The sequence below is a fragment of the Triturus cristatus genome, chromosome 9 (genome assembly GCF_964204655.1).
Source record: "Triturus cristatus chromosome 9, aTriCri1.1, whole genome shotgun sequence".
Classification (NCBI taxonomy): Eukaryota; Metazoa; Chordata; class Amphibia; order Caudata; family Salamandridae; genus Triturus; species Triturus cristatus.
The window spans coordinates 702,416,333-702,533,117 of NC_140592.1; the positions used below are offsets into that span (position 1 = coordinate 702,416,333).

Here is a 116,785-nt window from a genome sequence, read left to right on the forward strand (position 1 = left end):
CTGTCAACCAGGCAAAGGCAGTGTTTCTCTTAGTTCCCTGCGGCCCTTTGGTGCAATTTTTAATAACAAACTCTTTCTTAACTTTGCTAGTGTGAACAATGGTGTAATTTAAACCCCCATTATATTTATATAAATACTAAAATACTGTTTCAAACTTATTCTTAAAGGAATATAAACTTGAATGAAAAATTTCCTGGCTATTGTAACAGAAAGTTTAAATTCTATTAAGGACACGGAGGCGAGGATTAGGCTTTTCTTTCTTCGCATTTTATTCACAGCAGCATTTTTAAAGAGGTATAACATTGAACAAACAACATTTCCCATGGAACATAGGGAAAACCAGAGAGAAAACAGTTCAGCCAATCTGGATGCCTTTGCTGTATAACGGTCCCCGCAGAAACTCCTTCTTCCTCTTTCTTCCTGCGACACAGCAATCACCATTTAAAGACTAATCTTCTTTTTTGTACTCCGATCCTGGAGAGATCCACAAAGAGAAAAATATGAGATTTTTTTCTCCTATGTATTTCGATACCTCATTTCAATAACAAAACTTCATAAACAAGTGCTAGATAATCATTGAAGACTTAATGCAAAATATTAACAAGTTGAATACGTAAAGTTTACATGTAATCATAACCCTGAGTTGTAACTCTCATTGCGGGTGGGTGCTGGTTGTAGGCAGAACAGGTGGGCTAATCCTCGCCTCTGTGTCCTTCATAGAATTGAAACTTTCTGTTACGATAACTAGGACATTTTTCATCCTATGGCAGGATCCGGAGGCGAGGATTAGGCTAGTTTAAAGCTAATCCAGCACTACGGTTGCCAGAGACAATATAGGTTTGAAGTAAAACCTTTTGAAGGTGGAGTCGGATGACCAGTCCGCTGCATTGAGGATATCTTCCAGTTTTGCACCCACTGAGAAGCCCTTAGAAGCAATGGCTCCACTGACTGAGTGGCGCCAAGAAGAGAGGTTTTAATCCATCTGGCAATCGTTGGGAAGGAAACCGCTCTGTGGGGTTTGGTTAAAGCAATCAACATCTGTCTTTCCCCCTGGGGACGAAGTTTATCCGTTACTGCTTCGTACATTTTCAGGGCCCGGAACACACACAATTTTGGCACCCCCCAAAATTCTGGATGGGAAACCACTCTGGAGTTGCATTTCGTTTTACCAGAAACATGAAATGCTACCCACTCTGGAGTAAAAATGCTACCTAAAATGTCCAAAGCCTGTACATCAGATACCCTGCAGCAGGATATGAGGCAAAGCAGCATCGCCAGTTTCGCTGACAATTGTTTTCTAGACAAGTATCAATTGGCGGACCAAGTAGGGAATAGATTCAGGACCTTATTTACATCCCATAACATCAAATATATGGGATCTAGAGGTAGAGATAATCAAAGGGTGACCATTTGTGGGAAGATGTCCTGCAGAGATTGCTGATATGAAGGGGTTGATGGACCTGTAGGCTAAGCCCTGTGAGGCCATACTCACAAAGAAATTCAGGATGTGCACAATCTGTGCCCTCACGGGATCCATTTGACGTTGGAGAACCAGTATACCCTTCTAGACCAGGCTGATCTGTAACATCTAGTGGTGCTATCTGCCCAAGCCTTCGTGAGGATTTCTGCAGCCTCTGCTGAAATACCTGGGACTTTCTATCGTTCCCGGTAATCCTCCATGCCATTAGACGGAGGGAACCCGCCAGTATCAGGTGATGAGGGTTGCCCTGGGGATCTCTCAGGAGATCTGGATCTCACTGTCCATTTTTAGTAGGACTGAGCACTCTAGATCTATGGCCATCTGTAGTTGGAGGAGTAGATTCCACAGGCACTGATTCCTGAAAAGGATGTTGTTGAGATAGACGATCAGTCGCACGCCCGCACCCAAAGGAATTCTGCTACGGGTCTCATCAGCTTGGTGAAACACCAAGGAGCAGATGAGAGTCCCAATGGTAGGCAAGTGAACTCGAATACCTGAGAGTTCCATTGGAATTGCAGGAAATGCCTGTGAGGTGGGAAAACTGGCACGGTCAGATAGGCGTCCTTAAAGACTAAACGGACAATCCAGAACAACCTCCACAGAAGATCCCTGTTTAGGTAAATTCCTTCCATTTTGAAATGACAATAGAGGAGCCACACATTGAACTCCTTCAGGCTGATCACCGGGCGTTGGCCTCCGTTCCTTTTTTCCACTAAAAAGAGGTTTCTGAGGAAGCCAAGCGCCTGATTACAGGGATACCCAATTCTGCCAGAATGCAGCCAAATTACCCCCAAGCTGGAGACCTTCTACACATTGAGTTCTCACCTTGCGAATTGTTGTAGTTGGCGTGACCCCTGTGGCTACCTCTGGTGGCTCTGCAATGGACGTAGGTCCTAGTCTGATAGAAGATTTCAAATTTCCTGAAGTCCTGCTACTGGCACCGCTGAGACTCTCCTCCTCTGGAGGCTTGTTGTTGATAGTGGCCGGACGAGCTTCCTCTGCTGGCTTACTAAAACATGGGGGATAAAAATTATTTTGATGGATGTTTGGGATTTATCTAGGCTGTTGAATGTGTTAACGACTTTCCCTAGCTCCCGAATAAAAGGGTACCCAAAAAGGTTTCCCTGGGCTACTGTGCCTGCCTCCGATGTGGAGAGATCCCCCAACTTTGGGTCAATCTGCGTCGCTCAGTAGAGATCACGCAGTTGGTTTTTACCAGAAAAATTATTACCCCCTGGGCCCAGCTAGATAAGGCTTCGGGCAGATTGGGGACCCGGAGGCCTTGGCATCCTCCGCAATATCCATTACGTTGGCCAGAGGTCCTGCCACGTCCAATAATGTATCCTGACAAGAACGCCAGGACCTGTCAATACCCTATTTGGGGTCACAGACGAATTTGGTGAAGAAGGTGGCCATCTTTGCATCTATCTCCGGGGTTAGGCCCACCTTCCCTTCCACAGAGGGCACTCTGCTTTGAGGCAGTTCCTAGCCTCCTTGTCTAAGGGCTTTCAAAGCCTGCTAGCCATATAAGATGCCACCTTGGGGGCTGGGTACCACTCTGCCGAGCACGGGTGTAACAGGTCAACTGGATCTAGTAGGTCAGCTGCCGCGAATGGGTTTGAGCCGGATGGGTCTGAATCCGGCAGGGGGAACAGGTTGGGACGTCAAGGTCTGGAGTGGTCCCTGTCCCCATCTGAGGTGTTTGGGGAGTCATCCCCATCTCCTGGGATACCCTCGGGTTATTAGTGGGGGTTCCTTAGAAGCACTTTGACCTGAAGGTTCCTGGATAGGTTGGGCATCAATAAATGCCTTCTTTAGACTTTCATAAGCATCCAGATCTAGCCCCGCACCCTCTGTGCGCTTGCGCATCTCTGGATTCGAATTGGTAGGGTTCCCTGGAGGTGAAGGGGCTTGTGACCCCGATGCATTTTCCCTCTGGTTGAGGGGATTCAGGCATTGAGCATTTAATGCCTTGAGTTTCTTCTCCAGGGGGGCCACCAGCTGCGACACTGCTTTGAGGATGGAGGCGTCCATGACCTCGCAGAAGTGATCGTCAATAGGGAAGTAGGTAACTTCATCTTCCTCCATATATTCCTCTCCTTCAAAGCTCTCCATTCTTGGGGCGTTGCCTTGGAATATATGGGGCACCTATTTTTAAGGTGGAGCACCTGAGTGTCTGTCCCTGAAATAGGGCTTATTCCTCCTTAACAGAAAGTGTGCAGGGGTATGGTTGTGGGACTTGCTCCATTTTAATTTACTAGGGAATTGATGTCTAAATAACCAGCCCGGGATGTCCCAGTGATCTTATTGCCTTACCCGTAATCAGGTGTTTGTCTCCGTGGCCGGCGCTCATTAAGCGTGTGAAAACGCTAAATAAAAACAGAGTAATTGGTCAATTAGCCTTCTGTCGTGTCTGTAACCTCCGCCAGGCGCACTTCACAGAACTCAGTGAAAGAGACGACCGACAGGGGAGAGAGGGTAGAGGTGCGCTGGCCGTGATGACAGGACTGCAAGAAGCCCCCTAGCGGTCGGCTGACCGCACCGGGGAAGCAAGCGAGGCAAGGAAAGACCACGTAGGAGCAGAAAGGCTCCCGCGGTCACCTGTACGGAGACAAAAACTCATTAAGCATGCAGCAGAAACCTTCGTGAAGGCATAAAACAGATAAACATAGGCGCGGCCGTGCCACGAGGTATAGAGCACTATCAAGGCTAGAGAAAACACGCTATTCATATACAGCAAAATGAAGAAGTATTGAGGAACTTACCTGAATGCTGCTGGAGCAGCAAAGAAAGAGGTAGAAGGAACGTCTGCGGGGACTGTTTCACAAGCAGAGGCATCCTGATTGGCTGAACTGTTTTTCTCCGGTTTTCCCTATGTTCCATGGGAACTGTAGTTTGTTCACTGTTATACCTCTTTAAACAAGGCTGCTGTGAATAAAATCCTCGCCTCTGGGTCCTGCCATAGAATTTACTTTTATACCTTGTTTACCTATGTAAGGAATGGAAAGGTTCCTCATCACTTTCAAAGACTTGGGTATATGTCTCTTGATGCACATATTGTATGAGGGTAGTGGTATAGGTTGGGAAAGTAGCTGATTGTTATCCAAGTGAGCTTTATAATTCTGATTAATTTTAAATTGCAATTTTCAAAAATGACCTTGAATATATTTGCTTAGAGAGAGCATGTTCTCATAAAATAGAAGGTAGTTACCTGATAGTATTCATGTATCAGTCCTCAGACATATTAGAGTTGCACCAGATCATAGAGTTGAAAAACAGTGATATTCTGAAGGTATATTTTTTGTAATTGAAGGTTTTAGGTGATTGATATGATGTTAAATGATATTTATCTTGCCTTCAGATATCAGCTCTATGAGTAGAAGTCAGTGTCCATCTGATTGACAAGGCAGAGCGGCGATATTCAGTGTCTTTGTTTTTTCTCTTATCCCATTCCCATTTCTCCGGTGTACTACTAATTAACATATTCATATTGTATATGATTGACTATGGATTTGGAAAGGCGTTAAAACATTATCTGCTCCCACTAGAAAAGGACTAGAAGGTTACTGCTTTATGACGCTAACCCTAGATATCATCTGGCACAGGTTGCTAGATATGGGACTTCTTAACTGCAAGTGTTTTTCTCCCTTTATTATACATTAAGCTTTCGCAACACTGAGGCCTTAAGGAAAGAGAAGCTTTATAATCCCCTCCCACCGAAATCAATATTGACCACTTCTCTAATGCCCATAGATGTATTCTGGGACAAACTGATGAATATATCTGATAATTTGATGAATATTCACTCTGCGACAGCTCAATACCACAACATTTATGACCTGATAAATGCCAACAACTTGGACATTATTTTTGTAACTGAGTCATGGTTAAAAGACGATTATGATCCCATATTCTTTTGGGTCTAAGTCCTAATTATTAGTTTCTTTTCTATTCACTGTCACAAGGTGGTGTGCCTTTAAAAAAAAAAAAAAAATGCCTCTGAGTCAAGATTAAGTTAATATGGGTTTCTGTTACTTAATGGTGGTTTACAGCTGCCTTCAGATGACTCTGTAGCCTATGACTTACTCACTTAAAGCGGAGGGTTATGCATCAAAAACACTAGGGGCCTCATGTAGGTAAATAAATTTTACCGGTTCTTAAATACCGAGCCGTACCGAATCGGTAAATTAGAATCGGTAAGTTATATGTAGGTAAAAATTCGGTAACTGTTACCGATTCGGTAACATTCGGTAATCACGAATCGGAATTCACCGAATCGGTAAATACCGAGGTGGTATTTACCGAATCGGAAAATACCGAGGTGGTATTTACCGAATCGGAAAATACCGAGGTGGAATTTACCGAATCGGAAAATACCGAATCGGAAAGTACGGATTCGGTAAATAAAATCACATGACTGGACGAAACAGCTAATCCTGTGCAACGACAGCCCACCCAACCAGGAAGTGCCCACACCCAGGCAGGTGTACATAATTAGCCGAAGTGGCCACACCCAGGCAGGTGTACATAATTAGCCGACCCTGGAGAGGCTTGGAGTGCAGAGGAGAGGCAGGGAGCCGTTGCATGTGCGAGCGGGTAAACGAACAGCATGTCCAGCCAGAGAACACAGAAAGACGGAGGGGAAAGGAGGAGGAAGCTGAAATTTAGCCCCAAGGAACTCCAGGTGCTGGTGGAGGAGGTGGTGAAGCAGCACCAGAAGCTGTTTGGAAGGCAATCCCTGCAAGTGCCTGAGGCGGAAAAGCGCAACATATGGCTGGCCATCCAGGCGCAGGTCAATGCTGTGGGAGTGACCCACAGGGACATTGAGGTCCTCAAAAAGCGCTGGTATGACCTGAGGATTGTAACCAAGAGGAAGATGGGCGACATCCAGAAGGAGGCCAGCCAGACCGGAGGTGGAACCAACAGGGCACCTGCCCTCACCGAACTGGAGGAGCTGGTGGCGGCCACAATCCAGCAGGAGAGCGTCGTGGGACTTGGGGACGCCGACAGCTCTGCCAGAGCCGCAACACACCAAGGTAAGACGAAAGCACAGCAATGTAGCCCCCCCACCCCAATCCCACATCCCCCATTGTGAAACGAGAATCACACTGCAGTCCACACGTGTCAGTGCAGACAGGCAATGCATTCCGGGAGATGTAGTCAGGGCAACACTAACCATGCCGTAAATGTTACAGGGCAACAAGGCATGTCACGCACTCGAGGCACAAGGAGACAGAGGACATATTGGAATGTGAAATGTGTTATTGTGACGCTTGCAATGCAGCCCTTCGGGGACACTGAGCCAATGTTGTATTTCTGTCCACAGATGTGACATCATGCAGGACAGGGCATGCTGCAGGAGAGACGGCACACCTGCCACAAGTATCACCTCTAGCCAGCACAAGTACAGACCAGGGAGCAGGCCCACTGGCAGCCGCACCACCAACACAGCCAGCCTCGCCGCACCGAGAGCCAGCATCACCTCACCGAGAGCCAGCATCACCACAACCAGAGCCAGCATCACCACAACCAGAGCCAGCATCGCCACTCATGTTCGAATCACCGGCCACATCTCCGCTTGCAGGTGTGAGAATGAGGAGGCGTCCAGCAGCCAGGCTACGAGCCTTAGACACCTCGTCAGACGACAGCATGGGCCCAGAAGACCGCACCGGGCCCCAGGAAGGGAGCCATGCCACTGTGCCCCACATCTCACAGGCAGCACAGACGGGAGCAAGAGGGCGCCGCAGGTCGCGTGTCCAGAGTCCACCAGCACCCACTGACGGCCATGGTGTCTTCTTGGGTCTCGAGGGCCAAATGTTGAAGCAACAGCGCCTGCAATCAAAGGCAGTCATGTCAGTCCAGAGGCACATGCGGGTGATGAGGACAACATTAGTCAACATGGACAGTAACATTAGCGGCATGGCTGCGGGCATTCGGGACATGTCCCAGTCAATCCAGCAGTTGTGCAGCAAATTAGATGCTGACATCGAAGCACGGCGCCGGGAACGCCAGAGAAGGGACACTACCAGCAGGGCACTCAACCGTCTGGCAACTGCGACTTCTCTACTGTGCCGGCGCTCTGTGACGATGCAGGAGGGCCTAACACAGTGCTGCAGCGACCTGTCTCGGGGGATGGTGCAGGTGACAAGTGCACTAGGGGTGCTATTGACTAGTCAGGCGTCGACAACTGCTGCAGGGGATGCTGCGGAGAGCATCGACACCAGCAGCAGCATCACACCCCCCGTCCCAGAAGCACGCAGGAGCAGCAGGCGGCTTGGGGTTGGCTCTAGTGAGGATGCACAGGCCGTGCAATCCACCACTGCAGCGCGTATGCGCAAACATTGATGTAGCCCTGCTAAGCCACTTCCCATTGGGTGACGTAACCCTGGACATACTCCTTGTATAGATGGTATATTGCCTGATTGGCCTGTTCATGTGTTCATGGCGTGGTGCCACATTAAAACTACGTCATGACTTCTCACAACTCGCTGTGTCCCCTCACTTACTCAGAAATAGTTGCATGTGATCTCTGCCCGTCTCTCTCTCCCATCGATTGCAGTTGGCACTCTAGCTGCGTTGCCCTCTGGCTGGCCTGACTCATCCTCGTTGTCCTCAAAATATGTTAGTTCCACATCTGTACCTTTTTTTGTGGCAAGGTTGTGCAGCATTGCACAAGTGGCAATAATCTTGCAGCAGGTGATGGGTTTGTACTGGCGTGCGCCTCCGCTCTTGTGCAGGCAGCGGAACCTGCTCTTCAGTAGTCCAAACGTGCGCTCCACCACATTGCGTGTTGTTTTATGTGCCACGTTGTATCGTCTCTCACTCTGGGTTGCTGGGTGTAGGTAGGGAGTGAGGATGAATGACCGGCATGCATATGCACTGTCGCCTGGATGAGTAAAAGGGAACCATCAGTAACATGCCTCTATACACTATGATTTGCAGGTTTCAAGGGGCGTCACTGTTACTTACCTAGCAGGTATCCCTCTCCGAATTCTCCGGCACTCAGTCGTGTGTAGATCCCACTATTCTGGAAGATGTAAGAGTCGTGGGTGCTCCCAGGAAACTTAGCAACAATATCTGTGATGATGTTCCCTGCATCACAGATCACCTGCACATTGATGGAGTGGGTGGACTTCCTGTTCCTGTAGATGTGCTCTGTATCAGCTGGTGGACAGATTGGGATGTGTGTACCATCAATACAGCCGATGACATGGGGGAACTGTGCCATGTGATAAAAGTCTGTTTTTGTTTTCTGCAGTGCAGCCTGTGTGTTTGGGAAGCTTATGTAGTGGTGCATTCTCTGCATCATGGCATCCAGGAACTTCCTGAAGAAACGTGACAGGCAACTCTGGGATACCCCACCCACCGCAGCTATCACCACCTGATAACTGCCGGATGCCAACAGATGTAGGCTGCAGAGCACCTGCACATGTGGGGGTATGGCGTGCGCCCTTCTTATTGGCTGGTCCAGGAGTGGGTGAAGGTCCCTGATTAAGTCCATGATGGTTTCGGGGTGTAGCCTGTACCTCTCATGTATCTCTGCATCAGTCAGCTGGAATAGTGTGATGCGCTGTCTGTAGATTTGTTCCTCCCGTCGCCACACCCTCAGTCCTGCTGCCTGTAGACGTAGGCGCCTTGCAATGACGTACATGGTGGCCATGTTGTCCACGCTGTTGCATTTTGGGTTTGCCTATATGCATTGTTGATGGTTACCACCTGCTTTCAATCCGTGTTAATTACCGACTCTTATTTACCGATTTTCCTGGATTTCTTAATTACCGAGTGCTCCTACATGTCATTTTCAATTTTACCACTTCATATTTACCACTTCATGTTTACCGAATCGTTAATTATGTATTCGGTAAATCTGATTCGGTATTTTAGAATTCGGTAAATATGATTCGGTATTTACCGCCTCATATTTACCGAAAAGTGGTTTTTGGACTCCTACATCTCACTTGTCTGAATACCGGTCGGTAACGGCATATTTACCGAAAATCGGCCGTTACCGACCGGTATTTGGCTACCTACATGAGGCCCTTGGTGTAGCCATTTGTTTCTTCCAGCAGGAGTATGAAGGGCAGAGTGTTGGTAGATTTCAAGTAAGTTGGGTCTGCTTAGACGTGCAGTATTTTACTGTGTAGAGTTAAATATTGAAAGTTTAGTTTGCCAAATAATTATTTCCAGTTAAGTTTCAGTGCAGGTTTTAATGAGGGTGAGCCATTCACACACTTCTCATAGGAGATTGTACTTTTATACGATTGGCACATATATCAACTGCTTGTTTACAGCGAAATTCCACACTCCAAAAATGTTCCATGTTCCTTAAATTTGTGATAAGTCAGTTTTATTCCCATTTTTTGTTTTTAGAAATAAGATCATTTGCACATGTATGCACAAATGCACTTCTAAATTGAATTTGATCTTTCAATAATAATATGAAGATATTTAATTGAATACGTTTAATCACGATGACAGAAAAGCGATGTTCTCTAAGCTAATGACAAATTAACAACAAATGTGCACCAATCTATTCCTTGCTCTAGATTGATTCATTTGATGCTTATTGCTGTGTCATACTTATTGGGACTGAGAATCCAATGAACAGTGATCATTGATAAGGAAATTAGGTATTGGAACTTTGTGTAACATCCATCATTGAAGACTTGTTTAATGAATTAAAAATTATTTTACAACACACATTGGTGAATGGACATCAGTCACTGGTAGTAACAATTCTCTCGCTGGTAGCTTGTTTCTTTTTCTGCTTCTTATTTTCCACTCCTTTAAAAAAAATCATGGGCTGAGAGCACTTTAAAGTGTGAGGTGTGAGTACTCCTAATAAATGTAAATGTACTCTATCGGTCTTTTCCTACACTAGAGTGATCTTGAACAGCACGAGAATTCTCTCTGTGCACTTTGGTGAATCGTCCGGCCCTTTATCACTTTTTATCACTGCTGATGTCGGAATTTTTTTTTAGCTATTGGGTCTATAAGTTGACTCAACTAATGCTTGGTTTGAATAAAATTCTTGCATAAGAAATAGATGTACAATGTTTTAGCAAGTTGCGTTTTTATTTTTAAAGTTTCAGCATTCTTCTATCTACACAATACAGTTTGTAGTCACTTTTTTGATTGTGACATGTGGCAATATAATTATATTATCTTTTTATAGGTATATTATATTTTACATTGTACTTTGTCATTTCATTGGCCCTAATGGAGTGATATCAAAGTTGCAAAAGATGGGTTGGCCTTCTTTCTGCTGTACATAAAGATTGACTTAACAAATAAAAAGATAAAAAACAAATAAAAGATTGACTTACAGTTCAAAATATTTATGAATAAACAACATTTAGACCAATCAAAAATTAACAAGCATTTGCAATGCAATCGGTCTTGCATTTGTGAAAGTTAGAGCTATTGCTGTTGTAAATTATATTGTTTTTTATTTAAGTTTTTTGTTTGTAGTGGAGTGAATGTATGTTGTTTGTAGTGGAATTATGTGGTTTGAATTGGAATTGTAAGTTGTGGAATTGAGTGGCGTGGAACTGTGTGGTGTGTAATGTATTTGTGTCATAGATTTATGTAATATGGTGAATCGATATGGGTGAGAGTTGTAAAAATAGAAAGGAAGATTGAGAGGGATAGGTAGGTAGTTTGCGTATGAAGTGGTGAATGAAGCCTAGATAGAGTAACAGAAATAGTGTGTGAGACAGAGAAAAAAGGGGAGAGAGCCAGCAGCTGAGCGCAGCATCCCACACCACCGTAACGAACTCCCATTTCACTGTGTGCCAGTCTCCACCGACATTCACATGCAATTCAAAAATCAAAATGAAGGCTGAAATAGAATGATGTGAGGGTGGTGGGCACTGACATGAACGGGAAAGCAGTGATCCAGGAGAGGATGGCCAAAAAAACACAAACACAACTCCGTGCGGCGGCAGTCCTGCTCATGAAAATAAAAATATACTCCTTGGAAAATGCAAGCGTGTCGTCCGTGAAGCGTGCGCCGTGCTGATACACAAGCCGGAGGCACACCCCAAAAGAAAAATAGTCCATGAAGGAACATAAATTTTAAAAAGTGTAAGACCACATGTAGCAGGAGCAGTCCGCATGGAGGATCTAAAACAACAAAAGGCGGGAGTAATTAGACATGCTGACCAAACAGAAGCATGCATTTATAAAAGGCACAAATGGGAATGAATGAAAAAAAGAGGAGGGGCTTCAAGCCACAGTGTACATTACAACATGTCTAGCAGAGTAGTGCATGCGCTGCCAGGCTCAACCTAAAAAGTAGTTCTGTGTTGTGTTTACAACTGAAAATAACATTTAATATATTACATGAAAGTCAATGTCCTCATTTCCTGACTTCAAACAGTGTCTGTTTATGACTTACTCACTGACCACCTTTCTCAAACTACAGTAGCAAATTCCCCCATTTTGTTGAGTAATGTAAATGTCCATTTTGATTAGCTAACACAGTCCCAACCTTCAAGATATTTAGAGCGGTTCATGCAGGAAAATGCCACTCTATAAGAACAAGTTAATTACCTTTGGTAACGCTTTTTCCGGTGGATACAGTATCGGCCTGTGGATTCCTCACCTTTTGAATTACCCCAATGCGCAGGATTCCACAGAAACTTTTATCCTCAGCTCTCCCACGTTGCCTTAGAATTCTGAAAATCATGAGGAATTCACAGGCAGCTACTGTATCCACCAGAAAAAGTGTTACGGAAGGTATGTAACTTGTTCTTCTGATGGATACATATGCCTGTGGATTCCTCACCTTTTGAATTGAATCCTTAAGCAGTCCCGCTCCTGGAGGAGGGTGCCTGCCTGCCTATACTAAAACATCCTGAAGCACAGAATGAGCAAAGTGGCCGTCCCTCCTCACCTTCGAATCCAAGCATTAGTGCTTAGGAAAAGTGTGGAGGGAGGCCTAAGTTATCGCCTTGGAGATGTCTACCACAGGGACACCTCTAGCCAAAGCCGAAGACTTAACTCTGGTAGAATGAGCAGGAATACCTTCAGGAGGCTCCTTCTTGGCCAAGGCATAGCAGATCTTGATACAGAGGATGATCCACCTGGACAGCGTTCTTTTGTGAACAGCCTTGACATTCATCTTGCCCACATAACCAATGAAGAGTTGATCATCCAACCTTAAGTCCTTGATTCTGTCCAAGTAGAAGCTGACCACCCACTTGGGGTCCAGGCAATGAAGTCTCTCCTCCTCCTTAAAAGGGTGAGGGGGAGGGTAGAAAATGGGAAAGGTGATGGACTGCCCCAAGTAGAAAGGAGTGACCACCTTAGGCAGGAAAGCAGCTCTGGTCCTAAGAACCATCTTATCCGCATGAAAAAACTTAAAGGGAGGCTTGGAACTAAGAGCCTGCAATTAACTCACCCTCCTAGTGGAAGTGATTGCAACTAAAGATATAGTTTTAAACGCTAGAAACCTTAAGGGACAACTATGCAATGGTCAAAGGGTGAACCCATCAAGAATGCGAGAACCAAATTCAAATCCCACTGAGGCATGGTGAAAGGAGTGGGAGGAAATCTATTAGTGAGACCATTAATGAATCTCATAACTATGGAAGATTTAAACAACAAGGGTTGATCTGGTAAACAGAGAAAAGCCGATAAGGTAGACAAGTAGCCCTTAACAATAGCAACTGCACAACCCTGTTGCACTAGAAAATAAGAGAAACTCTGACAATCAGACAAATAGGCTGTAAAGGATTAATCGATCTCTCTCCACACCATTTAACAATCTTGGGCCACCTACCAGAATATACAGATTTGGTGGAGAGTCTTCTGGCTGATAATATAACGTGCACTACATCTGGTGGGAGAGAGAAGAAACTCAGGTTGCCACGTTCAACCTCCAGGCATGAAGCTGCAGGCTCTGGAGGTGGAGGTGTAGAACTTGCCCCTGAGAGAAGGTCTGGCATGAGAAGGAGACGGAGCAGAGGGGGCAATGAGAGACAAAGATGGTCTGTGTAGCATACCCTTCGCTGCCACTCTGGGGCGATCAATATGACTTGGGCCAGGTCTTAGCAAATCTTCCTCAGAACTCAAAGAATCAATGGTATGGGGAAAAACACGTAAAGAAGCTGTGAGCCCCAATCTAACTGAAAATCGTTCCCCAACGCTCCTCACATCAGATACTGGAGACTGCAGAATGCTGGGCAGTGGGCATTCTCGTGAGTGGTAAACAAGTCCAACTGAGGAAATCCCCATATCCTAAAAATGTGAAGGACCATCTCCGGATGGAGACGCCACTCATGATCGGTTGAATACTGCAGACTGAGACTGTCCACAAGCACATTCAACTCTCCGGCCAGAAGATTTGCGATTACACCTCTGCAGAGAAGATACAACCCTACTCCTCCCTGTTTGTTGATATACCACATCGCTGTAGTGTTGTCTGTTAGGCCCTGAACTGACTGTCCGTGAAGGGTAGGGAGGAAGGCCTTGAGAGCCAAATATATCGTCTGCAATTTCAGAAGCTTGATGTGAAACAATCTTTCCTCTGTAGACCAAAGATCTTTGACCTCTAGATCCCTTAGATGGGCTCCCCACCCTAGAGTGGAGGCATCTGTTATCACTGTGGCCACCAGAGAAGGAGGTTGAAACAACTTTCCTTGAGACATGTTGCCTGGAACACTCCACCATAGCAGATCCGCTGCAGTGTCTCTAGAGATTCTGACCACCTCATTAAGAGCTCCATTGTGTCGAAACCACTGCCTGCGGAGACACCACTGGAGGGCCCTCATATGCCAGCATGCATGGTTGACCAACAGTATGCAGGAAGCAAACAGACCAAGAAGGCGTATGACCTTCAGGACGGGAACAGCCGCTCCATTCTGAAAAAGTGGAATCATAGCCGGGATGTCTTGAATTCTCTGTAGAGGCGGGTAGGCACAAGTTACAGTAGTGTCCAGTACTGCCCCTATGAACAGGTTGCACTGAGAGAGAACCAGGTGAGATGTGGGTACATTTATCGAAAACCCCAACATGAACAACAGTGGTGTTGTTACCTGCAAATGATGCAGCACCATCTCTTGCAACTTTGCTTTGAACAGCCAGTCGTCCAGATAGAGAAAAACAGGAATCCCTGAACTTCTGAGATGAGCTGCCCCCACCACCATCACCTTTGTGAAGACCTGAGGTGTGGAAGTAAGGCCGAACTGAAAGACCGCAAACTGGTAATGTTGAGACCCCACGTTAAAACGGAGATACTTTCGATGCGACTTCAGGCTGGTAATGTGAAAATACGAATTCTGTAAATTGATCAACACCATCCAGTATTCCTTCTCCAGAGCAAGAAAAACCTGAGCCAGGGTCAACATTTTGAATTTCTTCTAGTTGAGGTAAAAATTCAAAACCGTGAGGTCGAGGATCATCTGTAAACTACCGTCTTTTTTGGGTATCAGGAAGTATCGAGAGTAGCACCACTGACCCCTTTCCTGCTCCAGAACCACCTCAAAATTGCAACCTTTTGCAGAAATGACAGGAACTCCTGCTGGAGAACAGAAGATGCCCTACCGAACAAACCCCTGACAGTGAGGGAAGGGAGGAGGGAACTCCTGGAAGGGTAGGGCATACCCATTCTCTATAATGTTCATAACCCAGAGATCTGTAGTAACAGACCTCCAATGCCGTAAAAAATGGGACACCCATCCTCCCACCGGCTAAGCATGCTCAAGGATGGTGTAGCTAGAGATGCTTCCCTGCCACAACAGCTAGGGGGAAGAAGAGTAGGAGGAGGAGACTTGCTGTCAACCTCAGCCTTTCTCCTGTAGGACCAGTACAAAGGATTTGCCTGCTGATGTTGCTATGGTTGTTTCCTGACACAAAAGGACAAGTTTCTTCCAAAGCCACGAAACTTGGGGAAACTGCCCAAAGATCCTGGGTTGAGATTGAAGCCCCAAAGACCTCGTTGTGGGTTTGCTGTCCTTAAAGCGCTGCAGCGCTAAATTAGCTTTAGCCCTAAATTGACGAGATCCATCGAAGGGCAAACCCAGCAATGTAGCCTGGACATCAGGCAAGAATCCTAAACCACGCAACCGTGCATGCCTCCTAGTTGCCACAGACGATCCCAGTCAGCCGTGTCCAGATCAGATTGGATCACTTGGCAGGCAGCAGCTTGGGCATTCAAAAACACCTATGAGAAATGCCCTTGTACCTCCTCGGGCAACTTTGGGACAACCTCCCTGGCTGAGACCATGAGGACATGGATGTAGCGACCCAAAAGACATGTGGCATTTGTGGACTTCAGGGCCATACTCCCCGACGAGAACATCTTCTTCGCCGATTGATCCATGTGCTTTGACTCCCTATCTGCAGTCGTAGATGGGAAGGAACCTGCAGACAGCCTTGAAGAGCATGAAGCCTGGAGCACCAAGCTTTCCGGCGAAGGATGGGTGGACAGAAATGCAGGACCTTGTACCTCCTTGCCAGGGTCCTGGAAACAGCTGGAGTGGACATTGGCTTCTACCAGACATTCAGAATGGGCTCTGTCAACACCTCATTGAAGGGAAGCAAAGGTTTGGAAACAGAGGAAGGGGAGTGGAGCACGTCCATGAGAATAATACATCTTAACTCCACTCTAGGAGGAGGCAACTCCAAGAGGTCTGCAGCCTTTCTGATCACAGCATGATATGTGTCGGTAGGCCCTTTGGTGATGAAAGGTCCCACTCAGGAGAGGTGTCCAGGCCACTAGCCTCCTGCAAACCCTCAAAATCTGGGTCAGGATCTACAATCTTTCCTTCCTCAGCCCCTCCTTGTTCCTCATAGTTAATTTTCTTCCTCCAACAGCCTTTGAGCCTCTCTCTGAGATCTCATCCTCGGAACCAGGGTCGGTGGCGCCAAATGAGGCACCGGTGACTTTGGGATCGGCGTCGAAGGGAGGTCCTCAGGAACAGGAGTCAAGGCCAGTCGAGGTCGAGTCAGTGGCGGTTCGGAGTCTGACGGCGCCGGGGATAAACCATCTATAGGAGCTTGTCTCTCCAAGGAGCGTACCTGCATCAAAAATCTCAGCATTGGAAGAGGACGACTCCCTGGAGCCATAGGCATGAAAGGCATGAGTGGTGCCTGGAAAAGGTGAGGTGGCAAACCTCCCAGGGAATATGCCAACGGACCCATGGGGCCAACAGGTGCACCAGTAGGGTTTGTAGCTCTGGCGAACAAGCCAAACATCGCATTTAAAAAATGCGATGGATCCGATCCTGGAGCCGGGAAAGCAGGATATGCCGGATCCAGTACCACAGGCTCTGGAGCCGTTCGAGAAGGCACCAAATACGACTCCGGGGCCCGGAGTCAGAGGTGGAGTGGTTGACTTCGGCAATGGTGGAACTTTTGCATCTCTCGGAGCCGGTGGGGTCACTGCTCTCAGAGATGGGGCTGGAGACACCCCCATTGAAGCTGTTGGAGAGATCTTATCACTGCGATGAAGTCTGGGACTCGGGGACACTGATTTCAGAGTCGCATCCTTCAAACAGCGATGCTGAGAACCATGGCACCGCTTCTTCTTGTGCTTCTTCGAAGACCTCGAAGTGTGTGGAGTTGATGACATCAAGCAGGTCCGAAACCTCCTGCGACTTCTCTTCTGCTTTTTGGCCTTGGTCATGAATAATTGGGCCTCCCACTCCTTCAGCGCCTTTGGGTTCATGTGCTTGCACGAAATACATGTCCCGATGTCATGGTCCGATGAGAGACACCATAAACAATGTTCATGGGGGTCAGTGATGAACATCTGGCCCCCACATTCTCTGCATGGCTTGAAACCCGACTTCCTCGCAGTAGTCATCTTCGATGACTACAAAGTCGCGACAACAGCAAATCACGCCTTTTTCCCTTTGCTCCCAATTCTGAATGTGGAGTTACCCATATAATAATTTGATCAGAGGGCATTTTGCAGATTGTGTTCTTTGTCACACACAGGCTTACATTTGGAAGACAAAAATGGAGAGCACTTCATTAGATAATAAAACAAAGTTCTAATATTCTCTATTTCTACACATCTCTCGATAACAACGGTACCCCACATGAGTGGCTGGATCTATCATTTGCAAAAGGAAAGACTCCAAAACGAAATAAGAAAACATCAAGATTTTTACTTTGAAATTCACACCTTCTGGCAATGTGGGTAGCTGTAGTATTTGGTCCTGAGGTGGGAAGGTACCTGTAGAGACATACCAAATACAGACATTTATGAAAACTAGACACCCTGGGGAGTCCAGGGTGGTGTGATTTCTGTGGATCCCACTTTTTTCTTACCCAAAGTGTCATGCAAAAGTTTCTGTGAGAGAAAGAGTCGGAATCTTCAGCGAGCAACAAAATTCCTACGACCTAGCATTCTTACACTTCATCTGAATACATTGGCCCAACTCTTTTGTGGATGGGCCTATCTCTCGTAAGATGAACAAGTCTAAATGTGGACTGTGTGAAGTCAATGTGATTTCAATGAGATCCTCACATGGTTTGACGTTTGCAGGGTATTCTGGATGAAAACAATTTGCAGGTATCTGTGCATACCACAACATCCTAGATTCCCTTGGGTCACTAGACTTCAGAAATACTAATGGTTGGTAGCATTCCCTGGTTACCAGCTCACTCAGAGGCTGGATAGTAGAGCCCTTTGCCATTGCAAGTGAGAGGAAATTGGGATTCCTTTTGGCATGGTTTTGGCATATGGCCTGAATGATGAATGGTTAACCCCTCAATTCTGCCTTTCCTGGTGGCAGAAACAGTCTGGAGCATGTAAGTGAAATTACCCAACTGCCAATCCCATTCCTATTCTCACTTGAGGCCCCCCACACCCCTGGTAGTCTAGCAAGGGTTCAGCACCCCTGGATGGGTAGACTAAGGAATATACCACCTATCTGAACACAAATGTGGTGTGGAGATCATCCTTCCTGGCAACGCACTGAAACCCCCTCTACCCCAGGCACCAGACAGTCTTTCTGCCACGTTGGGGAGGCAGAGTGGTTTGTTAATCTCATCTTTGCTGCCTCATATGTCAAAAGTGTGCTTTAAAAGAAACCACAATTTCTCTTGATTACCATGGGGATGGATACAGTAGCCAGGCCCCAGATGGGTAAGAGGGGCAGAAAGATTGTGGGGACTTTACTACTGTGGGTATGGCCTGGTGCCAGGACGAGTCAGCCCACACGCCAATGAAAAACAAAATCTATGCCTGGCATCCAGTGGGCTTTCTAGTACCCTTGGTGATTGGTGCTTGAGGGACTGAGATATACATCATAGTAACAGCAGTCCCAGTCCCAGTTTTGTGCATACTGTACTAGAATGTATTCTTTGTGCTGTGTTGAAATAGATTCTTATAAGTGCTTCACAACTGTGACACAATCCCTGTGTAATATTTAGAAAAATCAATCTATATAAAATCTGAATCTGTTCTGATTTACACAAATGTATCACATACACATGCATAGAACTAAACAATGTAGCATCTACATAAACATGCTTTTCAATGCCTGACGCCTCATTCTGTCGTGAGTCAGAGGACCATGCTGTCCTTAAAGTGCATTCAAGAGAGCAATATATGAAATCCCTTGTGAGTGAACAAAGGGCCTGATTTAATCTCGGTGAAGGGGTTACTCCATCACAACGGTGAGGGATACCCCATCCGCCGAAATATAAATTCCATACGATATAATGGGATTAATTTTTCTGGGGACGGGATATCTATCACTGTTGTGAGAGAGTAACCCGTCCGTCAAGATCTAAATCAAACCCATAGTCTTTTGGCAAATTGTAGGTTTGAAGCTTCAGTTTAGTATTTTGTACTATCAGTTCCACATGATCAGAGAAAAGGCATAATTTATCCAAGACTCCTCACATTAAAGCCCCCGCATTTCAACTTTTATACTGAGAGATGAAGTATTCTTCAGGTTCCTATACAAGAGAATCTATCATGTGAACCAAGGCATTATGGCTCATCATATATAACTCAGAATACAAGGAAGTATAAGTACCATTGTAACAATATTCCATAAAAAGATTTAAAAAAGAGAAAGAAAACATGATTGTCAACCCAGAGTGTTCTTTTTCTTTGTTTGATCTGTTTTATTAGCTTTTTTTGCATAATTATAGGCATTACAAACAAATGTGATTCACATCTGGGCATAAACTTATTAACGGGCATTTAGTACATGCTCATGCTATACATATTTGCAAATATAATACGTAAGACAGTGTTACAAATGAATCTTGCAGTAGAGTGACATTTGTCCAATAATTCCCACTGTCGACATTATCACTATGTCGTTACATACAAACTCAGCGTGGCTATATGCATAGTCATGTTTCGACCTGGCGCCTTAATTGTTACCTTGTAGCTGCGCTATGCCCCCGTTAGCTATTTACCAACCAACTATGTTATAACAGAATGCAAACAATACCTAAGCCCTAAGCCCCATTTTAGAATCAAGTTTGGACGGATCAGACTTCACGATCCTAGGGGATTTTAACTATCATTTAGAGAAAGCAGCACACAATAACACCGCCTCATTGGTCGATGCTATGGCCGGGCTCTCCCTGGACCAGATTGTTAAACAGGGCACCCATGTGGCCGGGCACACACTAGATGGGATTTTCTCCTCTAACCCTAACCTTAAAATCACTGAAATAATGCCTGTTCCATGTCAGACCACAAAGCCATTTTGTTTTCTGTAACTGTGAATCAAGGGTAGCCAGTTCTCACTAACAGTCAGAGGCCAGTCACCTACCATGAGTGGGCTAAAATCAATGCTCCTACGTTACAGGAGTTACTCAGGACTAAACACGAACCAGTGCCGGACAGTAATCTGGCCGTTGATAGGGTAAATATCGTAGCTCCGATTAAAAGCTTTATCCCCAAAAGAAAAAAGCCATCAGAACCATGGTTCACAGAAAGACTTAGGACCCAAAAACAAGTGTGCAGAAGGGCAGAAAGAAAGTGGAGAACTAATTATGACCAAAGTTTGAAAAGTGTGTATGCCTGAACTTTGGCAGATTACAAAAAACTGGTCACAGGGGAGAAAAGCAACTATTTCACAAGAAAAATCAGTGAGGCTAAGAACTCTTGCAGGGAGCTCTTCGCGGCAGTTAAAAAACTAGTGAATCCCCCTGCTGTGAATCAGTTGGAAAGTAGCATCGAACTTTGCAACACATTAGGACAGTTTTTCGTTTACAAAGTAACTTTAGTGTACGAATCATTTAAGACCAACAATAACACTAAGGCCCTACCTAAGTATCCTAAACTGGATATGGATACCTCAAACCCCAAAATGTGTTTTTGCTTCACGCCCCCTTCAGTAGAACAGATCAGCCAGGCAATAAAGACCATCAGGTCCAGCGATCCAACAGACCCATGTTCGCCTAAAATAATGCACATGTTCCCAGAGTTACTAAGTGAACAGTTAAACTTTGTGTTCACAGAGTTAATCCAGTCAGGACTCCCAGATGCTTGGAAAACAGCATCAGTTATTCCACTTCTAAAAAAATAAACAACTGACAGATTTCTTAGCATCTCGAAATCTCTTGGATCAATCACAGTATGGGTTCAGGGAGGAGTATGGAACAGAGACAGCTCTGGTCATGGCAGCAGAGGGACTCAGGAGTATACTAGACGGCGGAGGGAAGGCCGCCCTGATCCTATTGGATTTATCGGCGGCATTCGACACCGTGAATCACAAGATACTTCTCGCTCGTCTAGAAGAATTGGGGGTCCAAGATTCTGCACTTACGTTGATGTCATCTTTCCTAAGGGACAGAACATTCTCAGTTCTACTTGGAGAATGTGCATCCAACTCCTTCAGGTCGCCATGTGGAGTGCCTCAGGGCTCTTCCTTGAGCCCCACTCTTTTTAACATTAATGTTGCTCCCTTGGCCTCGATCATCAGACAATGTGGGTTCTTGACGGTCTCGTATGCCGATGGCACCCAAATAGTGGTGTCAGTAACTAGAAAAGTGGATGAAACGGCAGACCGCATTAATGACTGTATGACGCAGGTTAATCAATGGATGCAGCTTAATTGTTTGAAGCTGAAAGGTGATAAAACAGAGGTTATGCTTCTGGGATCAAATGCGGATTTCTGGTCCCCCAAATGGTGGCCTGCCAGTCTGGGCGACTGCCCAATCCCATTGGGCAAAGTTAAAAATCTGGGAGTCATATTCGATGAGAAATTGACCTTTAACGCCCAGATTAATAATCTGTCCTCAACCATCTGGTATATATTAAAAATGATCAGAAGAATATGTCCTTTCACTACCCGTGACTCACGTAAAACAGTAGTTACGGCACTGGCCTTGTCCAGATTGGACTACGGCAATGCTCTGTATGCAGGGATTCAAGCCCAACATCTAACTAAACTTCAGCGTCTCCAAAACGCAGCAGCAAGGTTAGTGCTGGATATTCCTAGATCCAAACCAGTTTCCCACTGACTAAGGGCCCTCCACTGGTTACCGGTGGACATAAGGATTGTGTTTAAGTCTTTGTGTCTGAGTGCCTTAATGGCTCAGGACCTCAGTTCTTGAGAACACACCTGAAATGGTATGTACCAGCAAGAAATCTAAGATCTGCTCACGCAAAACTTCTACAAGTACCCAAGTTCAAGCAGGCTAGGTGGGCAGGGAGAAGCCTTCTGTGGAGGACAGCCAAGACATGGAACCTCCTCCCTATCACAATAAAAAGTAACCCGTCGCTTCTGTCTTTCAGAAAGGCTGTGAAAACCTGTCTCTTTCTCTGCTAAGCCAGAATTTCACCTCAGCAGTAACCTGAAGCGCATCGAACATTAGTGCCAAGACGCCTCCGGGCAATCGCGCGCTTTATAAGTATTCAAATCAAATCAAATCAAACCTAACAGGGTGGGGGTGGGAAGGGGGGGAATAACTGGTAGGGGGGCTGTACTCCGGCATCTACCTCGTTTCTCCTGTGATCTATGGCTGACTATTACATTGCTCCCTTTCTGTATTTGGCCTTATCTTATGTAACTGTTAAAATACGTGCCTGACCACATATTGTGATGCCTTCAATGCAGTTGCATGCGTGTTTTGGGATTCTCTACATCAGGGTCTTCCACGGGGTCCCCGGGGTGAGTTCTAATTGGAGCGATGTCAATATTACATTCAATGGGGCTGAGAGTGGGCATTTGCGTAATCCTAAGGTATCTTCCTTGTGTAGGGTGGTTCCCTCCGCTTTGGCCCATATTAGTATGGATTGTGACCAGGCTTGTAGGGTCGTGGAGGGTCCTCTGCTTTTCAACGCTTAGTAATAAGTCTCTTGGCTGTTACCAGTCCCAAGTCTAAAAAAACTGGTAGTGGCCCTATGTTTCGTGTCCCTAGCAAATATCCCTGTGATACAGGCTTCCCACGTATCGGGGAGTTCCCTGCCAGTGCATGTGGCCAAAAGTTGTATCACTCCTCTCCAATAGTCATGAAGTTTTGGACAAGACTATAGCATATGCAAGAGGTCTGCGTCAGTTAACTTACAGCGTGGACAACAGACATCGGTCTCATTGAAATACCTGGTAATTTTGGCTGGGGACAGAAATGCCTGATGCACTAGGTTTAGTAGGATCAGGTGGAACCTGGCATTCCTAGGGATCAATCTGAGGCTGTCCAACATCATATTCCATTCTTTAGGTGTGAAGTGGCGGGACAGGTCTGCTTCCCAGCGGCTCTGCAGAGGTGTCAAATCAGCTGCTGAGTGTATTCTAAGAGCCTCCGGAAGCCATTTAGTGAGGTGCCGTCCAATGCCCAATACATGTATATACTGCATTAATAAATCTTACGTAATCTCACCCCAATGGCGCCTTAGCAAACCTATCCATGAGGCGTGGCTTAAAAAAAAGCCTGGCGGGACACCTTCCATGTTTGATAGTTCTACGAATGACCTAGCTCACCTTCGTTATACAGGTCCCCTAGCGTGTGTATCCTTGCCATGTGCCAGGCTCCGATCTCTGTTATTCTAACCCTGCCACCGCCTCTTGGCATTCCTAGAATAGGGATAGCTAGAGCATATGGCGTTATGTGTTTAGTTAGGTATAAGGCGAGTTGGTAACATTTCTTAGTCTGGGCGCTATCCTACCTGCCACTGATAGACTGAGAGTTTTCCAGAACTCTACCTGCGATATCAGCACCGTGACTGCTCTAGTGAGGTTGCTGTCTAATATATCCTGATCCGGGTGGTATATCCTGAATCTCAAGTAGCGGAACATGACTGGCTGCCACGTCACTGGCATGCCATCTACTATCAGCAGGGGGGCTGCTGCATTGGGAGCAAAGGGAAAAAGGCGTGATTTGCCCCAGTTGATGCATAGTCCTGATGATCTCGCAAATGTTTTAAGTGTGTCGGCTATGACCTGGGGTATTGCTTGGATGTCCCTGATGTATACTAGGATATCGTCTGCATATAGCGATATAACATGCCTCTCCGTGCCTAACGGAATGCCCCCGTTCTCCACAGACTGTCACATGGCCATTGCCATAAATAGCTAGAGAAAAAATAAATGAATGGTGAAAGGGGACATCCCTGACTAATGCCTCTGCAGATCTTAATGGGGCGCGAAAACAGGGTGCCTGTGCGGACCCGTACCGTAGGATCAACATATAGCAGTTTGACCAGACTTAAGAAGTATGCTCTTAATCCGTACCTCTAGAGCACCCCAAACATGTATTGCCATTCAACAGTGTTGAAGGCTTTTTCAAGGTCTAACAATAGACATCCCGCCTCAGGACAGTCATCTGTGGCAACACTCATGACTTGAAACAGTCTGCGTATGTTGAGAGAAGTATTGCGATCAGGTACAAACCCGTTCTGGTCTTTGTGTATGAGATGTGGGATAACCGTTGCCAGGCAGCCCACCAGGACTCTCGCTAATATTTTATAGTCCGCGTTCAGTAATGCCAGAGGTCGATATGCACCTGTATATGTGGTATCTCTGTCTCGCTTCGGTAGGGTGATTAATGTGGCTTCTATAAGGGAGGCCAGGAGGTGCATGTTTTGCAATGCTTCCGTGTTCACGCGATAGAGCTGTGGCCCAGAATGTCTGCATTTGTTTTATAGTACTCTGGCGGAAAGCCATCAGGACCCAGAACTTTCCCGGAAGCTAAGGCCTGAATTGCACTGCGTATTTCCTCTGGTGTGAGTGAGCTCTATGCGCTGGTCAGTTGTGAGTTTGGAGAAGTTGAGGCTGTCTAAGAAGGCGCCAATATCTGTCTCAGTTGGATCCAATTTTGACTGATATAATTGTGTGTAGTGCTTGGTCAGCATATTATGAATTTCGTGTTGTGTGTATTTCAGGCCTCCATCCTGGGATCTAAGCGCCGTGATAGGGCCCGATGAATGGTCTTGTTTGATCAGCCAGGCCAAGAGAGACCCACAGCAATCAGTTATTTCGTGTACCGTCACTGAGTGCTCCACGCAATTTAGACATCTTAGCCGTTGTAATAATGTTGAGTGCTTATTATGCACTTCAAATAATAATAGGGGTTAGGCTGGTGGCCTCTGCCAATGCTCGCGCTTCTAATTCTAGCAGGTCCTTTTCTACTTCCAGCAATTCTGACTCTATTTGTCTCCTCATGCCGCACCCACACCCTAGACAAATTCCTTGCAGCGTAACTTTCAGTGCCTCCCACTCCACTTTAGTGGAGGAGGCCAAGCTTGTGTTATTCTCAAAGTATTCCCTGGTGGCTCTTCCAAGTGCTTCTCTTAATGCTGAGTCTTCCAGCATTGTCGGCTGTAGCCTCCAGGTAGGAACAACAGGGGTCTTATTTTCCCAAGTGATTGTAATGGATTGTGGGAGGTGGTCAGAGTGCGTCCGGCCTAAGTATTTTGTGTCTGCCACACTGGGGAGTATGGAAGGTGATCCTAAGAATCTGTCTAGCCATACGTGTAGGTTGTGAGGTGCAGAGTAAAAGGAGTATACCCTTGTTTTAGGATTACGATGTCTCCAGACATCGGCCAAATTCCAGCTGCACACCCAATCGCTAAGCATTATCATGTTTGTGGGTGCGGCTATGCCGCACAAGGGAGGGAAAGATCTATCTAGGTTTGTGTTCATTAGGCTATTGAAATATCCCCCTAGAAAACAAGATATGTCACACCACTTAGCCAGTATCTGTAGAGCGCGCTCAGTAAATGTCCCTGTTCTACATTTGGTGCATATATATTATCCATAAGGAGGTGTCGCCCATCCAGCCTGCCCTTACGAATTACATATCTCCCGTCTTTATCTAATACAAACTCCTCCTCCAGGAATGGGGTGCCCGGTCTAATCCAAATCAGGGCCCCCCAGGCAAACGAGGAGAAAGTTGTGGCGTATATATGGCCCCGCCACTTCCACTGCAATCTGGCAGTCTCTGTCCGTGTTAGGTGCATTTCCTGTAGGAAAGCAATGCGTATATTATGTCTCTTAAGATATGAGGACACCGCATATCTGCGAGAGGGCGTGCGGAAGCCACACACTTTCCATGTGATTATCTTGTGGTCTGTCATGGCACTACTAAAGGAGAAGCTGGGAGCATTGCAAGGTCATTGCGTTCGAGGAAGGTACATATGTAGATTACCTTGGGTGTCCCCGTGCACACCCCACAAAGATGCCCAGAAAACTAGAATTAACATGAAATAGCCAACATGGCAATATAATGATACCAAAAGGGCAGTCACCATCAACAGACGGAGCTGCCCAAACCTTAGTGAGAAGGAAAACTTCCCGCTCAACTTTTTGGTTTCCAGTGTGAGAACGGGAAGAAAGGGGTGGACATTATGGGCATGGTTAAAAAAGAGGAGCAACCACTTTGTTCACTCAGTTGTAGTTATGTATCCAAGTTGAAAAAACTGTTCTTCATACTACGTGACATGAAATAGTTGTAAAAAGGATTATTAAGTAAACTTGGTTGCCTTGATGAGTGGGTCACAAATTGTTGTTATTGAAATCCGATATGAACCTTGGACAAACATGAGCAACAGGTACTGAAAGAGGGTCTATCATTTGAACCATACAGACTGATTTCACAAAGCTGATATAGGATCGCATATAGTTCTTTCAAAATATACAATTCAAACCTGACTTTGGAAATGCGGACTTCATATCAGATTACAGAACTGCAAATTTATACAAGCCACTAAAACAAGAGGTGGCAGAGGCAAGATCACATGGCACATGCAACAGTTGGTAACAACAGATTCCAGGTGCTTTACTATCCAGTGTCCATCCACACAATTAAAATGAACCAGAACACGATTATGGAAGAAGCACACTTAAATTGTATTATACAATACACAGTACATTTAGCACACAAGTAAAGGTGACACACAATTCCAACTTCACAGTTTTTAGGTTTATGAATCATGCTACAATCTTCTCTTACGGCTTGAATAAAAGTACTTTATTGAAAAAGTATTGCAGTAAATTGGAATTGTCAGCCCAGCTAAATCTTTTCATTCCCTTCTAGGAACTTTATCCAGGTTCAAAAATGAATATGTACTATAATTACAATATGTACAAAATACAGTTTCAGCAGCATAAATACACACATCCTGATTACATACAAACCCCAACATTTAAAAAAAAAAAATAACTAACTTCATTTAGCTTTGCTACTTACCATATTAAGGATAAATTAAAGAAAGATTTATATTGATTTTTTAGTTTAAGTTACAGGCTTTACTGTTGGCGTTATTTAGTTATTAATAATTTAATTTATATTACTTACTGTTTAGAATGTGGTTTTTTTGGAGGTGGATTTTGTGTTTCTTCAGTATAGAATCTGGCAGAGTTCAGCTTTTCTGAAGTATTTTATTTTTTGCTATAAATTGGTGCACTTTTTTATAGCCTTTAGATAGTCGAGATTTAATCAGTAAAATGTTTGCAGGGGTTAGTTTGTTTTAATCTTAATTTCATTGGTTGTTTTCTTTGCTGTTTGATATTTCTTATGTTTAGTTCTTATATGGTGGATGCCAATTCATTTTTATGTGTTAATGTTGTAGATATATAGGTTGGTTGTTGGTCGAAAAACGTCTCTTCATGTTTAAATAAACATGAAATGAACACCAGTCTTTGGAGTGCTTAGCTCTTTGCATATAAATGGATATTTGGTCTGCACTCTTTGCGAGCACCAGTGTTATGAAGCGCACCACCGTACGGACCAAATTGTGGAAAACTATTTTGGAAATTGTATTTAAATAAAGTTTATTTGTGTGTAGTTAAAGTTTAAATAAATAATAATTTTTTATAGTTGTATCAGTTGCTTTAATTATATATTTTAATATTTTTTTAAATGTTTGAAATGCTTTATTGGACAAATTATGAATACAGAAAGATATCAGCCATTTACAGAAAATAAAATCAAGTAGGAAATTAAAACAAAGGTAAGGCTAATATCATATAGAGAAAGGCAAAAGCATTTTGTGGAGTTTTATAAATGAAAGGGAAGGGAAAAGAGAGGAAAAACAGGAAAAGGAATAAATAAAGGGGGAGGAGAGGGAGTATTAACAGTGCAATATAAATATGAATAAAATAAGGCATGTTAGCAAACAACTGCAAGTAACTCAAAACCTATTATTCGGTAAAAAGTTGACATAATAAAAGGAGCATGAAAAGAGAGAGGAAAGAAAAGGAGGACAGAGCTGATATCCTTCAAGGAGGTTTAAATTTTCGTAAGTGATATGTGAATTTTTCTTCAAAGCCATTCAAACCAGGTACATGGTAAGGGGTAACCAGAAGAGATCTCTGTTAAGAGTGGGAGTGCAAGAAGAGGCAAATGCAACATCAAGTCTATGAAAATGACAGAGAGAGTTCCACCAACATTTTATGGAAAGATTAGTGAGAGATTTCCAGTTAAAAGATATGTGTTGGAATGCAAGAGCAAGAGAAGAGGTAAAGAGTGAGGAATAGAAATTGTAAAGAGACGAGAGATATATGACCAAACCTCCTCCCAGAATTTAGCAACAGGAGGACAGTGAAAGAAGAGATGAAGAAGATTAGCATTAGGAGATCGACAGGTCCAACAATTAGAATCAGGAGAAATAGAGAAATGAGATAAAGAAACTGGAGAAAGGTAGAGTCTGTGATATAGAAAGAATAAAGATTGGGTAAGAGAAGCGGAAATTTTCAGGGTTGTGGACCAGATATTATCCCAAAAAGCAACATACCAATCACATCCCAAATCCAATTCGCAAGAGAGGTCTAGTTTAGACCTAATGCGATCTGGATTGGGGGATAAGAAAAATTTATAGATGAGAGAAGCTTTAGGAAGGGTAAAAAGTATTTTAAGGAGAGGAGATTGAGAAATAGAGGAAGATGAGGAAGGAAGAGAATAGTAAATGTCGAGAATAGTTGCCATAAGAATGGTGAATTTGCGTAAAAAGGAGCGAGGGCAATGAAATAGGAGTTGAAATTGGGGAAAGGAATAAGGTGAAAGTTCATCAAAGAGCTGAGTAACCCACCTGAGACTTCTTGATCGCCAAGAATGCCAGAAAATGGGTCTGTTGTTTAGGAGAATGAGCAAATTATGCCAAATGGGGGTCTCTAAAAAGGATTCACGGGTAATAGGGGTAGAGTGGACCAAGGGTTTCAAGAGAGAAGAAGTATGTCTAAAGAAGGGAAGGGAAGTTTAGGGATTTTTGGCGGAAAAACGTATAACTTCGTTGAGAGAGAAGGGTAACAATAGCGTTTGCTCTATGGAGAGCCAAAGGGGGGTAAAAGTAGAAGGTTCTGATGTAAGCCATCTAGAGGCCTGACGTAACGAGAAGGACTTATGATCACTGTTCCCTATAACCTGCGCGCTTGTGCAAGCGCGCACTGAAGTCATTCCGAGCACGTACTGTCTGATAATTAGCACGCACACACCACATCCCCGCGTTCAACAGCAAGTGGCTCTGGCACTTGCATTATTCATTTTCTTAATAATGCGAGTCTGTGGGGCAGATTGTGGGCCTATGTGAAAGTATTCGTGTTAATTGCAGCACCGTCATGCGCTGCAATTAACATGAATACTTTTACAAAGACCCACAATCAGCCCCGCACTATTAGGAAAAGTAATGCAGCAAATCTAAAGCACGACGTGTGCTTTCAGATTCTGAAAACACACGTCGTGTTCGAGACTCTGCATTCCTTTTCCTAATAGTGCACCGCTGCGGGGTTGATTGTGGACCTTTGAATTAGAATTCATGTTAATTTCAGAGCACACGGGTGCTGCAATCAACATGAATTCTATTTCAAATGCCCACAATCATCCCTGCAGCCGGGGGCTATTAAAAAACACGAAATGCAGAGTCTCAAACACCACGTGTGCTTTCAGATTCTGAAAACACACGTCATATTTGAGAGTCTGCATTCCTTTTTTAATAGTGCACAGCTGTGGGGCTGATAGTGTGCCTTTGAAATAGAATTCATGTTAATTGCAGCGTACACGGGTGCTGCAATTAACATGAATACAATCTCAATGGCACACTATCAGTCCTGCAGCCGTGCGCTTTAAATGCAGAGTTTCAAACACCACATGTGCTTTCAGATTCTGAAAACACACGTCATATTTGAGACTCTGCAATTGTTTTTTTAATAGTGCACGGCTGCGGGGCTGATTGTGGGCCTTTGAAATAGCATTATAGCTGCCAAGGTTTCAGATTGCTTATTCTCGGTCAGCTCTTTAAGGGTGTGCCAGGATCTTCTGAATATTTACTTTGAAAGCGTTGACACAGATGTCTCCCCAATATGCATTCACAACTAAGAAGTTGAATCCTGCCAGGATGCCCATGATTTGTTTGGATGGCGCCTTCCTCCACAAAACACAGATGCCACCCTAAAAGACTTCAAACTCTTCTGAGATCATTTGAATGGTGAAGAAAAAGGATAAAGCCAGTCGGTGACTGGGGAAATGTGCAAGGACCTGAGGACCCCGGGAGGTGCTGGATGTTCCCTATGGGCCTGACACCCTACATTTTGCAGCGCTGGGCACATGAGGGGTCTTGGCTTTATCCCGTCTGGGGGAGGACCCCTGCTGCTGTCTTCGGGGGCCTGCAGGCTCACCAAGGGCCATGACAGTAGTGGGATCGACCTGCCTTGGCATTTACAAGAAGGAGGCGCCACCTGGCACTGCCTGCAGACAGCTCTTTCCTGGGCTTGCTCCCTGCCCTGCACCACTGAAACCAAACCATTGGAGCCCACACTGCTGAGGGGACACTGGAACTCATGAGGTGAGCCAGGGCGGACCCCAACAGCGCCTGTGCTGCACACAATGGGGTCGTCCTAGGGCAGCCCTTACCCTTTCCCCACTCTTCTGCTGCTCAGAGGGTTGTGAAGCAGGGCAAGAAGACCTAAGGGACCACACCAGAACCCAGCTGCGCATTTGACTGTGGGCGACTAGCTGGTAAGCATTCTATCATCGCCCCATAATCCCAATGGAGGGACTCAACTGTTGTGGACCTGCGCCACATTGAAGGGGAACTGGGGCCAAAGACTCACTCATACCCCAAATGAACTGGATTTCTTTGCTCAGCTCAATGCTATCATGATGGGGAAACCTCGATCTGTCAGGCACCTGAGCCCATGTCCTAGCGAGCCCACTCTGCCTACTGCCTCCACAGACCAGGCCATGGGTGCTCTGCAACCTCTAGAAGCCACCCTCAACACACACTCTGCTCAATTCGAGAAGGTCCTCCATGCTACCTTGGACACTAAAACGTCGCCGGAGGCAAAAAATCAACTCTGTCTCCTTGGAAGTGAATCTCCTGAGAGTGGATCAACCGCAAGCTGGCAGACCGCATGGACGATGTACAATCGCTTTGACCTCCATGAACTCCACGGTATGGGAAATACAGACACAAATGAGTGCCATGAAAGAAGAGGTAGGCTCGTTGCACTGCATTGTAGAGGACCCTGAAGGGTACTGGGGCACACATCTGCTTTCTCAGCTTCCCGGAGCACCAGCAAGGCCCCAGTGCTGAGCTCTTCATCGAAACTTGGCTGATAACCATGGTACTGGAAAACAAAGTTCCAAAACTGTGGAGCGGGCGCACCATAGCCCTGGCAGGCCACCACCACTTGGAGCGCTACCATAACAAATGATTGCTTGTCTCCTCAATTACTGAGACTAAGACCTAGTCCAGCAACAATTTCGAACAAAGGACCCCTTGCGTTATCAAAACGTGGAGATTGCAGAATATCCTGACTTCACGGCTCAGGAACAGTGGCTTTGCGACTCCTACTTGAAAGTCAAGCAACGTCTCCGAGAGCTGCAGCTAAAGTAATTGAATGCAAGACTAATTCCCACTAGTCTGGTCTAGTGGGAATCAGTCTTGTATTCAATTGCTCCCCCCGTTCTTAGACCTTAAATGTTTTTTAGGGGGTACCTTTTTTCATATAGTGTTTGTTGCAGCTAAAGTACGCACTCTTGTGCTCAACAAAGCTAAAAGTACTGGATGGTGACACCTCCCACATCTTCTCAACACCAGAGAATGTGTGTCCCTGGATCCACGCTAAAGGTTAGGCTCACAACTCAACCAGGCAGACGGTAATGGGTGGTCCCCCGACCTAAACGAAGGAACGTTTGTACATGACCTACTCAGGACCAGGCAGCCGCAGAACAGGCACGAGGGATAGCAGTGGCTTCACAGCACAAATCCTTTCGCCCCTCTAAGACAGGGACCTCGAATACAAGCACTGGTCATGGTCTGGGGCTAATACCAAGATCAGCTGATGATCTACTGTGAACACTCTCCGAGGTCTGAACACCGATTTCTGGCAGGGGAGGGGAACTGTATGGGCATACTTTATCATTGACAACCGTGGGGTGGGTGCATGGGAGCCACAAGACGAACCCTCATTTTTAATGAGAAAAAAGATCTCCTGTCGATGTGGTGGCTTTGCCACCCTCAGGCCCCATCCTTGCCTGCTGCAGGGGGTGTCAATGACTGACTGTGCTGGAGGCTGTGGTACTGCAAACGGCCTCTGCCATAGTGAGGAGTCACATGAAGCATTGCTGAGCAGGACAGCTCTGGGCCTGCAGCATAAAAAAGACACACAGCAACAAACCAGCTGCGCACACGCAATTCTTCAGTTCTGCCATGTATCCCCTTCCATGGTCTGCTATGGCATTATGTCACTGTGCATAGACGAACCCCGACGTTCAGCTCCCTGGTGTCTAGTGTGCATGCACATATTTTGTATTCAAAGTACAACGCATTACAAATCTGCATATCCTCCTCAGCATTCCTGTGGATGCACATATTGTTGTATTTAAAGTAGAACCTTTCTTTACAAACCTGCATTTCCCTCATCATTCCTGTGCACGCAGGAGCCCTTACATTGGCCCCCCACAGGTAGAAGCCTGCTTTCCGAGGTTACCTGTTCACACCTTCAGCTGCTGCTGGTGCACAACCTGTGCCGCGAGCCGCGCCCTCCCCCTTCTCACATTGGACCTGGGATCCTCGGGGCTCATGCATCAATGCACACCTGTCAGTGACTGATTCCAGACAGGGCTACCGGGGGCTCGTGTGCAAATCACATGCTTTTACCTGTGAGTAAGTGCAGCGTTTACCAAGAACCCTTTCCAAGGCAGACATGCACAGCACAGTGCTTCCCACACTCGGCCTCACGACATCAGAGCTGCGTAATCGGACAGCACGTAAAATGCTTACTTGAAACAATGACGCAAGCTGGAAGTGCCTTGTTTGATTCTCCAGTGTCCCGCCTATAGCACCTTATGGCCAACACTTGCCCCACTGCTGTAAATTCAGCTCCAACACTCGCGGTCACTGACTCCAATTACACAGGCATTGTCAAGGTGCTAAAAATGAGTGATAAATGCATTTTAGTGTAGTCTTGTGACCCACACCTAATGTGTGCTGCTTGGCAGGGCTGGGGTATTCATGTTAATTGCAGCGCACACGCGTGGTCTGGTTTCCGGCGCACTTAGCCTTGGTTGCAGTGCACAGAGACCTTACACTGCCGCACATAGAGGAAAAAAATTAGAGGGAACATTGCTTATGATAGAGACGAAAATCTGGGAAGCTGATTCCACCATTCGATTTTGGTTTACGAAGAGAGGCTAAAGCAATTCTGGACTTTTTATTTTTCCATAGAAATCTTGAAAGACAGTTTCAAATGAATATTGGGGATATGAACGGGAAGCATGGAAAAGATATATATTAGAATAGGGGCTATCATCATCTTAATCGAGTTCAATCACCCCCACCAAGTAAGAAAGAGAGTGTTCCAAGAGGAAAGTGACTTGTCAATACGAGAGAGGACAGCAGACATATTTAGTTGAATTGAAGAGGCAATGGAATTAGAGAACCATATACCCAGATATTTAATTTTCGAACAATTCTAGGCAAACCCAGTGGAGGAGAAGAAATAAGGGAGGCAGAATTTTGTAAGAGGGAGAATTTCAGTCTTGCCGGAATTCATTTTATATCTGGAAACCTGTGAAAAAGAGTTAAATTCAAGTAATAAGGCAGGAATAGACGTTTCGGGAGCAGAAATAAAGAGAAGAATATCATCTGCATATGCAGAAATTTTCAGCTGATTATCACCATAAGGAAAACCAGAAATTGAATCATTGTTACGAATAGAGGTTAAAAAGGGTTCAAGGGCAAGAACAAAGAGAAGTGGGAATAAAGGACAGCCTTGACGGACACCACGCTGAAGAGAAAAATGAGAGGAAACGTGACCATTAACTAGGACCGAAGCTTTAGGAGCAGAATATAGCAGGGAGATAAGAGATATGAATTTAGGGCCAAAGCCATGCCAGTGCAATGAAGCGAACAAAAAAGACCAATCTACTCTGTCAAAAGCTTTCTCAGCGTCAACAGAAATAGCAGCTAGAGGAATGGAAAGGGAAGAGGCTTTATTCAACACATTTAGGAAAAGAGGAGAATTATCAGAGGTAAGTCTACCTTTAACAAAGCCACACTGCTCTTTACCGATAAGATGGGGCATAAAGGGATCCAGGCGCAGAGCAAGCAATTTAGCAAATAATTTATAATCCACATTGACTAAAGATATCAGTCGATAATTTTTTCAAAATTTGGGATCACGGCCTTCCTTGGGAATGAGGCAAATGGTGGCTTCTTGGAAAGTTCCCGCTGTCTTACCAGATAAATAAAATGACTGAAAGAGCACTAAAAGTCTAGGGAGTAAGTGGTCAGAAAAGTGCATGTAAAATTCAACAGAAATTCCATCTGGCCCAGGTGATTTTCCTTTAGTGAGGGTGTTCAAGGCTTTGGAGAGTTCAGCAAGTGAAAGATCATGTTCAAGATCAAGAAAATTAAGATGAGAGGTAGAGGGAGTAGGAAGTTTCTCAAAATAGGTTTGAATAAGAGAGGAAGTGGGAGGAGATTCTGGTGTGTAAAGAGTCTGATAAAAAAGTTGAAATTGGTCTAGTATTTCCTGGTCTTCGTGTAAAAGGGAGTTATCGGAAGAGTAGATAGAATCTATAAAAGTACGCTCTTTACGCGATTTGAGATAATTAGCCAAGAGCTTACCTGATTTGTTACGGCCGCCATAATAACGAGCGCTACTACGAAGGAGTATTGAGGAAGCGTTATCAGTAGTAGATTTGTTAAATTCAAGTTTAGCTCATATGAGGTCTGGTGAAATGGAATTAGTGGAAGAAGTGTAAAATTCATGTTCTAAAGACTTAATATAAGCCAATAAAGTTTTCCGTTTGAGAAGAAAGTGTTTCTTTTTCTTAGAAACAAAATCAATAATGAATCCTCTTGCTGTAGCTTTAAAGGAATCCCAAAGAAGATGAGGGGACAAAGCAGGGTCATAATTTAGTAAAAAGAATTCATTAGTAAAGGAACGAAAAGAAGAAGAGAAGAGAGGATCAGTAAGAAGAGAGTTATTAAACCGCCAGCGTGAAGACTTAGGATATGCGGGGGAGGTATATCAAGGTCTGTTACAATTGGAGCATGATCCGTAATAACTATGGGTTCAATAGAAGAGGATAAGAGATTTGGGGATAAAGATTGAGAGAGAAAGATGTAATCAAGACGAGAAAGAGATGCATGAGGGGGAGAGAAAAAGGAGTAATCAAGAGTATCAGGATGTGAGAGTCTCCAAGAATCAATAAGATGTGATTGAGAAATATTGTCAAGGAATTGTTTGTGAGTCTTATGAGGTGTAAAACGGACAGATGACTTGCGATCGAGAAACGGATCAACAATCTGGTTACAATCACCACCTAAAATAAACATGGCATCTCGGTTTTGAATACATTTTGTTGTGATTAAATGCCAAAAAGAAAAATCGGGTTGTGTAGGACTATAAACATTGAAAACAGTTAAAGGTACAGAATTAATTAATAGTTTAGCTAATACCCATCTACCTTCAGTATCATTATCTTGGGACACAACCTTACACTTTAGTTTCTTGTGAAATAGAATAGAAACACCATTTTATTTATTGGTAGATTAGGAGAATAAAACCGTACCCACCCAGCTTCTCTTCAACTTAAGCGATTCGGCTTCCGTAAGACGAGTCTCTTGTAAGAGAACTAAATCTGGGTTATAAGAAGCTAGGTGGGAAAGGATTCTCTGTCGCTTAATAGGATTAATAAAACCTTTTACGTTCCAGGAGATAACTTTGAATGTAAAAACAACAAAAATGTAAAAGAAACAAAAGCTGCAATGACAAAAGGAAAGAGATGAATGCCAATAAGTAAAAGAAAAAAAGGAAGAGAAAAAAGAGGAAGTTTAGAGAAGGAAGTAGAAAAGCACAAGGAGAAAAAATTGAAAAGAGCATATATAGGAAGGAAAGAATAGATAGGGACAAAAGAAAAGAAAAAAGTGTAACCAATAGGTAACAGGGAAAGAGAGGGGAAAAAAGGGAAGGAAAAGAAAGAGAAAATACAAGAAAAGACAGTACATATCCAAACAGGATGACTGAGGGCAACATACCTGAGGGGGAGAAGAAAAAAGAGAACAATGGGGCAATGGCGACACACAACAAGATGAGCCTCCCATGAATGGGAGTCCAAACCAAACCAGGACGGAAGAACGCAGGAGGGGAGCCACGTGAATTGAAGAAAAATAAACCAACCAATCTATATCGATAAACAAAGGAAACAATTAACATCAGGAAAATATAAAGGATAGAAATAACCAGCTAACATGCAACACGAAAGATAACAAATCTTAATACCAATAATATCTAAAGAGCAAACATGAAAAGAAGTAAACATGAAGGGAGAACTACACTAAAAATGCATAAGGAACATCAGGACTACACAACCGCAGTTTAACAAGAAACAATAAGTGCGAATATAGGAACACAATACCTGTAAGGAAAAAAGAAGGTTAAATGCTCAACCATTAGAAGAAGTGGAAGTATCCATGCCAGAGGAAGTTTGAATATGAATAAAGTTTTTAAGTTCCGCAGGATTTTGAAAAGTCCATGTTTGGTTTTGGTATGTGACTTTGAAGATACATGGGTGAAATAAGCCATAACTAGCACCAAGAATTCGCAGAGGAGCACGAAGGTTCAGGAATTCTTTTCTTCTAGTCACAGTAGCATTAGAGACGTCTTGCGAAAGAAACACCTTCTGACCCAGCCAGGAGATTTGACGTTTAGATCTAGCTGCAGAGAGAACTGAAAGAAGATCTGTAAATTTCAGGAACAGAATGATGACACCTCGTGGTTTAGCTGAGGTAGATGTGCGAGGACCAAGCCTGTGAGCTCTTTGAATACTGAGAGAAGTGGTAGATGGCATATCTAAAAGTTTCGGAAGAAAGGAGGTGAAAAATCAGACAGGGTCGTCTCCTTCCAGAGATTCTGGCAGACCATATACGCGTAGGTTATTCCTCCTATTTCTATTTTCTAAATCCTCAGTGTGTTGCTGTAGGGCGAGAACCGACTTTTCCAAAGAGGAAATCCGTTGTGAATTAACTGGAATCTCTGAGACTTGCTGCTCCACCGACAACACTCTGTTATCCATAGTAGACCACTACTCCTCAAGAAATTGCATCTTGTTATTGGTTTCCTCTACAAACCGCCGCAAAGCGCGTATCTCTTCCAAAAGAAGTTCCATAGAGATGGGAGAGGGAACTTTATCAGGAGAGAAAGGATCCTGTTTCAGGTGCTTAGAGGATGTGGTAGGTGAAGATGATTTGCTTGCAGAAGGCTGCGTCAAAGAGGAACGATTAGAGGTAACTCCAGCCATTTGGCCTGTGTGAGGAGATGAGTCCGATGCTGAGGAGGATGAAGATGTTGCCAAAGGAACGCGCTTAGAAGGAACGAAACAAACTTTGGACTACGCAGCTTTCCCATAAATATCTAACCTTCAGGGCGTAGAGAGCATCAAAAAATTCCAGGGAGATCAAGTTAAATTAGCTGATGAAGGAGTGCTCTGATGGAAGGTTGGGCAGACGAGGGAATACACCACTCACAGGCAATGCTGGGTCTCCTATGTAGGATATGTAAGCTAGGAAGGCAAATGAGGTAAATAAGTGTCCAGCAAGAAGCGCTCGTATAACTCTCAGCAATAAAATATAAAATTACCTGAAATCACAGTAAATCAGGAGTAGAAGCAGCAGACCTATCCATATGCCAAGAATCTGAGAAGAGTCACACACAAAATGGCAGGCAGCGTGAAGAGACAAACTCAGCAATGAAGCAGTATGGCACCATATGAGCAGGAGTCATTCTCTGTGTTGCAGTGCATAAAACAGCTATCCAGAGAAGAAACAAGAGTTATTGAGGAAGCCAGCAAGTAATGAGCGTGTCAGTGAAAGCGGCGGTTCCCGATGATGAGGTGCGCATATTCAAAATGGCGGGCGCTCTCAGGGAATGAGTACCGCGGTGAAAACAGCATGAAGCGCAATGCGCTGAATTCCAAAAATAGGCTCACCAGAGGCAAGAAGCAGTCCGGAGCACAATGTGGGCGTAAGAGAACAAAATGCAGAGCAGAAACCGCATCGGCATTTTACAAACGCGTCCCGGTATGACGGAGCGGAATCCTTTGGGGGCCATCTTGCGCGGCGCCTTAGCCACGCCTCCCATATATTTTAATATTAATGTTGTTTTAATCTGACTTTTTATGAAGTTTAACTTTAGTTTAGATTTTTTTTAAATATTTGAAAATATCATATTTAGTGTTTAGATGTTATATCATTATAATTATGTAGGGTAATGTGTTGTTTTTTATTTTACTGCTTTTAAAGTTTTAATTGAGGGTATTCCAATTTACGTTTTTTTAAATTACTGTTAAAATATTTTGGCAGTTGATAAATTACTTTTTGTTATTTTTGGAGTGTTGGAAATATTTAAGTAGGTAACATTTTGTATATCTTTATTTTTGAATTTGCTATTTAGTTATTTTAGATATTTTAGTAGTCAATGTTTCTTTATTTCTTGTTTAAGTATAGAGTCACAATCCTTTTGTAATCAATATTTTTTGGCGATATCTGTGTGTTACAATATTGTTTCCCTCAATATTCTGTCATAGAAGCCATTGAAATATTGACGTTAGAGTAATTTTTTTACAGTTTATAATCATTATGGTGCCTGCAAAATATTGGCTATAACACACAATAGGTGATGGAAAAAAGGTTTGCAATAAGTCCAATCACTGGCAATCATTTGGTGTAGCATCTAATCCATAATTCTTTTGCCCACCATGCCACCTCAGTTTGGACTCAGCTATATGCAAATTAGTCTTGATTCTGCTCCAAAAGGAATAGTGCAGTCTGAACTGCTAGGCCAGGTCCTCCCTCATCCAGAACCCACACAGCCCAAGACCGGTTTCACCCTGATTGGAGCTTTTCAATTGTATTCTTGGTTCCAGTGGCTGAGTGAGCACAGGACCGACGGCTAGGCATAACCTTGGCTTTTTAGAGCATTACAGCTAAAAAAAGAAAAGGTGATGGAGTAATGCATGCAATAAGTCTAACCACTGGCAATCACTCAGGGTAGCATTCCCAAGTAATTACCAGTGTTTGAGATTAATTTAAGCATTCCATCCATCACTTTTTGTATACTTCAGTGTGATGCCCTAAGTGCAATGGTTAGGCCCAGAAGTGGGTCCTGTGCTCACTGTAACCAAGCTGCGCCTAACTGACAAGCTTTAATCAGGGCTAACCAGTCTTGCTAGTGTTTCAGTTCAGGGAGCGCATGCTGTGGCAGTTCGGGCTAGACTGTACCTTTTGAAGCAGGGTCAAGACTAATATGCACATGACTCGGTCCAAACTAAGGTGGCATAGTGCGCAAAGTAATGAGGTCCGGTATGTGGCCCGAGTAATTACCGGTGGCCGAGATTAATTCAAGCATCTATCACTTTTTGTATACAAAGGGTCCGATTCCGCCAGGAAGGACTTAGACCGCGAGTCGGAGCCCTCCTGCCGCATCGGAATTTGGTGTTCGGATTCCTTTCCGAACAAGCCATGCTGATGGGCACGGTCGGAAAGGAATCCGACTCGGTTTTATGGATGGCTTACGACGGGCTCTGAGAGCCCGTCCCCCATCCGGAAACCCTTCAGTACTCCCCCGGCTGCCCGTTTCCGGCCGAGGGAGTACGATGACAGTTTGCCACTGCCTGTTTGTGTTGGTCTTTCTGGCACAAAAAGGCAGTGGGAAACTGTCTTTGGGACCCCCCAGTGGAGCCCCAATGGGTGCAAGGCCGCTGAATAGTGGCCTAGTGGGCACCTATGGTGCCCCCCTGTTGATCCCTGCACCAGGTAGCAGGCACCTTGAGGTGCCCGCCACAAGGTGCAGGGATGAATTGCACATCTGCAGTTAACAATGCAAGCATGCATTCAGTTTGGAATGCATGCTCCCATTGTTAAGTATAGGATTGCGACCAAACAGGGTTCGGTCGCATTCTACTTGCAGGTCTGTAACCGACGACAGGAGGTCGGTCGGTTACAGTTCCTGACCGATGTCGGACGGACTCCGGTCCGGCCGACATCGGAATCGGGCCCTAATTGCAAAACATTGGCAGCAACCCAGAGCAATCATTTCTTTAGCACTTTGTCCACAACGCCCAATGTTCATTGCACATGGCGCAGGAGTCACGTCATCCCTGCGACCAAGATCCATAATTGACATGTCTGCTGCCCACCAAATCTGCAACTTGGCCTTCCATATCACCGGCTTGTAGGCACCGTGACGTCTCACAACACAGCCTGATTAATCGAGGCATTGAGGGTTTTCCCAAATCCTTTACATTGGGCAGTATGAAATACTGGTGGTCTAACAGGGACGCATACATACAACTGAGTAGACGATTGCTCCTCTTTTTTAAAATAATGCCCACAATGTCTGCACATATGAGATCATTTAACATTTCTATATAGTTTCTTGAGCAACATGCAGAAAAAAATATTTGTACAGGTGAGATCACATTGGTGATCAACATCTGGTGTTGGAGTGAGATACATTATTATGCATAAGGACCTCGAGTTGACAACTTGTTTTGTTCTTTTTTAACAGTTTTAAGGAGTATTCTGACATTAGAGGTACGTACATTATCATGTATTTTTAATTATATGTGATGAACCTTGATGACTTGATCCTCATGACAGATTCTCTTGTACAGCAACCTGACCCAATAATGCTGATCTGGCACTGAAGACCTTTTCGATTCATGTCTCTCTATAAAGGTTGAAATGCATGGCCTTTAATGTGAGGAGTACTGTATGAATTGATGCTTTTCCTTTTCTTTGATGATGTGGACTGATTGTACGAAATACTAAGATGAATCATCAACCCACATTTTGGCAAAAGACGGTGTGCCCTCACAAGTGATTGAATATATTACTTTCTTGAATGGGCTTTAATGGACAGTATGGTCCACTGACTCAATAGAGTATGAACTGTCTACTAAAAAGGCAAGGCATTGAAAGAATGCAATTTTATGTAACTGTGGAATTGTTTTCTTCTATGTTTGTGGGTCTAATACATTTGTGTATGTCAAGATGTAAAGACAGGGTCAGACTGTACATGAATGCCTTTATCCTGCGCTGGGAGACCCTCGTGGTAGCAGCGCGCGCTATTAGTCCCGCATAATAATAATAAATACCACACAAGGATTGTGTGACAATTGATTATTGGAGCACATATATTAATCTATTCCAGTACAGTACAAAGAATACGTGTCAGTGTTATATTCATACGAAGATAGTAAATATATGGCTCTGAGTGTCTTACATTTGTACATGTTTTAGTGGACCTAACCTAAAATTAACAAGCACTGGCAAAGCCAATAAATAGGTCTGGCATAGTCTGTCAGCCTTTTGGCGTTGTTATTGCTTGTTTTATTTTGTCATAATTTTTGTAAAACGTTAATATTAGGGTAGCTGTCAGATCCTCATCAATCTAAGAAAAAGATTGGCTAAACATAAAAGAAAATGGTCTTAACAATACATATTATCGGTCGTTGCCAGGGAGGACAACATTGCAGACGCCCCTTAACGTCTCGCAAAGCCCAACCCTAATGATCCGACCGTAATCCGGCCCACTTACAATCATCCACAGAACACAGTGCAGGACATGACCCGTTGAGGACCGTGGCTGTTCCCTGGGCACCTCCCCGGTGCCTCTGAGCGGAGGACTCTGTGAATGCGGTGCCCCATTGCCTGCATGGGTGAGGTGGCGTGTTGCCGCGGGCCCACTCACCGGTCCAGCGTGGCCTGCAGGGCGCTCCTCAGCACAGGGGAGCCCATTGAAACCTATGCCACAACGGCCAGAATCTATGGCTGGGGGGACAAAAATGGGACGTTATTTTACTACCTGGTCCCACATCCGCAGGCCAACAGGATCGTCCAGTAAGTCCTCGACTTGCATGGTCAACCTCATCACTTCCTACCAGAGATAGCCCAGACCTTCGCTCAATACTACCAAAACCAATATGCCAAGCCCGCGTCCCGAGACGCAACAGTAATGCAGGCCTTCCTTGACTCACTCCCACTCCCCTGTCTGTCCCCCTCTTTAGGCCTGTGCACTAGATAAAGATAGATAAAATAGATTTATAAAGCGCTCGATTGCCGCGGCATCTTGGCGCTAGTGATGTGTGATAGGGAGCTGCTCTGTTTGATCCTGCAACCTAGTTGGAGGGAAACAGCCAGGATTTGAGCAATTTCCTAAAATGCTGTCTGTTTGACTGCAGCCTCATAGCCGCTGGAAACTTGTTCCATAATTTAGATACAAGAAGCCGTAGTGGTGTATAACGGATCGCACCTCAGTAAAAATAAGTGTAATCAGACTTGGCAATGACAAATATATACAACTTCCCTCGTCACTCTCAGAAATGCAACAATTGATTATGGTGCCTCTAAGGGTAAGGATTGTACCCCACTACCTTGGGTACCGAAACATACAGGTACTGACAACAGTCACTGTGTGACATAGTATAGCATGATAATACCCCGGCACTCTAGACGTAATATCCTGTCTCTTGTATGTATGTATGAACATCTGTTATTGTTTTTTACAGCCTTGAGGAAGTCAATGGATTTGACGAAACACGTGTCGGCTGATCTCGCGCATCTTGATCAAGACTGTATAATTTTGAATCTTCCTTTTAAAAAAATTTCTCTATCTACATGTTTTTTGTAATAGGGGCTCTTACAGTCTTGTATGAAATTGTAATGTTTCGAGATATTGATTCTAAGTAAAAAGAACATCTTTTGTATAAACTTTTCTCTGTTGTTTGCCTATGATATATTGGTAACAAAAATTTTGTGAAGTTAATATACACAAGTCTTACAAGAGACAAGATATTACATCTAGAGTGCCGGGGTATTATCATGCTATACTTGTTCCATAGTTTAGCTGCACAATGGTATAGGGTCCTAATTCCCCATCTTGCTCTATGGACTTTGGGAATTTGTACGAGACCCACGTTTGTGGATCTGAGATTTCTCGTAGGTGCATACCATACAAACAGTTTCTGCATATCCACAGCCGCTCCTCCATATAGTGCCTTATGAACCAGACAAATGGTCTTAAATTCCACTCGCTGCTGAATCAGGAGCCAATGTAGTGACCTAATACTAGCAGAAGTGGGATGACCTTTAGGGATGTTTAATAGTAGTCGTGCCGCGGCATTTTGTAGAGATTGTAATTTGGTCATCTGCGCCTTGTCAATGCCCAAAAAGAGTGCATTCAAGTAATCTAATTTCGAGAGGATTAGGGCTACTTCTACAGTTTTCCTAAGTTCCTGTGGGATGGAGGGTAAAATATTGCGTAAAATCTTTAAAAAAAAGTAACAGGAGGATGTTAGGCAGTTGACCTGGCCTGAGAAATTTAGCTGATTGTCTAGAATCACTCCTAAATTCCTGGCCCTAGCTGTCGGGCAGGGGCACTCTCCCATCTTTGTTGGCCACCATGTTTGGTTCCACAGTGTTAGGCCATTACCAAATTCCATGACCTCCATTTTATCAGTGTTAATTTTAAGAAAATGTTGACTCATCCATCTCATGATTTCGGTCAGTTATGGAAGCAGATGGCAGTAGCCTCCGGATGTTTAGATATGGATATGACAATCTGAGAGTCATCTGGATGAGCCCCTCACGCGGAAGAAGTTGGAGAAGCACCAGGCCCTGACGAACTCCAGATGGATTACTACAATGCATTCAGGAGACTCTCACCCCCTATCTTTTGCAGTTCCACCAAGAGGTCAAACAGGTTGGGTCCTTTAAGGTGGACTCCGCAAACATAGTGGTGATACCCAAGACGCAGCCCCCCTCCATCTCATGTGCAGACTACCACCCAATATCGCTCCTCATCAGTGAAGTTAAAATATTTGCAGCGATTCAGGCAAACCGGCTCTGGCACATCATCACAAGTCTGGACCAATGCAGCTTCATGCCGCTCTTGAGCATGAGACACGGTATCCGAAGACTGCATGTGGCCCTGGCCCACCAACATCGTCTGCCCTCCTACCTTGCATTACTTCTTATTGACTTTGAAACGGCTTCCAGTTAGGGGGATTGGGGCTACTTGCAGTCAGTGTTGATTTGAGCAGGCATCGGACACGGATTTCTGGGCATGGTCCGAGCTCTTTATGCCAACCCCACTGCTCAGGTTCTGGTAAATAATGTTCTCCCCAAAACCGTACCCAGAGAGTGACTGGACACAGTAGCCCCCTGTCCTCCCTCCTCTTCACGCTGGTGATAGAGCCCCTGGCCGTACTGATCCGCACGGACTCCCTCTTAGCCAGTTGGAGGTGGGGAACAGGCCATGAGGACCACATTGAGCTGTACGCGGATGATGTCCTGCTGTATTTGGCCCAACCAGCAGTGAGTGGTTCCAGATGCCTTCGGCTGCTTGAGTGGTTCGAACAGGCATCTAGTCTGTGGATGAACCCCTCTAAGTCTGTGCTGGTCCCCCTGGCACTGACTAGGGACTGCTTTGATTGGCAGGCATGATCCTACGTAGACTTAGATTTAAGTACCTAGGTATATGGGTTACTTTACACCCCAAGCTCACTTGGATCTTAACCTCCAACCTCTGGTACGGAAGACCAAGTCGGATCTCACTAAGTGGCGTACCCTCCCCTTCAACACCTTAGGCCGTATCGCCCTCTACAAAATGATGATCCTCCCACAATTCCTGTGTGTTTTTCAGAACTTACTACTTCAGCTGCATCAAGCTTGGTTTTCTGCCCTTGATAGCGCCACAAAATCATTCTTGTGGATGAGCTCCTGGCCAGGCATCGAACTTGAACTTTGCCAGCAGGGGCCTTATGATGGGGGCCTGGGAATTTCCAACCTCTACCTTTACTATCTATCTTGTCACCTACTTGTTATCCATGACTGGTTAAGCAGAGGGGTCAGACCCAACCTACCGGGTGGAACTTTCCCAACTAGGCTTCGGTCAACTTCAGGCCATGCTTTATGGGGCTCTGATCTCGCTCTCATTGCCTGCAGTGATCCGGCTGGTGCTCCTCGCATGGAGGGCTCTGTGCCACGTGCGATGGGAGACTAAACTCACGCAACAAACCCCACTTTGGCATGGTACCTAGTTGAAGGAAATGGCGTCTTTTAACGGCTTTCGCTCCTGGGACCTCATTGGCATCACAAGACTGTGGGATGTTTGGTAAGCGACACATATGCGGTCCTTCCATGATCTGTAGCTGACATATAACCTCACACACTCCCAATTTTATAAATACCCTCAACTCATACAAGCCCTTGCCGCCCATTCCCTCCCTGTAGACTCCCTTCTGAAATTCAACCCGCTGGAAGCCACGCTACTAATGGGACACATGCGTAGGGGCAGGATTTCACAAACGTAAACACTCATCATTAATTTCCATGCGACACTGGATCGTCTTAGGAACCGATGGGATGGTTAGATGGCCCCATAGAGGATGAGGACTGGAGGGATGCACTAATGGATCCATGGAAACTCACTACCTCAGCCAGACTGCACCTCATTCAGACTAATTATCTTTACTCTGTCTATCTCTCTCCACACCGTTTACACCAAGACGGCCTATGACATACCTCCTGTGATGGGTAATTGTTCAAGCAGATTTTTACCACATGGTATGGGCCTGCGATGCCATACTTAATTACTAGACGTACGTGACCAGGGAGTTGTCAAGGGTTATGGGGTGGGAGACTCCCCTGTCCCCACTACTGATTCTTCTCAGGGTGCTTGAGGGTTCCAGGGGTACAAGAGCCAAAAGATCTTTTCCAGGAACAGCCCTCCTGGTGGCAAAGTGTGACACTGCCTCCCAATGGCTGGCTCCTAGATCACCCACTCTGTTAAAATGGAGAAAAGGAGTTGACTGGTGTGCGCAGCAAGAGCGGGTCGTCTAACAAGCGCGTGGCTGCCCTCAGAAGCCTGCAAGAGTGTGGGAGAAATGGTTTGGGCAGATTGCTAAATCAGATATGCCTTTCCGCTCGTGCACTTCTTGGTACTGTACTGTCTAATGCTCATCAGATGCATTGCCCTGTATGGACTATTTACCTCCTACAATGCTGTATGGTATGTACCTTACTAAACTACTTTAGCAGTGCCACTGGTGTTAAAAATCAATACAATTTGTTTATTAAAAAACCCAATACATATTGTCATAGTAGTCTATAGCACAGAATGAACTACTTTGTGGTGAGTATGATCCTTGTAAAATAGCAGAATTCTATAGCTCAGAGTGACATTAGACAATGGCTGAAATGGGCTCACCCTATGGCCCATGCTGTAGGCTGCAGTGGATGAAGGAGAAATGTGAATGACACAATAACAGACCAATGGATGAAGATGACTGACAGAAAACTGCTTCAAGTAAGTATATTACACATAATATTTTAGTGAAAACAAAAGGTAATGGCTAACTCCAGACCTAAAAACATCTTGGGATGTGAGGAAAACTCTTCCCTTGTAGCTTGAGAATTTACAAAAAGACAGAACATTTTTTAGTTAATGAACAAGTTACTTACCTTTGGTATCGCATTATCTGATGCCTGAGAAATTCAAAGGGAAAGAATCTGCAGCTAGAAGTCTCTATCAAATTTAAGTGTTCATAAACAAATTGTGGTATCAAGGGACAAGGTGAAAATAAGTAATGCTATATTGGCCACAAATGGAATGAGGAATTCTGTACTGATACCTTCCATGTATTCCGATGTGTTTTTAGGTCTCACCTGAGGCAGCGTACATGAGCTGTCTCTGCAAGATCTAGATTCTCTTAGAGCCCATCCATTATTAATCATTAGTTGACATCTTCCCGATTCTTTTGTCCTCAGTGGTCAGCAGTAGTTGGGGGGGTTTCATTTTGCCGGCCGTCTCGCTCCAGACGGCTCTGAGCAGATTTGGGTTTCACTCATTAAGATTCAACACACACACAGACAGCTTTGAGCACATATCACCCCACTCCACACAATTTCACTCTATGCCAATTAACTCTACTCTAGGTCACTCCACTCTATGCCACTCTACTCCACTCTATGCCATTCTACTATACCCCACTTCACGACACTCTACTCCACTTTACGCCACTCAACTCTACCCCAAACTACTCTATGACACTCTACTCTGTGCCTCTCCACTTTATGTCACTCCATGCCAATTGACTCCACTCCTCGAAACTCTGCTCCACTACTTGACACACTACTCCACTCTATGACGCTTCTCCATATTATTCGAGTCCACTCTACACCACTTCACTCTATGCCACTCCACTCTACAACACTCTACTTCACTCTATGCCACTCTCCTCCACTCCACCCCACGCCACTTTAAGACACTCTACAACAATACTCCATTCTACGCTACTCCACAACACTCTATTCCACTATACAACACTCCATTCTACAGCAGTTTACACCACTCCAGTCAAAGACACTCTACTCTACTACTCGACACTCCACTTCACTCTACACCACTACTTCATTCTAGGCCACTCCACTCTACTCTTCTCTACATCACTCCACTCTACACCATTTTACTCCATTCTATACCACTCCACTTTATGCCACTTCTCTCCATTTTACAATTCTCTATTTCACTCTATGCAACTTCACTCTATGACACTCCACTGTAAGACACTCTAATCCACTCTTCTCAACTAAACGACACTCTGCTCTACAGGTGGAATGAGGAATTCTGGACTGATACTTTCTAGGTATTCCAGTGTGTTTTTAGGTCTCGCCTGAGGCAGCATGCATCTGCTGTCTGTTCAAGATCTATTGTATCTTAAGCAAACCTGAAAAAGGGCTTAGCGCCCACCCATTAATTACCATTGGTTGGTCTCTTTGTGACTCTCACTTCCTTTGTCTTCAAACAAGCAGCAGATGGGTTGTTTCGTTTCATTTTGCAGGCAGGTCTCGCTCCAGTCGGCTTCTGGCAGATTTGAATTTCATTAATTTAGGTAACACACACACACACACACACACACACACACACACTCACATGCTTTGAGCTGGCACAAAACACATGAATCACTCAACACAATTCCACTCTATGCCACTTTACTCCACTCTAGGCCACACCACTCTAGGACACTCTACTCCACTCCATTCTACAACTTTCTACTCTACAGCACTCTTCTCCACTCTAGTCTATGAGACTCCCTAAAAGCCACTCTCCTCTATGCCACTAACCAGCCACCCTGGGCAACAACATGGCTAAAACACATTGGCAAACCAATAGCTGTCATAGAGGCAAGACCTTTTGGCTTTGCTAATGCTTTTTCAACTAGGGTGTCCACCGGGAGAGTCTTGAGGACTTTTAACTTCAACCATCATTCTTCACACCCCAATACTCCTTTTCTCCATATTCTTGGTTTGCCCCATCTCATGCAGCTCCTTCGGTGTCCTCACATTCTTCTGGTTTTCATCTTCACCTCATTTCCTACTCCACTACTTGCTCCTCTTCCACTACATTTTCTGATCAGCCTTTTCTTTCTTTCTCTTTTGTGTGTTTGCTCTCTTTCCTACCCCTGCATTTGCCATGCTGCAGGCACCATTTCAGATGACACCTATGTTCTATCAACCTGCCATCTATGTCATTATTCATTTATTCTGCCTCAGCTCAACACCTGGACCAACTACAATCTAGACAATGTGGCCCAAGTCCTCTTGTTCACTGTCTTTCTTTGCCTGGATATTTCCTATCCCTTGTATAAAGAACCTAAACATTGGCTTATTGCTTCCCTCCACAGGGCAGTTGGGCCATGGTCAAAAACGTATGCACCATCACTCCTCTTATCACTCTGCCGATGATTCTGCTCTTCTCTTTGATAAAGAATGTTACAAAATGTAGACATCTCTTTTTCATCATATTTAGTATCTCCTTTTACAATGCATCTTCTTGCTCCATGCTTCCTGCTCTCTTTTGCAATTCCTCTCTGCCGTTGCAAACTTTTTTTACATCATAAATTAACCTTTTACACGAGAACACCTCTATTTTCTAAGTGTTTTCCCACCCCCTGTGACAATAAATGCATTTCTTCATTTTTACCTATATTCTGAGCTTCTTATTTCTTAAGCAAGCCAACACTAAGAACGGGCTGTCTGGTGCTGTCCCATGCACTGTTGTCCCTCAGCTGTATCCTATTCCCCTTCCTTTTCTATTTACTCTTTTCAAGCTTTGTTTTCCATTTCCTTTAAACAGTTATCTGAGGGGGTGGAGCCTGGCCCAAGATGGCAAAGGCCATGTGATTCTGCAACTATGGGCCCCCCTTGCATGAAAGAATTAGCACCCAGCTTTCTCAGGAATCATAAAGTTTGAGCGACACCGGAACACTTAAGCAGCGTGCCGGCTACACTGCAACCACTGGAGGCAATGCAGCTGAAAAGAGGAGATGGTGGTGGCCAATACAAAAGGAGTGATTCAGCGCTGGGCCAGCCCTCTTACCATTTGTTATCTGATAGACCTTTTTTCGCGGGCTGAGCGGTAAAGGGAGTTAGCATTTAATCAAACAATCTCATTAAGAGTGCAGCCCATTTGGCTACACAATAAGGACCAGGAATCCGTGACTATGGTTAAGAAGGTTTATTAAAAGTTAGCAGTCAAGTTACAGTACATGAATCTCAATACCATGCTGTAACTGTACAGAATACCAACTGGATAACCCAACCTCCTAAAGAAGTTCAGACATACCAGAATAAGGCGGACAAGAAGTTCAGTTACAGCGATACAGAAAATTAACAGCAGAAACAAATGCTAAGAGAAGAATTTCGTATTTTCCCTTCAATACATGAGTATAGTCTAAAATAATCAAATTTAAAGTTCTAACTAAGAGCATGGTGTGAGAAGTTGGCCTGGCATATGCTGTCCACTAGTTATAGTGGGCACCTTGCACCAGTCCAAACAACCCTTATTGATGATAGGTTTAAAGACAACCTTTATTGAAAGCTATCCTAGTGGTAGCAATGGAGAGCAGCCTTCAGGCTAAGTCTTGAAGGATTGTAATGCAGCTTGGTTTACCAGATTATAACCTCTTGAATAACTAAATAAAAGGAGAACCACACAAGGTATATATATAAAATATATGTATATATTTCTAAACACTCTCTACTAATCCCTTTATGAGATTAGAGAGCAAGGCACACAATAATACAGTTCTAAAACGACAGTAAATAGCACAATATACAATAGGCCCTAGGTGCGGACCAAACCATATATTAAGAAAGTGGTATAAGAACCACGACTTGACTAGACACAGTGCCTAGAGCACGTAGAATCACTGGGACCCCAAGGAACCACCCAAGGTAGTGACACGGGGGACGTGTGCAGTGTGAGAACACAGCCACGAGCCCCGTATTGTTCTATGGGAAAGTCACGGTTGGAATTTTAGAAGTTAAGGACACTTAGGAAAGGACTTTGAGCAAACCCCTTTAGTCTTAGGGAGTTCTAGGGCCAGCACCCATGGGAGCACCGGAGCACTCGAGTTACCTCACCCAGGGAAGCCGGGTGCATAGGTGTCAAATGCTGTCGGGAATCGTCGTTGATTTCAATGGCGATCTGCTGCAAAGTGCTGCGGTGTGATCCAAGCCTGGATCAAAGATCAGAAGACCCTGAAAGCAGAGGGGACAGAGTCTGGGTCACTTGCCAGTGACCAGGGGCTCGATAGATGAAGGCCCACCAATGTCGGGTGTTTCAGGTGCGAAGAGGTGAAGCTTGACTCTGCAGCCACAAGGACCAGGAGGCGTCGAAGATGACCAAGAGCTGGATTCGAGCTGTCCCAAAAAGAATGTCGAGTGCTGCGGTGTCGGTGCCAGGATTGGACCCAACAAGCCTTGGCAACAGCAACCCACGCAGGAAGAGAGAAGATGCTTCGGTGCGGACCAGCGAGGTCCTGGGGACTCCCCAAGCAATGGAGAGTCAGGGCACGCCTGAAGCAACCAGGTAAGCCCAATTAAAGTTAAAGTTTCCTTCACAGGGACCCACCAGTTGACGGACCAGGGATCGCAAAGGGACCGCGAGAGAAAACACAAAGGGCCAGCTCACGGAACACTCGTAGAGTGTTGGCAGGCAATCTTCGGTGCAAATGCTGCTCGGGGTAAGGACTACAAGTAATCCAAAGCTCAGCTGTAGGAGTTGTTGGAAAGCTGATGCTTCTGCAAATGGTTGCGGTGTCCAGGGGTTCGGGTTGCACAGTCTTCCACGAGGGTTACAGGCCTCAGAATTACTGAGTGCACAGATCGACCTCAGATACCACAGAAACCCACTTCCTGTGTTGCAAAATTCTTCAGAGTCCGGCAGGAGCTGCGGAGATGCAAACCGGACAGATGCATCTTTGGTGCCTGACAAGCAGGGGAGTAACTGATTTACTCAAGGGAGATTCTTCAGTCATCTAGTTCAGTGTAGATCATTGAAGTTCCAGGATTCACTATCAGAGTTTCGTCCAGGTGTAATCTAAAGTCCTGTAGTCTGGGGTTCCTTCTTTATACCCAAGGAAGGGGTTGGACATACTCTGGGGACCCACCTATGGGAGGGTCAGGAAAGAGGGTGGCTACACCCATTTCCTTTGTCCATTTTCGCACCAGAGCAGGGGCTGGTAGCCCCTGCAACTGGTTTGAGCTGGACTATGCACAGGGAAACCAAATGAGCCCCCTGTGCTGACTTCAAAGCACTCTTGGAGTGCACCCACCCAGCCCAAATACACTAAAGCCTGTCTGTGAGGTGGTGACACCTCTCTGTGACAGGAAACCTATTGTTCAGGCCTCCCCTGCCGGTGTTTCGTCCAGCAGCAGGAGGGCAGACTCGTGTCTGTGGCTGGCAGCATCCATTTTGTGATGCCAGGGCTCTGTTAGCCGGTACAGGGTATACCGTGCTGTCATGTCTCTCCCTCTAGATGGGTGGGATCCTACTCCCACACCAGGTACTGGTGTGGGGGTATGATTCCAAGATGTTTGACACCAAACACGACATGTTTCCGTGCAGCCATCCCAAAGTTAGCATTTACCGTTTGGTTATAATGCACTTAAGAGCATATGGTTTGGCTGCATCACAAACAACCTGGGAATAAAGGTTCCGAAGGCTGTAGAGGGGCACTGCTCATGCATGGGCACCCTCTCACATTTATCCCAGCACCATGCCTTCAGGATTAGTAAGGCCTGCCATAGGGGTGACTGGTAGGTTTATATCTGCAGTGATATGGAGAGATATAGTAAACCTATATCTCAGTAAGGGGTGCATGCACCACCTTACCCAGGCTGCAGTAGCAGTCCTGTGGTGTCATTTTGGAAGGCTTCCCAGGGGTGGCATAATACATGCTGCAGGCCCTGGCAGGCCTCTGGAGTACCTATGCCCTGGGTACATAGTATACCATATACTAGGGACTTATAAGGGTACCCCAGAATCCAATCTGGAGTGTACCTAAAGTACTGGTAATCAATTTAGAGAGGAAGCAGCTAGGCTGGGGTCCTGGTTAGCAGGGCCCCAGCCAGACTAAAGTCGAAAAACAGTGAAACATCAGCAAAAAGTGGGGGTAACTATAAGAAGCAGATCCTACTCTCCTACAGATGGTTTGAACCTAAAAGGAGCTCAAATATCAAGGAAATGATGGAAAATAAGAAAATGAAGGGAAGTCTGAGGTGTAGGCATTTCAGAAGCTCGGCCAAGAGTCTTCTTGGGATTGGTATATAAGTGGTAGCCTAAGCCACAATTAGCCCAATGTCAGAGGAAAAGCATAGAGGTCTAAACTTCTCAAAGGAAAAGTGACCAAGAATGAAGTGGGGGAACACCAATTACTACTTCATGATTATAAGTAACACTCCTTATTTATGCCATCAGGGGCTCCATTGTCCCTTCCATTCTCACGTTATGAGCTGAAACAGCAATACATTTTTCCAGGTCAGTCCTGAGAATGACATTGTCCTGGGGAACAACCTTTACAACGCAACTTTTACAACGCACTACCATTACAACGAAACGGTTACAACGTGAGTGCATTGACAACGCAGGACATTACAACGCAAGTCTTTACATCGACTTGCACTAGATGGCGTGCTAACATTAAAAATAGTGTAGTTGGGGGAGGAGCCAAGATGGCGGACGGACAGGACGTCTGAGCTCCCGGCTCCGCAGCCCGTCTGCTGTTTACATGACATCCTGATCTTTAATCCTGCCTACGGCGCGAGCAAATGTAACCACGAATGCGCTGATACTTCCCGCATTCCTCCGATGTTCCCGCCGGCTTTTTTGGTCGAGGATTCATAGAGTTTGCCGACTTTGGACTTTGCCCACGCATTCTGGCCCGACCACCACCGCCGGACACCGCTTATCACGTACGGTGAGACGACCTGGGGCTGGACCGGCGCCGGGGGAAATGTGACCGGACGTGGAGTGGGCGGCCTGGCGGAGCCTTCTTCGCGACGGAGAGAATTCCTGTACGATTGGGTCCGGGCTGGCGAATCTTCCTTTGTCCTCCTACCAGCGGTCAGAGCGGTGACCGTTTGAGAGCGCCCACCACCCGCATTGCAACACAGCCGAGGGCTCTCCCATCGTGTGAGCCCCGTATAGCGAGCAGCAACTCCTCTTGCCCTCACTATTGTTCCTCCGTCCTATGGAGTCGCCCTCACCCCTCCGAGGTGGGCTGGCGGCGGAAATGGTGTCGGTGCCGGTCTGCTTCGCCGGAGAGGCGGAGGCCGCCATGTCCCTGACGCAGGCTTCACTGCCTGCTGTCGAGCTGGAGGGTGTCCCGGTGGCGCCTTTACATACAGTCGGCATGCTGCAGCAGGGAGCAGACCTGACCTATGGTGATATCCTTCTAGCCCTGGGGGACTTGCGGGCGACATGGTGCCAACGCACTCGAGAACTGGAGTGGAAGATCGATGCTGCTATGCCATCCAGGGAACTACTGCGGTTGTCTGACCCCCCAATGCCTCTCATTCCCTTCGAGGCGGATACAAATTGGCGACAGGGGGGTACTATGGATCGTCCTCTCCCTGGTTACAGTGTCGAGGGTTTGTCTAATGATCAAGTTGCAGATACAAAGCTCCCTTCCACTTTACAAGCTGAGACTCTGCCTCTGCGGGTGTTGCCGTGTCTGCCTCAACATCGCCGGAGTGTGTGCCGTTCGGTGGGGAAAACTGTGTTTGTCACTATCGATGTGGTGATGGTCTATGACTGGGAACTCTCGCTTCTTCTCCCTCTGCGTCTTCTTTGCCGTGAGCGGCCATCTTGCTCCTTTGTTCTGCCTGAGGTACACTCCCAGCGGCGGCCATGTTTGGTGGGGTCTCCGCGTTCAGGCCAGGGTTGATGTTGCCTCCCTTGATGATCCTGCTTGACCGCCTGGCATGACCCGGACTAGAATATTTGCTTATGTATCGGTTGTGCCGCATGTGTGTAAATTGCTACTGTTTACCGCGGGGGTGGATCTGTGGGGCCGCTCAGGATCGGGCCGGGGCTGGGCGATTTTCTTTAGTTTGCTGTACGTATTGGCGGGCGGGGACTAGGATGAGGCTGCTAATTATCTGCTTTGCTCGCACATTTGAAATGGAGTCTCCCCACCTGCCGCTTTGCTTGCTTCTTCAGTTGTGCTGATGATTTTCAGGGTGGGGGATGCTTAATGGGCTGTGGTGACCGGGAGTATGTAACATTTCCTCCTCCTGCCTTCTCTGGGAGTCGGAGACTGGGAGGTTATTTCCCACTCTCCGGACTCTCTTTCCTACTTGGGGTTCATTTGGGGCGACAGGCATGCCTATTGGGGGGGGGTGGGCCATGGCCTTCCGCTGGTATGCAGGGTGGGGGGATGGGATGTGTTCTATGTCTTCTTCGTCTCTATGGCCCTCTCTCTCTTTCTTTCTCCCTTCCTCTTTGGTTTCCTTTTCTTTTATGTTTCTTTGTTTCTTCGGGGTCGGGGTTCAGTGTTAGTAAGGAGCTTATTGTGTTTTATCATTCTGTGGTATAGTGTATGCTCTTCGTCCCTGGATGGTGGCCGCCTGTCTCCTTACCAATGCCTTCCTATATAACGCTTCCTTCTGGGTGCTCCGTGAACGGTGATGTCTCTCCTGGTCAGTGATTAGCTTCGACTCTGTTCGAAGTACACTACGTTGTACTCGACAAAACCATAAAATTAAACCTTTTCTTATCCTGACATTATTGTTCTATGTTCTCCAATGTCATAGCGGCCGGCCCCGAGGGGGTTGTAGGCAGACGCTGTGTATTGTGCATCTATCGAAATAAAGGTTTTTAAAAAAAAAAAAAAAAAAAAAAATAGTGTAGTTTACTATCCCAACACCTTCCCTACTGTTACGTGGACTGGAGTTGGAATAGTAAATTACACTTTTTTAATGTTAGCACGCCATCTAGTGCAAGTCGAAGTAAAGACTTGCGTTGTAATGTCCTGCGTTGTCAATGCACTCGCGTTGTTAAACTTTCGTTGTAACAGCATGCGTTGTAACAGCATGCGTTGTAACGTCATACATCCCATTGTCCTTGGTCACCTGCGACTCCTTGCAACATTACTGAATGGAAACTTTCAATTGACACTCTAGTTTTCCATGTTCCTTGTCGAGGGGGGTCTCTCTCTCTCTCTCTCTCTCTCTCTCTCTCTCTCACTCACTCTCTCACTCTAACTCTCACTCTCACTCTCACTCTCTCCTAACAAACCATGTGATGTACCTACAAGGAAAAGACGTGCAAGCAGAAAATGGAAAACAGTATTTTATGCAGAAAGAGATACGGGCCTAGTCATTACAATTTAACGTGTTAACTAAATGGTGCATCTTTAAAATGCATGTTAACCCAACCACAAATGAATGGAAAATGTCAGTACATTAGATTCTTGTTACACGTTGCATACAGATACAATCACGAGTATGTGTGTATGAATGTGACTAAGAACTGCATTATAAATGCAAATATGAAACATAAGAGCACACATTAAATAAGTCTTCTTCCCTCTAAAGTAAATGCATTTTAATAGCGCCAGGATGGTTTTCATCAGATTTCTAAGAAATATATATTATTTAATATGGTTAAGGCACATAGTGTATAAATGAGCCTCTAATCCAACAGCAAATGCAATTCAATAGTTCTATCAAGTGCAATACATTAATGTTGTTAGGACACACAAAGTACATGTGCTAAGTGCATGTATATATTTCGTATTTATGACGTGTAAGGATGGAGCCAAAATTACACTGCTTCAGGAGCTAGGTTGAACTGGGTGGGAAAGCAGTAGCTGTGTGAGAGATGAACTGGCAAGGCTCAATGTGGCTTTAGAATGGGAGATAGAAAAGGCAGCTGGCGACATACAAGTGGCGGGGTTTTTGTCTCATGAAAAAATACTACCGCCTGTGACAGCAAACAGGTGGATAAGAGAAGCACTGAAATTAGCCCTGCACATAGAGCCCCCAGTGGGAGATGAAGACCCCTAGGTCCTGCAGAGCAAACAGACACTCCTAGAATGACAGCACAACATGTGCGGAGCCTGAAAGCTGAAAACTATGGGAAATCATAGATGCTATATTCACAAATAGGTTTGCCCAGATATACAACAAGATGAATAGACACACTTCCTCAAAGACGAGGTGGGGGGATTGAGAGTAACAGAAACACTCTGCATAGTGGAAGCTACACAGTTTAGGAGAATTGCCATTGAAAATTAGGCTGGGATAGCAAGGCCAGACTAACAGCAATGGTGCTTGTTATACCCTATGGAAAGGCAGAAATGCTCTGTGCTAAAACTGGCCAATGCTCATAGATATCAGAAAAGGAAATATGAGAGTTGGTGCGAAAGGGGGATTCATATAAGCAGTAGTAAAGAAGAGCAATATACCAGGCCAGGCAAATCCAGTCAAGATCACAGGGGTATGCAGTTCCTAGTAAGTATGGATTTGTATGCTTAGATCTGTTAAGTTCCACAGTGTCTGCAGTGAGTATTTCTCTGTAGGAACAAATGCCCTCACACACCTAGATAGGTGTCATGCTTCATCATTGGGCTTTGCTCCACGTCGGGCCGTCCCTGCAATGCCCAACGGGCACCCTCAGTGGAGGTTCTTCACCGGAGATCTTTTTATAAGCTGTATGGTGAAGTGTGGGTAAAATAGTTGATTGGTGTATTTTAAGTAAATATGTGAAAGAGTGGGATAAAAATAGGATAGGGGTACTCTACAGAAATATTTTAATGATTGAGTCCTACTGCCTATGTTAAAATATGTGGTGCCACCTACTAGAAGTGATTATCTAAGGTAGCTGAAGGTCAACATGTTTCAAGGCTAATTTAGTCATGTGAATGTTCTAGTGGCTTTTCTTCAGGACCATAAAAACCTAATCTACACAGTGTCTGGTTTGTTGATATATGGGCTACTTTTTGTTACTCCCAGCCACCTATACTTCTCTATGCATCAGTATAAGTAAATACATTTTTCAGAAGACCTGTAGTGCAGACATAATTAGGACATCATCCATTTCACTATTATCAAAAAATTGATGATTTGAGACATCAAAGCATGTCCACATGTTCATGCTCACTCTCTAATGCGTCCCATGAATTAACCACCAACAGCACATGGAAGATAAAACATATATCATAAAATTCCAACACACTGTTGATCAGTGAGGTAACGTACCCACTGAGGGTATAAATCAGGATTCATCAAGCATTTTGCCTGGTGACACGCTTATTAGCGTGCTGTAATGTATCAAAATAGAGGGCCAGTTGACCCTTGTTAATGATCTGGCAAATGAGCGGTTAAATTGAACCAACTCTCTCTTTTTGAAAAATACAGCAGCTATGCCGTATTTACGAACTCCTGTACATCAGCATATTGGAAGACCTACTCACGCTGGCAACCTCGGAAGTGCAGAGTGCGGTGGGTCTCCAGTATTTAATCTGTCTTCCATCAACGTTAATTGGAAGTAGGTGTGTCTCGTGCAGTTGAAGCCCGGTTTCAACCACTAGAGCGGAAACACTTGGGTCGGGCGTTTGGGTCCGTTTTTTATTTCTAATGGGAGAGGAATCTTCTCTCTCATATATGTGTAAATGTGTCAGCCATTTTATCAAGGCGACACAAATTTTGCAAGTCAATGTGGGCTAACATCATCAGTCCAGTCAATCTTAGTTTTAGTAGTCAGATTGACATAAAAACACTCCTATTTTGATGACGTGTTTTTTTCAGTAGAGATTCAAGGAAATGTTTTCCTTTGAACAATTGTTTATTCTGTTAACGAGGATGATAATGTAGATATACATGCTTCACTCACTAAAAGTGATCTAATTTATATTTCGTGCCAAGGAATTTCATCATTGAGATCGATGATGTTTGATGAAAGGCGGAAAATCCATTGTTGATTCCTTTCTAAAGAGGGCATGCTGGTTCATGTTCGGGTATGCTTCTAGCAAAGTCCATCTTAAATTCTCTTCAGTGTGCCCCTCATTGAGGAAATGTGTGCTAATTTTTGTATTGGATTTCTTGCAGCGTATAGTGTTGCGATGTTCATTTATTCTCAGTTTTCCAGGGCATGTGGTTATTCCTATGTATTGTTTACCACACGGACGAGTGATCAAGTAGACACAGTTCTTTGTGTTGCAATTGGTGTGTGATTTGTGTGTCCACATCCAATTAGTCTTCAAAGGGATCTCCCTAGAGATTTCTGTGAAAGTGCAGGAGGCACATGATCCACATGGCTACTGTCTGGTAACAGTGCGCTTTATAAATCCCCCTAACATTAACATTGGAAATGTCCTTTTACTGGGGGTAGATCCTAGAGTAATCTCTGGTCTGACCCCTTATGGTTTCAAGGGAGTGTGTGTATTAGCATGTCCTTCAGATTATCAGTTCGTTTAAATGCAAACCTGGGTAGTGGAAAGGATAGTTGCCCAGTTTGCAAGATTTTCCAGTGTTTCTTAATTATTTTGCATATCTTATTTGACTGGGGTGTGCAAGTAGTGACACTTGTTAGAGTCTTGTCTTGTTGTCTAGTGTGTGTGTGTGTGTGTGTGGGCAAATACAGTGCCTTAGGAAGACCAAGATGGGTAGTCCACAGGAAATGGCCGATTTCTAGTAGAGAAACATTACTGCTGATTGGGTTAAGGCATCCCAGATGCCTCCCAGGTGAATATATGACTCAGAGCAAATTGAAAACAGAGAGGGTGGAGTAATTCTGATCTGCCATAGCCTAGGTCCTTAGAAATCGTGAGGGCGCAGCCAACCCAGAGTCAGCATGATCATTTGCCCTCAACTTGCCGGGGTCTGAAGGAGAATCTTCACAGGGGTCACTGAAAGCTGGCACGGATGCAGTCTACTGCCCAAAATGGGTGAAGCAGCAGCGAGAGGTGGTGGGCAAGGAAAGGGCACAATATTGATTTGCAAGTGATACAGGTGAGAGACAACAAAAACGGGAAGAGAGACTCTAATAGCAGGAAACTGTTAGAACTGGGAGTTGGAGAAAAAAAAGGAAGAGGCATCCAAGCAACAGAAGAAGGGTAAAGAGCTGGCAACTTCCCACCCCGAAACACCTACATTGACCAACACTGAAACGGTAACCACAAGCTGCACTATATCATTATTCCGCGACATTTAAAAACAAAGTAGAACCATCACTAGAGGACTGAAGCAAAACCTGAAGGAGATCAACAAATGTGTTGCATAGCTTGCCGACAGGATGCACTCCTTAGAGGAAATAATGGAGGAGAGGACCATGGATCAGGAGATTTTCAGAGCCTGTGTTCTCCAACTCCATGAACAACGTGTAATTTTTCAAAAAAAGCAGAAGGATTTGGAGAATGATCAGATGGGAACAATATACAAATTTAAGGGAACATAGGAGGCAGGAGGCAAAAACATAGAACAGTATGTCCCAGACATTTTTGCAGACATTTTAGAGAGTTCAAACAAAAGTTCAGTTTGAATTGACATAGCACACAGGGTGGCATTTTGGCATTTGCTAACACTATGAAGCTAATGAGAGTATTATGACGGGTAGAGGGTATACATGAGAGGTGTGAGTCTCCTTTAATGAGGACACCCGACAGATCTTCCATAACTCTTCACAAGTCACAGCCGGAAAAAAGAGACTTTAGAATGGAAACAACCATCCTGAAGGGACAATGGATAAAACACAAGTGGGCACACCCGTTTAGGGATCCTTTTCACATAGAAATAACACCAGTAGAACACATTGTTGCAGTTGGAAGCCTACGAAATGCTAAACTGGTAGCAAGACAAAGTCCGGCTTGACCCTGCCCCAATAACCCCCGGAATTGGTGAGGGAGTGTTGTTTCAACGCACCGAAAATGGAGGCGATCTATGCAGGATGACAGGAGGCAACAGACTGCAAAGTTCATGCTGTCAAACAAACAACATCAGACTCTGGTGACGATAGAAATGTTGGCTGCCATGATTGTGATAAGGGAAGGGGGGGCGGTGTTTGGGGTGTTACATCCTCCTAATAAATGTATTTTGGGATAAATAGTTGGGTACAGATGCTTTCAGTCTGGTATGGTGAGATGTCTGTCGAATTCCACCAGGAATATTTACATACACAGATTAAAACCGCACACACACACACTCTCCCCGCCCTCTGTTTGGAAAGAGAATGGAAAAATGTTGGTTGTTTCACAAAATAATGTGGGTTTTTTCACTTAATACCCTACCATTCCGTATTACTCTCCCTTTCCACTGCCCCTTAAGCCCCTCTTGTGCCCTCTGCTTGTTGTTTAATTAATTTTAACATGAGGTATATCTACTAAGATTTTGTGCCGCATTTGTGTCACAAAAGTGACACAAAATCTGTTTTACCAATTTACTTTTCAGAGCAAAACTTGTTTTGAGCTGGAAAATCACTGGAAAGTAATGCAAAGCAGCGCATTGAGCTGCTTTGCATTACTTAGCGCACAGCAGGCGTTTCATGGGTGGTGCATGGGCGTTCCCATTCAACCACACATAGTTTTTGATACAAAACCCTATTTACTAAAAAAGGTAGATAGAGTTTTGTGTAAAAAAAAATGCCCAATTTAAATTGGCACTATCTTTTATTTCTCCTATTTTTTTTTTACAACTTTCCACGTGTGCTGCACTGTACAGCACACATACAAAGTGGGAAACGTTTTTAAAGTTAGTCTAATCATTGTATTTTGTACTGGAAGGGTCGCCTTCCAGTACAAATCCTATGCTAGACTCACGCAGATACCCTTGCACTAGGGTGCAAAGGTGTATGCGTGGCGCAGGGTTGATTGTGTTCCGGCGCTAAGGAGAGGGGAGGAGAGTGCCAAATCTCTATAAATATGGCACTCTCTTGCTCTCCTCACGCAGTGCAGTGCAGCATTTGTGGCTGTTGCGCTGAATGTGGATTTGGTAAATAGACCCCTATGTGCCAGCGTGATTGTTGGAAAATATAAAACTCACTCCACCCCATCAATTTTACTGATCAAGCTATGCCCCTGATTGTGATATATCCAGGTAGGTGAACACTTGTGGAGCCGGGGCTTGGTGGGTCTTCAAGAGCAGTTAAAATACCCGGGGTGGGGGATGAGGGGAGGTCGGGTCCCTTCTTGAGGGACACAGTGAACACACTAGGAGACTGGGGTTGGGGATCAATCCTGGTGGGGAAGACCTGCCTGAACTCATGAATGGCCTAGAAGCACAGAATAAGTTTGGATGTATGGCAGTAAAGTCAGCTATAGGTGAACAATGCTTGGAGGATCTGGGAAAGATAAACGGATGGTGACATATGCACCCTCAAAAAGGGGATGACACATGTTAGACCTGGCATCCTCAGGTTGGTCTTCCTCCAAACTTTTTGCTTTTTACCTCCACATTTTGCTGTATCTTTCTGTTGGCCTTAGGACTCTGAGCACTTTATCACTGCTAATCAGTGCTAAAGTGCATGCACTTCTTCCCTAAACATGTGTATAATTGGTGTACACCTACAAGTTAAGTGTTCCCTACTGTATATATTGATGGATTGTGTCTTTTATCTTGTAAAATCTAATTATGTTTTTAAGACCTCTGTTTTTTAAATATGGTGTAGTCCATAGGAGGAAAGCTGTGGAGCTGTTGACAGAAATGCGTTATCTAGATGTGGCTGTTGGAACTGCTCAGTTTTTACGGTATGTTAAACGGAGTTTAAATGATGAACTGTAGTGGGTTGGGGGTGTTGGGTAGTTAGGATACATCCTTTTTTTATGATCTTAATTGACATTTGTGTTTTAGAATGTTTTATGGACAACTGTCTAAATAAAATCAGCAATTGTGTTTGAGTAATGCAATAAAAAATGTTTTTGCAAAAAAAAACTGTCTAAATAAAATCAGGGCTCGAAAAATCATAAAAATTGCACAAGACCTGCAGGTCTAGTAACCTACAAAATCTCCTCAACCTAACTGAAATGCACTTGACCTCTGACTCTGAAAACGCTGAGCAAATGTGACAAGTTAACGAGATTTTAAAGCATTTTTATTGCTCATTTACTTTGTAAGCAATAAAGATGCCTTTAAAACTTGTTATCTTGTCACATTTCCTCTGCTTTCAAAGGCAGAGGTCAAGTGTCAGTTTGTCTTCCTACACGCCAGAAAGGGTGAGCAGGACCTAAAAATAGCTCGTCCTGAATTAATCTGACTCGCAAATGCGAGCGGTCAAGTGGATTTTTCGAGCCCTGAAAATATACGTATTAGTTACTTAATAGACTCATCAAATTTAATTGTATGTCCCTTGTAAAGTGGTATACCATATACCCATGGCCTGTAACTTAAATGCTACTAATGTTCTGCAGCACTGATTGTGCCACCCATAGAAGTAGCCTTTAAAACCTGTCTCAGGCCAGCCACTGCAGTGCCTATGTGTACAGTTTACTGCCACTTCAACGTGGCATTTAATACCACTTGCCTAGTCTAAAGCTCCCTTTTTAGGTCTCGCCTGGTGTTGGAGCGCACATGCACTCCTCGCCTGAGTGAGCTATAGTTAACGATATATTTCAGAAGGGGGCTTTAAGCCCCGCCCCTGTTTCCGATAGGTGCGCGTCATACTTTATGCTAATCGCGGCCTCGCGATTAGCTTTTCGTCATTTTGGTTTGCCCTGTGGACATTTAGGCCGGCCTATCCGGACAAGCGCACGCCATATTTGTTTCTGCGTGTCATCACTGACCTCAGAGAGGAGCCGCGCTAGGATTGGCTCCAGCCGGGGGGTTGCCCGGCAACAAGGGGCTCGTCACAAAGAGGAGCTGCGTTGAGTGGAGGAGTTGCGAGACGTCACCAAGTAACCCGACCGCGTCCCCCGATCAGCTGCTACTCGCCCGGAGAATCAGAACACACCGCATTACCAAGGTAAACATCCGGACCGGAGTCCTGGGAGCGGGAGTGTGTGGTTGCCTCAGGCGGGGTACGGGCTGCGGACTAACAGTCTTAGCGTAACAGCTAGGGGCCTGGGGCAGTGTACACACCGTCCCTCGGTGTTAGAGGGGCTCATAATTTACTTAAACAGCGGGACTGTGAGTATTGGCATCTTTAGTAGCGGGCCCGCCCTGTGATTATCAGGATACTTAGTAGCGGACCAGCGAGGGGCATTGCACAAGTGAAAAACCGTCCAACCGGCATAAACGTGGCACGCATTTCTAACCCGGCGACCAGCGCATCGATCTATTGGACTTGAGGAACTGTTGGGCTTTTATTTTCCAATCGGCGAGCCTATTGACTCTGCACTTCTTTGCCGCCACTGGTTTCACATTGCTTTGGCCCCAGCCTGGTGTCGGGGAGGCAGAAGGCAGCCGTATGGTTTGGGGTCTCGGGTGCCACACAGGTCTGGCAGCCGAAGCTTCTCACACTGCAAAAGGAACACCCCGCCTCCCGTCTCTATTTTATATATATGTTTATTTGTGTGCAGATGATATATTTGATGTTGGCAGGGGGAAAAAACTGAAAGGAAATACTTTGTTTAACCGCTTTTCCCTGGACTGTTTGTTTTTAAAAGGGCGTGGTTCGCACATCATATTCCTGTAATTAATGAAAAAGGAAGAGGTTTAACGCAAGCAACAACAACACAGCAAAGCGCGATTATATGGTTTTTTTTTCTCCCCTTGTCAGCTTCAGTGGGGATAAATTACCAACTTATGCCCGGTCCGGAGTGGAGAGAGACCGCACACGCTGCAGAAGCTAAACTGGCTCAACAATTTGCAAGAGGGAAATAATATTTGTTTTTCTTCCTTACAAGGCTATGGAGCATATTTTTTAATGCAACTTTATTGTTCTTTAAGAGAAGCATTTCAGGAGAGGGGTCGGTCCCTTCCCTGCGGTGCTTGTTTTTTATTTCTCAACTAGCAACTAAAAGTCCTAATTTACGTGGTTGCAAAGCGTCCTAATATCGCGTCTTATCCTCAAGGCGCATATTTTTTAAAATCCTGTAGCACTTTAGTTGCTGAAAGCTTTCAATGCCTTAAATACAGCGATAAAATGAAACTACAAGTCCCAGAACACAAAGTGCGGTGAACTCGAGCCAGGGCCGGTCAGAGTTTCACTCAGTGACACAGACGTAGTTCGCAGCTAAGGATGCAGGCGCGCTTCCCTTAGAGAGATGTGGCAGAGTCAGCCTTCAAGGCATGTCACCTCTGTTTTATGCCTTCTTTCCATGCCAGTCGCTGCTGTAATGCCAGTTTTCCTTTTGTGTGTGTTTTTTTAATCTTGGCTGGAATTGGTGCAGCCCCTGATTGTGTGGTAAAAGCAGTTCAGCAGGCACTTGCTGCCACTGTCTACTTGCTACTCCCACAGCCCCAAAGTCGGCAGGCAGCCTCAAGCACAAGGCCCCCCTCTCACAACAATCACCCACTGCTGTCCGCCTCCACAACCCCGCGGTCCTGAGCCCCCTTCCACTTCAGGGACACCACGCTCTTTTTTTTTTTTTTACTTTAATAAGCGTGGCGCCCGCTTCACAAACACCATAAAAGGCATTGCCATTTACAATGCCAATAGCTCCAAAACTCGCAGTTGCGAGACCTATTGCATTGTAAATGCTTGTCATTACATGAAAGTCACCTCTATGGTATGCCCTAGGTAGCCCTTAGGGCAGGGTGCTATGTAAGGAAAACGTAGGGCATGAACTGTTGTGGTTTGCATGTCCTGGTAGTGACAAACAGCCTATTTTGTTTATCACTACTGCGAGACCTACCCCTCTCATAGGTTAGCATTGGAAATTCCCTTATACCTTATTAAGTGGAAAATCCTGATCAGAGAGGAGGAGGGTTTTTATGTTTAATATATCTTTGGATAGGTAATGATAAATCCTCCCTGCTGCTGCAGTTGGATTTAACCTTACTATTTTAGAAATACCACTTTTAGAAAGTGGACATTTCTCTGCATTTACTGCTCTGTGTGCCTGACAGCCTTACTCCAATAAATGTCTGGGTTAGTCTGGATGACAGTTACATTTGTGCATTCCCTCTAGACAGCCACAACACTGGACACTCAACTGCATTTGCATTTATCTGCATTCTGATGGGTCATCCTGGGCTGGGAGCGATGGAAAGGGCTCATACTCCACTTGAATAGGTAGTGTCCTGTCCACACACAAAGTACTGATAACTCCCCACAGATAGCCTGGTAGACAGGACTGGGTTGAAAGGGATCCTTGTACACTTCAAACAACTCCTTTGAAGTTGCTGCCGACATCAAAAGCACTTTTGGGTATAAGTACTGGGGCTCTTACCACCTAAAATCAGACACTATGTGGGACTTGTAACGATTGATTGCTCGCTCTACATCTGAACATTGCCAGAAGAACTGCCAAGCTGTCACTTTGCTAACCGCTTAGCTGTGCTAGCCTGATGCCTGTTACCTGCTGCCTGCTGTGCTGACGGAGGTACTGCCACTCTGTGACCTACCTTGTGTGCTGGCCTGCTGCCTGCTATGTCTCCTGTGCTAAGCACTCATGTTCTCCAACGGCTTGTTGACTTACCCCTGTTTACAAAGTGTCAGGACCATAAAAGACTTCATATTCACCTGACCGGCAGACAGGGGCCTTTAAACCGTTGAGCATTCCACTTTGACCTGCATCTACCGACTACAAGAACTCCGTGCTCCATTTCACCAACCAGCATCTGAACTCTTGCCAATCAACTTCCCTACCATGCTCACAGCAGTTACAGTGACTTTCAGCATAGCTCCACCGTGGCGCGTTGTCCTGGTGACGAGTGGCATGTCCTGAGGTGCGAGGCTCATCAACCAGCTCTGTATGCTGTAGCCGCATGGTGCTTCCTGCTTCAGCGGGGTGATCCAAATAAACTGACAATGTGGGCCCTGCTCAAGCGGCTCGCCGACAACCCCTGCAGCCCAACTCCTGCATTGACCTGGGCGCTGCAGGTTCCTGTACCTCGACACTGTTTCAAGGTACTTTGTTTTGCTGACTTGCGCTCCCTCGCGAGTGCCCTCCAGCATCGGAGCGTGGCCTAAGTGGCCCACTGACCCCACTTCAATTACCTTTGGGGGCATTGTTTGTGCAAAATACCGGGTGGTAGCCTCCGTGGAGGGCCCCCATTCAGAATTCTATTGTTATCTTTGGTCCAGCCTGACCGTATACGAACAGTGAAATATGGAAGAGCCCAGAGCACTGTATTTTACTCTTATGACTCTGACCTCCTTCCAGCACCTTCGGGTTTTGGGGGGGCGTTGTTTGGGTTTAATACCAGGCTGTAGCCTCTGTGGAGGGCCTCCATTCAGAATTGTATCGTTAGCTTTGGTCCAGCGCTACCGCAAAGGGCGAAATATGGGATGAGACCTGAGCATTGTATTTAACTGTAAGACTCTGAATGCACAAATCCTGAAAAGTATACCATGCATTTTTATCATTTTGGTCTTGTTTTACTGATAATACAAAACGCTATCTTTATAAACCTGTGTGGAGTATTTTTGTGATGCATTCATTGTGTTACTGTGTGTGCATATGTTGCACAAATACTTTACACATTGCCTCTTTAGATAAACCTGACTTCTCTGTGTCAAGCTACCAGAGAGTGAGCACAGACTTTCTTTTAGTGTGTACTAGCTTTCCCTGACTAGAGAGAGGATTCCTTTCTTGCTTGGGTGTAAACCACAGCCAAGAATTCCATTTCTAAGAATGCATACTACATATATAATACACCACATATATGTGAAAGAGGAAGTAGGTAACACTGGGTAGTTCCTACTTTTCTTTTTCCGAAGAGCAGCTCCTTCACATTGAGCACTCAAAAACACCACTAACACTCTTAAACACTTCACCTCAAATAGCAGTTTTTGCCCGAGTTTTTAAGCAAAGGATTAGCATACTGCCATCCACCCCGTGCTAGAAGAGTGACAAGGTATTTTGCCATGTTTTGCAGCAAAGTCTATAAACATAGCATTAGCTAGTGACATCCTGCTGAGCTGAACAATGACAAAAGCCTTTTACCACTCCAGGCACAGCATTACATCTTTGGATTGATAAAATACCATCAAAGCCAACCTGGAGTGAATAAAAGCAGTCCCTACATATATATCTATATTTTTAGATACAAAAAGACTGGTGATTGGGGAAATAAGAGATGGACAATGGATCAGTGACTATCTGACATGGACTGGTCAGTTGCTTTTTGGACTGGTCTATAGATACTAGAGGAGGTCACGAGTATATATGGCCCTAGGTTGGAACTTAATTGCAATCAAAGAGAGGGTCAGAGCATCCAAGACTACCTTACTTTGAATGATAATGGGGGTGATTACAGCAACCATTTTGGACACTTTGAAAGCCATAGTGAGTGGGGCATCTAATAGATGAGAAAGCATATCTCTATAAAAAGAGAGTTTCTATGCTAAGGGCAGGTTTAGGCGAGGCGGGGAAAGATAAAAAAAAATATGAGCATATGGAGAAAGGTAGTGACTCTGAGAGCTACCTGAAAGCTGGATAAACACTTTGTTAAAGGGAGCAAACCCATAGCAAAGCTCCTAAGAGTGCAAAGGCCATACTGCAGAAATTGAAACTAAAGACAGAAAATGTTATTGAAGGGCAAAGGAAAATGTTGAATGCTTCCACTATGAGGAGCACTATATAAAATTAAAAAAAACAGGTAAATGAGGACCTCACATGTGATAAGTTCATTCTATAAAGACAGTCTGAATCTGATCGATAAGGCTTAGAGTTACCAATTTTTATACTGAAGAGATGCTGATGGAAGTCATGTACCTAAAATTGGCTATGGCACTGGGCCTACTTTGCATTACAAAACGCTTTTACAAGAATTTCATGTCACAGCTATTGAACAATACTCCTCAGGGTCTTTGATGAGATATCTCAATCAGCGATGGTGACTCGTCAATGACATAAGTGATGCTTTCATTACTAGTTGACAAGTCCTTCATAAAGCCCAATCTCATTGGTAAATGTGGACGTTAAATTACTGAAGTCCATATTGACCGCTAGAACTTAAAAGGCAGTACAGCCCTCAGGCATCTGGACCACGTGGTCTTTATCTATGTGAGACAAGTGGGAGACAATACAAATAAGGCACAATGTCGGATAGCCATTGGACAAATAGGGAGCAGATCATTGTTTCTCTCGACGCAAAGGAATTTGACCTGATTGACTGGGAATTCATCAGGCATGTGCTGAAGATGATGGTGTTTCTTTAAGGATTTACAAATTGGGTGTAGGCGGATATGGGGCAGTTGTATGTGACTGCGACACAAACCCAACCTGAAGAAAATGGTTGTGGTGATTATTTATTAGCAAACCATTCTTGATGACATTTTCTTTAAGAATAGCTTTCACCAGGTTGACAAACCAATCTTGTGAAAGCCTTTCGTGATGAAAAAAACATTTCTTCAGGTTGATTTTTTGTTTTTTTAAGAGCCTGCTGCTTTAAGTCCCCCATTCCTTCTCTGTTCCAACATGGACTCCTGCATCCATTCTTAATATTCATATCATAAAAATCATCCTCTTTTCTTTTTCCTTATTGCCCAGAGTATTTTGGGTTGTGTTCACTTTGCTCTCAATGACTATTTGATGTCACCAGAACCCATCTGTGAAAAACATCCCTGTAATTCACTTTTACCCAGCTATAATTCTGTATATTTCTATCCCCTTATTTTTTTCTATTCATACCTCTTCCCTGACGTATTTGCCAGATGATAATGGCCATCAAATTGTTGTAAAACAAATGTATTGAAAATAAACAGTTATTTTACCACTTCTTTAAAGAAACACCTATAGTCCTTCATTGCTCTTTTTCCATCCTATCTCTTCTCCCTCATCCCTCTTCTTTCCAAACTCCTGAAATGCAATGTGCACCACCTGTTTTCAACCTTCCTTGATTAACACTCTCTACTTTCCCGTTAATGGTCAGCTGCTGTCTTGCCCTCTAAACAGAAACTGTACTTCTTGTTGTCTGTAATCGCCATTACTGTGACCATCAATCTAAACTACATTCCCTTCATATTCTTTTACATCTTTCAGCTGCTTGTGATACAGTGGACAACTCGATTCTTCTCGCCAACCTGTACTTTTTTGTTATTCTGGCATAGTTTTTTCCTATCTTCCTCGTAGATCTTACTCAATTTCCTGAACTAATTCTTTCTCCCTAATAATTTCCACTTCACTGGAGTACCCCAGGGATTGGTCCTTTGCCCCTTCTCCTCCCTAGGTATACTTCCCCCTCTCATTGCTTCATTTAACCTTTCTTACCACCTCTATTCCTATCTTACGCACCTCTGAATATCCTTTTCCTGCATAATCCAAAATACCATATCCTCCTGCCTTTTGTCTTGATATCTACAGATAAACAGATGAACGTTTCTTATATCCATCTACAACTGAAAATCTCTTCTTCCTGATTACATCCCACCATTGCTCCAAGCCCCCATTCAGCTATCTTCTCCACTCATTTTTACTTTGTCCATCTGCTGGTAATCTGGGCATATCTTTCTCACTGCACTTTTCTACTGTTCCCCAGTCCTGTCACTTTTCAAATTTAAACCTTTGCAATATTTGAATGTTTTTTAGTACATGGGCCACTGAAACTCTAGTCCACACTTATTTTATCCTATCTTGACTATTATTCAAAGTTGATTGCTTTCTCCTACCTAATCTCAACCCCAACACATCATATATTTTACTCTACCATTCATGTTCTCTATTATATTTCCCACACTGTTGGTGACACATTTGTCTTTTGTTTAACACACGTACTAATTCAACAATGAAGCTTTTTTCGAAATCCAGTGTCATAAAAGCAATAGAAGAAAAAAAAACATTGATAAGACCAATAAAACAAATACAAAGGCATCGTATCATATGGCAATACACTAAAAGTGATATAGTAAATGGTCCATCCAGATGCTGTGTTTTGCCCTCAGTATAAACTACAGTTACCTGGATCCACCTTTTAAAAAGTTAATACAGATCATATCAATAAAAACATACAACCAGTACAATAAAAAAGAAGAAGAAAACAGCGTAGAAATTTATCTTAGATTAGGTCGGATAACAGGTTTTGACCCCCTGACCCACCTTATAAAGGGATCCAACCCTCCATTGTATAAAAAAAACGTATGAGATTAAATTTTTTTTTAAAAAGTGCATGTGCACAGTGTATAGTTTTAGGGCTAGAGGATCAACCATAGAGCCCTGCGGTGATTGAATGTCAACTTGCTTTGACAAATATAAAAACAATACGCTAAAAAGTGATGTCAGTACTCGGCTACGTCCTCGGTATAAAATATACATCTTATCAGTAAAAACATACAAGTTGTGCAATAATAAGGGGATAAGAGAAACAACGCAACGATTAATCTTGGGTGGAATGGGGTGGCAGGATACGACCCCCCCTGAACCTTGTAGAAGGATCCAGCCCTCCATACGATAGCAACACGTGTGATTAAGAGGAGAAAAAAGGGTATTGTGTAACATATCATTTTGGGACTGGAAATTCAACTGTGGAGCCCTACAATCATTAAGTGTTAGCGTGTTAGCGTGTTTCGACAGAGTGCTGTGCTAATACTGTCCAAACTTTCTGTCTGATCAGCACGTACTAATGCATATTATATATATTTATATATAAAGTGTGATTTTATGTTGAATTTGATCATAGTTAATGAAACTTACGTTATAGTTAACCATACTTGGGGTGCGTTAAAGATAAGTTAGCAATAGTAAATTTAGGCCTCAGTTTGACAACTCATACTAATGTTTAGAATTGCACTTTGGCTGCTGTGTGTTATTTCACCCTTTTATTAGTTTCAGAAGCCAAGGTCTAAACTGCTGTAGTTTGAATAAGGATTTTTTTCAGTTGTTTAAATATCTATGAATGCTGTTTTTATTGTTAGTTTCACCATAGTTGGAAAATGAGTTTCATGTACCTGTGCTTGGTATGGCCTGACCTTCAAGTACCATTCCGGGTACATGGTCAAGATGGCGACCGAGTAGGACGTGGACCTCAGACTCAACATCTTCAGTGCCCCCCCGGCTTCCCCGCTAGCCCAGCTTGGCTGTGGCAGGGACGAAGAGAGGAGTGTCCGGAAAAGCTGAGGGATTGCGGGGTCTCCCATTGGTCGAGACGGCGGACCAGGAGATCTGCTTGGGATCCGGCGTGAAGGTAGCGGCAGAGGCCTGATGTTGCCGGCTCAGATCTGTAATTCCCATTCAAGGCAGACTCCCCAGGTGGGGCGGATCGGGCGCTCTGAAGGCGTCTGCAGCAGGAGACATTAGCCTGACTCCTAACCCCTCCAAGGCTTGCAGGGTCGCCCCCACCGAGCCTGAGGCGGGCGGATCTGGCATGGAGGGCGAGGAGCCCCCACCGAGACGGGGACGTGCTGGTGGTGAAGTGCGGGCCTGGAGGGCACATCGGGCCCAGGACGGAGGCCCTGTGAAGGAGGCCCAGAGAGATTAGAGGCCACAGCGAGGATCGGTGTCTGCAGAGGGCCTGTAGGCTCACCCACATAACCTGTAGGCACAGAGAATCTCCTGTCGGAGGCCCTGAGAGCCCAGTGGCCACAGTGAAAAGTGGCAGCCGCAGTGAGCATCTGGATCTGCCGCACAGCCTGTGAGTACAGAGAATCCCCAGGGGTCCTGGAAAAGGCAGTGAGATTCCCCTGGTGGGGGGGGAGTTGATCTCAGAGGACCGGACTGATCCCCGCCCCCGCCCATGTAGACGAACTTGGAGAGGATGTGGCGGGGGGGGGGGCTGCTGAGGTCTGCCCGGTCCTGAATGTGAGAAAGATACCGGCGTGGGACATACCAGGCTGGACTGGGTGCACAGGGCTGTCGAGCAACATCGGCAGCCACGAGCAGCAGATCTGTACCAGGAAATGAGTGGTGGGGGGGCCGGAGATCGGGGTCCATTAATATCCCGCCCCATTCGGTGCAGGGGGCACAGAGGGGAAAGACAAGTGGAGGACGGTGGTGGGTTCGGTTGGTCCGCCTTGATGGTGTCAGCCCGTGTAAAGATAGGAGGTGCCCTCAAAGACATGTTCACAAAATCTTCAGGCACCCAGGATGGGGGTGTTGAGTAGTTAGGATACATCCTTTTTTTATGATCTTAATTGTCATTTGTGTTTTAGAATATTTTATGGACAACTGTCTAAATAAAATCAGGGCTCGAAAATTCATAAAAATTGCACTAGACCTGCAGGTCTAGTAACCTACAAAATCTCCTCAACCTAACTGAAATGTACTTGACCTCTGACTCTGAAAACGCTGAGCAAATGTGACAAGTTAACGAGATTTTAAAGCATTTTTATTGCTCATTTACTTTGTAAGCAATAAAGATGCCTTTAAAACTTGTTATCTTGTCACATTTCCTCTGCTTTCAGAGGCAGAGGTCAAGTGTCAGTTTATCTTCCTACACGCTAGAAAGGGCGAGCAGGACCTAAATATAGCTCGTCCTGAATGAATCTGACTCGCAAATGGGAGCGGTCAAGTGGATTTTTCGAGCCCTGAAAATATACGTTTTAGTTACTTTATAGACTCATCAAATTTACTTGTATGTCCCTTGTAAAGTGGGATACCATATACCCATGGCCTGTAGCTTAAATGCTACTAATGGGCTGCAGCACTGATTGTGCCACCCATAGAAGTAGCCTTTAAAACCTGTCTCATGCCTGCCACTGCAGTGCCTGTGTGTGCAGTTTACTGCCACTTCAACGTGGCATTTAATACTACTTGCCTAGTCTGAAGCTCCCTTTTTAGGTCTCGCCTGGCGTTGGAGCGCACATGCGCTCCTCGCCTGCGTGAGCTATATTTAACGATATATTTCAGAAGGGGGCTTTAAGCCCCACCCCTGTTTCCGATAGGTGCGCGTCATACGTTATGCTAATCGCGGCCTCGCGATTAGCTTTTCGGCATTTCGGTTACTGCCCTGTGGACATTTAGGCCGGCCTATCCGGACAAGCGCACGCCATCTTTGTTTCTGCGTGTCATCACTGACCTCAGAGAGGAGCCGCGCTAGGATTGGCTCCAGCCGGGGGGTTGCCCGGCAACAAGGGGCTCATCACAAAGAGGAGCTGCGTTGAGTGGAGGAGTTGCGAGACGTCACCAAGTAACCCGACCGCGTCCCCCGATCAGCTGCTACCCGCCCGGAGAATCAGAACACACCGCACTACCAAGGTAAACATCCGGACCGGAGTCCTGGGAGCGGGAGTGTGTGGTTGCCTCAGGTGGGGTACGGGTCTGAGGACTAACAGTCTTAGCGTAACAGCTAGGGGCCTGGGGCAGTCTACACACCATACCTCGGTGTTAGAGGGGCTCATAATTTACTTAAACAGCGGGACTGTGAGTTTTGGCATCTTTAGTAGCGGGCCCGCCCTGTGATTATCAGGATACTTAGTAGCGGACCAGCGAGGGGCACTGCACAAGTGAAACACCGTCCAACCGGCATAAACGTGGCACGCATTTCTAACCCGGCGACCAGCGCATCGATCTATTGGACTTGAGGAACTGTTGGGCTTTTATTTTCCAACCGCCTCCTATCTCTATTTTATATATATGTTCACTTGTGTGCAGATGATATATTTTATGTTGGCAGGGGGAAAAAACTGCAAGGAAATACTTTGTTTAACCGCTTTTCCCTGGATTGTTTGTTTTTAAAAGGGAGTGGTTCGCACATCATTTTTCTGTAATTAATGAAAAAGGAAGAGGTTTAACGCAAGCAACAACAACACAGCAAAGCGCGATTATATGTTTTTGTTTTTCTCCCCTTGTCAGCTTCAGTGGGGATAAATTACCAACTTATGCCCGGTCCGGAGTGGAGAGAGACCGCACACGCTGCAGAAGCTAAACTGGCTCAACAATTTGCAAGAGGGAAATAATATTTATTTTTCTTCCTTAAAAGGCTATGGGGCATATTTTTTAATTCAACTTTATTGTTCTTTAAGAGAAGCATTTCAGGAGAGGGGTCGGTCCCTTCCCTGCAGTATTTGTTTTTTATTTCTCAACTAGCAACTAAAAGTCCTAATTTACGTGGTTGCCAAGCGGCCTAATATCGCATCTTATCCTCAAGGCGCATATTTTTTTAAATTCTGTAGCACTTTAGTTGCTGAAAGCTTTCAATGCCTTAAATACAGTGATAAAATGAAACTACAAGTCCCAGAACACAAAGTGCGGTGAACTCGAGCCAGGGCCGGTCAGAGTTTCACTCGGTGACACAGACGTAGTTCGCAGCTAAGGATGCAGGCGCGCTTCCCTTAGAGAGATGTGGCAGAGTCAGCTTGAAGGCATGTTCCCTCTGTTTTCATGCCTTCTGTCCATGCCAGTCGCTGCTGTAATGCCAGTTTTCCTTTTGTGTGTGTGTTTTTTTTTATCTTGGCTGGTTTTGGTGCAGCCCCTGATTGTGTGGTAAAAGCAGTTCAGCAGGCACTTGCTGCCACTCTCTACTTGCTACTCCCCCAGCCGCAAAGTCGGCAGGCAGCCTCAAGCACAAGGCCCCCCCCTCACCACAATCACCCACTGCTGTCCGCCTCCACAACCCTGAGGTCCTGAGCCCCTCCCACTTCAGGGACACCACGCTCTTTTTTTTGTTTTTACTTTAATAAGCGTGGCACCCGCTTCACAAACACCATAAAAGGCATTGCCATTTACAATACCAATAGCTCCAAAACTCGCAGTTGCAAGACCTATTGCATTGTAAATGCTTGTCATTACATGAAAGTCACCTCTATGGTATTCCCTAGGTAGCCCTTAGGGCAGGGTGCTATGTAAGGGAAATGTAGGGCATGAACTGTTGTGGTTTGCATGTCCTGGTAGTGACAAACAGCCTATTTCGTTTATCACTACTGCGAGACCCACCCCTCTCATAGGTTAGCATTGGAAATTCCCTTATACCTTATTAAGTGGAAAATCCTGAACAGAGAGGAGGAGGGTTTTTATGTTTACTATATCTTTGGATAGGTAATGATAAATCCTCCCTGCTGTTGCAGTTGGATTTAACCTTACTATTTTAGAAATGCCACTTTTAGAAAGTGGACATTTCTCTGCATTTACTGCTCTGTGTGCCTGACAGCCTTACTCCAATAAATGTCTGGGTTAGTCTGGATGACAGCTACATTCCCTCTAGACAGCCACAACACTGGACACTCAACTGCATTTGCATTCATCTGCATTCTGATGGGTCATCCTGGGCTGGGAGCGATGGAAGGGGCTCATACTCCACTTGAATAGGTAGTGTCCTGTACACACACAAAGTACTGATAACTCCCCACAGATAGCCTGGTAGACAGGACTGGGTTGAAAGGGATCCTTGTACACTTCAAACAACTCCTTTGAAGTTACTGCCGACATCAAAAGCACTTTTGGGTATAAGTACTGGGGCTCTTACCACCTAAAATCAGACACTATGTGGGACTTGTAACGATTGATTGCTCGCTCTACATCTGAACATTGCCAGAAGAACTGCCAAGCTGCCACTTTGCTAACTGCTTAGCTGTGCTAGCCTGCTGCCTGTTACCTGCTGCCTGCTGTGCTGACGGAGGTACTGCCACTCTGTGACCTACCTTGTGTGCTGGCCTGCTGCCTGCTATCTCTCCTGTGCTAAGCACTCATGTTCTCCAACGGCTTGTTGACTTACCCCTGTTTACAAAGTGTCAGGACCATAAAAGACTTCATATTCACCTGACCGGCAGACAGGGGCCTTTAAACCGTTGAGCATTCCACTTTGACCTGCATCTACCGACTACAAGAACTCCGCGCTCCATTTCACCAACCAGCATCTGAACTCTTGCCAATCAACTTCCCTACCATGCTCACAGCAGTTACAGTGACTTTCAGCGTAGCTCCACCGTGGCGCGTTGTCCTGGTGACGAGTGGCATGTCCTGAGGTGCGAGGCTCATCAACCAGCTCTGTACGCTGTAGCCGCATGGTGCTTCCTGCTTCAGCGGGGTGATCCAAATAAACTGACAATGTGGGCCCTGCTCAAGCGGCTCGCCGACAACCCCTGCAGCCCAACTCCTGCATTGACCTGGGCGCTGCAGGTACCTTTACCTCGACACTGTTTCAAGGTACTTTGTTTTGCTGACTTGCGCTCCCTCGCGAGTGCCCTCCAGCATCGGAGCGTGGCCTAAGTGGCCCACTGACCCCACTTCAATTACCTTTGGGGGCATTGTTTGTGCAAAATACCGGGTGGTAGCCTCCGTGGAGGGCCCCCATTCAGAATTCTATTGTTATCTTTGGTCCAGCCTGACCGTATACGAACAGTGAAATATGGGAGAGCCCAGAGCACTGTATTTTACTCTTATGACTCTGACCTCCTTCCAGCACCTTCGGGTTTTGGGGGGGCGTTGTTTGGGTTTAATACCAGGCTGTAGCCTCTGTGGAGGGCCTCCATTCAGAATTCTATCGTTAGCTTCAGTCCAGCGCTACCGCAGAGGGCGAAGTATGGGATGAGACCTGAGCATTGTATTTAACTCTTAAGACTCTGAATGCACAAATCCTGAAAAGTATACCATGCATTTTTATCATTTTGGTCTTGTTTTACTGATAATACAAAACGCTATCTTTATAAACCTGTGTGGAGTATTTTTGTGATGCATTCATTGTGTTACTGTGTGTGCATATGTTGCACAAATACTTTACACATTGCCTCTTTAGATAAACCTGACTTCTCTGTGTCAAGCTACCAGAGTGTGAGCACAGACTTTCTTTTAGCGTGGACTAGCTTTCCCTGACTAGAGAGAGGATTCCTTTCTTGCTTGGGTGTAAACCACAGCCAAGAATTCCATTTCTAAGAATGCATACTACATATATAATACACTACATATATGTGAAAGAGGAAGTAGGTAACACTGGGTAGTTCCTACTTTTCTTTTTCCGAAGAGCAGCTCCTTCACATTGAGCACTCAAAAACACCACCAACACTCTTAAACACTTCACCTCAAATAGCTGTTTTTGCCCGAGTTTTTAAGCAAAGGATTAGCATACTGCCATCCACCCCGTGCTAGAAGAGTGACAAGGTATTTTGCCATGTTTTGCAGCAAAGTCTTTAAACATAGGATTAGCTAGTGACATCCTGCTGAGCTGAACAATGACAACAGCCTTTTACCACTCCAGGCACAGCATTACATCTTTGGATTGATAAAATACCATCAAAGCCAACCTGGAGTGAATAAAAGCAGTCCCTACATATATATCTATATTTTTAGATACAAAAAGACTGGTGATTGGGGAAACAAGAGATGGACAATGGATCAGTGACTATCTGACATGGACTGGTCAGTTGCTTTTTGGACTGGTCTATAGATACTAGAGGAGGTATGAAATGAAATGAAATGAAATGAAAAATTATATTTATATAGCGCGTAACTACCCGGAGGCCTTGTCGCGCTTCAGCAGATTACTATGACGAGCTCCAAGGTACATTAGCACGCTTTTGCAAACAAATAGGTTTTTAGGGCTTTCCTGAATGCCAGCCTATTGTTGATCTGTCTAATGCTCAAAGGAAGGGAATTCCATAGTTTGGCGGCAGTGTGTGAGAAGGAACGGCCGCCCCAACAAGCTTTGATTACCTTTGTTGTGGTTGCTAGGTGCAGTGAGCCGGAGCGGAGGGCTCTAAGAGGGACGTAAGGCACCACAAAGGGGAACAAGATGGCAGGGCCTGCTCGATGGAAAGATTTGTGCACAATGCACATAGCCTTAAACTGAGCTCTGGCAGTCATTGGAAGCCAATGAAGCTCCTTTAGGGCTTTCTTGGCTGGCTGCCAACGAGGAATATTAAACAATAGCCGGGCGGCACAGTTTTGGGTGACTTGGCGCCTTTTGGTCACCGCTGCAGGGGCGCCTAAATATAAGGCGTTCCCGTAGTCCAGGCGAGAGAGAATCAGGGCCTGAACCATGACTCTCCTCGCCTGGAAAGGGAGCAGAGGAAGAACCTTGCGGAGCATTTTCATTAACCCAGCACAAGTTGAGGCAGTTTTGGTAGCTTGGACCGAGAAGTAAAGCGCCCTGTCAAGCCAAATTCCAAGGCTCTTTATCTGGGACTTAGGGAGGGGAGGAGTGCCAAGGCATGTAGGCCACATGGAGGCCAAGGTGTTCGGTGAAGAGTTACCTAATAACATGATCTCCGTCTTCTCCCCATTAAGTTTAAGACAAGAGGAGTGCATCCACTCAGCAACAGCCTCTAGACACGGGCCCAAGGTGTTAGACGACCCCTCCAAGTGGTCCAAAGAGACCACCAGTTGGGTGTCGTCTGCGTAGGTGACAATACGCACACCGAAGGGCTGGACTATATTTGCTAGAGGTTGCATATAAACATTAAAAAGAGTGGGGCTCAGGGACGAGCCCTGCGGGACCCCACAACTAAGTGGTTGCTTGGGAGAAATCGTCTCACCCTCGAACACCTGAAAAGAACGCTCGTCCAGGAAGGAGGTCAGCCATTCCAGGGGCGCGCCCGACACACCCATGCCTTTCAAACGATGTAATAGGATGGCATGGTTAACGGTGTCGAAGGCGGCGCTGAGGTCGAGTAGTATGATGGCTGCTTTTCCTCCCTGGTCCAGCACCGCTCTGGTCTCTTCTGTTACTGCTATAAGGGCAGTTTCGGTTCCATGCTGAGGGCGGAAGCCCGTCTGTGAGGCACATAGTAGGCTATTGGATTCTAAATAGTCCACTAAGATGTTATTAATGTGTCTCTCCAGAAGTTTGCTCATCCAAGGAAGTAGGGAGATAGGGCGAAAATTGGCCAAGTTGTTCTGATCTAAGGTGGTTTTTTTCAGAAGTGCCCTAACCATCGCACACTTCCATTGAACTGGGACAGAATTCGAAGCAATGGAAATATTTAGGACATCCAGGATGACAGGACGGATGACGTCGATGACTTTAATAAGAGTCTGAGGAGGTGCTGGGTCGTTGGGGGAACCCGAGGTGACTTTGAGGATTATTCCATCCAATGAGGAGGAATCTAGAAAAGGGAATTTATCCAACAGGCAAGTAGTCATCGTGTCAGGATCCCTTGTGGTGGTGGGCTCCCAGTCACTACTACCTGTGGAGAAAGAGGAATAAATAGTTAAAATCTTCTGAGAGAAGAAGATCGCTAAGTTATTGCAACGGGTTTTTGCGCCGTCAAGTGACTGGCGCTCAGGAGGAGGGGGGGTAATTAAAGATTTAGCAATTTTAAAAATTTCCTTGGGAGAGTTGGCAGCTGAATGAATTTTCGATTCATAAAACTGAGCTTGGGCAGATTTAATTTCATTTTTATAAAGCTTTATAGCAGCTCGATACTCCACTTTTTTAGATTGAGAATATTCTTGTCTCCAAGCTCTCTCTAGTTTGCGACAAAGTTGTTTCCTAGTCCTGAGAGCAGGCGAGTACCAGGGAGCAACTTTGGGTCTATTTATTAGATGCAAAGATTCCTTTGGAAGGACTAGATCGAGGGAGCTGGAGATCCAATTGTCAAAATTGACAGTGGCTGTGTCGGGCTTAGTCACCTCCGGGGCTGGCTGATCAATGAGAGCCAGTTTCCATTTAGAGAGTGGAAGTGAAGCCCATTTCCTTCCCCAACGCTTATTGTGGGTGTGTGGGACAGGAGAGCTGCCAGTAGACCAAGAAAAAGGTACCAGAAAGTGATCGGTCCAGGGTAATGGTATGGGTGTCTCAGCGGTTAGGCTCTCTAGATTGCTGTAAATGTGATCTAGAAGATGACCCCTGATATGTGTCGGTTGAAAGCCTTTCTGGAGCAGGTCCATGGCCTGAAGATTAGATCGAAGGCTATTAGCCCCTGAGTCAAGTGGGCCAACTAAGTGCAAATTCAGGTCTCCTAGCAAAGTAAAATTTGCCGAAGAAAGCACTAAATTGGCGACTGTGTCCGTTATATTGGTGACAAAATTGCTAAGGGAGCCAGGTGGTCGATAGACTAACATGCCAGAAAAAGTGTTTGAAGGGGAAAATTCAAGGGTAAAGTGTAAAGTCTCACAAGCTGGCGTAGAGGATGGGGTGACACGACATCTAAAATTGTCCCTGTAGATAATGGCTAGTCCTCCACCTCTACCTGTCTTACGGTCCAGTCGTTTACAGGTATAGCCTTGGGGGGTAGCCCATGCAATTGTAGGATCGACATCTAGCTGAAGCCAGTCTCCGTAAAAAAAAGGGCATCAGGTTTAAGATCTTCTATCAACATGGCTAGTTCAATATGGTGTTTTGGAAGGGATCGGCAATTGAGGAGAAACATCTTCCATTTATACATGAGGGGATGTTTCCCTGAGTTTGGAGGTGAAGCACTCCAGTCACAGGTTTTACAACGGGCCTTCCAATTTACAGGCAAGACCGAGTGTAGGCAAGCAGCTTTAGGGGTAGAACGAAATGCGTGCAGCAATGGAGCACTGTAAGTAACACGGTTACCTAACAAATCAGCGGAACTGAGGACGGGAACTGGAGCTGGAGGCGTCCGGTCGCGGACTGGCGCAGACTGGCTTCTCTTAGGCGCCTCTTGGGCGCGTCTACGGTGCTCCCGCTGCGCGTGCCGCTGCGCGGTGCAACAGTGGATTAAATAGATTAGGCTCAGAGGAGACTGGAGCGTCAACCCCCTAAAATGGCCGCCCCGTAATGGCACCACCAGGAAGTGAACGCGCTCTGTACTCCCTCCACAACAATCAGCCTAGGCTGATATATGGCCCTAGGTTGGAACTTAATTGCAATCAAAGAGAGGGTCAGAGCATCCAAGACTACCTTACTTTGAATGATAATGGGGTGATTACAGCAACCATTTTGGACACTTTGAAAGCCATAGTGAGTGGGGCATCTAATAGATGAGAAAGCATATCTCTATAAAAAGAGAGTTTCTATGCTAAGGGCAGGTTTAGGTGAGGCGGGGAAAGATAAAAAAAAATATGAGCATATGGATAAAGGTAGTGACTCCGAGAGCTACTTGAAAGCTGGATAAACACTTCGTTAAAGAGAGCAGACCCATAGCAAAGCTCCTAAGAGTGCAAAAGCCATACTGCAGAAATTGAAACTAAAGACAGAAAATGTTATTGTAGGGCAAAGGAAAATGTTGAATGCTTCCACTATGAGGAGCACTATATAAAATTTAAAAAAAACAGGTAAATGAGGACGTCACATGTGATAAGTTCATTCTATAAAGACAGTCTGAATCTGATCGATAAGGCTTAGAGTTACCAATTTTTATACTGAAGAGATGCTGATGGAAGTCATGTACCTAAAATTGGCTATGGCACTGGGCCTACTTTGCATTACAAAACGCTTTTACAAGAATTTCATGTCACAGCTATTGAACAATACTCCTCAGGGTCTTTGATGAGATATCTCAATCAGCGATGGTGACTCGTCAATGACATAAGTGATGCTTTCATTAATAGTTGACAAGTCCTTCATAAAGCCCAATCTCATTGGTAAATGTGGACGTTAAATTACTGAAGTCCATATTGACCGCTAGAACTTAAAAGGCAGTACAGCCCTCAGGCACCTGGACCACGTGGTCTTTATCTATGTGAGACAAGTGGGAGACAATACAAATAAGGCACAATGTCGGATAGCCATTGGACAAATAGGGAGCAGATCATTGTTTCTCTCGACGCAAAGGAATTTGACCTGATTGACTGGGAATTCATCAGGCATGTGCTGAAGATGATGGTGTTTCTTTAAGGATTTACAAATTGGGTGTAGGCGGATATGGGGCAGTTGTATGTGACTGCGACACAAACCCAACCTGAAGAAAATGGTTGTGGTGATTATTTATTAGCAAACCATTCTTGATGACATTTTCTTTAAGAATAGCTTTCACCAGGTTGACAAACCAATCTTGTGAAAGCCTTTCTTGATGAAAAAAACATTTCTTCAGGTTGATTTTTTGTTTTTTAAGAGCCTGCTGCTTTAAGTCCCCCATTCCTTCTCTGTTCCAACATGGACTCCTGCATCCATTCTTAATATTCACATCATAAAAATCATCCTCTTTTCTTTTTCCTTATTGCCCAGAGTATTTTGGGTTGTGTTCACTTTGCCCCCAATGACTATTTGATGTCACCAGAACCCATCTGTGAAAAACATCCCTGTAATTCACTTTAACCCAGCTATAATTCTGTATATTTCTATCCCCTTATTTTTTTCTATTCATACCTCTTCCCTGACGTATTTGCCAGATGATAATGGCCATCAAATTGTTGTAAAACAAATGTATTGAAAATTAAACAGTTATTTTACCACTTCTTTAAAGAAACACTTATAGTCCTTCGTTGCTCTTTTTCCGTCCTATATCTCTTCTCCCTCATCCCTCTTCTTTCCAAACTCCTGAAATGCAATGTGCACCACCTGTTTTCAACCTTCCTTGATTAACACTCTCTACTTTCCCGTTAATGGTCAGCTGCTGTCTTGCCCTCTAAACAGAAACTGTACTTCTTGTTGTCTGTAATCGCCATTACTGTGACCATCAATCTAAACTACATTCCCTTCATATTCTTTTACATCTTTCAGCTGCTTGTGATACAGTGGACAACTCGATTCTTCTCGCCACCCTGTACTTTTTTGTTATTCTGGCATAGTTTTTTCCTATCTTCCTCGTAGATCTTACTCAATTTCCTGAACTAATTCTTTCTCCGTAATAATTTCCACTTCACTGAAGTACCCCTGGGATTGGTCCTTTGCCCTTTATCCTCCCTAGGTATACTTCACCCCTCTCATTGCTTCATTTAACCTTTCTTACCACCTCTATTCCTACGTTACGCACCTCTGAATATCCTTTTCCTGCATAATCCAAAATACCATATCCTCCTGCCTTTTGTCTTGATATCTACAGATAAACAGATGAACGTTTCTTATATCCATCTACAACTGAAAATCTCTTCTTCCTGATTACATCCCACCATTGCTCCAAGCCCCCATTCAGCTATCTTCTCCACTCATTTTTACTTTGTCCATCTGCTGGTAATCTGGGCATCTCTTTCTCACTGCACTTGTCTACTGTTCCCCAGTCCTGTCACTTTTCAAATTTAAACCTTTGCAATATTTGAATGTTTTTTAGTACACGGGCCACTGAAACTCTAGTCCACACTTATTTTATCCTATCTTGACTATTATTCAAAGTTGATTGCTTTCTCCTACCTAATCTCAACCCCAACACAGCATATATTTTACTCTACCATTCATGTTCTCTATTATATTTCCCACACTGTTGGTGACACATTTGTCTTTTGTTTAACACACGTACTAATTCAACAATGAAGCTTTTTTCGAAATCCAGTGTCATAAAAGCAATAGAAGAAAAAAAAAACATTGATAAGACCAATAAAACAAATACAAAGGCATCGTATCATACGGCAATACACTAAAAGTGATATAGTAAATGGTCCATCCAGATGCTGTGTTTTGCCCTCAGTATAAACTACAGTTACCTGGATCCACCTTTTAAAAAGTTAATACAGATCATATCAATAAAAACATACAACCAGTACAATAAAAAAGAAGAAGAAAACAGCGTAGAAATGTATCTTAGATGGGGTCGGATAACAGGTTTTGACCCCCTGACCCACCTTATAAAGGGATCCAACCCTCCATTGTATAAAAAACCGTATGAGATTAAACATTTTTAAAAAAGTGCATGTGCACAGTGTATAGTTTTAGGGCTAGAGGATCAACCATAGAGCCCTGCGGTGATTGAATGTCAACTTGCTTTGACAAATATAAAAACAATACGCTAAAAAGTGATGTCAGTACTCGGCTACGTCCTCGGTATAAAATATACATCTTATCAGTAAAAACATACAAGTTGTGCAATAATAAGGGGATAAGAGAAACAACGCAACGATTAATCTTGGGTGGAATCGGGTGGCAGGATACGACCTCCCCTGAACCTTGTAGAAGGATCCAGCCCTCCATACGATAGCAACACGTGTGATTAAGAGGAGAAAAAAGGGTATTGTGTAACATATCATTTTGGGACCGGAAATTCAACTGTGGAGCCCTACAATCATTAAGTGTTAGCGTGTTAGCGTGTTTCGACAGAGTGCTGTGAAAATACTGTCCAAACCTTCTGTCTGATCAGCACGTACTAATGCATATTATATATATTTATAGATAAAGTGTGATTTTATGTTGAATTTGATCATAGTTAATGAAACTTACGTTATAGTTAACCAAACTTGGGGTGCGTTAAAGATAAGTTAGCAATAGTAAATTTAGGCCTCAGTTTGACAACTCATACTAATGTTTAAAATTGCACTTTGGCTGCTGTGTGTTATTTCACCCTTTTATTAGTTTCAGAAGCCAAGGTCTAAACTGCTATAGTTTGATTAAGGATTTTTTTCAGTTGTTTAAATATCTATGAATGCTGTTTTTATTGTTAGTTTCACCGTAGTTGGAAAATGAGTTTCATGCACCTGTGCTTGGTATGGCCTAACCTTCAAGTACCATTCTGGGTACATGGTCAAGATGGCGACCGAGTAGGACGTGGACCTCAGACTCAACATCTTCAGTGCCCCCCCGGCTTCCCCGCTATCCCAGCTTGGCAGTGGCAGGGACGAAGAGAGGAGTGTCCGGAGAAGCTGAGGGATTGCGGGGTCTCCCATTGGTCGAGACGGCGGACCAGGATATCTGCTTGGGATCCGGCGTGAAGGTAGCGGTGGAGGCCTGATGTTGCCGGCCCAGATCTGTAATTCCCATTCAAGGCAGACTCCCCAGGTGGGGCGGATCGGGCGCTCTGAAGGCGTCTGCAGCAGGAGACATTAGCCTGACTCCTAACCCCTCCAAGGCTTGCAGGGTCGCCCCCACCGAGCCTGAGGCGGGCGGATCCGGCATGGAGGGCGAGGAGCCCCCACCGAGACGGGGACGTGCTGGTGGTGAAGTGCGGGCCTGGGGGGCACATCGGGCCCAGGACGGAGGCCCTGTGAAGGAGGCCCAGAGAGATTAGAGGCCACAGCGAGGATCGGTGTCTGCAGAGAGCCTGTAGGCTCACCCACATAACCTGTAGGCACAGAGAATCTCCTGTCGGAGGCCCTGAGAGCCCAGTGGCCACAGTGAAAAGTGGCAGCCGCAGTGAGCATCTGGATCTGCCGCACAGCCTGTGAGTACAGAGAATCCCCAGGGGTCCTGGAAAAGGCAGTGAGATTCCCCTGGCGGGGGGGAGTTGATCTCAGAGGACCGGACTGATCCCCGCCCCCGCCCATGTAGACGGACTTGGAGAGGATGTGGCTGAGGTCTGCCCGGTCCTGAATGTGAGAAAGATACCGGCGTGGGACTTACCAGGCTGGACTGGGTGCACAGGGCTGCCCAAGCAACATCGGCAGCCGCGAGCAGCAGACCGGTACCAGGAAATGAGTGGTGGGGGGGCCGGAGATCGGGGTCCATTAATACCCCACCCCATTCGGTGCAGGGGGCACAGAGGGGAAAGACAGCAGTGGAGCGATCCAGCGAGGGCCAATGGTTCGACAAGTGGAGGACGGTGGTGGGTTTGGTTGGTCCGCCTTGATGGTGTCAGCCCGTGTAAAGATAGGAGGTGCCCTCAAAGACATATTCACAAAATCTGCAGGCACCCAGGATGGGGAGACTCATGGGGCGGTTGGCGGAGCAGTCTCGCCGTCCGGAGAGGATTTGTAGGCCCCGGTTATTAGCCCCTACACAAGGTTCTGTTCTCCTCAAGAGGGGACTTGCAACAGGTTAAGACAGACCTTACTAGTGAACTACAAGCAATTCGGAAAGAAGTAACAGACATTGGTGACCGAGTGGATGCGTTGGAAGGCCACGAGAGCTCGCAGGATGAGGAAATCAAGCAACTGCAGCAGGCAAGAATATGGCTCACGGACCAGCAGCTGAATTTGCAGGCTCATGCGGAGGATCTCGAAAACTGCTCGAGGAGGAACAACATCAACATCAGAGGGGACCCACGGGAAAGGGAGAAAGGGGATATCGAAACCTACATGTCCAGATAGTGGGAGACACATTGGCAACCGAGATCCACCTGGACAGAACCCATAGAGTGGGCTGCGGGGGTCCAGGACAACCGCATGCAGCAGATATCTTACATGTGTTCATAGCTTCCCCCTCAAGGAGTGGATCCTGTGGTTGGCCAGATCGTCATCACCAATAGTGTTTCAGGGGCATACTCTGCAGTTGTTTCACAACCTAGTGGCCTCCACAATCCAAATGAGGAGGGAGTTCCGCCCGGTCATGGCCCTTTTGAGGGATAAGAAGATTTCCTACTCATGGGGTCACCCTTCAGACTGACATTTCTGTAGGAGAGTAGGATCTGCTTCTTATGGTCCCCCCACTTTTTGCTGATGTATCAATGTTTTCGACTTAGACTGACTGGGATCCTGCTATCCAGGACCCCAGTCTAGCTGCTTTCTCCTCTAAATTGATTGCATGTACTTTATGTACACTCCAGATTGCATTCTGGGGTACCCAAGTCAGTCCCCAGTATATGGTATACTATGTACCCAGGGCATCGGTACCCCAGAGGCCTCCCAGGGACTGCAGCATGTATTATGCCACCCCTGAAAGACCATTCAAACTGACACCACAGGTCTGCTACTGCAGCCTGTGTAAGGTGGCGCATGCACCCCTTTCTTAGATATAGGTTCACTATATCTATTCTAAATCACTGCACACATAAACCTATCAGTCACCCCTATGGCAGGCGTTATCAATCCTGAAGGTAGGGTGCTGGGTTTTATGTGAGAGGGTGCTCCTGCATGAGCAGAACCCCTCTGCAGCCTTCGGAACCTATTTTCCGGGGTTGTTTCTGAAGCAGCCAACCATATATATTTAAGTGCAGTATAACCTTGCGGTAATTTCTATGGCCGGATATACTGTATTGCTTCCGTTCCTTGGCAGAGACGTGTGAACTGCTACAGATTGATACCCAGGAACTGGAGCACCCTGGTCCAGAGAAGAGGACCAGTCGTGCATGTGGGCACCAGAGATGGAGACAAGTGGCTACTGGTCTGGGGGGCTCCAGGCATTGTTTGGAGGTCATCGTGTAGGAGGGGAGGGCTCTGCTGGACAAGCTAGCGGAGGACTCTTTGGCTAAAGAACCCGTCTGTAGAAAAGCCACTTGAATCTTGGGGGGGCAGGTGGTACGGGTTGGAAGGCACGGTGCGAGTTGGGGAGGATGGTCAGGTTCCCCTTCAACACTCATTTCACTGGATAGGAGTTGGACTTTTCCCCCCATTCCTCAATCCAGGGACAATGTTTGTTTTCTGTTTTTGACTTGGGGTTTGTTTCCGGGTGCTTATCACAAAGTCATATATCACGTAAAGGTACAGGTGGCGGGCAAGGGGTTTCTCGTAGGGGCTGTGCGGGAGGTCGGGGGTCAGGAGGGCTAGTGGCGGATGGCCCCAATGGGCAGCATTTCTTATGACATCAATGAGGGGGGTGGTGAGGGTCTTGACCCTCAATGTCAAAGGGCTTAACAACGGGCTATACTTTCGTACTTGGAGCACCCCAGGCTGATGTTTCTTACTTCAGGAGACTCACCTACAAACTAGTGATTGGCATATACTTACATCTAGAGTGTTCCCTCAGCAGTTTTCCTATTCTCTGCAGCGTAAGGTGGCTGGGGTGGGGCTGCTCTTCCCACTCCCCTTTCGAGGGTTGGTGGGGTAAAAAAAAAAAACGCTGAAATTAAGTGCCGCCTGCTGGGGTATGTAATCCACTTTGGTCAGCATTCCCTGATAATAGGTTCCACCTATGCCCCCAATGAGGGCCAGGAACGGTTGCTGCATAGGGCGGTGGCATGTCTACACAGGATCACTGGCCGATACTCGGGGAGATCTGAATTTAGTTTTCCACAATGAGTTAGATTGCTCCTCTCAGCAACAGGGGGCGGCGGGGGGGGGGTCTCTTTGGCTTCAAGAGATGGGTCTGCGGGACCTATGGAGAGAAAGACACCCTATTACTCGTGACTACACCTTCTATTCTAACGCACATACATCTCATGCCCGACTCGACCATTTCCTGGGCTCCCGTAAAGTACAGGATGCGACTGCATCAGTGGGGTTAGAGCCTCATGCGCTGTCTGACCACTCTGCGGTCCTCTTAGCACTTTTCCTCCCACGAGGCAAGACCCCCCTCGAAGCTGGAATATACAGGAGACTCTTCTCCGCAGACTGGACTTAATTAGCCAGATAGGAAGAGCAATTGAGAATTATCTGAAGGTTAAGGATACCCCAGAGTTGAGAAATTCGATGGTCTGGGATGCAATGAAGGTGGTACTGCAGGGGAAATTTATTGCCATTTCGGTCTCTGATAATAAGAACAGGAGGGATAAGCGTATACAGCTTCAGCAGCAGGTGCGAGAGCTTGAACGTATTCACCAGTGCACCGGGGCACCTAGAGTATGGAGACAACTTTAGGCTGCTAGAAAACTACTTGCTAGGCTAGACCTGGACTACGCAGAATATGCACTCTTACGCCTCAAACACGCCTTTTATATAGGGGAAACAGATGCGACAGGCTAATGGCAAACAAACTCAAGGGGCAACAACAGGCCACTGTGGTTGACACTTTGCAGATGGAGGAGGGGGGGTTCTAGTTACGGGAGACAAACAGGTGGCAGCAAGGTTCGAGTCTTTTTACTCGGACCTATACACGCCGCAGGACCGCTCCCCTTCGGGCATTAGGACCTACTTGGCGCAAGCCAGGGTGACTTGTTTAACAGAGGATGAGGCCATCAGTCTGGAGGCTCCGATCAGAGTAGAGTAGGTAATTTCAGCTATCTCATGCCTGAAGACTTGCATGACGGATTCCCGGTGGCCTTCTATAAGACCTTTTGTAAGGTCTTAGCCCCACTCCTCACCAGGGTCTTCAACTCTACTACGGACTCGGCCACCCTTCCTCCTTCTATAGCAGAGACCTCCATAACAGTCATAGCAAAGCCGGGTAAAGACAAAAGACAGTGCGAATCCTATCGGCCTATCTTCTTCTTAAATGTTGATTTGAAGTTGGTTATAGGCATACTTGCGGCTTGCCATGCACCTCTCTGGCTGGTGAAGCCGGACCAGTCATCCAAAATAGACACTGTGTGGATAATACTAAGAGGATTTTGTACCTGATAGATAAGGTTACCCGCTTGCGTCGCGAAGTAATGCTAGTCTCCATCGACGCTGAGAAAGCGTTTGTCCGTGTACACTGGCCAGATTTAGCCGAGAAGCTGGCATATTTCGGCTTGGGAGAGAGATTTCGAGCTTGGGTTTTGAGCATGTACGGCATACCAACCTCTTCCATAAGAGTTAACAGTCGAAGCTTGCATCACTTTACTATACGCCAGGGCACACAACAGCGATGCCCCCCAACCCCTTTGTTATTTTCGCTCCACATGGAGCTGTTCACCCAGAGGGTTAGGGACAATATGAGAGTGACAAGAGTTCGATTCAGGAGGAGGAACACCTTATCACACTATAAGCCGACGATGTACTGGTTGCGCTAGATGACCTGAGGAAGGCACTTCTGAGCTTTCTGGAGGAGGTGCAACAGCTCCAGGTGGTCTTGGGATTCCATATAAACCTCTCCAAATTGTAGGCTTTATATCTTATGGTTGCCCCCGAAACTATGGAACATTTCTCCCAGGCATTCTCGATTCAGTGGGCCCCGATGTCCATTTCTTACTTGGGCATCCGGCACACCCTGTCTCTTGCTGAAGTGATGACCCTGAATTATCGGGAATTACTCGAGAGGGTGAAGGTGGACTCAGTGCAGTGGCAGCTGTATTCGATGTCGTGGGTTGGAAGGGTCGCCACCCTAAAAATTACAATCCTACCCAAGATACTGAATGTATTTCAAGAACTTCCATTGCATACTCCTATTGGAACAGTTCGAATGTTGCAGGGCATGTTTCAGAATTTCGTGTGGGCAGGCAAACGCCCTCGGATGTGCCGTGAGCGCAGCTGGCGTACTCCTTTGGAGGGGGGATTGGGGATCCCTTGCTTGTTGCACTACTTTCAGACCTCGCAGCTCAGATATTTGGTTGAATGGTCTCGTCCAGAGTCCGAAACGAAATGGCTTTTTATGGACAGGACATTGGCAAGGACGGCCTTGTGGAAGGTCCCATTTCTGGCCTGCATACATCGTCCAGTTAACCTCTACGTCTCCCTGGTCTCCTCACCCACACTGAGAGTGTGGGACACAGTGGCGAGTCAAAGGGGGTTCACAACGTTTCCGTCTCCTCTCACTCCATTGGTGCGGAATGGGGACTTCACTCCGGGCCTGGACGACACCACGTTCAGGATCTGGCAGCAGCCGGGGTACCGATCGGAGGGGGGGCATTTCTTCAACGAGGAGGGTCCCATCCCTTTCAAAGCCCTGCAGGACGAACTTTCGATACCAGAGGGAGAGAGATATTGTGATATCCAGATAAGGCACTGGCTAACGCAGCCAGCCATGAGAGAGGCAGCGCAGCTCCACCTGACAAAATTTGAGAGGTGACTGCTGAGTAAGGACACAGACAGACGCTTAATCACTGAACTGTATGGGTTACTTAGGGATAGTAGGCAAGAACAGAAATCCTCCGCACAGCCCAGGTGGGAGCAGGCGATAGGTAGGCAATTAACCCAAGGCGAATGGCAAGACATTTATTACTGGGCACGACACACTGCCTCTAACACTTCCAGTATGGACACCATGATGAAAATCGCAACATACTGGTTTTGTATCGTAGTGATAGGTGCTGGAAGGGGTGTGATTCTCGAGGGACACTTGTACACATTCTATGAAGTTGAGTTTATTGTACAGTTAATTAAAACCTTTACAATCATGCATTACATTTCATTTTTGAATTATTTTTTTTTAGTGACTTAAAATAGATCGTTGTTAAAACACAATAAAACTGCGATAAAATGTGACCCAGAAGTAGTATTAAACAGCAAAAAAACTAAGTATCGAGCAGGCTAGGAATGTAGAGTAAAGTGCAGGATGCAAGGCAGCAGTTTTTATTTCTACAGGATTCTTGTTAAAAGCCATAAGTGTTTTACTTGTCTTACGACAAAAAGAGATGCTGATTGCAGAGCGTCTGCTTGCTGCAGTTTTGCTATAAAGTAAGGCAATGTACGCATAGCCATGGAGTGCTAGGGGGAGCTGAAAGCTAGGTAGCTGTGGCTATAGCTTGCTATAACGTAAATCTATGGAGCAGTGAGTACCTTGAGAGGTACCGTAAGGTGCCCAGCAGCGTTGGTCTGGTGCCTAGCAGCAGTTTGAATAGAGGGGCAGAGCTGAGAAGAATGCTTCATGCAGATAAAAGGTGCGAAGTGATGGCAGCAGGTGCGGCATCTACTAGATATTGGTGACGGGTGTCAGTGTTCGGCCTAACTTGCAACAGGGTAAAGTGCTGTGTGCTGGAAGTGCTGTTTTACGAGAATCTTATTGTAGGGTAAGGAGCAATGCCTTTGTTGGAGATTGCTGGATACTGAGTGTAATGATAAATGCAAGACTTGCAATAGGGTTATGCATTAGGGCTTTGGGTATTTAGAAAGGGTAGTTTGGTCAACGTGGAAGAACGGGGTTGGAGAGGGCTTTCTGCCTACTGCACGACATTTAAAGTGCATGGTATACCTGTGGCATATAGTCAGTAGGTGCCCTATATCCTCCTCCTCCTCCCCCTCCCCGCAGAGTCAGCACAAATTGCTGGCTTTGGGGGACGTACCCAAGGCGGCATGTGGTATGCAGATGATAGTATGCCTAGGCGGGATTTCAGGAATTTATCTTTTGTTGCTCTAGAGAAGCTGGTAAGGAGATAAGCTTCTGAAGATGCCTTGCTGTAGGTCTGCAAGGTAAACCAGTCATGAGCGCGCTCTGTAAGGGCGGCTTTGTCCTGTATGAGTGATTCCTTTTTGTTCAGGTTATTTACTATTTTCTTTTAAGCTGGCAACGGTCGCTGGTACCTCCCAAAGTTCCTGCAGACTCCGTTGGTTAAGTGAGTCGTCCAGATAACATCGGGCTGGGCATGCCCCCTTAGTGTTCAGTTCTTTCCACAGATGCATGTTTAGTGAGTCAGGTGGACCCCTTTTGATTTTGAACCAGCTTTTGATGACTCTTGCCTTTGTATCCCAAACTCCAGCCTTAATTGTGCTTGAGATGTATATCCTGGTAGCCAAAAAATCATTTGAATTGCTCTTGTTATTGTGCGATCCAGAGTTTCTGCATCTCTCCCTCTCATAGCTTCACTTCCGTAGCTGATTGATGTTATACGTTTTGCCTGGATCACTCTGTTTAAGGGAAGAAGAGTTGGGCCAGAGATGTTATTCTTGAGGTTTCTTAGTGTCACAGCGGTCTTAAATTACTTTTTCAGGAGTTCACGGAGCTAACCTGCCCCCTATACCTACACCTGATACGCTTAATGGTGCCACCGGAATGATCCATTGGGTGCACTTCAATGGGCATGTTGACAACATTTTAAGGCTTTCAGAATACAACATTTGTTTGAGCACCCGGAGGCGGAGGAGGGTTTTGGGAGGGGAGTTGTTAACAGAAATGTTGCTCAAGAGGCATGAAGCAGATGCAGCAAGACATAGGTGTGTAATCATAAGGGGAATGCCTTGGTTCTTGTTCTAACAATAAAAACAAATTTAAACATAAAAGTATGATTCTGTGCAAGGTATCTCCTGAAGGCCATGCTGCTTTGAGCCACCTTTGTGCAATGCCTGGGAAGAAGGGCGAAGTCACCTTATCAAGAAACGGCGACTTTTAATTGGTCTCCACCTATTGGGACCTGTCAGGAGTTGTACTTTAAATTAGAGATCTTGTGTTTCATTGTGTATTGCCAAGCTAGTTAGTTTCAGATGTTCCTATCTACTCTTTTGAGAGCAGATGCCCCTTTCCACTCTCTTGAGACTCCATGCTTATTTGAACCGCTCACAGAATTAAACTCTTGGGCAAACATATTCCTCTTTGTCTGACTGAACCTTCATTTTATTCCACTTTTAAGCCTTACTTGCTGACACCTGCTGCTTGACTTTCCCCCCAACCCCATCTGAAACCCCAGCTTAGTGTTAGGGAATTTCCCTTCAGGAGAACTGAACCTTATTCAATTTGCATATGACTATCTTTAAATATCTTTATTTTCTATTTATTATTTTGACCTGCTTTAGATTATAGCACACAATGCTGTTGTAAGGTGATTAATGACTTGTGACTAATTTGAATGATTTGAATTTGTAGCTTTGCTAATCTGTTAATAAACCTTCTTAGTTGGCAACTGCATTACTCTCAGTCATCCTTGTGGGGCCAAATGGGCTTCACTGTTATTGATGCATTACTGATTTTTTTATGTTATGTCTCAATTTGAGACAAAAGTCCATTCAGTCATGTGGAGCTTGTACTTGACTATCTAAAAATGATTTGCACATTGCAAACCCCATCCCGCGCTCCTTCAGATGGTAGTAGAGGAAGGTTTTCATTCATTGAGGCTTAGAGAGATGTAATTTGCCCCAGAGGATTTAGAACCTGCCTCAGCCAAGTTGGTGTCCCCGAGGCTCCATGGTCTGGTATGGAGAATTGGCTGTGTTCTGTGTTCCTGAAACGATTGCTGTGTCCTAGGAGCGTGAGTATATTAGTGTTATACATGTTTAATTGTGTTTTGGTGAGCGTTGAGGTGTTTGTGGTTTTGATGAGCTAGTGTGTTTGTAGTAGAGTGTCCCTTTGGGTCGAGATGGGCTCTGTGTCAAGATTACGGTTGGAAATGCTGCTTTGTGTATATTACCGGTACTTATGAAGAGAAACATGCTTGCTGCAAGAGTTTAAGTTTGCTTATTTGACACATCGTAGTCTAAGATCCTGGGATAGGTATTGAGTATATTCATTTGTAACTTGCCTGTTAAGGTTTGTAGTGTCTTGCAGTGAAGCGCTATTGGCCACACAAAAGATAGGGTCTTATTAAACTTCTGTTGTGAGGGTATACTAACTGGGATTGGTGTCTGGTTAATCCTTATGTGCAAATGGTGATTTCCGACTGGGCCAAGAGTTCACTTTGTGTGTTTGATAGCGCCAGTAGGGTGTTATTTCCCTCTAACATGAATGTTGGCTTGGAAGTTTCTTTAGAGGAACAGATAAGAGTTATCATTCTTTTTCTATAATTTGCTATTGTGAAGCTGACTACTGTTGAATAAGAGCTGCTATGAGGTGCTGCAATGTGTGTCACAGGGTGTTGCACTTCTATTGGTCTGTTCAGTGGTGTCACACTGAGATTGGATGCTAGGATTGTGTATTGCTTTGTGATTTGCTGAGAATTCCTGGTTATTTGAATTTAAGTTTATTGATTCTGTGTTACGTCGTACAGAGGGAAAAGATTACATTTTTCAAGAAATGGAGAGCTTCACTTAGCAATGATGTGAAAATACTTGTCTATGAATGTGAGAAGCCCCTTACAAGGACATGCCCACACATTACATGGTAACCAAGGATGGTTTACACTGATGTATCTGGATCAAACAGTGAAATAAGATCACAGCAAACAAAGGGGCCTTGCAGTTTTCTCCACATGATACATTTAATCTGAGAATAATTGAGTATTTGAGGCGAGTTTGTTTTATATTCAATTAAACCCCCCAACCAAACCTGCACAATACAAGGCTTTGAATGCATGAGAAGATATAAATGGGGTTTTAAGGATATACCCCACATTAACGCGACAGAAGAGAGAGTGAGAACGTATGATAGAGGGTTGGAAATCACGAAAATGTGGATGAGACAAGGGACAGTGGCTCTTGTGATGACTTTTTGGATAATCTGTTAGCTTCCCTACCAACGCCATATAATGCTGTTAAGCAGAGGGGGAAATCAACCAGCTGGAGGAAATCAGGCAGGCCGATGTTTCCCATCCATTTTCAAATAGAAGTACAAGTATGTTCACTGATCAAGGTCTCCTTGAGGGAGGTTTGCTTCCATTACACCAGCCCAACCAGTAGTAAATCTGAGTACTACTGCCAGTGCCACGGCCCAAGCCACTCCCACAATTAGTATAGTCCCCTTTATACTGGGCACTGGTCATGCTATGGACCCTGGAGCAAGACCCCAAACAATAACAGCACCATTGTGAGTATGCCTGTTGTGGAGGTCGAGGAAAGTTCTGAGCCAGAAACCCCAGAGGAGGATGGTCCTAGAAGAGCCTTCGATGTTTTGAGGACAAAGACAACATTTGTAGAAACTGTTAAAGAAATTTGGAGTTAGAGTTTACAGATGGATACAACAAGTAAGAACTTTTGTTCCTGTGCAGGAAAGCTGCTAAAGGTGCCTGAGAGATTGATGAGGTGCTGGTAGGAGTAGCAGCAGAGTTTGGGGTTGACTTGTCTAGGAGTCAGAACCTTAAGAGAAATATTAGAATGTTTATGAGTGAGGAATGTCTCAAGAATATGTGAACACCCGGATTAAAATTGCATTTGAGGGAATGTATTGCTAAAATTTTAAAGTGGAGTGTTGCTCAAAAGATATGGGATTTGTGGGCTCAAAAGGAACAGAAAAAGATAAAGGCAGATGACACTGGAGGGCCAGAAGATTAAACCAGTAAAAGCAACTCAGAGGTTAGAGCATACCCATTGAGAGAAGTACATGGGGTGGATATTTGCATGTACCCTGGAATCATGGTGTTCTTTTCATATTCCCAAATCAATTCCCAAAACTGAGAGAAAATCTTGGCCTTCGGTACACTGAGGTTGACAGGTTTGTGAACATTTTGAAGGTGCTTTGGGAGGATGTAAATACCTTCTTTGACATTGCTGTTCCTAGGGATTAGTGGGCTGAATATAGGGTGTCAGTGCAGTGGGTGAATGAGGAGCCATGGAGGGTTGCTCCAATTAATGACTCTTCTCCCACTGTAATTTTTAAGTATGATCCGGTGATTAATGTTCTGAAAACTAAGGTGCCAGAGAAAGAGATTGACTGGTTAAAAATAACGTTAATTACCTAAGAGTCTGAAGAGTATGTGCATGCTTATTATGAGAGACTTATTCAAGCTTTCTGTCAGCATAGAGGCATCAAAAATCCTAAAATGGTGAATTTAGGAAGTTTTGTGTGTCCGTTTTTTCTTAGTTTACACCTGGAGATTAACTTGTATATTCAGTGTAATGAGATTTTTGCGCAGTTGAAGCCTCTGGATGAAATCCTTCGATATGCTAAATTTTGCAATGAAGATTTTGAAACAAGACAGAAGAGAATCAAGGAGAAATTAATGTTGGCTTAGACGAAGTTAGCATAAAATGGATTACAGAATGGCCTGTATATGGCATATCCAGGTTCTGGTTCTAGTGTTGGTGTTGGAATGCAGGAAGTTGATAACAGGGTGGTGGTAAGATGATGCAGAATGACAATGGTGTCCCACAGGGTAAAGGACGAGGGATATCAGTTGATACGAATTCAGGAATAGACATAGCGATGCTGAACAAGAGTACTGCATGCCCTTATTGTAACAAGATGGGTCAGTGGAAACGGGAATATAGGTGAAATCCTAATTAAATGCGAATAGGCTGTCAAATATTAATGCAATGCCAACGTCAAATATGCTAATGTAAAGACCCCAGAACCCTAACATGCCCCAAGCCCCACTGATGCAGCTGAATGTAAATGGTGTAAGATGTAATGTCAATCCAAACCCTAAAATTCAAGAAAACACTTTCATAAGCTCTGACAATTTCCAACAGTTCCTGGTCTTCGAGAGCGTCGTATTGATACCAGTTCTACTCGCTGTACGGTAGGAACTGTAGAGGTTTCAAACCTACCCTCTCTGAAAACAAGTACAAGTTGTAAGCATTCATAACTAGCATATTGTGAATCTAATTTCAGTTAAAGTCCCCTTGAGGAGGACCATCAGTTTTTAATATGTGATATGAGTCCAGTCAATCGATTGAGCAGGTATCTTGTCTGCAAATTATATTTTGTGACCTATTGTACACTGGATGGCACGGGCTTCAGGCACATAATGAGGATGCAGATTTCAAACTGAGCAAACAGAAGTCAGCTGTTGAATTATTCTCAGTTCGGACAAAGGAAGATTTCTCCTGACCTAAAGAACTCTGTGAAGGAGGAAGTCTGGGATTATACTGGCAAATATATTGGCCTTATCAAAGATGTCAAGCCACTGAGAATAACCATCAAACAGAATGCAGAGTATTCACAAACGCACCAGACAACCTCTCACCAAAGTTGGTTGCTTGAATTACCCCTCGAATTGAGTCCATGTTGGAGCATACTTATCTGTCACTGTTGAACCAGTAGCTGCTGTGTTGCCAGATTGTCTAAAGGCAGTTGCTGCAGTTGGTGCCAGCGTCCAGCAATGTGAGGGCACAGTAATGGGATAACTTCTTACAGTATTGGTTTCACACTCTGTGGAGGTCTCGCTTACTTGCACTTGAACCTGATACATGACCAATAGCAGACTGATCAGCTATGAGCAGGTTATCTTAGTCGCAGAGAACCTCATTCTGTGGAAGTGCTCTTGTCTCAATCCTGCCACACTTTTGCTTTACCTGAAACTGATAAAAATTATGATGGGGTTGACCACAACTGTCTTGATATTACAGAATTGTGTACCAAGCCAAGACCCAACATTCATAACATCCCTCTGGATGAGCCCGATTATATCTTGTTTTTGGACAGCTCTTTGAAAAAGAGATTTTGAAAGCAGCCTATTCCATTTGCACCTTAGAGGGTATAGTGGAACCCTCCTGTCTGCGCAATGTAACCTCTGCACAGGTGGTGGAACAGATTGCTCTCACAAGTGTCGGTTGTGTCCAACAATTTAAGAGTTACCATCTACACTGTTAGCCAATATGGGTTTGGCATGGTGCATGATTTCACACAGTTTTGGTCACAGAAGAGTGTCATGAATTTCCTTGTCTTCCCCATCCAAAATGAGAACTATGTTATAGACCAGCTTGAGGATATGAAATTGCCTGTTGAAATGGCAGTGATGAAGTGTGCAGCTCACAAGAGTGGATGTGATTTTGTGACTGCTGGCAATTGCTATGCGAATGAAGTAGCCAGATGCTGCGTTCTTGGTCTGGCACCTTCAATGGAGATCATTCAAATGATTTTGAAAATTATGTTTCTAAGAACCTCTTGTTGACTGTTGCTGATCCAGGGGATGAGATCACGAGGAAGCACTGGAAAGTGAGCTAGAGGAGTGGGTCAGAGCAGGGTATGTGAATAATCAGGGTGAGATCTGGGTGTCAACAGACGGGAGGCATGTTTTGCCAGATCCTATGTTGCCTGCTATGACTAGATATTTTCTCAGCCCAACTCATATAGAGAGTGACGCAATGATGCGTTTGTTTAAGATGCTCTAGTTCAACCAGTTTATGTCTCATTGCTGAGAATTTATGTCACCAAATATAGGCAGAAGGCGTGTGGTGACCATGAGAGGTATAGGAAGATCAGGTGGGACTTTCAATTGCATGCAACTTGATTTTGTTGAAATGGTTGTGTGTAACGGGCTCTGCTACATCTTATTTGTAGAGTGTATATTTTCGTTTTGGGTGGAAGCATATCCGACCACGAGAAATGAGAGTCTCATGGTAATCAAACTGCTGTTGAAGGAATTGATCCATCAGTTCCACCTTCAAGTTTCTTTGGAGTCAGATCGTGGATCTCAGTTTTAATAATGAGGTAATGAGAGAGCTGTGTACAGCTCTGCAAGTGGATCAGAGACTTTATTGTAGTTGCCAGCATCAGTATTGTTGAACAGGTCAACAAGAAGCTGAAGTCCGGACTTGCCAAATCCACATCCCGTAAGTGGCCAGATGCTCTTTTTTTTATTCTAATGAGCCTCTGAACTATCTCTGACTAGAGGAATGGACTGTGCCCTCATGTCGAGAGCCATGAGACTTCCTGTTGTGCCTGAAGCTGCTCTTGTGAATATAACAGGTGATATGGTTCTCGCCTACTGCACTTGACTGGCTAATGTAGTGCATTCTGTCTCTCATCAGGTCGAAGCAGCGACTCCCCTTCCGAACCAAGACCAGTGCCACGAGAATATGCCTTGTTATTACGCATTCCGTCACCCTGCATACACTTACAGTGCAGACGTTACAATGACCGCGTTGTAACAACGCACACCATTACCTCGCTAGTCGTAACAACAACTTGCGGAGGGAGGCGCTGGATGTTGGAATAGTATAATTTACTATTACAACTCTAGTCTGTGCGGACAGTAGGGAAGGTGTTGGATTTTAAATCCAACACCTTCTCCCCTCTCCGCAAGTCGTTGTTACGACTTGCAGGGTAATGGTATGTGTTGTTACAACGCCGTTGTTGTAACAACCGTGTTGTAATTGCATGCAGGGTGATGGATTTGTCGTGAGGGCTGTTTACCGTGCCACGACCTTAGTCAAGAGGACTGGATCCTCAATCAATCAATCAATCAAACAGGGGAATTGTAAGCGCGCTACTTACCCGTGAGGGTCTCAAGGCCCTAGTGAAGAAACACATCAGGAGGTGGTTCCTTAAGACCAGTTGGTGTAGCCCCTTTAAATTCATCCTGATGACCAACACTGCTGTGAAGTGCGGTGGCCTTGGGTAAATGCTTTTCACACCCTAAGAGCGAGACATGCTGATTTGGTGTTGACCACAAACACTAATTTGCAGAATCAATCTCCAGCACACACCGAACGGCCAGAAGAGTGTACTAGAGTGTTTTTTAAAAGTCAATCTGCAACAAGTGCTGACCCTGGTTTCTGAACAGGAAAAAAATCGAGACAGTTGCCTCATACACATGTCTGAGATTTAAAATTGAGAGAAAACTGAGTTATACGCAGCAGCACTTAGCAATTAGGTCCTAAGCCCAAAATCTCATAAATGGCTTCAAATTATTAAAAAGGAAATTAAGCTGTCCATCCTACAGCTACCTACTATCCGTCCTGTTGGCACAATTAATGCCTTCTGTCACCTATCGTACCGAAATTATGAAATATCACGAAATTTCAATTATAAATAACATCCAAACAAAAGTTTATGAAAACATCTTCCTCGTTCAGCAATTAGCATCACAGGCTCAAGTCTGACTCGAGTTTGGTTTGGCCAATCAAATATTCTGTAGTAAAGGTGTTTTTATTAAACTATTTGGGGGGCTCAGAGCATCCAGAACCGACTCCATTGAGTACCTGTGCTGGAAAGAAATAGGAAGAGGATAAAATACAAGGTTCCTGGGGCTGCTACCCAACCCAGGTTATAGAGGATTTTTCTGCCAAAGAAATTTAGAACTCAGACATGGGGAAACTAACTCTCAACAAAGTAATTAACCTGTCAACAAAACTCCTGTCTAGTAGGTAACATGCCTAGGCATGAGGGCAAGTATGAACCCGGTCCCCCCGCCTCGTGCCAAGTGGTGGGCCCGCCGCCGCCCCCCCCCCAGGGATCCCCAGAGCACACCACATACACCTACCACCAGTCCATACATAATCTACCACGGGAATTTCTCATCTGCCGACCCCGCACTCTCTCCCCCCCATACTTCCCACACTACCTCCTTCCCTCCCCTACTCTACCCAGTTTCGAGGCCCCTCCCTACTCCAGGGCCCTTCCCAAGCCGCCCCGTAGGCAGCAAGAGCCCCAGTTAGCGGTTTACACACCGTTGTTTTAGTTACATGACATGATAGGGAATCCAGGTAGGAAGGGATCGCAGCTCAGACCAAGGTGGGGAGGTGCAGCTGACCCCGATCGAGACGGAAGGTGTAGGCACGACCAGGACGATATACATGGGGGCCAGATAGAGCCGACCACTGGGAAGACAAGTCTCTCGGGACACCACTGGAGATCTCAGCAGCTAACGGACTACAGCACACGCACACTCTAACTTTCTTAAAGGTCCACGATGTTATGGTATATTATGGTACAATAATTTACGCTTATAATGATGATTGTTACTTGTAATGCAATACATGCAAAACCCTAATAAAAACATGTCAATTAAAAAAAAAAAAAACTCCTGTCTAACACAACAGATGAAAACAGCTTATCACGAAGATGTCACGCTTGGTCAGTGATTAAGTAAAATGATACCAGGAAACCTCTGGTTATTTTTCAACCGTTTTAAAAAATTAATTTATGACTTTACTCTGTGTTATGTGGGAAACAAAGAATCTGATCCCCTCCTGGAAATACCAGCATCAAAATCAAGACTGCAGATTGTGCAACTACAAACACAAATCCCTACCAAATATTCTCTGTGCATGTACGAACTTATTTAAAGAAAGAAAGATATTTTTTAAAGACATATTCATCAATATGAACATTCGAACATGCAGAGAAGCTGTAACCACATGGGTCTTCGATTCCATTGGTCTGCAGGGGGGTAACATTTATAAACACGTAGCTAAAGGAACTGGGGCAAGTTCCAGAAGAAAATCAAACAATCTAATACATAGTTTTTATAACGAGGATGGATTTTATGATGAGGGCGATTTTTAGGATTGCAGCACTTTATGGACAATGTAATCTGGTCATGATTTTATCAAGTTTATAACAAAGACTTAGAGGAGTCTTGACTTAACCCCTTCAGCGCTGCGCGGATTCCCCCGCGGTGCTGAAGGGTTCGAGCGCGGGCAGGGCCATGACGGAACGGTTCCGTCATGAGCACAGCTCAACCGATGCTCATGACGGAACCGTTCCGTCATGAGCATGGAAGGGGTTAAGCAGCAGAAGTCAACAGACATTTGAAATGCAGTCATGAAGAGGACTTGTAAATATTTTGTGTGATTTGAGCCACAGAGCGGGGAAATGGTGATGATCTGTCACTACTGTTTGTTTTGTTTAACACATGTACTAATGCATATTAAATATATTCATATATATAGTGGTATTTTATGTAGATTTTGATCATAGTGATTCTCACATTCTAATTGACCGTTATTAGAGTGTTAACATCTGCTGCTTGACTCCCTCTCGCTGCCTACCCCACCTGAAACCCCTGGTTAATTGGGAGGGGGGGGGGGGCAGAACCTTTTTCGATTTCCATATGACTATCTTTAAATAATTTGCCTTTGTATTTATTTTGACCAGCACTGAATTATCCTCAACAATATGGCTTAACGGCTAGAGCAGAGACTTTGAAGCTGGGGAACCAGATTCGAGTCTGGCAGGAAGCTCAAACATCCTGTGATTCTATGTCAGGACCGGAGGCTCCGATTATGCTTCTCATTTCTTTACTGATATTTTTCTCAGCAGCCAATAAAAATACAGTAACCAAAATACTTCAATACCCATGAATACACTTTGTGTCACATGACCAACCATAGAGTATCCCCTATATAAACTCCAGTCCTGATTACAGCGTCCTCTTTCTTTGCTGCTCCGCAGCCAGTTAAGTGCATTACTTTATTTTTTCTTCTATTGGATGTTGCTTATGGGGTATTTATATTGATTGTTGTTTGTTTATTGCTGTTTATTCAATTGGTTATGCTTTGCAGCGCGTCTTTGTTCATTGGAGCACTTTTACGCTAATGTGTGTTTGTTTATTCACCTTCTTTTTGTAACGCTCATGCCTTGGGAGCGCTCTGCCTCCCAGACCGGGCACATTTGCGCCCGCATTGAGTCTCCGTGGAGAGGGAGATTACGGGAGCGAGGACACGCACCACTCAGACGCGTAGTCCTCTTTCTGGTTTGACGGGCGGCCTGCTCTGCACATGCGCGGCGGCCATTTTGCCCGTTACAAAGCTGTTTCGGGTTTGAATGAGCGCGGGAACAGCGCTTTTTATTGCTCTTTTCCCACTAGCTCGCACCAGGCTCCCGGTGACGGGCTTTCATAAATTTGATTGGGGCTGGATAATTTATGCATAGGCTCTGCCTAGAGTGGATCTGGCAAGCCCTCACTCCACATTTAATAACGTTTTTCAAAACAGTTTAAAACATTTCTGTTTGCACATGAGAGTATTGGCTTGCCTGGTGTTTCTCCACTCCCCGATATTGAATTGCAGTTGCAATTGGTTACAGACCTTGCCTGTGTAACTTGACCCTTCCTGTGTGAGACAGGCAGTCCTCCTGTGGGAAAGTGTGTCACTAAAGTGTGCCATTATGTCGGGATATTATTTTGAGGAGGAATATTTTGAGGAGGAACCGTCTGGGTCCATGGAATAGGAGCTTGTTGAGGCACTAGATGCAGGAGTCCAGCACTCTCTAAATAGGGCCCTGGTGAGGGCCATTGAGCCACTGAAGCGTCATTTATGCACTTACGCCCAGCAACAGGGCTGGATCCCCAGCTCCGGCAGTCACCCTAACACCAATGGGAAAGCATACAAGAACCCCCATGCAGCAGACTTTGCAAAGCTGGCCAAAGCAATGTCTAATGATCATAACTATCGTACTTCCTCTAAGGAAGCAACCATTACTGAGTTACCTCAGGGAGATGGCGATGATACCTCCTCGGACCAAGCTTCTGACCAGGAGGAGACCCCTAGACCCTCCAAAATCATAAGGAAAGAGCGGTATGTTGATGCACCTTCTGAACCTAAGCGCCTAACCTTTGAGCTGGCAGAGATAGTTCATCCCAATTCCACCGCCTGGCTTCCGCCTCCAGAGGTGGCTGAGTCTGTTCAGTCTCACCTTAGGCAGGCATTCAACAAGGATGTGAGAGCGCGACTCCGATCGGAGTGCCCAAGGCCTGAATTGGCAGATAAGGTGGCGGAGACGCCAGAGGTGGATCCTTCCATGCTCACATATCCTAAAAAGTACTTCAAGGACCCTAAAAAGGGTATAGACCGGGCATGGAGATCATGCCAAGACAAACTTTTAGATTTGACAGGTCCCCTCACTAAGATTTTGGAGTTGGGCTTTCGAGCCAAGGAGTCCACAATGGCTATTAACCCAGAAGAATTGAATGGATGGGTGCAAACGGCAGTCTGTTAGCTGGGAAACGCGAATTGCGCTATGTCCATCGAACGACGTCGCTCAATATTTCTAAAACTCGATCCTAAATTGGCAGAGCTCTCCTCTTCCAAATCGGGTCCTCTTGCTCAGGGCCTCCTCTTCGGCCAACCCTTTCTCAAGGAGCTGACAAAGTTTGAAGCCAATTTTAGTGGTTTGGATAAGGCCTAGGGATCCCTTAAACGAGCTTTCTGCCCTGTTTTTTGGCAAGGCCGAACGATACTGTGGGCGGTTGTTCGGCCGTGGTTACAGCCAAGGCGCCGCGCGTGGTCAGTACCAGCAGCAACAAGGAGGCTACCAGGACTTCAGTTACAATAGTAACTCCTCTTTCTATCCGATCCGTCGAGCCAAGAACAGATTTCGGAGGGGCAGATACGGAGGAAATCAGGGTAGTCACCAAGATACCAGAAATTCAGGTGAGACTGATTGTGTCTACAGAAGTGATGTTGGGGGGCAGGATACCGTTTTTTCTGCACAATTGGCACACGATCTAGCAGGATGCATGGATCTTAGAAACAGTGCAGGGGTACAAGATAGAGCTTTACAATTCCCCCAATCAGGTTTTTCCTCCACCCCAAATGTATTTTTCCCGACAAGATCCGGACTTTATCTCCGAAGAGTTAGATTCTCTCATAAAGAAATGGGTCATAGTGGCCACAGGCCCTCATCCCCGGGGCTTCATCAGCAGCATCTTCGTAGTTGAGAAGAAGGGGGGTGGATCCAGGCTAGTTTTAAATCTAAGGGATTTCAATGGATGGGAAAGTATATAGACATTTCAAGATGGAGAGCATCCATTTTCTACGTGACCTCCTTCAGGAGGGGAACTGGATGGTCCGTCTGGATCTGAAAGATGCGTATCTGTCTGTTCCCATTTACGCACTGCATCAATGTTTTCAACAGTTCCACTGGCAGGGAGTGTGTTAGGAATACAGAGTCCTTTCCTTCGGTCTCTCGTCAGCACCTTGGGGCTTCACAGAACTCCTTTGGCCAGTAGTGGAATCATTGAGAGCGCAGGAGTTAGTCTGATTATATACTTGACCGACATCATCATCATGGCTCGTTGTCCTCAACTAGTGATGATCCATCTGGAATGGGCGATTACTCTTTTACAGAGTCTCGGTTTTATTGTGAATCCAAAAAAATCCATTTTAATTCCAACTCAATCAATGGAATTTTGGGGTTTTCTGATCGACTCAAGGAGTTGTCAGCTCCTCTTGCCAGCTCAGAAGATCAGGTCTATCAAGAGAGAGTTGAGGTTGATTTTGCGCAAGCAGAGTGTGTCATTGAGATCTGTAGCCCGGATTGTGGGGCTGTTTGCCTCCTCAATTCAGGCGATCTTCCCGGGTCCCCTTCACTACCGGGCGCTTCACCAGCTCAACATTCGACATCTCCAGAAAGGCCTCGGATACTCGGATCAAATTCCTCTCTTCGAGGAGGCGAGGTTGGGGATGTTGAGGTGGCTGGACCACATGGGGGCCTGGAAAGGCTGAGCACTCTTCGGATCTACCCCGGATGTAGTGACAGAATCCAATGCCAGCCGGTGGGGTTGGGGAACCCGCTCCGGCCAGATTTCCATTGGCGGCCGCTGGTCACAGAAGGAACTTTCATTGCATATAAATTGCCTGGAACTCCTGACAGGCTCCTTTGCGATCCGCTGTCTTCCACCACGAAAGACGAACTGTTACATCCTGCTTCGCATGGACAACGTATCAGGGGTACGCTATGTGAACAAGCTAGGGGGACGAATTCCCGGATTGTAGCGGAGATTGCCAAGAATTTTTGGCACTTTTGTCTTCAAAACAAAATCTCGGTGGTAGAAGAATACTGTTGTAACCTGTGGTTTGTCCCGCCCACCCCCTTCTTTTCCTCCCTCTTGGTTTTACCCTCCCCTGTTCCCAACGTTCTATTGCAGCCTCTTGTGGGTTGGGTGACAGAAGGGTTCTGGACTGAGTTGGTGGTGACATAATAAACATTTGTGTCTTACCTGTGATTGTGTCATCTTCATAACACTGGCGACGAACGCTGCGTGGGGGCAGTGCACCACCATCCCCTGCTGTTCAGCATTTCTCGGTCCATCCTGTTGGGGTAATGGTTCCAGTCTGAAGGAGTTTCATTACAGTACCGGAAGATTCCTGTGTGTGGAGGTCCGGTACCTGCGATTCACGAGTCAAGTGAGTTTGCCACTCCGGTTTCCGCGCTTTTGGGAACATTTTTTTCATTCTGCTTCTTGTCTGGCGCTGCTGTGTGGAGTTTCCTCACTCACACGAATCGAAAAATCTGTTTCCTGATTAGCGTAAATCTGCCTGCGCATTTCCACACTTGCACTTTTGAGCCTGGATTTCTCGGAGTTGCCGGTTCTTTGTGAGGTGTGGCCGTCACATGGCTGAGAGTTCCGCCGTGAGGGAACACCATCAGTGGAGTGGTTATATTTACTTTTGAAGCGTGTTCCGTTTCCAAGGCGGCTGTGTTCTTCTGAGGAGTTCCTTCAGTGAGAGAGCGCCCATGTGGCTCCTTATTCCTCTCAGCAGTTTCTTCAATGGTGTCAGCTGTTCCTCAAGTAAAAGAATTTCGTTTCCTGTTCGTCAGTTTCTGCATATTTCTTCTACGCTGATAGGCACAGCTTGCTCGTTTTTTCTAATTCTGTGAGCTGTTCCTCAAGTAAAAGTATTTGTTTTCTGTTTATCAGTTTCTGCATTTTCTTCTACGCTGATAGGCACAGCTTGCTCGGTTTCTTCAGTGGAATTCTGTTCTGTTGTGACTGTATTGACCTTGTTTTTCACACGCTGATAGGCACAGCTTCATTCTATATGCCTATCAAGTTTCTTCTACGCTGATAGGCACAGCTTGTTCGGTTTCCTCAGTGGTATATTATTTATTTATTTATATTTTTTTTTCTCTTCTTTATTGACCTTGTTTCCCACACGCTGATAGACACAGCTTCATTCTTTTTGCCTATCAGATCTGTGAATTTTTACATAACTGTGCGGGGTTTACCCATTACACGTTATAGTTGACAATATTGGTCAGAAAAAGTACCTTTTCACGCTTGTGGCATTGTTGGGTCGTATTTATGTTCTCAGTAATTATTGTCATTTTATGTACTGTTACATGAGATACATAGTTCTATAGCACTGTTTTATATTTTTCCTACAAGTTCATCTCCATTTCAATTCCGTGGGGTGTTGCCTATTTGGGGTCTCTAGTATGGCTGCGTTAAATATGGCATTACCTCCTTCTTTTTTAAATGAAGAAGGGGATCCTGCCATATGTTGGAAAGATTGGAGAGTCATATTTGAATCATATTTGATTGCGATAGGAGGAGAAAATTTTTCTAATTTCAGGAAACAGCATATTTTACTACATAATCTAGGAGTAGAGGGTAGGAAAATTTATAATAATTTGGAAGGACCTGATACAGAAGATGAAGGAGGTAGTGAAGGTGATTTCAATGTGTATTTAGCTACTATGATCAAGCTAGAGAAACAGTTTGGTAAAGCGATAAATGTGGTTTTGGAGAGACATAAATTTTTCTCAAGATCTCAAGGTAAAAGTGAGAAAGTCAAATCGTACATTGCAGCTCTAAAGGGGTTGTCCAACACTTGTGAGTTCGAAGGGTTAACTGATTCTCTCATCAGAGACCAGTTAGTCAGATGCACGAACAACCATAAAATACAAGAGAAACTATTGACAGGTAATCCTGATCTTAAACAAGCTGTAGAAATAGCTTTGAGTGTGGAACACACAGCGGAGTGCATAAAAGAGATTAATGTGGCGGATGATTCCAAAGGTCAAGAAGTGAATGCTATGGTCAAGCAAGAGGGATCTAAAGAAAAAGAGGTTAAGTTTAAAAATGTGATAACTTCAAGTGTTAAAATTAAATGTTACAGATGTGGCAATCCAGCACATTTGGCTAATAGTCCTTCTTGCCCCGCTAGGAGTGCTACATGCCATAATTGTGGCAAGAGAGGACATATAGCCAGGGTGTGTAATGATAATTCAAAGAGAGTCTCTTTGATTGATCCAGAATGTGTATCTGCTGACAATAAGTTGATTTTTCAAGTAGAAGATAAGGACAGTGCAGTAAATTTCCCGCAATGCACCATCATGGTAGACAACAAGTTGGTAAAAGTTTTTGCAGACTCATGCTCTCCATATACCTTGTTAGACGGCAAAGTTTTTGAAGGGTTATTTCCCAATAAATTAGGTACTCTTGAAGAAGCTGACATAAAACCCAGAGGGTATGGGGGAGACCTAATTTCGCTGCTGGGGATGACTACCATGAGAATTGAGTACAAAGGCAGAAGCACAGTTGGGAAAATTTATGTATCAGAGAAAGGGTCTAATTTGATTGGTTGGAGACATCAAAAAGATTTAGGTATGAAACTGGATCCCAACAGCGCTGACCAAGTTCTTTTAGTGGATAGATCGGTGTGTGGACAAGATATCTGTGAAGAATTCCCGGATGTTTTCACAAATAAATTAGGCTTACTTAAAAACTATCAGCATTGTATAAAACTTAAGGACAAGGCTAAAGCCATTGCACATAAAGTGAGGCCTATTCCTCATTTAATGCATGAACCGTTACGAAGAGAACTAGACAGACTGCTTGAGTTAGGGGTCATAGAACCCATTGAGTGTTCCCAATGGTTGTCCCCCATTGTAATCACGTCCAAGGCTGCCAGCAAGGATATTAGGCTTTGCATTGATCTTAGGGATTTAAACAAAGAAATTTGGGTAGATAGGCACCCGCTACCCAGAATACACGAAATTCTTACTCTAATCAAGGATGCCAGTCATTTTAGTGTCCTTGATCTATCATCAGCATACCATCAAGTAGAGTTACATCCGGAGTGCAGACATCTTACCTCGTTTGTTACACCTTTAGGGGCATTTCAGTATCTCCGTATGCCTTTTGGGCTAGCCTCAGCGGCAGCTGCATTTCAAAGAATCATGCAACACGTACTCAAGGATCTACCAGGTACGATGTGTTTTCAGGATGATATTTTGATTTTTGGGAAAAGTGATTTTGAACACAATGATAGGTTGAGGAGTACTCTTAAAAAATTGAGCCAAGCAGGTCTTACCTTAAAAAGAGAAAAGTGCCAAGTCGGTGTAAAGTCGGTAGAGTATTTAGGACATACCATTTCCAGTGAAGGCATCAAACCTAAAATGAACCTGGTGGAAGCAATACTGGAAGCAGCTGCTCCCACCAATATAGATGAATTAAAATCTTTTCTCGGATTATCCGAATATTACTCCCAAATTTATTCAAAATTACGCCAGCAGAGTAGAACCGTTAAGGAATCTTCTGAAAAACAAAACTCCATTTGAGTGGAATGGAAACTGCAAGGAAGCTTTTGCGGATATAAAAAATTGCATTTCCCAAGCTCCTTTCCTGGGTAGGTTCGATCCCACGAAAACTACTTACCTTTCCACAGATGCCAGCAATAAAGGGTTAGGAGCCAGCCTTACACAAAAAGTTGGTAACACAGAGCAAGTGATAGCCTTTGCATCTAGAACACTAAAAGGTGCCGAACAGAATTACTCGGTAATCGAGAAAGAAGCCTTGGCTTGTTTTTGGGCTGCAAACCACTTTAAATTTTTTCTGTGGGGAATACCGTTTACTATCAAGACGGATCACAAACCCCTCATATATGTATTCACGACCAAAGGGTCCTCCAGGTTAACCCCAAGGATAGCTAAATGGATGATAGGGTTGGAAGGGTTCAACTTCAAAGTAGAATATGTACCAGGGAGAACAAATGTGATTGCTGACTTTCTATCTCGTTCTCCCTTAAAGGTTGTGGATGATGTGAAGGAGGAAGGAAGTGATGTAGTAGTGTTGGAAGTGACAGGTTTGACAAAGGAAGAGTGGGAAGAACAACAAGAAATTGACAACACATATAAAACAGTAAAAGAACTCATCCGCAGTGGGTGGCCGGAGCAAAAGAGCATGTTAACTGACCTGATTGGAAAATTCTGGGAAGTTAGGCATGAAATGAGTGTGATCAATGGAACTATATATCGGGGGGAGAAAATTGTACCCCCAGAAGGTATGAGAAACAAAATCATTACTTTAGCCCATGTGGGTCATCTTGGGCGGAGCTTAACAAAAAACAAAGTAAGAGAAGGTTACTGGTGGCCAAGCATGGACAAAAGGGTAGAGGAAGTAGTAAAAAACTGTGTAGAATGTGCCAAAAGTGACAAGACTCTATCTGTAAGGAAACCTCCCTTATCGCCGGTTGATATTCCGGACCGTCCATGGTCCAAACTGGCATTAGACATAATTGGACCGTTAAACCTAAGACAAACCACAGACCGTTTTATCCTGGTCCTCATAGACTATCACTCAAGGTGGGTGGTAACCAAATGGGTGAACAGGATTGATACGAGGAACTTAATCCAGTTCTTAAGGGAAACTTTCTATGAAGAGGGTATACCGGATGCCATAGTGACTGACAATGGTGTCCAGTTTACTTCTGAATTGATGAAGGAATTTTTGTCGGATCTACGTATCAACCATTTGAAAACAGCGCTGTATTGTCCGAGAGCCAATGGGCTAGTAGAACGTATGAACAGAGTCATTAAAGAATGTATACAAAGAGCAGAGGCCACCGGTATTGCTGCCAAACAAGCACTGCAAGAAATGATATGGTCATACAGAACGGCACCTAACACAGTCACACATGTTTCACCATTTGTATCCTTGAAAGGAAGAAAACCTAAAACTAATCTCACAGCAGGGTGGTTATGTAATACCTACAACTGCAACATAGACAGGTTGAATATTGCAAGGAATATTGGAATTCATCAAGAGAAGTATAAATGGAGGTATGACCAGGAAAAGAGTGTCAAGATCCCAGTAATTGAATCAGGTGACTGGGTCCGTATAGACTTACCACCGGCTAGAAGAAGGAATTTTTCCAGATTTTCGGAACCTATAAAGATCGCAAGTGTTGGAAGAAATGTTGTTCATTTGGAAAATGGACAAACATGGGGTATGGACAGAGTGGTAAAATGTAAGCCTCCACAAAGGGATGGCGGAGTTGCTGTATCCTTGTCTAGTAACCCTGGTAGTGGTCGTAAGTCCACAAGAAACATCACAAGTCCGGTCTGGCACAAAGACTTTGTTATTACTTAATATGGTTGTTATCTATTATCCTTCATAAAGTTTAATTGTTTTGCTGAAGGTTCTTTTGCCCAGGGAGATGTGTTGTAACCTGTGGTTTGTCCCGCCCACCCCCTTCTTTTCCTCCCTCTTGGTTTTACCCTCCCCTGTTCCCAACGTTCTATTGCAGCCTCTTGTGGGTTGGGTGACAGAAGGGTTCTGGACTGAGTTGGTGGTGACATAATAAACATTTGTGTCTTACCTGTGATTGTGTCATCTTCATAACAAATACCTTCCAGGCTGCAACAACGAAGTAGTCGATTGGCACTCCCAGCACCTGCGGGACTTGAGTGACTGGAGGCTCCATCGCGGGTTTTCCAGTCGCTGAATCGCATTTGGGGCCCCTGCCAGATTGATCTGTTCGCATCACGCCTCCCACGGGCAACTCCCAGCCTTTTAGAGCTGGCGTCCGGATCCAGAGGCTCTTGCCACGGATGCGTTTCTACAGGACTGGCCGACATCTCTATGCTATTCCTTCCCGCCGTTCATGATGATTCCCAGAGGTCTGGCACAAACCAGACGGCATCAATCAGAGTTGATTCTCATCACTCCACTCAGGAGAGCGCAGGCATGGTTCCCAGTACTTCTGGAGATGCTTTGTGCTGTGCTGATCCTTCTTCCACAGAGGCAGAACCTGTTTCTGGACCCTCTGAAGGCCCCGCATCCTTTGATAGAATCAGGGCAACTCCCTCTGGTTGCATGGTGGGTTTCAGGGACAGATGGAAGTTCCCAGGCCTTTCACAAGACGCTGACAGACTTATCAGCGAGGCATGGTCAACTAACACCCACGAGCGATACTCATCGGCTTGGAAACGATGGTGTAGTTGGTGCTGTCAATGGGAAGTGGATCCCTTTAAAGCACATGTCTCCTTCATTGTGAACTTTCTAGCTTCCATCGCGGCTTAGAGTTTAGCCTATAGACCGGTGAATAATTTCTGGTCCACCATCTCAGCAGGTCATGTGTCAGTGGATGGCAAACCGGCAGGAGAGCATCCTTTGGTAAGTAAACTGCTCAGGGGCATCCGGATGGTCAACCCCCATGTCCCAAGTATTCAGAGTTATGGGATGTGTCCTCTGTCCTGAGGTTCTTGGAAGCCTGGCCTTCCTATAGTATTTGTCAAGAAAACAGCTATCTGCTAAATTGACCATGCTACTCTGCCTAGTATCATGCAAAAGGGTCTCGGATGGCCACACTTTAGATCTAGCAGTTCGTAGGTTTTCCCCAGAGGGTGTGACTTTTTCAATTACAAAGCAGACTAAATGTAATACCTCAATAGCTTTTCCAGCTTTCCCTAATGATCATAAAATGTGTGTGGTACAGTGTTTGAAAGATTATGAGGTGAGAACTGCTGAGTTTCGAGCAGACATGAGGGGTCAATTGTTAATTGCGCTGCAAAAACCATTTCGCCCAGTGACTCTCGCAACCTTGTCTAGATGGGTGTGTTACCTCATGAGCGAAGCGGGTATTGATGTTTCAAAATTTGGAGCACATTCAGCTCATGGGGCTATGAAGTCTAACGCTTTCTCTGTAGGGGTCAGCCTCTCAGATATTATGAATGCAGCTGATTGGTCAACTGAAACCACGTTTAAATCTTTTTACAGTAAATCTATCGTGGAGGTGGCATCAGTAGTGGTGGCTAAGCTTTAAACAAGCATAATTGGAGCCTCCGTTCCTGACATAGAATTCAAAATTTGCGAACATGCGTGACAAGATTTTTCAATTCTATTAAGGATTATCCCACCCAAAGACATGTATTTCATATTGTATATTGCATTGTATGGTTTTTGAGTATCTTCATACTGCATATATGTGCTAATGTTTCCCTTTACTTTCTGATGTATAGGTAAGATATCAGAGGGCCAACAATGTTACGGTCTTATCCTTTTCATTTCAGTTGCTGATCGCAAGTAGAGCACGATGGTCCACGTTTTTGGAAGGTCTTTGCGTTTTCACGGAGGTTAATGCGACGCATTGGTTCAGGAACCAAGCCTGGAATAAGGAGCCCCATTGGGCTGCAAGTTATCTCTGCTAGAGGAGGTTCTACGTTGAAGATGGTTCTTCAAGATCAAGTTGTGGTTTATGGACTTAACTGTTTGATGTTTTGTCAAAGAAAGAGGACGCTGTCATCAGGACTGGAGTTTATACAGGGGATACTCTCCATGGTTGGTCATGTGACACAAAGTGTATTCATGGGTATTGAAGTATTTTTGGTTACTGTATTTGTATTGGCTGCTGATAAAATTATCAGTAAAGAAATAAGAAGCATAATCCTCGCCTCTGTGTCCTTAATAGAATCGAAAATTCTTGTTACCTATGTTCGCAAATTTTGAATTCTGGGCAAATCACATAATCTTCCCCTGCCTTAAAAATGAATGTCAGTCTGTAATGCAACTGGTGCTCATGTAAAGCGCTCTGATACCTACGGGTCGAGTTTGCGCTATATCAAAACTGCAACAGCAACAAGCATTTAAAATGCAATAGGTCTCGCCTTTTATTAAGTTAAAGCCATTTGCTTTGCTATACAATAGCATTAACAAAGCAAATGGCTTTAACTTAATCAAAGGCGAGACCTATTGCATTTTCAATGCTTTTTTTTTACTATCCTGCTAGAAATTGTGGTCTATTTTCCTTTCTTACATTTGTGCCTATAGAACACATCCTGCACAACTGTGTGTCATGGGTATGCAGACCACGTCCGTTTCTTATTGATTCCCTATGCAAGGCAGCAGCAGTGAGACATCTCAAAGTCTTTGTAAAATATAAACTATACACCATCAAAGCTCAAAAAGAAATGAACAGTCTGCACACTTTCTAATAAAAATAAACAAAGCCAGTACGTTTTCCATCCGGGCTGGTTCCATATGCAAGATTGTCCTCGAACAGATGAGTTAATTGCACGGGTTGAGTAGAAATGTATGCCAAAGCTATGAATTTTGGGGCGTGCACGGTTAAACTTTGAGGACTGGCAAAGTATTTACTTATTTATTTTTGTTGCATATTTATATAGCGCGAACTCGACCTGAAGGTATTGGAGCGCTTTACATGAGCACCGTATTTACATTACACATTCAGGCACAGGGAGATTAAGTGATTTACCCAGAATCAAAGGATGTAGACGCGACCCCAAGGCTCAAACCCTGGTTTCCAGCACCAAAGTCGGCAGTGTAGCCGACGTACCACATCCTCTCCCACATACTCATTGGTAGTCAAGTAGCTCACATTATCGGTTCTTCACAGATGAAACCCCTCAGAGAAAATACGTCAGCGTGATACTTATTCACGATCTAAACTTTAATCTAGGGCTTCACCTTTCACACGGTTATAAACACTGCCAGCTGCTACGTTATTACCCAGGGCACGGCCGTGAAGCGGTGTGCCTTTAATTGTAACCGTGTTATCTGCCGCTCAGACATTAACTCAGTAACTGGAAGAGTTAGTGCGTGAACAGCAAAAACACAACTCAGAAACAAACTGCGGAGGGATTTTCGAGCTGTGCACTCTGCAGCTCATGGAATTACAGAGACCGCGCTCCATCTGTGCTTCTCCAAACAGCATTGGTACCACAACTAACCCCCATTTCTCGCTTATTTCAAAAGTAGTGCCCCCAGTAGAGCACAATATCTGACCGCTAACTCACAGAAGCGCACCCACTCATTGAAGGTGACCGGGCACGCAACTCTAAGTCACAGAGGATGTGGTGCAGCGGACAGAGCTGCCGACTCGGGAGCTGGGGATCTGGGTTCGAGTCTCGGCGTCAGCTCAACATCCTGTGACTCTAGGCAAATCACTCAATCTCCCTGTGCCAATGAACAGCGCCTGGATACCCTCACGGGTTGTAAGCAGTGCTATATACATCTCCAACAATTTGATGGTTCAAAGTCTGTCTTATGTTTCCCAGCCGGTGTTGCCCATTAACGGAGCCCTTCTCTGCGATTCTTTGTTATATTATGATAGATAAGTGTTATCTTTTCTTTCTTCAGTTGCCCATTAACTTCCGCGTAGTTCACTGCAAGATTCACTGTTGTCACCGTGTGCTGCGGACGTGTAGTTCACCCTCACAGAACTCCCGTCCGCTGTTTGGTCGCTGGTTCTGAGGGCCATGATTGATGGGTGACACTACGTATCCCCCTGCACCCTCTGTAGAGTATGTTAATGTGTCTTTAAACATTGTCCCTCTTTTATGTCACATATTTATTGCGCATATTGTATTCCATAGCGTGCGCTTCTTGAGGGCATGTTTACCTTCAAGGAGGGCTTGCGTCTTGACTTTGCTGCGGTTAGAAGTCCTAACTGATGAATGCCATTCAGCAGTTGGACTTCTTCCACAACAGACGTGCTCCAGTGATTTCCTTTGTCTTTAAGAGGAATAAATCTACTTTGATCTACACTCATTTTTCTCGTGACTTTATTCAAATTTACTTTGATGTGCCCGGATTCCCTCTTCACATTTTGGCGACGATTTTTAGAACAAGGATTTCACCAGATTTGCACATCCTACCTTCACTTTAAAAGCGCTGATTGTTGCCGGCAGCCACTCGATCTACGTGGTGAGCTTTTCCGCGATCCGCTGCCACCTGTGGGGAGCCCGCGGCGGAATTTTGAGTGTTTTGCTTTTTCCTGGCTCACACTCATCTGACGCCCTCACGCTCCTACCCAACAACGTGGTAACCTAGCAACGATCTGAGCAACAACAACGTTTGACATCATCGCGCATGGACGTCACCGGCGGCCATTTTAATGAATCAACAAGTGTGTTTCCATAGCTACGGAGTCACCGATCGGCTGAATTACAATCGGAACAGAGTTATTTTCACACGGGCTTGTGCATAGTGTATATACTTCAGTGAAGTTTATAAAGAAAATACTTTGAAAAGAAATAAATTTTGTAAAAAATATAAAGGTAAAGGTACTGTTAACTTTATTTATACAATACAAACCTACTACAAAATCTAATTGGTTGACACAGAGATATATTGACTTTACATTTAACATTACAGAAAATAAATATATATTTAGTTTTCTATAATTTAT

At 45.0% G+C, this 116,785-nt stretch overlaps 1 long non-coding RNA gene across 1 annotated transcript; it reads right to left on the reverse strand.

Annotated features, from left to right (window-relative positions):
- Window positions 1-245: 245 nt before the first annotated feature.
- Window positions 246-107,127, reverse strand: LOC146798547 (uncharacterized). Its single transcript, XR_014969182.1, has 2 exons — window positions 106,570-107,127; window positions 246-474 (listed from the first exon to the last, which is right to left on the reverse strand). It is a non-coding gene; the product is annotated as an uncharacterized LOC146798547 (long non-coding RNA).
- Between the last annotated feature and the right edge of the window lie 9,658 nt (window positions 107,128-116,785).